Raw genomic sequence first — 144,179 nt, 5'->3', positions numbered from 1 at the left:
GGTGATATTTTCAGCATTTCAAGATTGTGATTTGAGCATTGGATGTTGAAATTCTTAAATAATATTGTAAGTGGTTCCCTTAGAGGAACGTGCTTCCTTTGAAGTTTTAGTTGTAGTTATAATAGCTTTTTTTTCCTTGTATAGTTAATCTTTTGATGAATGTTCATCTCCCTTAAAAATAATATTTTCTCTTGATTTTGTTATAGCATTTTCTATTTTAGGATCTGTGTTTGGTCCTTTCAAAATTAACACATTATAATACACTATTTCAACAGATTCCACCATGTGAATTATATTATCATGATTGGAGTACATGTAATTTAATTTAGTGTCATTCTAGGTCTTAGATCCTTATCATGTATCATACTTGGGAAAAAGTTCTTTGAAAGCCTTTAGATCAAAGTTTGCATTATGTCCATATACCACCACATCTCTAGGTTCTATGAGATCTTGGATTATGCTATTTTTGGTTTTATGTCCTTTATTTCAATGGAAATCATGGTAAACATTCTCTTTCTACCATAGAATTTTCACTTCTAGGTCATAGGGTTTTGAGTTATTTTGTAAGCTTATGATGTTGTTCTACAATAAATTTTTTTAAACCACTTCAAGAAGTTATCCTAGAGGTGAAAATTCACACTTAGCTCTAGGAATCTGTGGTCTATCTTTGGATGTGTTTCCAGTATCTTTAGAGTTTGATGTATTTTTATCAGTATTCTTTCTAGCTTGTATGTTACTTGCTAAGTTGAAAGTAGCCTTTGATGCCTTTGGATTTATAGTGTCTACCACCCTAGCATTTACAACATCACAGTTCTTGTTCCAATCCTTATTTTAATTTCTTCAAAATTTTGCAATTTCATCAAAGGTTTTAATTCCAAAAGGTAACTTTGAAAACCATTCCATAGCTTTTTCACCTAAGATCTGTGGAAACAAGTGCATGAGATAAGATTGATCATTTATAAATTTAATAGATAGGACACAAAACTCTCTCGAATGATCTTGGGGATCAAGTGTGTGTGTGTGTGTGTGTGTGTGTGTGTGTGTGTGTGTGTGTGTGTGTGTGTGTGTGTGTGTGTGTGTGTGTGTGTGTGTGTGTGTGTGTGTGTGTGTGTGTGTGTGTGTGTGTGTGTGTGTGTGTGTGTGTGTGTGTGTGTGTGTGTGTGTGTGTGTGTGTGAAAATAGGTTCATGTATCTATATTCAAAACACCTGAATACATCATTAGATTCATGGTTAGTAAAATCAAATAATCTGGTAGTATACAAAAAACTATGAGAAAGTGACCTAACACCTTCTATTCAATATGATTGTGATACTCTCAAATTTTTTAGCATTTTTAGTGACTAAAGACACTATTAAAATGAAGGATTTAATATGAAAGCAATCTATTAGTGTTTGAAAACTACTAGACCAAAAAATACCTAATACTTGGGTTCAAAAGATAAAAATAGTCTAAGGGTAGCTACTTCCTATATTCAAGTAAAATATCTTCAGATGTAGACCAAATTCAAAGAATCATAGGGATTCTCTACACTTTTGATTTTGAAGAACAAAGCAGGTGCACCTTAGGGATGAAAATGATTGGATATTTGATGCTTTCTTCACAATTCACTCACTCACACTCTACTCTTCACATCTATCCCCTATAGCAAATAATGGTCACTATTCTTCTTAGATTTGCAAGAAATTCTTGGCTATAGCAGCTAACTATAACTCATAGGAAACTATTTGCAAATAAATGTAGACTAGTAGTTGAAATCTTCAAATAGTAAAGTAAAATTGATTTGATTTATATTTTTTCTTTGTGCAACCACATGATTTCTTCAATATGCATCTAAACTGATGATCAGTGCCTTATCCATTGCTACACAAAGTCTGACTAGCAAAATTTGACCTATTTAATTGCCTTGCAATTAAATCATCAGTCATTAACCTCAAACCCCATTCTTATTAATATTCCTCTCATATGACTAGAAACCCTATCAATTTATTGAAGCATTTACTTAATTCCTTGAATTAAAAGCAACAAAAAAATTGTTGGTGTAATTAAATCTTCACTAATTACACTTACCTAAGAATACTTAGGATAATGCATTGCATAGTAGTTTGTTATTGAGACACTTGGGAGTTTGCACCTCAATTAAGGACATGATGTAGGAGAATTCCACTCTAGGTGGCCATAGTTGTTATCTCATTCCACCTTTAGTGCACTTGTCACATTATCATCCTCATCATCGCACATACTTCATTGCATAATGGAGGATGATGCACCTTTGGTGGACATGTGATTCGACCTTGTGTGGGTGGTATCTTATCTTCTCCTTATCATTGTCTCTTATCACCTCTCCTATATAAGGAGGCCTATTATGTAAATTTCAAATCAATCTATAGGATGTCAATCAAGTCCATTATCAATAATAGCATTCTTGCATCTTCATGCAATTGTCTTGTCATTCTCTTGTGAAAGTTATCTTGGTCTTTCGTTTGATCCTGGGGGTGTTGTAGAGTCACCTAAAACTCTAACATGGTATCATAGCTCTCATGGTGTGAAGACCTCTTCACAAGAAGTGCAATCTTGGCTTGACTCATTATTGGTGCAACATTTGGCAATTTGGACATAACAATTTGGAGGAGATTTCGGGAGTTGTATTTTGTGACCTTCTATTGCAAGCAAAAATTGGAGCTTTCTCGTGCAAATAAGATGCTGGCATTATATAGAGGAAGTCTAAAAACCCATAAATCAAATTTTGTTTCATCCAAATCGAACATCTGACACCAAATCTAGAGCCATTTAATTTTTGAAGGTGCGGTAGCGGTCATTCAAAAAAAAAATTCAGAGGCAATTTTCAAACAGCAATATCTCCCTCATGCAAACTCTTTTTTCAGAGAAATTTTTTTGTTTCGGGGTAGAATTTCACAATCTACACATTTCTATAGGTGATTTTGGATCTCTATCTTAGAATTTTTCTAAAAATTGCAAATCCCATTTTTTGCAACTTTCAAGGCTTTGTTTCGACACATCCAGTAACATTTTCAGGTGCAATTTTTTTTTAGAGTGCATGATTTTTCCTCTACTTTCTAGATCTATAATCAAATTTCAATGATTTGGAGTAGACATATCACTTTTAGAAATAGGTCTTCTTTGGCTATATTTGCACTTAGTGAATACTTAGATTTCAATTTCCTTAATTGAGTCAATAATTTGAAGGAGTTATCAGTTGATTTCAATCATCATTTGATTACATTATGGATTTTTCAAAAGCTCCATTACTCACTCCGTATAACTATCATGAATGAAAATAAGTAGTTTCTAATCAGTTGATGAGTATTGGATTGCTTAGAATGATTCTTGGACAAGATCCAGAACCCGCTACAAGTGTTGCAAAAAAAAGGAAATGGGTTGATAGAAGGGATAAAGCACTTGGCTCTCTTAGATCTAGCATCTCCAATGATTTTCTATATAATATTGCATCCTGCACACATCCTCATGATGCCTAGACAACATTGGAAAGAATCTTTGGTAAACCTGATAGAATAAGAAAATTCAAATTGGAGAATGAGCTTATAGGTCTAAGTCCATGTGATTTTGACAATATTCAAGACTTTTTCTCTATGTTCAATTCCATTAGATTGGAGCTTTCTAATTGTGGCATTACTAAAGATGATGAGCAGTTGATATTATCTATTATTTCCAAGCTAGGTCCTAAATATTCAATCTTTGTTTCAACATTCTATGCTACTATGAATGCTCTTGGTAGTGCATATAAAATGCCTTCTCTTGATAAATTTGTAGCTCAGTTCACAAGGGAACAAGCAAAGTTAGCACACATAGGTCAATTGAAGCCTTCAAAGCATCAAGTGTTGGTTGCAAATGACTCCTCTCCAAAGGCTCCCAAAGGAAAGGGAAACAAACAACACAAGCATCCTAAGCAACATGAAAAAGGTGATGAGTCTCCTTCACAACATAATATTGAATCCAAGTCCTCTTCAGGAGAGGAATCATCTAGAAGAAAGAGAGATAAATGTGTTTATTGTAAAAAGTTAGGACATGATAAGTATAAATGTTTCCATAAGAATATTGATGAGCTTAGTCACATTCTTCAAAAGAACAATATCCAGTTGCCCTTGTCAATGTCTTCTCCTTCTTCTCAATATCAGGCAACTACTACATCTACATCATCATCCAGAGGCAAAGGACAAGAACTCATTGCTTCCACACATCCTAAGAAAGAAAGATAAATGGTTTCTTGATTCAGGTGCATCACATCACATGACATCTTCTATGGATATGTTTTCTTCTATTGAGTGTTGTACTTCTCCACCTATATTGATGGGTAAGAATACATACATGAAGGTTTGTGGGAAAGGTTCTATTCCTATGGGAGAGGATACATTTAATTATGTTCTTTGTGTACCATCCTTGACCACTTATATCCTTTCCATTTTCCAAATTACTCATGGGCACAAGGTAAAATTATTGAGTTCACTCCCGATTATGTCTATATTAGGGACATGGAGACTATAGATGTCATAGCTATGGGAGTTGTTGATCATACATCACACTTGTATTCTTTTGCACGTTTTATTGATCATGATGATGATATTCATGATGTACTTAACCCTCTATCAAGGGTGAATAATTCATGTGAGGAGAACATTGGACACTTGAATCATTTTTTTCTTGAGACAAGTGTTGAACTTCCTATTCCTCCACCTCCTGCTTCTTTAGACATGAGCTCTATTATTCAGCAAGATGATCTTTATGCTTCAGATCTTGTAGTGTGGAATGAATTCCTAGATGCTCTTTTAGATGAGTCTCATAATGCAAATTTGGTTAATACATCTGAGGAGGTTTCTCTTTGAGATACTTCTTCACCTTATTTGGAGATTGAATTTCCCAACTCTTCATGTTCTCTTGATTTTTCACATCTCATAGGTTAACTTGATAGTGTGACAGAATCTTTAGCTTGGAGAGACTTATTTAATCTTTAGAGATGCATACATGGAGACCTTCTTCCTCCTTCCTCACTTTTTACATGGAGTGGTTTCTTCATCTTTTGATGTATTTATCTCTTCCTAAGGAGAGACATGCTTCTTCTGGGCATTGGATTATATTTTACTTGTAGGTACTCTTCATATACATTGGAGCTTCTTCATTATTGGGGGGATATCATGTCTCCTTATTTCCTTCCTATGGGGGGATCATTCTTTGTATATACATGATGTATGCAATTTTGGGGGGGTCTTAAGTACTCCATCCATCCATGCATCTTGTTTTCATATCTCTTTTTGGAGGAAGGTTTTTCCATGAGGTTTTCTCTCTTTCTCCACCTTATGAGAGATTATATTTCATGTATTGCATTGCATATTGTACATGGGTATCTAAAATGGCCTAGTAGCTGGGACCCATCTTGCATTGTGAATTTAAGTGCATTCCCCTAAGTTTCACTTAAAGGGGGGGGGGGGCATGTTGGTGCAATTAAATATTCACTAATTACACTTACTTAAGCATACTTAGGATAATGCATTGCATAGTAGTTTGTGATTGAGATACTTGGGAGTTTTCACCTCAATTAAACACATGGTGAAGGAGAATTCCACTCTAGGTGGTCATAGTAGTGAGATGTAATTGCTATGCAGATTTTGTGGTACAATTTGTATGGCACCTATCTTGTGCATCATCAAGCTCTGAATTGTCTTGATTTCCACCTCCTTGACACCATCTCATTCATCAATGTCCATCTGTTGACTTCCTCCCGCATTTGTTGCATTAGCTTCTATTTGGGCTTCATGGTCTCTTACCTTTGTGATGAGCCTTGAGACATTCCTAAAGCCTCTTGTCTCTTCTTCTAGGGTTGCCACCCTATGTTCTACAACATAAGTCCTTTTCAACTCTTCTTCATACTTTTTTCTAGCATCAATGGATACCTTGTATGTTCGAAACATATCCATTTTTCTCTTCCCCGTCAATGATGTTGTGTTCTACAGGTTATGGATTTAATCATTGGATATAGTAGTGACATTCCAAAATATCACATTACCTTGGGGGGATTACTTTATTTCCATGAGAGTTGGCTTATTTCCCTCAAGAGCCATGTTCCATATATCCATTGTCTTGCTATCAATGTTGAAACCTGAACCTTGTAGCTCCACGAAAATGTTGGTTTCTTCAAAAGATACTAATTTGTCATGCTTTTTGATCTGATCTAACATAAAAGATGAGCTCAGCTCCCATCCTAGAAAGAGAAGCATCTCACTTCTTTTAACAAGCTCTCTAGCTTCTTCTATAGTGAGGATCTCACTACTAGGATCATATTCCTACAACCTTTGCACCAACTCTATAGTCTTCTTAGGGGAATCACCTTGTTACAATTGTAGGGTAAGCTCATTATGCTTAATTTTTTATAAGAATGCATTAAATTCATCTAATTTGATTAATTCATCTAATTTGATTAATTCATCATCCTTCATGAACTCTTGAGCTTGAATAATCTACTCATCGAGCATCTAAATTTTCAATTTAGTTTTATTTGGGATCTTTTCATTCTCCCTTGCTTGCTTTAGCAAGAAATTATTTCTTACTATGCCAAAATATTTTGATCCCTTAGGCAAAATTTGTAGTACCTTTCCTCTAACCTTGTCAGGGATCTCAATCATTTTTTGTTTCTTCCTCCCTTTTTCCCATGAGGAACTTTTTGGATGATCATCATCAAGCTCAATGGTTATGACATCATTATATTCAAGTTTTTGAGACAATGCCCTATCTCTAACCATAGCAGGCACCTATGCCATTATCTGATCAAAATAATCTAGGCACCTATTTTATATGTCTAAGTATGTCACCCATGCTAGAAATCCTAAAATGATGGATCATCTGCCTTCATGGCTTCTTCAATTTTCATTATCTTACTCCATCTTTGGGCTCTATCTCTAGACAATTCATTATGCAGTCCTCTTCCCAATTTGGTTTTCTACTAGGGAGGGTATACTTTCATTTATTTTTTAGAGCATGCCTCACCAGATCATTTGGATCATAGGTCCTAGGAGAGGCTAAGGGAATCTTGAACTCTCCCATGCACTGATCTATCTCCTCTATAGCATCTTTTCCTATTTAAAAGTCACCTATCTTTGTGTTCTTTGCTACAAAAGAGCCTCTCTTAATAGTAGGACCTAAATATTCTTTATTCATCATCAGTAATTTCCAAAAGAATTCTAACTAGCCTAACCTTTCAAGGATATACTTTGGCAATACATGAGGGGGCTATGGACACCCAAAAACCCTTATAATTAAAAAAATTTCAAAGAGAGACAAACTAGCCCAATCATGACTAAGTACACTATCTCCATTTGGACAAGAAAATGGTTTTATTAGTATTCTTACACCTCTAGGTACTCTTTCAGTAATATCGACTAACATGTTTGTAATAGAAAAAACAAAATCATTGTAAAAATAAATAGCACCAACATAGGGATAAAACCTTTGCCAAAACTAAGTCCACCTCTGCATGGGCAAGTTCTCTCCATTATCTTCAGTGGCTTCAATGAAATCTGGACTAATATGTGCTATGTTCTTGTACAAAATGATGTACATCAACAATCAGTAGTGGAAGAATCTAAATTTCCAAAGTTCTCCATTTTGAGCCACCACAATTTCATCATGCATCCTGTTGATGATATACTCCACAAAATCATAACCAACATTATGATTTGGATCCTAAATATCCAAAGCAATGATATATATGTAGCCTGGGGCATTATTTGTGCCATCAATTCCTATCACCTTCTTTATCCTAAAAATGGTGTACCTAAAATATTTGCAAAAGTCGTTAAATGGCATTAGGTCTCCTACCTTCTTTGGAATCTCACCCTTCTCTAACTTTGATTTGGGAATGTGCCTCTTCATGACTCTTCTAGCAAAGAAATTCTTAGAATTTTTGGAAGTTTCATTCATCTTCTCCATTTCAATTGCCTTTGTCATAGGTCCTCCTAGGTCAAAAACCTCAATGAAAGTCTCATTATCCAGTCTGCATAGGATACTCATATCTTTTCTATGGAAATATTTAGTTGTTAGATTGTAGGATTTGATTAGTGCCTTCATTAGATCAACATCTATTATTACTTCTGGCATTATCAATTTTCCATATTCCTGACCAATGAGTTGCAAATTGGTGACTTCACAAACCTATGTTGATGGAAATACCATAAAAACTCATTTCCATTTGTATTAGGTACAATGGCATCTTTGCAAAAAGAATATATGTATATCTAAAAATATTTGCATTTAGGGTTTGAACATAAGAAGACCCTGGAACGAAATACAGTCACTCGTCTACATACATGGTTGCCAACTTTGGTTTTGCTTGTTCACTAGCTTGTGAAGAATCTTCTACATTAATCTGGGTTATCATCTTACCTTCTTCCTATGCCATGATTTCTGCAATTAGATTCTTTTGAACAGACTCTGTCAATATCAATTTTTGAAAACTCTAGGAATCTCTTTAAGCTCTAGAAATCTCTTAGTGCTCAAATTTTATCTCTGGATTGTGCAAAATACTATAGCTCAAAATATTGTTATATCAACTTATTAATAGAGAAAAAAATAGTAGAGAAGCATTTATATCTATTTATGTCAACATGCATGCAAAATCTCAATTTGTATAAAAGTGCCTAAATCTTCTTGTACCGCTAGCCTTTCCTAAATTTTAATGTACTTTTGACAAGACATCGCTTTTGAGTCATAATGAAGCTCTTTATTAGTCATTTTTTGCATTAAAACCTATCCTCATGACCCGACGACTCCCTTTGTTTGTCGTTGCATAGTCATCTTCTGCTTTAGCACTTAAACACTGGTGATTGGGCAATCGAAGCTTCACACCCCTTTCACCACTTCATGGTCTAATCATTTCTTTTAGTCATTAATTGCATGACTGAGAACCTTAAAGATTTGGCATCTCTTTAACTTTAATCACATGGTCACTTCATTTCAATAACATTTATACTTACTGCTTGCGACCATGAAAATGCCTCTAGTAGTCACTAAGTTGCAGCTTCACACACCTTTCTGCTTTTGGGCTTTTATCTCTACGACCATACAATCAAGGCATTGCTCAGTTTAATTTAAGACTTCACAGGGTCATAGCTTAGCTTAACTAACTATAAATTTTCCTCGCAACCATGCAAGCAAAGGTTCTTTAGGCTCTTTTAACCCAGTTGCTACTTCATAGTTTATCTTTATTGACATTTTTAACATCACAACTAAGTGACCCCTTATATTTTAATCCAAATTGACTTTGTTCATTGAGGCATTGACTCTATTACTCTTATCGTTTTCAATAGCACAACTAAGCGAACAAACATTTCATGCACTTTACAGTAATAATCTCCAGGTCGCAACTTATCCTTTTTACTGCTTAGCTAACATCAGGGTTGAACAATTTACATTTTCTTAACCTTTGTGTCTGGTCATGGTTTGAGAACTAGATACTTAACCACGTGACCAAGAAAAAAAACAACTTTTGGCTTCATAACTTCCTTTTGTCAGGTCGCATTTCATTCTACATAACATGACATAACTGCCCCGACCACGTGATTGAGAATAATTTCAAATATTTTAACTTGGTTGCTCCTTCACAGTCAAACCTCTTAACCATCTGGTCATCATGGCAACCATGCGACTAAAAATTCTTTATGGGCTTCTAACAATTTTACACATTCATAGTCACCTTTTAGTCCTTATCTTTTGAGTTCTTGGCCGTGTGAACATTGCATTTCACCTAATCACTGTGACAATTCATTATACCCTTCACATTCAAGCAACCGCACTACTAAGGCTTCACTAATTGTTTTGCTCAATTGCAGTGTAAAAAGAAATTAAATACTTAGCCTTCACCACTCAATGATCAAAGGAAATTGAAATACTTCATTAAGTCGCACCATTTGATGCCACAGTCTAATGAGGAGCTTCGACCACGCAATTAACTTGGTCACCTGGTTGTGCACTTAAAATTTTATGAGCTTACATCAAAATGCCAAAATGTTAAAACAAAACGCAACCCTTTGAAAATTTTGAAATTTTAAATTTCTCAAAAAGGGCATAGACTTAAAATAAAGGGTTTTTTTTAGGGAAAACAAACTTATGAGGTTTAGGGAACCCCTAAGCGCAAAAAATAGGCAATTTTATCAAATTTAGGCTTTTTACCAGAGGATTGACAACAAAACAACAAAACCCTAGCTACACAACATAATTTCAAGACATTTTGACATTAAAATTTTTAGAATTATGCAAGTGAAAATGAGAGCTAACATAATCTAGTCTATTTTTTTCGATTTTTGTAAGTAATAATATGAATGAGTCTAGGTGATTGTAATAAAAATGTCATTAATGTATATGAACTCGGTAGTCATAATGATCTAAAAAGTGATACACAATACCTCTAGAGAAAATTTAACATTATAACGTTACTCTTCAATTGCACATAAGAAATGAAGGTTAGGTGGCCTTCTTTTATAAGACCCAATGATGAGTTTGAATTTAGTTCAATCCATGCACCTCATGTTGATCAAATACCTTAGGTGGAATAACAATTCACTTTAATTACTTGGGAGTGATAGGAGAGTTGACTAGTGTATCTAAGTTAGATTGCTTGGTTAACTGACTCTCTTTTTAAAGAAACAATGCAAAGATTTACTTGAATTTCCCCTTTCATTTATGCATGGTCAAGTTAGCTCATTTATTCACTTTTGGATTTCATATTTTAGAATTGAATTCAACTTTTCACTCAAACTTTGGGGTGGCCAAGGGTATCCTTGGGCTGGATAGGTGTGGGGGAGTGATAAGAAATCATTTTGGTCATTTTTCTGACTGTGGTGACACTTCCCTTGGGAACCCAAACTAATCACTTTTCTTAGGTGATAGCCACCATTCAAATTATGAAATTGGCTAAAGATAATGGGATTTCTAATATATGGTTAAAGGGTGATTCAAAAAATATGTTTATTCATGGGTTCCCTAGTACTTCATGTACTATTAACAATATTATTAGGGATTCTATTGATATACTTATGTCTATGGACAATTATTACATATCACATGTATATAGGAAATCAAATATGCTCTTTGACTAGATTGCCAATTTAGCGGTGAGGTTTGAGGGAAATATGATATGGAAGGGTAATATAAATCTTCCCAAGGACATCATGTTGAGAATTGATTATGAGATTATTAATGGGAAGGAAGGAACAATTAGAATTGAGAATGGAGGTACTTATAAGTGATGGTTTTTTTATTAAGAGATTGCAAAGATGAGATATGCAATAATTTCTCCTTTATCTTGCATTCTTTCTAGGTATTTTTGAGAACCATAGCGTTTAATTTACACATATCAGTCTCTAGTTTTTTTGTGCAAGTATCTTTGTCTATAGCTCTTTGGTGAGTAAGGATCAAAGAAATAACATGGGCAGATAGTGCAAGAGATGGGAACCCTCTAATTTTGAAAAATGGAAAAGGTGCAGTAAGGTTTGGGAGATCATAGAGAGAGGTTGTCTGACCACTTTCATGGAAAGACTCCATGATGAGAATCTGCAAGTTACTCATCTATTGTTGAGGAAGTGGAATGAAGGTACGCTAAATGTGGGATGTTAAAATGTTACCATCATTGAGGAACTTATGTCTAAAGTGAATGGAATTCGAATTGTGAGCAAACACTCTACATGGATCGTAGATTCTCATAAATTTCCATTGAAGATTTTCCCAAGGAGTCAGGAGAGAGTGAGGCCCTGGTCAAGCTAGAAGGTAAAACTTAATTTCAGCACAACTATATCAAGAATTTTTGTCATTTTATTATGTTGCAATTCTCAACTACACTAGTTTGAATGGTAGATTCACTAGGGTTTATTCACACCACTTTTCCATTCTAAATCATTTTAGGCATGGTATAAAGATTTATATTCCCTTCTATCTTCACTCTTCGTTGAATGTCAATATTAAAGGTATGAGGGGAAAAAATATTTCCTATCCTCCCTTCCATGATGGTTTAATGATGCTTATCTATGAGAATATTAAGGTCCATTCTGTGTGGAAATTTATTAAGGTGAAGGGTATGGAAAATGATGAAGAGTAGGTGTCAGAGGAATCCCATGGTTTCTTTGAAATAGAAGATAGTGAGGGAATGTATTCAGAGGATGATGATGTTTCAAAAATTAAGGGCAAGGGAAGGGTTTTGGTGTTAAGGTTCATGTGTTTTCTACTAAGAAAAAAATGAAATATCCTTTGGGTAAGAAGTAGGCCAAGAAGGTTGTTGGCTATGATGACGATGAAGATATGAATACTAATGTTGAGGAGGTGGGATATAGAAGGGAAAAGCATGCGAAGGGGTTAGAGAAAAAGTAGAAGGGGAACCTGGTGAGTTAAACCCTTAGAACCCATATGACTAAAAAATATGCCAAAATAGTTATATCTTCTAATGAATATGATGAAGAGGGTGATGAAATGGAAATTGATAATGAAAAGGAGAGAACTAGCAAGAAAATTCAACCTTTAAGGAAAAGAAAATTGGAAAGGTGATGATGGATTTAGTAAGGTCTCAAATTCCCCTTTGAATCTTATTAAAGACCATTATAGGGATGCTTCTCTTTTTTAGGAGGTCAATCAAGAAACTAGTGTCACCCAGACTACTCAAAATAAGGCTACTATTGAAATCTCCCATGTTATTCCTTCTAGGGAAAAAGATGATTTGGAAGAACATAGATATGAACTCAATGAGGCTCAACATTGCTAGAGACAAAATAAATCTTATGGTTGGTGAGGTGGAGTTGGTTAAAATTGAACTCAGAGAACCTATTGATCCTTCCATATTGATTCTTAGCGACTATAGCAAAGAGGAAAATTTGTATGTGTTAAACAGTGCCAAAAACAACATGTTGGATAATTTCAGCTCCATCAAATGGTTGTTTCATCATATCATAGATTTGAATCATAGGATGGGTATCCTTGAGTGTAGGATGGATAGAAAAAGGAAGCTTGATACTAATGAGAAGGAGAGCCCTACGATTTTTACAAACTGGAGGCCAAGGTGCTAGAATTGGACAACAACATAAATGGCATTGAGAGCTATCTAAGAAGCATTGTCGATTAGAGAAACAAAATACTAAAGGCATCCAATGAGAACATTAAGATTCTCATCAATAATTTGGAGAATGTTGTAGGGTAAAAGGTCATCATTACTATTCTTGAGGATCAAGGGGGTGCTACTAACAGCAAAGATGGGCCTAACAAAAGGACTAGACATAATACTAGAAAGATGGTTATGGTTACATCTACTAATGTGAGTCAAATCAAAGATGGTACATGGAAGATGGACCAACTTGAGTTGCTGACTATGGAGCTCTTATAGAATATGGATAAGTCTCTCCTAGTGCACTAGTGATGTCTATATTTTTTATGTTTTATGCTAGTTGGTTGGGTTGATGTCCTTTTTTTGTTGGTTTTTATTCATTTGTTGGCTTCGTCTTTTTTTGTCATTTTTTTCCTTATAAGATTAATGCTTAATTTGTAAGGTTTCCATGTATAGGTTTTTAGGGTTCCTTCAAAACCTATTTTCCTAATAAAAATCTTTTCACCCAAACTCTATTTTTTTTTTTCAATAATTCTTAAATTTTGGAGAAGATAATTGAAAACAATTGAATTTTTTGTATCTTATTTAATATGCTTTTCTCAATCAATGAGTATTTAATTGAACAACTAAGATTTTTAGAGATTTAATTCAATTTAATCATTTTAAACCCCTTTTCATGTGTAACTGGAAAATGGGTTCAATTTAATCAATGTACTAGAACATTTAATTAAATTAATTTATTTAAGATGATTTATTACCAATTAATGTCAATAGTTGGGAATTAACTAATTTTTATTATTATTGCAAGTTAATGATGTTATACAATTTGATACTCAAATTAGATTAAATGGTAGTAATATATTGCATTTTGGTTAGAACTTTAATGATTTTTTATCTATAATTAAGATTAGGAGCAACTATTCTAGAGGAATATTTTTAGGTGATTATATTAGCCCCTCTTTGAATTGATGTGTGAGTAGCACATACGTTCAAAGAAGTTTTGATTTTTGAAGTACAAGATAGCTTGATATGGATCTGATGAAGGCATTCTAAAGAGAGACGATGAGAAATGAAATCAGCTCTAAGCTTGACTGAACGAAGATTGGTAATTGATAAAGAAACTAACTCCAAAATTGATTGAGCAAAGATAAGTTTGAATTAAAACAACTTTGAACTTGATTTAACAAATATTGATTAAGCCTCAACTTTGACGTATAATGATCAAAGGTTATTTGAGTATTGACATTAACTTAGAATAACTTAAAGGTTATTTGAGAATTTATTTTAACTTAGAATGGTCAGAGATTATTTGAGCATTGAATTTGACTTAAAATGGTCAAAGTTTATTTGAAGATAAACAAATAAATCAACTTTGAACTTGATTGAACTAAAGTTGATTAAGCATCGACTTTGACTTAGAATGGTCAAAGGTTGATTTGATTCCAAACTTCATTGAAAGAAAACGAATTGAAGATATTTATTAGAACATTTAGTTTGATATGGATCTGATGAAACTGGCATGCCCCTAGTGATAAAATTGCCCCTAGCAATGAGGACTTTCAATTTTGAGAATAGATTGATAGATTAATAGACTTGATATAGTGACACAATCATCCTACCCTCAAGAGAAATATTGAAAGATGATGAATAGATTGATGATTTGAAGTCCTTGATAGAAGAATCATATTTCTTGATGATTAGAAATGGTTTAGATTTGATTAGGTGTAATTTATAGAATATTTTGAGTATCTTGTGTATGAATTGGAGGTCATGTTGACCAAATTTAATCGAAGTTGAAAATTTGTCATGTTGTTTGAAATTTTAATAAACAAAAGACATAGTTCTCAGATTATATTGTGTCATTATGATTCTTGCACAAGAAGTAGACCATGATGGTCCCAAAAGGATTTAACTATGATTTTAAGTTACTTAATGCCATCATATTTCAATTTTAGATATAGGACCATTCAATCAAGTAGGGGGAAATTTTCATGCCAATAGAAGTACTTTGAAAAATAGGTCAAAACCTATATAAGCCCTCAAAATATTATTTTCCAATTCATTTGTATCATTTGACTTTTAATTTCCTCCTCTAAGTCAAAATGGTGGTTCTAGTCCATACTCACATATTTGAGCTTCAGAGGTGTCATAACCAGCCCAAAGACTACCCACCTTCAATGAGTACTCAATCCTGATCTTGGAGACTTAAAATTTGTTTAATGTTATTGAATTTTTCATTTTTTTAGCTATTTTTATACCTTTTTGTCATTTTCCTACCTGCCAAATTCTTTACTCATCTCGCATAGTGAGAAATCTTGCCTGAGACTTCTACATCCATAAGTTTTGTCATTTGGCAGCCCCTTAAGTGTTGCATCATGCATACCCACCTCTCAAACATAAAGCCCTAGAATATATCCCTTTGGTCATCTCGCCTAATGAAAGGTCTTGTGCAAGGGAGTTTACTCGCTTGACAACTAATTAACCCTCACATGAGTTTTTGTAGTGGTTTTTTATATTCTATTTTTGTATCAAAATAGAGAGCAATTTTCTTCATCTTAAAATCATCATTTCTATGATTTTATCTTCTAGGAATCTTTTTCTTCTTATTTAGGATGTGTGAACCTGATTTGTGCATAGTTTTTAGTGCTTTGATTGCTTTTTAATGAATCAATTACTTATTCATTTTTTGTATTTTTCTTCTTTAGGTTGATCTTCCTTACATATCTTTTTGGTCCACCTATGCATTAAACTAGTTTTGTATGTCAGATATCTAAGCTAAAAGTGGCTCATATTGATATCCTTGGTTTATCACATCTCTGTGATGTCCCCAACATTATTCAGGTAAATCACATGACCTATTGATTACAAGTGTTGAGCATTTCCAAAGTGAAACAAACATGTTTTACCTTCCCCTTAGTGAGATAATAGTAACTCCCTAGGATATTTATTAGATCGTGAGGATTCCCTTTCATGGTCCTGACATTGAGTTTGATCCAAAGTCATGACCTAGCATTGAGGCACTTAGACATGTCTTTGTAGATGACATTATATTGGACATAGTCATTCCTTGGGATGAGTTAGTCTAGAGATATGGACATACTCATTGTCTTGTTGTACTAGTTAGATTCTTGGGATATTACCTGATGTTGGACAGGGGACAACATAGTCTTTCTTATAGTTGGGGGAGGATGTTTGAGAGGATAGTAGACTAGCTAGCTCTATATGGATGGGGCCATTATATGTTGGCTTATATGATTCACAAGATGCATGAGGTGGAATGACATCATGCTAAGATCATGGTGACTATATTATTTGTCTTGTAGATATGGGCATGGGAGCACCTCCCCTTCTAAGCCAATCTTTGGTAGTTAGCATCATCTAAGTGAGAGTTTCATCTATTGATACAGTGGAGAGATTACCCAACCTTAGTAAGATAAGACTAACTATTAGAGGAGATAACTGGACGATCTTATGTTTTCTACTTGGAGGCCATAGATAGGTACTGAGCCTTGGGATGACATCTAATCACAGTTGGGCTACATATTGGTCTCTCAGTTATTGATTGACTATTCATCTTAGAAGATAGAGAGATTTTCATTAACACATTCTTGGAGGCATTTAGGACATTAACAAGATGTCTCACAAGAGTACTACACATATGCTCACTTCAATGATGAGGTAAAGAAGGGGTGGTCTCTAAGACTAGATCCAATGAGAGCCATGAATGATGTGAAGAAACTAACCCTCTAGAGATGGGACTACTTTCTTGATGTAGTTGATTCAGGGGTTACTCCTTAGGGAGTATTTGATACACACCCCTTCCCTCGATTCACAAATCCTACAGGGGTAGGCAACCAGATATAGTGGCTAGTGACACTTCCTCCTAGGGAGGAGACTAACACAACAACCAAGAGTTATTCTATGGCCATTCCATCCTAAGCTAGTACATTAGATCCTAGGACTAGTAACATTGGAAAGGAGCATAGACCTCTATACTATAGGTATTGTGGAGATATGGGCACTTTGGATGCAATTAGTAGAGATGATTAGAGGTAGAGAGTGGAGAATCCATAGCAATAGGTTGCCAAGATGAGAAGGGTGATGAGGAGATGGATGATTCGGTCCCTCCAACAAAGGTTGTAGATAATCCCTTATCTCAGGCTCATGAGACTCTATCTATAGAGGTTATCATATGTCTCACTCTTCACAAAGCTCATTTCATACAATTATGTATCGATTCTCTCATACCATGCTCTAGGAGCTTGCTTGAGTCTATATAAGGCTTTCTTCAATCTGCACACATGGGTCTCTTTGTTGTTTGCTACAAAGCCTTTCAGTTTCTCTATGTATACCTCCTCCTTCAATTCTCCATTAAGGAATGTTGTCTTGACATCTATTTGATGGATTTTCCATCTCATATGTGTTGCAAATGAGATCACAACTCATATAGTAGTATACCTAGCCACTAGAGAAAATGTCTCATCATAGTCTTTTCCCTACTTCTAAGAGAACCCCTTTGCTATGAACCTTGCCTTGTATTTCTTGATGCTACCATCTATGTGGTGCTTTATCTTATAGATCCAACATGATCCAACTATTTCCCTATTTATTGGTCTAGGCACTACTCCCCACACATCATTCTCATTATTGATGAATATTCCTCAACCATAGCATCACGGCATACTTGACATTGTGTAGCCTCCTGATAGCTGGAAGGCTCACTATCTACAAATAGACTAACTAATGCAACATAATAATTGAACTTGTTTGGTATTCTTTGTTGCCTTGTACTCTTTCTAGGAGCTCCCACAAACTCGTATCCCTTTGTGTCTCTTGAACCTCATGATTCCCACTAGCAACTGTAGAGGATAAAATATCAACCTATGTCTTCTTGATGCATTTCATGTTGCACCAATTGCTCCAAATTCTGTGAATCTTCACCACTTGAGCTCATTCTTGTATTAGTAATTGTATGTGATCTTTGGTACCCTTCACTTGGCCTTGGAGTTGGTGTTGGTTGCTTACTCTAATAATTTACTAGAAAATCTATGGACCTTCTAATCCCTTGTCCTCCATGAACTTGACATCACATCTTGTAATAATTATTCAAGTCCCTCGAGTAAAAATCATATATTCATTGTACCCAAGAAAGTACCCCCTCTTTGCAATCTGATCTAACTTGGTACGTGTATCACTTGGAATATGACAATATGTCAAACTCCCAAATATCCTAAAGTGACCAATATTTGGCTTCTTCCCTGTGAAAGCTTCCTTTGTCGTCATCTTCCCTAACACCTTGTGTGGAACCATATTTTGAATGTAAACTATTGTATTACATGACTCTACCGCTAAGTAGTGAGGCATGTCTTGGTCATGTAACATAGCCCTTTCTACTTCCAATATAGATCGATTCTTCCTCTTAGCCACTCCATTTTGTTGTGGATTGTAAGGAACAATCCACTCTCTCTTGATTCCTTCCTTGGTATAGTACTCCTAGAAGTCATTTATTTGTACTTACCTCTACTATCTAACCAAAGAACCTTTATCTTCCTGTCAAATTCTCCACGAGAGCCTTGAACTCTTGGAACTCACTAAAAACCTCGTCCTTGGTCTTCAAGAAGTATATCCAAGACTTCTTGGAGAAATCATCAATAAAAGTAACATAGTACTCATATCCTCTAAGAGATTTCATTGACATTGGTCCACATACATATGAATGTACTAGATCAAGAACACCCTCATATCTAGCATCACTCCATGGAAAATATGTTTTTGTAAACTTCTCCAACACACATCCTTTGAATGCATTGTCATGCTCTGTGCTCACCTCTAGAACACCTATCATTGTCTCACAAAGCAATTTAAATGCTCCATGATGACTATGGCCCATCCTCATATGCCAAATCTCTCCAAGATCTCTAGGATTGTTGTTCCTCATGAGTGCCTTAGGAGTATCAAACTGCAACCTGTAGAGGAGACCACTTTTAACTCTAATAGTTATGAGTGATTTCCAATCCTTATGCTTGATCAACACATGTGCCCCTCTAAAGAATACATTATACCCTTTATCCTAAAGGATAGATACAGAAATCAGATTCATAGCTAAGTTTACCACATGCAACACGTCATGAAGTGGAATTATCTTTCCATTCTCCCTCTAAAACTAAACAGTCCCTTTCCCAACTAAGTTGAGTTTGGACAAGTTCCCCATAGAAATTTGGATATTGGTGTTATGCTCTTTATAATTGGAGAAGTACTCTTTAACAACCCACTATTTATATAACAAACACATTGTGAGGTTGAGCTAACCATATTGTATGCATGAATTTGTGGGCCTCTGAACCTCACACACACTTCAACGTAGTCATTACCTACGGAATCATCTTGGAATAAACATAGGGTTGTTTATCCAAGACATGCAACAATTCGACCCATTGCCTTTTATCTAGAAGGATTTTTCCTATGAGCTGTCAAAACGAGATGCAGGCAACCAAACCTTTTTCAGAATTAAGGATTTATGGAAAAGATGGATGTGCAAGTAATCTATATGAAATGCAATATATTCTATTGAACAATAAAAGAAACTAAATTAGATGTATTCCTTGTTTAATCTAAATGATACTAAGATATTAAGCAAAAAACACATATAAAGCTATGAAAGTGAGTATTCAATCTGACAACAATTCAATAGCATAAAAATTCAACCTCTGTAATGAGGGATTAGAAGCCCCTTAAATAGAAATTCTGAAATCTATCAACTATTGAGATCAACTCAGATCGACGGTCAGGATTGAAGCTAAGATTTAGTTGAAATGGAAACTTCCTTATGTAGGTGAAATTAACTATTTCAAATCTAAGTGTGATGAGTAGTTAACTGAACTTTTCATGAGTGTGAGAAAAAGTTAGCTAGATTAATTTCATTTCAAGAGATAGTTCACTTAGAGTTTCCATTTCAAAACTGAAGAGAAGATTTTGAAGATATTATTTTATTTAATAAAGTGACATATGGTCTCATAAATGTCTTTTCTATTTAATTGAATAATCATATTCAATTAATTAAAGTAGGCATAATCATTAAATTAAATCTTTTTAATCCCTTAGTACATTCGCCTTAGGATGTAATTTAATTTAATTAAAGTATAAGTACTTAGAATTAAATTAAATCTTAATCAATAGGTTTAATGTGACTAATTCGAGTCAATACTTAGGAATTAAATAGGTAGCCTGATTAATGCAGATTTTGGGTTTTCTGCATTTGACACTTAAGTCAAGTAGCGAAAATCAAAACTAGAATTGCCTATTGGCATAGGACTTTAGAATTGACCAGAATTGACCAGAATTGGTTGTCATGGCAATGAGCCAATTTTGGGGTATTACATTTTGCCCCTCTTTAAATGAATGTGCGAGTAGCACATTCAATTCAAAGAAAATCAAAAAGCATGATGCGAAGATCAAGAAATGAGATCGGTTCCGAAGTTGATGTTATGGAGACCAATTGATAAGCTTTTAAGGACCATCTCCATAATGGAGCTTAATCCTAAGGAATCCAAGCAGAACACCTAGATACCTGAATTGATAAGCATTTTAAAGGTTTCCTTCATAACGAAGTTTAACCTTTAAGGATCTAGATAGAACACCTAGATACCTCAGATGATAAGCATTTTAAAGGTTTTCTCCAAAACGAAGCTTAACCGTTAAGGATCCAAATAGAACACTTGGATACTTAAGATGATAAGCATTTTAAAGGTTTTCTCCAAAATGAAGCTTAACCTTTAAGGATCTAGATAGAACACCTAGATACCTAAGATGATAAGAATTTTAAAGGTTTTCTCCAAAATGAAGCTTAACCTTTAAGGATCTAGATAGAACGCCGAGATACCTAAATTGAACAAGCTTTTAAGGATCATCCCTAGAATGGAGCTTAATCCTAAGGAATCCAAATAGAACGCCTAGATACCTAATCGTAAAAGATAGCAAGATCTAATCATGAGTCATAGAATCATCCCCAAAACAAGGCTTGATCCTAAGGAGTTAGGGTTTAGACCGTCCCAATGCCCATCCATCGAACTCTGATAAAGATTGCTATAAGATTGATCAGCTAATCGAAAGATAAGATAGATGACATAGATGCCAGATAGAGGGGAACAAGATGCCCTGAATAATGAGATGCCCCTAGTGGTGAGGACATAAGATGGGAACAAGATGCCCCGAGCAATGAAGATTCAGATTGATTTGAAATTTAGATTCAATGATGTAATCATCCTGCCCCCTTGGGAGTGAAATTGAAAGATGACACACCAGAAATATGATATAAAGCAACATGTTGAGAGAGAAAGAAGAAGAATGAGATTGAACAAAATATAGAAGAGATTAAAAGGATTAGAAGAAAACTCAGAGTCAATTCGACATGATTTCAAGGTCCAGAAGACCAAGTTTGACCAAAAGTTGACCAGATTCGACCATAGTTGACTTGAGTTGACTTTTCTAAGAATTAATTTTGAAAATTTGAAGAATTTTTTAGTTGAAAAGATTCTAAGAATCACAAAGTATCAGAAAAAATTGGGCTACACAAGCATTCAATCGCATTGGTCCCAAAATTTTAAAACATGTTTTTGAGTTGTTTTAATGTGTCAAATTTCGAATTCGATCCCGAAAATGAGTTCAGAGCAGCCAAAATAGCCAAGAGGGTGATTAATCGATAATTTGTGCAATCATTAAGAAACATGATACTTATAAGAAGCTGAAAATCCCTCATCATAATGGATGCAAGTAGATCTGTAATCAAACCATGTGCTCATGCAGTGCAACCCTATGCTAGATGCAACCCTAAGCTAGATGCAACCTTAAACTAGATGCAACCCTAGGTCTGGTTACCAAGTCTCGACAATTTATCATCATTGAGCATAGGACAAAATCTCATATGTCATACAATTCCCACTGACATTGCAATCATGGAAATATGAATAGGACATATTGTTATAGGTTTGTTGGGATGAAATGTAAGCATTCGAGGCACAAGAAGCCAAAATGACTAGAATATTTGTCCCTTTTGATATAGCAAGTTAACATAAGCATCAAAATATAAGTATTAGGATGACCAAAATGTTGCTTGCGTGGCAAACACACCAAACACACAAAAGATCCATCTTATGCTAAGTAATTAGTAAGTATTATGTCTGCAATGACCCTTGCAATCGTCACTTGAGACAGAAGTGTGCAAAGGTATACTCGTAGTGACCCATACGTTCACTTAATAGGACGAGTATCATTAGTTACTGTAGCATAGAGAAATCACTCAAACAAGCAAGGAAAAGAACCAACCTCAATGAAGAATCCATATAAAAGGAGTCGAGGTACACACGGCCATCCAATATGAGATGGAGGCTCTTATAGTGGACACCCCTCTTTATATGGATGCTTCTAATCATTGGAACTAAACCACAAATAGAAAACAAAGAAAGGATCATGCCCCCAATCCTCATTTCTCTAGTCAAAGATGACATCATCAAGTTGTTCGAGGAGACATGATAAAGCAAAACAAAGCGAAACAAGCAAAGAAAAGCTCAAAGTATCCAAAAAAATTCATCGTTTTGAATTTAAGATTATGTGTTATAGGATTGATGTCAAGTGTCAATGTTCGGAACATGTTTTAAAGAAATCTCTTCAGTAGGATGACAATAGTAGACAGAAACAGTTAGAACAACTAGGGACTAGAGTCAAAGAGCAATCTTCAGTAAGAATAACATTGGTAGGAACTGAGCGATAGTAGACTTACAATTAGAACAACTATTGACTGACACGAGAGAGATCTTCCATGAAAGGAATCTCGAAACGTGACTTGAGCAACAATAGGCAGACACAGCTGAAACAACTAGTGACTGTTGCGAAAGAGATTCAATGAGGAGAATCTCAACAAGAGTGACACTGGCGATAGTAGGCAAACACAGCCAAAACGACTGGTGACTATCGCGAAAGAGATTCTATGAGGAGAATCTCAACAAAAGTGACACTGGCAATAGTAGGTAGCCACAGCCAGAATGACTAGTGACTATCGCGAAAGAGATTCTATGAGGAGAATCTCAACAAGAGGGACACTGGCAACAATAGGCAGACACAGCCAGAATGACTGGTGACTGTCGTGAAAGAGATTCTATGAGGAGAATCTCGACAAGAGTGACACTGCCTACACTAGGTAGACACAACGAAAATGACTGGTGACTGTCACGGAAGAGATACACTAAAGGGGAATGCCCCCGAGTTGTGAGAAGACTCAATCCATGGATACATGAGCAAAAGCGAAAAACTAAAGCAGGAAAGCAACTATACAGGAAGCTAGAAGATGTGCTACAAGATGAAGCATTGGGAACTAGAGGCGTATATTTACCAAGTTTTCACCTTCTTGGCAGAGCTTTCTTTCTTTTTTGCTACCATGATGCTTGTTTCCACCAATGGCACTTTTCTTGTTTTTCAATTTTCTTGTATTTTTCTCTTTTTTTGATTTTTTAGAGTTTTTTATTTTTCCAAAAAAAATTGTTATTACCAAGGTGCCTATTGCTAGGTTTTCACCAAGATAATAGATTTTTTTTAGGACTTTTTACAATTTTTAGATTTTTTTAGGATATTTTCAAATTTTTAGAACTTTTTTAGAGATTACTAGCTCTCAAGAAGGATTACCTTGATTTTGTTCCAGTGTCTAGCAAGGTGTAGGATGAAATGTAGTAGCAAGCTAGTGGATAAGTGGGGATGGATAGACAAGGAGTATGAAGCGATGAATGTCACCCTCAAGGAGATTCTTCACAAGATTACCCAAGCTAGGGAAAAAGATATAACAATATAAGCTCATGGTGTAATGAAGGGTGTCACGTAAGTAATCCAAGAAAATGACCATGTCAAGAGATTGCTAAGAACTAAGCTTTCTTCTTTCTTTCATTGATCAAGAGCAAAGGGTTTACTGAATAGGATAGCAAAGTTTGTTATGGAGGTTATGAGTGAAGGACTTTGGGAATGAGGACATCTAAAGGATAAGCAAGATCATGATAGGATGTCATGGATGGAATAATTACGCATGATGCTTGTTTACCAAGTTTTCATCATGGTATTTATCCCAGGTGCCACAAGAAGTAGTTTTCACCATAAGATGGATTTATTTTTCTTTACTTTGCTACCAAGGTGCCTGTTTCCAAGTTTTCACCAAGGCACTTTTCTTTCTTTTTCTTTTTCTTTTTTCTTTTTTTAAATTTTTAGAGTTTTTTTGGAAAGAACTCAAGCCTTTCTCAAGTTATATAGCATGCCTATAATAAAGATAAGTTATGATAAGCCAAGGCCATAGCAAGGTATACTTAAAGATGTTGATAAGGTAATGAAAGGGAGATAGTAGAAAAGATATATGGAGGATAAGGTTTTAGGCTATGGATGAGATAAATGGGATGGAAGGATAAAAGGTGGAGGATAGAAGGTGGAGTGGATAGGGTATTGAAAGGGATGTGCAAGGGTAGAAGAAAAAGTGGGCAAGATCAACATTGACACACACCTTGAAGGGTAGTGGAATGATGGGGGAAAAAAAAGAATGAAATAGTATGAGGTTTAGATGTATGAGGTGGAAAAGCCATTTTGAAGAAGGGTGGAGTAGAAGGTTTTGAAACCTTTTTAGGAAGATGTTGGGAAGAAGATGGAGTGGAAGCCTTTGGAAGCTTGAATGTCAACTTTGATTTGTTTTCAATATTCAAGTCCTTCAAATGAGACTTGGGAATCCATATAGCTTTTGATTTTTCATTAGATGCTTTGGAATGCATTTCTTCAATAACAAATTTAAGAACCCACACTTTCCTTGGTTGAGCTATTTGAATAGTGGACCTTTGCGGTCTCTTTTGTGTATTTTCCTTCTTGACATTCACATGTCGATTAGAGGAGACATAATGAACTTTTGAGGATGGATTCATGCACTTGTGTTTGAGTTGATCATCCAAATTTCTTTCAAAGGACTTGGGAGTTGTGGATGAATGAGGCCAATATGACTAGTTTAGATGGAAAGGTGGATGTTAAGAGTTCAAGTATGTGTATCTTTGTTGATCTTGGGGTAGGGTAGGAGGAACATGTAATGAGCTAAGAGTGGAAGTAGGAGATAGAGGAACATAAAGTCCCAATATGGATGGAAGATTTGAAGGTTTTAGCTTAGATGGATAGGGACAAAGGATAGATTTGGAAAATGTGCATGGACCATGAGTAGGGATATCAGCATCTTTAGAGTGAGAAACATAACCAACGCCATCAATAGATTTATGAGTAAGTGTTATAGGAGCAATATCTTTGACAAGAGTATTTAAAGCTTGAGCATAGTTTTGAAGTAAATGTAGCGAGGTAGAATAAGAGGGTGAGGGAACACTTTCTCTTCAAAAGGAATTCGAGGTATCATAGGAAATGTATCCTTCTCTTGGTCTTTAATAATCTCCTTAGGGATGGTGGAAGGAATATCTTGATCTTGCTTAGTAGAGGTGCATGATATGGGAGATGGAGGACTATGTGAATCTTGAGATGGAGGGACGAGATCTTGGAAGATTTGAAAGGGGATGAAGGAATCTTGGTCTTGTCAATACTTGTTTCTTCATCATTTAAGTAGTCCTCTTGACATGAAACCAATTTCGAGGATGAGGGAGTATCTGAATATGTATTTGAATCTATTTCGAGAGTCTGCATAATAGGCTTTTGAAGTTCAGAAGAAAAATTACTTGGAGTGGACTTCATAGGCATAGTAGGGCATGAAGAAGTATGATCTATGAAGGTAGTGAAAAGACTTGCAATCCAATATGTATTGGCTTGAGTTTCTTTCAAAGGCAGTCCTTGAGGGTACACATAGTCAACAAGGGGAGTAGTGAGTTCTTTGTTTGGTGAATATGTTTTGGAAAGATTGGACACTTTAGAAGGTGGTTGTATGTTGGAAGAGATAAGTGTCACATTTAAACCATTACTAGACTTGGTTTCATGATTTTGATTCTTCTTGAGAGTATAATCTATAGTAGATGAGAGCTTAGATTTTTGAATTACGTCATTGTCAAAGAGATCTTGGATCTTGTTTTTCAGCTCCTTACAATGTAAAGTTTTATGTAAATTATGTCTATGATAAGCACAATAGTTACTCATAAAGGAAACTCCCGCCAAAGTGACCTTAGGTAACACAATGAGTTTCTTTTGAAGAATTTCTTCCAAAGTTGATTCATAAGATCTTCCCAAAGGGGTGAAATCACGCTTTGATTTAGGTTCCCAAGGTTTTTGTTCAAAGATATTTCTAGATTTCTTGGGTGTTTGTGAGGTGTTCTCAAATATCTTGGATTCAAGATCACAAGAATTTGATTTTTGGTTGTCATAGGAGGAAGGGAAATTTTCTCTCAAGGAGAATTTGTTCGATGATGTTTCATTTTCCTCCTTCAATCTTTGAAGTTGGGTGCTCATTGATTGGATTTGTCGCTTCATATTTGCAATAAGTAGCTCTTCTTCCTCACTAGAAACATTGGATTTAGTGCATTTGTTGTTAGCCATTTTGATGTACTATATTTCAAGTAGTGACAGCCAAGTTTTAGAACATAAGTCAAGTTGCCACAGCCATAAACAATGACAAAAAGCAAAAGCTTAGACAAGGACCACACTAGAACGTAGTCTCAAAAAAGTAAGATAAGAGTCTTGTATACTTAGGTACGAGTTGTCTGAGTAATGGCTAGAACAGCCAAGGTTTATGACTATTGTGACACCAAGTATGACGAACACAGAAGGACAATAACAAGATAACTGAAAGATGAGACTAGTCAAAGTATGGATCACAAGTCATCAGCTAAGCAGGATGCCACTATTTGGGACTGTCTTCAAACAGAAAAAGGGTAAAATGTTGCAGGAAATAGACTAGACTTAGAGCGCAAATAACTCTGACAAACCAATTTGATAGTTTTGACTCAAGATCCCACATGAAGATACTCTTGGAGCTGCGCAAGAAAGTACATAGGCACAAACGAAGACTCGGAACAACAATTTAAACTCGCGCAAAGAGTTGTACAGAACCGCACAAAAACATGCTAGGACTTCAAAGCGAAATAGAATCTAGACAGCAGGACAAGACTACAAGATCTCATACGGAGATTTGCATAAGCTCACGCGAAAACCTGGATAGAGGATGCATGAAGAAATGATAGGACAAAAGCTACTCACATGAAATTTTGAAAACTGTGCGCTAAAATGGAGACCAGACTGACAACTGAACTGGATTTTGAAGAGACTTTGAAGATATCAAATTGTTGATTCGTTTGGTAGATTTCAAACAGATACTAAGGTTGATTTCCAAGTGTTTAAACAGCATTTGGTTTTGAACAAGGCAAGTGTTTTTAACAAGAAAAGGGAAGCAAGCAGTAGTCGAATACAATCCAACTAAGGACAAAGCAAGTCAAAGGGACGGGGAAGTCTTGACCTTCAATTTGTTTAAATAGGTTTGGACATGTTTAAGACTCGATAAAAAACATGCTTTATCCCTAAAACCAAAAATGGTAGAGAAGGCAAAACATTTGTCCCACAACTTATGCGCATGTGTGCACCTCACACAGTCATGTCACCCCACTAGAGGGCGCTCATGTTTTTGGTGTATTCAAAGGGCTCAATAACATTTACGTTGAATGAACACCCTTGTGGCAGGGGTCAAGCACGTATACCACCTTCCAATGCCCAGTAGCATGCCTATAGTGAGTTCTACAGGAGAGATTCTTCCCCCTCCTTGCACAAAGATTATGCCTCCTTTCGGAGGTGAACCGAGTAGCTTCTAACTAAAAGGTTTTTACTTGGCTTATGTTCGTATTAATCTTCGATAGCTCTGCAAGCGGAGTTGAGACCAGTAGCCCACACCAACATCTGAGAGTGCACACACTTGCTTAGCATGCCGGCGTCGGCCAGTGCAACAGACAGAGCTTCCCCTTGATAAGCGATATCAAGAATCAAGGGAAAGAAATTAATCTGGCTTTGGAGTCTTTCACTCTACAAAGAATCTTGATTGTAGTGAGTTGGAATCTCCAACTAAAGGAGTGTGCTCACTTGGGTCGTTCCCGGAGGTTGGATCACTTCGGCAGGCCCTCTAAAGGATTGACTAGGACTAGTGGTTCGAACATAAGGGTCAAAGTTTTTGATTTCCCTCAAGGGGAAATAGCATACTCCTCTACCTTAGTTTCTCACCCAAACACGTAGAACACATTAATTACCGACTTGGCTTAATCAATCTAGACTTATCCTTCCTCAAAATTTTGATTCCCTAAAAGGAAATCATCATCCCTTCATAGAAAAGGACTCGTATTCGAGAACCACTAAGTTGCTTGCCTCCCTCAAAATGTCGTCTTTCAGAGTCTTCTAGGTTTCTGATTTACCCTTGGTCATGACCTCCAAGTGGTAAAGAGCATACTCCCCTATTCCCCTGTCTTGCACCCTAAGAAGTTCACAAGCCCTAATTAGACTAAGTTTAGAAAGCAGGAAAGAAGACACATTCTTTAGTGGATTTTAATGTTGATCTCCAACAAATATATCTTTGACAGCGTCCTGCAAACACATAGTCAGTTCATGTTTGGGAAAGTTTGTGTAAAGGAGTCTTTGTCAAACGTCCTACAGACAACTATCAAGCTATTTGAAAACCATAAGTCTTAAAACATCGTTAGTCAAACGGAAGCTTAACTATCGGAAAATAAAATTTAACTTTTTTGTTCTTTTTTATACCCATAAAATAGTTTAGAAAATGTCAAAACCTATGAAAACATCAAAAGTCAAAATTCATTTTATACTTTCTTCCTTTTTTTTGTTAAATTATATTTTATCTGGAAAATTGTATTTTGTATTATTGTTGCAAAATTCCGCGCGAAATCATGTACAAAACCACATGAAATCATGCCAAGACCTACACGAAATCATGCACAGACCCGCACAAAGAAATGGTCACATGAAATCATGCACAGACCCACGTGAAGTCTTTCACTATCATGCGCAAAAAAATGAGGTGTCGCACGAGAATCCGCTCAATAGGGCACTTTTTCATGCAAGAAAGTAAAGAGCAACGTGTGAAAACCTTCAAATCTTCGCACGAAAATGAGATTTTCCACGTGAAAATATGGAAGACTATACAGACAGGTACGGTAGAACGATGAAAATTTTAGAAAATCAAACAGATGAGGCCAGAAAAATTATTTTTCTCGACCCCACGGTGAGCGCCAAAAATGTATGTGTGAATTTGTGGGCCTCTGAACCTCACACACACTTCAACGTAGTCATTACCTGCGGAATCGTCCTAGGATAAACATGGAGTCGTTTACCCAAGACACCTAACAGTGCGACCCGTTGCCTTCTATCTAGAAGGATTTTGCCTATGAGCTCTCAAAACGAGATGCAGGCAACAAGACCTTTCTAGAACGAAGGGTTTGTGCTAAGATGAGTATGCAAGTAATCTATATGAAATGCAATCTATTCTATTGAACAATAAAAGGAAGCTAAATTAAATGTATGCCTTATTTAATCTAAATGATACTAAGATATTAAGCAAAAAGCACATATAAAGCTATGAAAGTGAGTATTCAATCCGACAGCAACTCAATAGCATAAAAATTCAACCTCTGTCATGAGGGATTTGAAGCCCCTTAAATAGAAATCCTGAAATCTATCAACGATTGAGATCAACTCAGATCGACGGTCAGGATTGAAGCTAAGATTCAGTTGAAATTGAAACTTCCTTGTGCAAGTGAAGTTAATTGTTTCAAATCTAAGTGATGAGTAGTTAACTGAATTATTCATGTGTGAGAACAAGTTAACTAGATTAATTCCAATTCGAGAGATAGTTCACTCAGAGTTTCCATTTCATAACTGAAGAGAAGATTTTGAAGATATTATTTAATTTAATAAAGTGAGATATGGTCTCATAAATGCCTTTTCTATTAATGGAATAATCATATTCTATTAATTAAAGTAGGCATAATTATTAAATTAAATCTTTTTAATCTCTTAGTACAATAGCCTTAGGATATAATTTAATTTAATTAAAGTATAAGTACTTAGAATTAAATTAAATCTTAATCAATAGGTTTAATGTGACTAATTCGAATCAATACTTAAGAATTAAATAGGTAGCTTGATTAGTGCAAATTTAGGATTTTTTGCATTTGACACTTAAGTCAAGTAGCGAAAATCAGAACTAGAATTGCCTATTGACATAGGACTTTAGAATTGACCAAAATAGACCAGAATTGGTTGTCATGGCAATGAGCCAATTTTGGGGTATTACACATATAAGTTATGAGTGCAAACTCATCTTCCATTCTACTAGAGAGCTCTTCTGCATTTGTTGAAGTTGTTGCTTCTTTCCCTTCTTCCTTTGAGGGCAATCACTGATATAGTGGCCATACTCATGACAACCAAAGCACTTGATCTTAGACAAGTACTTCTTCTTCTCACTATGTGAATTCAATCCTTTATTAAACCCCTTATTTGCTTTCTATTTTCCCTCTAGGGCAACATTTTCTTGTTCCACCTCACTTTTATGACTCTTGTTTGCTCCACTAACAAGACTTAGTCTAAACTCCTCCTGAGTGAAATCACTTCATAATCAATCCCTACTCGATAAGGTGTCTCGTCCATTAACAACTTGAACAAAGACACCTCACTTCTTAGTAAACCCATTTAGGGCTATTCATACTAGCTTGTTGTCACTAGGGCTATCTCCAACATTTGCTAACTCATCCTTGACAAGTCTAAGCCTGGTGAGGTAACTTGTTATGTCTCCTCCCTAGTTCATCTAGGTATTCTTCAACTTATCTCTAAGAATCAACTTCTTGTTGGTGATTGAAATGGTGTTCCACATCTTCGATGTTTCTAACTCTGAGATATGTTGAACAATATAACCCTTGACACCATTGAGGATTATCCTCCTTGCCTTGGCATTGTCATTCTTGTATGTTGCAAGCTATGTTGCATCCATAGGTATAGCTACAACAATGGTAACATAATCCTTGATACCATTCTCTTCCAACAATAAAAAAAATATAGCTTTCTAGACACCAAAATTTGAGGCACCATCCAATTTCTTTCGATCTCTCAAACCAGTTGAAGCCATATCAATGGATAAAAGAAACAATAATTCGAAAGAGATCAAAATAGGTTTTATAAACCCTCAATTTCTATCCTAGGGAAAATCTTTTCTACCCTCAATATTGCCCAGATACCATGTGAAAATTACTATTGCAGTCACTGATTATTAATCTCCTATCTTAAACGATTATTTAACTGTCAAAAAATAATTCACAGCTAATATTGAAAAATAACGCTACAACAACTTTACCAAAAAATACGAAAAAAAAATTGCAACACAATAAACACATTATTTTTAGACAAATTGTCCCTGGAAAAATGTCTAAGAGAAAACTAGTAGTACAATTGAGGGATTATATTAAACTTCAACAAATTAAAAGATACAAAATTCCTTGCCTCTTATGGCAAAACTCCGACAATCTCCCAATTTCTCCCATTCATATTCCCCCACTACTATCCCCAAGGCTATCATTGTGCCCTCGCTAATACTGCAAGACTATTTGCTATCACTACAAATTACTTCTCAAACTTGTGTTCTCCAAGATTCCCCCTGGCCCCCTTTTATACTACTCTTGTTGGAAAATCGACGACCAAGATTGATTCTTAATCGACGACTAAGAATAAAAATCTAACAAATTAGTTTCTAGTTGTGTGGACAATCAGTTGTCCAAGCTACCATAATTAACTATTATTATCATCATAACTTAGCATTAGCTAGCTACACACATAAATGTCAATCAATAAATTATTAATCATAGATAATGCTTCATAAATCCAAGTAATGTATGGAAATGACTTGAAAATATATTGCAATCTTGGGGTAAAGTGTTATAATAAATGAATATAAATGACATTGTATAGGGTCACCTTGCATGTTGAGATTGTCCTAGTATATTATTTTATTATTATTATTTGTTCATACTAATTATTATTACATGTTAAGCTCATTTAGATTCGAGCCCAAGACCTTCGAGATAAGAGGCTCACAATTTACCTATGTATTGTGGGCTCTTGCCTGAAATTGTCGCAAAATTACATAGCAAGAGAAGACAAACACTTGCATGTTGAGTTTGACGACAATTTGCAAAGTGGGGGGAACTTAAATCCTTGCATATTCTCCTTTCTATTTAGCATGCATGTAGTGAAGAGGACAATGACACATGGTTATCTTGGAGTTCAAATTGGTGGTCCATAAATGTGTTGATTTGCTTCACAGATTGAATTTTTATAAAGATAACATTATGCTGCCAAAATTGTTCAAGAACCCTATTGGAATTATATTGTACATGTTATTTATTATTAATGCATCAAAGTGTGATTTGGATTATGGACATTTTCTCCTCAGAGTTTTCCAATAAATTCGATTTCAAATCTGTTTAAGTTGATTTCAATGTGCAATTGAAATCTTATTCTTTTCCACTACTTAATTAACTTCATGTCCTAAAATTTATATTCGATTTTATTTAAGTAAATATATAAACGTGGATACTGGATACACTGCAAACAGATAAACTGTGTTGGCACTGGATAAAATGGATGAGAACCAAAAGACAATTGCCATTATGTGTGGCCATACAGCAACATTTACATGCCACATTGCATACAAAATCTGTCATCAACATTGTCATTTTCTTTCAAAAACACTGCCTCCATTTTTTATTACTTTTGCCATGATTATACCCACAACAAAGGGATCAATTTTCAAATCGAAACAGCTAAGCTTGAATTCAATCATATATAGAGAATCCAAATCCAGCCCAGATATATTATTTATCCTTGAAATGGTCTACAGTCTACAAGTTTCTTGTCAAGAGAACTTTGAACAGCACTGCACTGCTCCAACAAGTTACTCAGCTTATCCATTGCATTGTCATTTGACCTAGGTGACAAAGAAACAGCCAGCCTGCAATCGATGGCATTGAATGATAAACATTCCAAACCCCAACCCTGTGATATTCTGCTCTCTTTATAAGCAGATTTCGCTTCTTCAGATATACATACAGTAGGTGCTGGATTCAACTTAGGTGAACAATCTGTTATATTTGCATCTTCTATTAGCAAAGCAATCCTCTGCTTTTGCTCATTTACCTTCTCACAGAACTCAGATGCTGCCTGATTAAGCTGAAGCTCTCCATCTGTCTGACCAAGTTCTATGTTGTGCCACACCTCATCACCATCTGGAATCTGGGATTCCACTTCCATTGCAACACATTGTGCTGATTCAGAAAAATCCATTAGAGGATTGTTTTGTCTAGATTCAAATTTCTGTTGACAGTATGAATTCTTGGCAAAATCGATGAAGCCATTTTTCACAATAGATTCTGGACTAAAGTTCTTTGCATGCTGCTGGTATTGGTCTTTCACAGTTTGCACATCAGATTCCGAGCTTGGAACTCCGGGGATAACCTTGCAACTTGATTGTACCATTTCATTTGACGAAGATGTCCCTTGATATGTATGCTCAGAAGTAATAAAGATTTGATATGGAGAAGAAGGATGCTGTTTTTGACTGTATGAGTTTTTGGCAACACCTATGAAACTATTTTTTAATGTACAATCTGGAATTGTATCCTTTGCAATGTTTGCATGCTGCTGGTATTGGTCTTTCCCAGATCGCACATTAGGCTCCAGGCCTGGAGCCCTAGAGATAACCGTGCAACTCAACTCCAACATTTCATTTAATGAAGGTGAAACTTGATATGCACGGCCAGAGGTCATAAAAATTTGACGTACAGAAGAAAGAAGATGCTGCTTTAATTCATCTACCAACAAGCCAATTTTTCGTGGACGAGAAACATAAACAATTGCAGCAGGTTCACTGTCTAATAGCATCAACTGCCAGTTGTAAATTCTACGAAATATGGTAGCCCATTCTGGAACAATTACATGCCTTGAATCAATGCACTCACAGGTGGTATGGTTCTGTATCATTAAATCAGCTTCTTTTAACGTCAGTAAATCGCCTTTCTTTGCAAAGCTTATCTGGCACAAATATTGATACAAGTACTTCTGAAGAGTGAGTTTTCTTTCTTGGATCTCATCTACAAATTCTTGCGAGCCAACTCCAAATAAAATGGGATCCAAGTGGAACGAAGAAAGCTCAGGGAGTCTACATAACCTAAGAGCCTGAACAATAGCATCAATATTACAACCCATGTTCCATCCAAATTTAGGCATGTATGAATCCAGATATTCACCTTCGACTCTCACTTCATGATCCTTTATTTCAGGACCAGGCCAGCCAGGAAGACTATTATGTGCTGCTAAAACAATATCACTTTCAGCTTCACTCAGTGCCTGATTAAAAGCATGAATACAATAGCCAGGTGTTACCTCTAAAGCATTTGCATTTAAGAGAATGTTCAAATAAGGTTCCAATGACTCCATCACCAGATTCCTGACATCAGAGGGATAAACATTAGGTTGTTGTGGAGCATGATCAGCCAACCATAATAGACCCTTTCTTAAACAATCATCACTGAGGAATCCCTTGGCATTGTCGTGTTCATTCTCCGTAACAAGGATGACAGACCAGTCATTGATCCTCATCCTGTCCAACTTTTGAAGCTCCAACTGATTTTCTATGGTGCTTACTTCAACATTCACAGAGCTCAATATAAGAAGAGGCAAGCAAGAACCAGGTTTCACACTCCCTACAAGAGACTGCAGCCTGCCTCTCTCAAGATCCCAGTGAACTTTATCAACTAACAGAAACAGAAGGCCACTTGCTCCTAAGCTAGCTTCCTCATTTTCAAGTCTTTCGACATTGAAGGAAACGTCTCTTAAAATAGACAAACAAAACAATCTATTAGTATTACTATGCTCAGTTGCAGCTACTTCCGAGATAGAAACAGATGACTGCTCCCTGTCTGTTTTATCATTGCCCATCATTTTAGACCGCAACCATTGTCCAACAATTTGGCTACTATTTGTACATGACTCTTCATCAATTCGAGAGCATAAAACTAACTTCCAACAAAGACACATGGCCCAAGGATTTTTCTGACTCAGAATAGGTGCAATTATTTCTGGGACATCCAGTTTTGACCACATTCTAGTGTGCATGTTGCATCTTTCCCTTACAATCTGGTCAATATTAAGCTCTCCCATTGACAGGTTCTGTATGCCTCCCAAATGATCCTTGTGGCATGCAATCTGTAACAGCCAACTGAAATACATAAACATAGAAAGGATAATCATGTCCTAATGAAAACTGAAGAGCGTGTGTAGATACCTTTTTGTTAGATTGAACAGGAGGGCCCACCAAGAGTGAATTCAAAGCTGCATTGGCCTTCAATCGTCGCATATGTCTACTCTCTGCAGTTTTTGATGCCTGGCGCTTCCACCTCCTGTTTGCAAAGGGAAAAAGCTATCAGGAACTAGCAAGCATAAATACCTTATTAGTTGTTAAATTAAAAAAGAATCACGAATCAGCCAAGCAGCTAACCTCAAAATAAGCTTCAACTTTGCAACATCAACCTCAGCCTTCATTATGGCCAATTTTTCCTTCTCATCTTGATCATTTGGTTCAACTGCAGTCCAATCTTTTACTGTCTCAATTCTATGCATTTCACTAATATCATGAGCTATTGGTCCTGTTGCCTCCTCCCGTTCAATGACATTCCCAAATTGTTCCTTCAATGGAAAGAAACTCTTTTTAATTTCAACATCTAGTTCAGGAACATTTCTACATAATTTCTTTACTTTCTTCTCTTGCAGTGGCTTTGACCAATGTATGGCATGCTTTCTTGTTCCAGATCGGGGTATGACAGGTTCTCCACCAAAATTTGGTATTGGGGACCTCATTTCCAGTTTATTTGCTTCCTCTAACTTTTCAGTTTGTTGACTTCCAAATGGTTCTTGCATCTCCCAATCTTCAATCTTCTCACCATCAATAGGCAGAGCATCTTCCTCATAATCAGGCATCTCTTCTTCAGGGACAATGAAATTAAATGCAGGTACATTAGGATATTTGGCCCTCTTCGATAATTTGGCATCCTCAGCATCCAAACTTCTAATTGTCTCCAAAGTGCCGTCCATTAATGGCACCTGACCTGGTGAAATCACATCATGGAGTATCTTAGCAGACCTTTTCTGATGTACAAGCTGGGAACACTTTGTTGGAAAATCCACATCGCCATTCAAGAATGGGCCTTCTTTCACCACATATAAATCCTCAAACTGCTTAAGGGAAAACCCATGGTATTCAAAAAGGCCTTCAGTGTCCTCTTCCTGTAGAAATTCATTATTTTAGCCCAGTGGGACAAGAGACCAGACATGAATATCTAGAGTGTGAAAATAATAAAAATTCAAATTGATGAAAATTATCAGAAATCAAGAGAACCGTATAAAACTTCAAAAGAGAGTTACCTCCATGGCTAACCACTTCACAACCTGAGCGGCTGGAATACCATGATTTTTCTGTAACCCACTGTGCAATGAAGCTAGTGCTTGAGTCCGCAACTGAGGAAGGAGATATTACTTCAGTTAAATAATTTTTTCTCCAATGTAGATAAAATAAGTTAATTTTTATAAATATACAATGCAGGTTATTTTTTACTTCTTTACAGAAACCTATAAAATACTAAAAAGTGATCAATAATACAATCCTCATCCACCTCAACTGATTTCTCACGCAACATGAAACATAGTATCAAGGAAATATGATGGCAAGCCAAGACATTATACAGCTCCTTTCAAGGAGAAAGGGAACTTTTTCATCATGATTTTTAATTGCTCACTATCTTCATAATGGATTCCCATTTTAATTATATTTATATCAAGAGTCTGAAAGCCACTTAAGTTCTGATAGTCTCTCATTTGGTTGAATTTTCCATTAGCCACACCTGCTGTATGCAAATTGCTCTTCCTTTCATGCAGGGGAGAACATTTTTACTTTAAAATGCCATAAGGAAGAATATTTTTATTTAAAATGTCTTACAAAGCCTTTATGCTGTGTTAGTATTCCTAATTACATTTTTTAGTCCCTTTGTAATCTTTCAGGTCTATTTGTAATGGTTAGTGCTCTTTTGATGGGGTTAAAATCTTATTTATTACTTTGTTGGTTTTTGTTTTTTAGTAATGGGAGTGGCCCCTTGCCCACATTTATGAATAAAAAAATAGTGTGCTTTGAAACATAGTTGGAACTAATTATTTTATGATAGGGAAGACAATTTGCTTCCCACTCTATGATCAATTCAACAATTTGGAACAAATTAAAAGACACACACAGCAAAAATGCACATATCTATTTCAAAGGTGAGCCCCTTGCTCCATTCAATGATTTAAAACAGATTAGAAGATACACCAGGTAAGAATGCAAATGCCTGTCCATCCTTACGATGCGTAGTTGTTCATGCAATTAAAGCTCTGAATGCCCTTGTGATCAAAACACGAAATAATGGAAAACCTATACTTATCAATTGATCATCTAAAGTGAACTACGGCTTTGTCCTTTTGTACAACACCCTAGCATGCAAATTAAAATATTTTGTATTGAGACAGTGTACAATGGTTAGTTGGAGACAATAAGAAACATATATTTCCACAAACATGATTAAGTTCAATGAATATGAATTTGCAATTTTTATAATTTCTATTCACAATCTAATAAATAAATTCATTAGATTGTCAAAACAGATAAATATTATACTCAAGCAAACAATACCAATCAGGCTATTGGGTTTCTTACTCCACAGACTGTGGGGTGATTATGGGTTAAGAGACTGATGCAGACGCAGACAGTGAAAGATGGTTTCTAGGCTTAACCCACAACTGTAAGGAAATGAGGAGATGTGTACAACACTCAAGGTTCCCTGTACAATATCCTAGATTCTCCTTTAGTGACAATTATATGTGTGCTTTTGTGTGACAAGATCCATATCTCATTCCTAGTACCAAACCTAGGAATACACAAGAACCTTCTTAGCAATACGATACAAAATTGGATTTGTCGGGTAGGATTGGACCAAGACATATTCTCCTTATCCAACATAAGTTTTCTGCATCATTAGACCAGACTTAACCAAGGGTGTAGGGCAATCTTGCCTTTGAGGGCTACTAGGGAGACCTAATTGAATTAGGTCAACCTAATGGCTAAATCGAGAATAATTCAAAAACTTCCTGAATCACCTTCCAAACAAAAGGCAGAATGGAATACCCTTTTCAGAGATCCAATAGATTTCAAAGTTTGAGTTTCTAATGCTAAGTCCTGATGATCTAACCAAACAGTGAGCAAACTAGGTCAATTAGGCCTTACTAAGGGGCTTTACTCTGCAACACCACTCAAGTGGGTTGAAAAGTCTGATCTAATGGTTCCAAAGGCTCTTACTACACCTTTTGACTACCTCCAGATCATTGTGGGGTTCGCTCCCATCCTTGCAGCAAGTTGTATAGAATTTTTGCTGTCTGCTGGACACTCACATGGGGATACCCAGCTAGGGCTTGATGGGAAAAATAGCAAAAAGCTTTTGGATTCTGAAAGTACATTGCCTCTACTTGGATTCCAGCAAAGGCCGCTGATTTCCAACAGTGGAAACTCAAGTTGGAAGCATTTGTCTATGAAACCCTTGGCAAGTGAGAGTTACAAACCAGTCACTGCAAAACTGCCAATAACTCACAAAACTTAGTCAAATTTGATCAAACCAAAGCCGAATCACTTCTAACACACCCTTCTACCAATTCCAATCAATAGGGATGCAGATCAATTCATAGACACCAATGCCAAAGACTCAAACACGGAAATTGCAGGAAAAAACAAAGTATTTTATTGATTCAAATGCCCAAATGTACAATATTGCTCACTCTAAGTTTCCCTCAATTGAATTTACTATTTATAGATGATCTACAACCTTCCCAGCCAATTTTTGAAGTTTGTGACAATTGGGGAAAGGTTATTGCACTTTTTGCAAGAAATTTTGCAAGCAACATTTGTGCAAAATTGACATTTTTTGCAATTTTGCAAATATGCATCTGAACTAAGTTGGAAACCCTTATGATCAGTTTCAACCAGTTCATAAGAAGGATTGGGCAACAAAACTTCCAAAAGCACTATGGGTGTATAGGATTACATGGAAAACCACCACTGGATTCACACCTTTTCAGCTTGTCTATGGCAAGTCAGCTATGATGCCTGTAGAATTTGAGCACAAGACTTTAAGGATAGCATTGGAACTAGATCTGGATCTTACTATTGCCCAAAGGGAGTGGATTTTGACTCTGACTGGACTAGATGAATGGAGGAAATCTGCCTTGCATAACACAGAGATGGTGCAACGACAAAGGAAACTGTGGCATGATAAATTTATAAAGGATAAACAGTTTGCAATTGCTGACTGAGCTCTACTTTATGATTCCAGATATCAACATACCCCTGCGAAATTTCAAACTAGGTGGTTGGGACCTTATGAGATTGTTGTTTTTCCAAACGATTTTGTTCAGTTGTCAACTGGTGATCCTGTGCGTTTCAAACTGCTGGTAAATGGACAGCGGCTTAAGCTGCATTATAAGCCTCAGAGCAAAGAGGAGTTCCTAAAGCAGTTTCAATCTGAAGCTAAAGATGGGCCTCCTGTAGCATCTGGACTTGAGCCTTCTGCTCATGTCAGTTCTTCTCTTTAGACGTTCAAATCAATTCATAATAAATACTTTCTATATGGAAGTATCTTCTCCGTAATAAATTCCATATTTCTACCTTGTTATTTCTTCTCTCTCCACCTTTCCACCTCATCATTCTCCACCAACGAATGACAATTTGTTTCTGCTGTCAGCACCTTGCCAGGTTTGTACATACCATCCAAGGCATATATTTCATTTATTAGTTTTTCAATTCGGCTACGCTCTTATCAAATGCAATTATGGGACCAATTGCTCAATTAAGTTAGGGGAGAGGTATTATCTTTTTGTTTTATGTGAATATAATTATTGTATATGCTATTCTTTTAAATCTTGCCAAATTTGCACTTTCGCATATGATATGACAGCTTTAAAAGAATTAATTACTTCACACATAATTTGCTAAGGTGGCTGGTACGAGAAGTCTGAAGAGATAATAATGAGTAATTAGCTCGTGATATGTTGAAGATTTGCAATAATGTTTCCGTATGGACCTAACTCCAAAAACCTTTGTATTTGAAATTCTCCTGTTACTATTGCTTTTGTCATCTCCACATTTCTAATTTTTCTGTTAAAATCCCTTGTGACTGTTTCTGAAGAGGATTTTGGAGTTGATATGAGCTTTGTGAATGAAGTGGCAGAGCAAGTGCTTAATCAGGGTTTAGATGCATTAGCTACAGCTGCTCAGCAGCTTGACAATCCTGAGAGGTCTATAGTATTGAGGACAAGCCCTCCAAAGGTTAAAGTTCCAGTTAATGATGAAACTGCTGTTCCAAATGCAGCAGGAGAAAGTCCTAATGGTAATACCATATCAGATGCCTCTCATTCCATATCATTACTTTCTATTATTTCTCAGTTGTCTAATTAGTTGGCTTTAGAAAGAGAGCAGTGGAGACAGCCAAAGAAAAGTTTGACTCAAGCCATTGACAGTCATTATCAGGATCTCCTGGAAAAGTAGGAAGAAGTGGAGCAGCTACGTACAAAGCTTGCTAAGGTAACTTCAATGATACCTGAACTAATGAGTTGTCGTTCCCCATCTCCTATTTATGCATTGTTCCTTAAATAACAGTTTCTAAATTATCAATTGACTTGTGTAATAAGGGATAAGTCTCCATCTTTGATTGAACCCCTTGAATTTTTCCAAGCTTTCCACAGTTCTCCTGCAGCCATAAAGAATTTGTTGCGTGAACTTTTTCTTCATAACTTTGCAATACCCAATTATAGAGAATAGAACCCTTTGTTATATGTTGTGTTGGTTCCCAAAACCGCGGATTGGAAATCCAAGAGCCTGCCACTTCTCCGATAGGATTCCACAATCAATTCTGGCCAACGAACGAGAATCACCTTGATTCTCCTACACTTCAGGCTCGGCTACACCTAGGCGAGTAGACCTTCTCCTCAAACACTAACTCCTTGGTTCAAGGCTTTTCTATAGCGAATTTAAGCTTTGGAGTTCTTTGGCTGGCAAGGTCCTCAAACTCAATCAAAATGAACCTGAATACTGAATAATGGTTGGATGTTTTGTATAATGTTTGTCAATAATGGATTTGATGCTTGTAGGAAGGAAGATATAGATTTTCTGACTTCAATAATAGAAAGACCAATGCCTCTACTCATCCGAGCAATAGAGTCAACTTCAGTGAATTTTCACATACAACTTCATAAAGTTCTTATGCACTTGAACTGCCAACAATTTAATAATCAAGATGCAACAAACCAAATATTATGCAATCTTAAATTAGTCCAGATTGAATTTTAACTCCTTTGGTAGGGAGACAAACTAGACACAAATATGGAAACAATTATATATTTCACAATGTTTGTGATGATCGAATTTAAATGCTAAATGACCATGTCCACTTATCCGACATTTAAATTGCATACAGAATTTCAAAAATTAATTACAAAGGACGATTCATCTGCAGTTTAAATCTCCACGCTATTTAATAATAAACAAAAGACATTTTATTTTATTATAAAAATAAAATAATTGAATATATATTAAAATGTCATATTATAGCCCTTATTCCTCCGTACAAGTAGATATAAAATACTCCCCCTTGAGAATATGTTTTTCCGAATATTTTTGTCTTTTCTTCCAATATGCCTTCTTTATTTATACTTGGATAATGAAAAAAGATATCACCATTCAGACTTGGGAATCATGCCTTTCTATCAAATAGACTTTTATAATTCATTTAATCACCAATAAACATAATAGTTTATAACACTTCACAATATTATAATCAAGATTATTTCCATTGTGGACTATCAGTATGTTGCTCCGATTGTTAATATGTTTTTATTTTAACTCATAACTACAACTCATGCCTTATTTCTTTCTTTCAAAACTTCGTTTGCATTCTATCGTCACCACATGTGATTCAATGTTTATCTGGACATCACTCGAAAATCCTCTTTCCTGACTCTAGCTTTGGCCATGATGATAGAGACTTCTTCCGAAAAATTTTGTTTGCTTGGACCCGCATCAGATGTACTTCATAGAATGATGCTACCTCGATGCTATTGCTAGTGATTAGGTCTTCATGCTTCTCAAGCGATATTTTCTCTAGTCTCCAATTTATGTATTACCTATCATTGTTTATTTATATCATTTACACTGTGACCAGTCTCCTTAGCCGATGATATTTGTTTGTTTGGAATTCATATGCGGACATTATTATTCATGTGCTCCTATGAAACAGACAGCTCCACCAAATGAAGACTTATCTTGTCATGGCTAAATTGATAAGCTTTGGACTTTGATTTTCGATATCAATCATCTTTGCCACCATTGGGTAGAAACCAACATTCTATCTCCGTCTATGCAATTTGTCCTTGTGGTGTTTTACATAGCTTGCTCAGAATACCCTTATTATCGCTCTTGTTCAATTTTATATTCTTTGTTAGACCGATTCTTCAAGTGTCAATTTTATATTTGATTGGATGACTTGTATATGTGCTGACTCCAAGCTTGCACTGTATATCCCTGAATAATTGCTGCTATTCTCTAAGCCTTATAATCTTTTGGTGATCTCCCGTTCTGAAGGTCTAGCATATGTCTTTCTACCAATTTATAGCATCTCCTTCACAAAGAGTTCAATGTAATGTGTATCCTTCTAAGGGGTGTATAGTTTTTTCATCTGCTAATATACATAATTACCATGTTCTTCTCTTATTTTCTATCTACTCAATGTCTAACAGGTGTAAAATGACCTTCTATCCATTATCAATTTATCTTTATCTACAAATAGAACCTTCAAATAAGCCTCTTTCTTTAGCTTGTAATATGCATGTGATCTGCTGTGCGTAGTGATCTGATATGTATATTGCTACCTAACTCTTACACTCACACATATGTCTTGAGTATGCTATATATATCACTACTATATGTATATATCTCATTGAAATTGTGTTCTCCTCTATCATTTTATGATAACACTGATTTTATTGTGTATTACTACTCCATAAATTTCAGTTGTCAAGTGTGCTTACATTCCCCCTTGATAAATGAGTCATTATTATGCGGGCATGGAGGCCTCATTTCGTAAAAAAAATTTAGGCCCCGTCATGTTGGAGATGTTCAGTTAAGAGCCCTGATATCCTAGGTACAGAACGAAATAAGTAGGGAATCACATGCTAGACCCTATTGGGAATTAGAGGAAGAAATTCCCCTTTACCTAAGGCCAGAAGCTCAGGATCCCAAAACTTATTATTATGACTAGTTGAAAATTGCTCCTTCAGAATCAGGAAGTGGTACAATTTACCCTCTCAGTGATGCATCATTTGATGGATATGTTGAAAATGGCTGAGACCAAACTGCCTGAGGCCATGAAAGCAATACAGTAGCATGTTTGAGGATCTAAGAAACAAAGAGCCACACTCGCCTCTTAATTTTATCATGGCAAACAGAAGAGCCCCTTGGTATATTAAATTAGGCAGAGTTAGTCAAAGTTCCTGGATTCCTCTCACTTTCCAGCCACCCGTGCTTATTTCTCCCTTGCTGGCAAATGCAGAAAATTTGGATGATTATGATATGGCAGGAGAGGTAAAGAGATGGAAAAAGTACAGGGAAACAAAAGGTTTTTACTGGAGCTTTGCAAAAGGAGGTGTTGGACAGAAAACAGTTACAGATTATAGAATGACCGCCAGGGTCAAGAATTTTATGTTTGTTGGACAACCAGCAAAGGGCAAGTTAGGGGGAGATGATGTGGTCAATTTAAGGCATATTTGGTTCATGTTTTTATGTGTTTTTATGGCTAGGACCTAGAAACTTTATGAGTTTTTGATGGACTTGTTCAAACTGCCTATGTTTATACTGCTATATGTGTGTGCACTTTAATATTTCTAAGATTGAATGAATATGATGTACATATATGTTATATAGTTGCATGGAATGAAATATTATATATTTCTATCTTGTATTGATTGGGTAGTTCTTCCTATAGCCATGTGATAAGAGCAAAGCTAATATAAGAAAAACTTATTATGAACTTTATCTTGGATATGTATTGCGATTTTTGCATGTGCACACTAATCTTTTGCAGGGAAATGGCGAGTCGGCAAGGGAAGAAAAAGTCAGCATCAACAAAGAAAGTGATGATAAAAAGTTGGTTAACCGTTTTGAGCTCATAATGATTCCATTACTTTCAGTTATCAGCAGTTACCATTGCGGGCTGAGTCAAAGCGGTTACCAGCCATTATGGAGTAAATCTAGAAATCATGAACTCCTGAATTCATGTGCAACTGAACACAACTTGCTCCTATAGTAAATGATGTTGGTTTGTATCTTCAATATTGTCATATCACCGACAAGGATCCTAGATTTAGGGAGTTTTGTTTTATGTTGATGTTATAAATAAGCTAGAGTTTAGATTCCTGAGCTAGCTAATTTTTGTGTGGGAATTCTCTTGTAATCCAGCAGTAGTAATAAATACAATAATGTTGCTACAAATTGTACTTGTGTTTGACTCATGAATGAAATGATATTTATTGTTCCTAATCTCTGAGTTGTTACCGATTCATACTTTTGTAAACCAGCAGTAGTGATGAATACAATAATGTTGCTACAAACTGTACTTGTGTTTCACTCATGAATGAAATGATATTTATAGTTCCTAATCTCTAAGTTGTTATCCATTCATTCTTCTGTGGGGGCCCACACGGGAGATGAACTTAGTTCATAGCTAGGTAGGGATTAGTTTACAGTTTCATAGAAGTATTTATAACTTTGTTGCTCCTACAGCCATATGGTAACGGAACTGTTGGTTGTTTCCTGCAGCATAGGCAAACAGTTTAGTTTCTTGTTTGTAGCATTATTCCAGAGCAATAGGTTTTACTGCTATTTCATCTCTTAACTTAGTATTTCCTTCAGCATTTCAATTGCATATAAATGATAGACATTTAAGATAGATTAGAGCATATAATTTGCAGGCATCATTTCAAGTTTACATCCCTGGCCGATAATTTAATGAGCTCAGTATGTTATTCTAGTATGATATTTGGCACTGCTGAAAATACAGAGTCATTATAAGAAGGATGTCCAATCCTCAGTTAGACTCTAGAGTCATTATACTGACCAACCAGTTATTACTCTCAACATGTTTCATTTCACATTTTTTGATAATAATAGGCAGACTTTCTAAACTCATAAAGTTTTACTGGGTTTCTTGCTTCACAGGTTGTGGGATAATTATGGGCTAAGAGACCTTATAATGATCTTAGAGAATTTAGAAAATGCTGTGAAGAGTTAATGATAGTGACTTGACACCAATACAGTCTATATAAAGATTTTTTAATACTTATTGAAATTCATGTTGATATCTGGGACATGCCTTGTACTCTGAGATGTCTTGCTATTGTTTGTTATGAATATATTGTGAATGGTTATTATTCTCAACACATTCCATATCACATTTTATAGCAATTGTAGTGTCAGCTTTTGTCTATTCTTCCTTCCCACAAGGGTGGGGTAAACATAAGGTATTATATGTTCCACTGCCAGTCATAATCCATACATGATACTCCCTGTTTGGGAAACTCTTCCATTTTCTTAACATTGCTTACCCATTTTCAATTCTCGCCAATACACACATTGTTATCTATCACTAAGATCATGGTCATGATTGAAACTAGAATTGAAACCTAAGAAAGTACAGAACCATATTCTACTAAGGATCTGTCGCTGTATCTTTATGGATATTGAACAGTAAAACTATGAATAATTATACATTCCCTCAAAACAACTGTATTAAGGTGCAGCTATCACACAAATAAAGAGAAATCAGTAAACATTCCCTAAGATCTCTACTGTTGTCCTTATTCCATGTATGGTCTATCATAAATAAAGAGAAGTGTTTTAAATGAAAATAGCAAAAGTGGACCAAAAAGATATCAATACATTCTAGAAAAACTCATGGCAGTTAAGACCTTAAATGATCCTCATCTTAATGCAAAGAGATGTCCATGATCAGTTCTAGCAAATACAATTGGCACAATTACAAGGTGACCTTGATCCTTGTCTCTGGGTAGTAGGAGAAAACTTAAACCTTACCAAATTCCAGCTATTGGTCAGGACATGCATTTGAAATAAGGGAGAAATATATATGATAATATCAAAGTAGCACAGTAAAGGTGGGTTATGAGATAGAATCCACAATCATTTGCCCATTCTGAAAACATGAATTCAAGAACAGTGATAAGGAAATTTGAAAGAAGATTGAGCTAATGTCAGCAGGGGATGGAATTCACCATGATCAGTTTATCTACAGCAATCTTGATCTTGATACACACAGCGATCAAGTAAAAGCAATGATTATAAAAGAAGCAGCAATTTGTTTAGCAATCTAAAGCGGCAATCAACATTCTGTAACTACAGCAAACTCAAGATATTAGAAACAAATCACAAGGGTGCAATTTGTTAAGGGAGCAGAGGTTTAATAATAATAGTGTAATACAAGAAAACTCAATTAGACAGTGATTGCATTTGAGCAGTGGGATCAGGATATGTCCATTCATTGAAGAGACATGACTGTTCCACAACAAAGGAAGGATATTAGTTCCAAATGAAGAAGTCATTAAGGGCGTAAATGGACCTTTGAGAAGAAGTAATCAGATACAGAAAACCCTAAAAGAGAAGCAAATAGAGCTATTGCTCAACAAGAGAGCATCCCAATCAGGCATCATTGAAAAAAAGGAACATCAGCAGATCAAACAAGAAGCATTCCAATGAAGGAAGCAAAGGAACTTAAGACTGAACCTCTATACATCTATCAGCAAATACATGAAGTATTACCCACAGTGATTAATATTCAGACCAGGCCTAAAAACAGCAGTCTGATACTCTTATCAAATCAGTTCTTCTCAGCATTCTATTATCTTACAACCATCTTATGGTATATATTGAGCTCATACATTTATTATAACCCTTATGCATGTGCATCCATATAATAAAATCTAAAGTGCATATGCCTGATAGTGAAACTACTTGAAATCCATTTGTATGAAGGATTGGCGGTGTAAGAGGGAAGTTATAAGATAGAACACTCTAAGTAGGCCACCCTAGGGATGACCACGTTACTTGACCCTATGGCCAAGAGGACTCTAATACCAATCCACTCTTGGGCTTAGATAGAACAATCAAGAAACCTCCTTTACAATCTCCTCTCCAACTCTACAATGATAGCTCTTGTCTTACACCGTATGAGGCATAGATAGGGAAAGCAAGTACAATAACCCCACTAAGGAGGCTAAACTAATGGACATCCATGTTGCCTGTTGTGGCCAAGAAGACTCATATCCATCCACTCTTAGGCTTAGTGTGGATATTGCTTCAAGCAGACTCATCATGTTTCTTCCTCCAAAACCTAATGTGTTCATATAGTATTATAGATGTTATGTGTTCTATCAAACTGTAGTAACTAGAAGTCTACACATATAATATATGTTTCCTTGGTTATGATTGTAGTTTTCAAATCTAGGATCACATTGTTTAAGGAAATATTTTACTTGGTAAAAATGTAATTGTAACCCTAGTTTGTTGCAATTGTGATTCTAGGGAATATTCCAGCAAATCGAGAAGGGGGCATTGCGTACCTTATAAAGTCTATATATGACATTTATAATTAGTTGTTGGTAGTCAAAGCATCCCTTAATCTAACATATATTTCCGACATTAGTCCCTAGTTTTGCTTGCAACTATTGAACCAAGTTCAAGTCTGCTATGGATTCATCAATCCAACCCATAGCTTAAAATTGTTGGGAGGTCGATGCCTCCATCCCCTCGAGGTTGGTGCCTATGTCCAGCATAGACCGACGGTTTTGTGACATGTGCTTAACCGCCTCCCATGGATCCTTGTCTCTGGCTGTTGTAACGTTCATTGACAGCTTGCGCTTTTGGTGCAATGACGGCAGTGATTCCAACAAGTGGTATCAGAGCGTTGTGTTACAGGCAAATCCCTCGAGTAATGTTGAGGGGGGATTGTTGGGAGGTCGGTGCCTCCATCCCCTCTAGGTTGGTGCCTCTGTCCAGCATAGACCGATGGATTTGTGACATGTGCTTAACCGCCTCCCGTGAATCCTTGTCTTTGGCTGTTGTAATGTTCATTGACAGCTCAAGCTTTTGGTGTAACAGTAGCAGTGATTCCAACAAATATATGTTTAACTTTCTAGATTCTATATGACAATTTCTGCTCAAAATATCAATATTTCACATACAATGGTGTGGGAATCGTTTCCCATTTAAAATCAATTGTATCTCATATCACAATGTAGTTTGCTTCCACATTACAAGTACTCTTCAAATTGTTTCCTTGCAATGATCCATGCTTTCACAAAGCATGTTAAAACAAGGTCTTTTGCTATCCACTATGTGAAGCATTTCAACAATTGATCCAAACATTAAAACCTTTGTTACACTTTCTCAAAAAAATTTCGCCAAGAATAATATCTAGTTCTCTCTTAGGATATGAAAAATTAGCAGACTTTCCAAAAAGTCGAACAAGTAACAAACCTTGGAATTACTTCTCTTCAACCAAGTTTTTCAAAGTGGTATAAAATGAGTGTAAGAATTTGGCTTAGGCCAAAATTCACCCAAGAACTAAAGAACTCAACACAAGCACACAGTAGACCAAAATAGACAAAGTATGATCAAAATGATGATATTCATTCAATATGCCAGCTTAGCCAACTTGAGAGTACACTAGGAGTGCCTATATATAAAGGCCTCTCAGGAAGCACCTAGAATGTCTCTAGAAACAACCAGGAGATAAGACAACTAAGCACTTTATCCAAAATTCTAGATGAATGGATAAGAATAACAAAGTGTCATATGTGTGTAGAAGATTCTTGTGTTGTAGACAACATGTGCTTAAAAGAGGTGCGGACCCCTGTGATGTCATCATGACAACTCACAAGAGTGCACATACTCTTAGGTGACTAATAAATAAATATTAATATAATGCATTAACCTAAGTAAACTTAAGTGTAATAAGTAAATACTTATTTACACCAACACCCCCCCTTAAGTGCAACTTAGGGGAATGCCCTTAAGCTTACGAAATCTAAGATACAATGCAAAATGGGTCCCAGCTACTAGGCAATGTTAGGTACCCATGTACAAAATGATATGCAATCTCTCATAAAGCGGGGAAAGAGGGAAAACCTCGTGGGAAAAACTCTCCCCCAAAAAGAGAGATAAATAGGGATGCATGGATGGATGGAGTAATCAAGACCCCCCCATTACAACATACATGCAGTATATACATAAGAGAATGATGAGAAGAGGAAGAGAGACAAGATAAGCTCCCCCGCCCCAAAGAAGAATGCCGAACAGTGACTGCTCCGATGAAGAAGCTGATCCAAGACTGCAGAATGGTGTTCCTCCCCTTAGGAAGAAACAATGCCTAGGGTACAAATGAGACGCTTTCGCTGTGCGTGGAAAGAATCCCATGGATAAGTAATGTCTCTAGAACCTGCTCAACTAGCTGAAGAACTTGTCCCAAAGAACTATATGTCTCTACAACTGATGAAGAACCCTGTTGCAACTATTGATCATAAGTATCCACAATCACTTCAACTTGTAAGGATCAATCATGTAGAGAATGAACAAGAGAGTCGGATGGAACCCTCGTGACAACTGAAGAAGGTACTTCTGCATCAAGAAGAAGAGGCAGATCATCAATACTGTCCCCCAAATCTGTCACTAAACCTGTATCTAGAAGACTGGATGTACCCTGTTGTTTTGGACCTATCACTGTGGCTATGTATGCATGTGGACTAAACTGATGAAGTGACCTCTCACTGCAACTGTCGATAGAACCCGACATGTTTGAATCTGTTGAAGCACTATCGCTAGTGTCACTATCAGTTTCCACACTGTATGATGTGCAAAGAGGAGTAGAGGACAAGCTAGGTGAACTTTCCTCAAAATGTACATCCTTCTCCACAAATATCTGATGTATCTCTGGATCTAGAAGTCTGTATGCCTTCACACTGTTTTCATAACCAATGAAAATACAAGGCTGAGATGATTGTGCCTTGCATCCCTTGGAAGATCTGTTTGCCCATGCAGGACAACCGAAGACTCTGAAGTGTGTCACAATAGGTTTTCTGCCGCACCATGCCTCAAAAGGAGTTTTTCCATCTAAGGCTAGATGAGGAGAACGATTAAGAATGTGAGTGGCACTGGAGATTGCTTCAACTTCTAAGGATGGATCTAGAGACTTGGCTTGTATCATGCAACTTGCCATAGACTTAAGAGTTCGGATCCTCAAAGCTGCAACATCTGTCTTATGCGAACTGAATGCTGGTGGAGTCTGGAGATCAATGCCCTCATGTCTGCAAAAGTCCATAAGTCTTCTGTTCACATACATGCTTCCATTCGGAGTACTTTGATGGCTTTCCTAGATTTTCGTTCTACATGAGTCTTGAAGGCTAGAAATTTGTCCAACACTTCATTCTTGTTATGCAAAAAGTAGACCCAAGTGAACCTTGAAAAGTCATCAACAAAGGTAAGTATGTAGCGACCTTGGCTGAATGCAAAAGGACCTACTAATACGATGTGAACCATCTACAAAACACCTGGTGCTCTTGAAGACCTCCCTCTCTATAACTTCCCCTCTGGATGCATATCCACTGAATCTGTTGAACATTTACCTTTGGAAAAGTTGATTTGAGGTAGACCTTTGACCATTTGGTATGTGCAAAGTTGCTGAAGGTAGCGGAAGTCAAGATGACCATACCGCTCATGCCATAATTGCATGTTTGAATTTGATTGTGATAACAAGGCTTTTGAAGGAGACATGGGTACAAAATGAGAGAAAGAGTACAACCTCTTGTTATCATTCACTTTCCCTATTGCAACCAAGTAATCATCTTTAAGACTGTGCACTTTTACTGAGTCTGGAAGGAACTCAACTCTATTTCTATCTCCGAGGTGAGTGGTTTGGTAGATTGAAAGGAGATTTGATCTTAGGTTTGGAAAATAGAGAACCTCTTGAAACTCTCCATTTTCCATTTCCACGTTTCCTTTTCCTTCAACTTCCATTATGCTATCATTTCCCATGAAAATGTGCGGTACCTTGGACTGCTTCATTGAAGAGAAATCCTCCTTTGAAGAACCCATGTGATAAGAGGCACCTAAGTCAAATATCCATTCCTTTGAAGAGTTTGAATTTGCCATGAGTGCTTGCCCTTTGCCCTTTGAATCTGAAGAAGACCCTTTATCCTTATAAGCATTAGGCAATGGAACATTATGTTTCTTCATGATGTTGGTCAATTCATCAATCTTTTTGAGATAACGTTCATGCTCTTCATGACCCGATTTCTTGCAATAAGCGCACTTCTTCTTCTCCTTATTGTTGTCCCCCTTCTTGTTGGAATTTGAGGACTTTCCTTGTTGATTGGATTGTGGTGTTGTCTTTTCTACATCCTCTGATTTGCTCTTCCATTTCTTCTTACCCTTTCCTTTATTTGAAGACTGTCCAGCTAAATGTTAAGAACCCTCATTGGCCACCAATGCTTTGGACTAAGGTGATTTGAAAATCCCCATTGATTTCAACTTCTTTTCTTCATCATCCAACAGTTTAGCATATTCATCAAAAGTGACTTTCTTGTAAGCAGACCCTAAGGAAAGTCTTTGAGGTGTTAAAAAAAAATACAAATGTGGAATACTCTAATGGCAACTTGTTATGAATAAGATAGATCAGTCTATCATCTTTGATAGAACTCCCATAATCAATAAGCTTTGTCCCTAGTTCATTCACCTTGATGATGAAATCTTATATTGAGTCATATGACTTAGGATCTAAGGATACAAGCTCATCTTCAATTTTAAAAACATCCTCTTCAAACACTTTACCATAAAGGTTTTCGAGGGTATCCCAAGCTTCCTTGGATTTAGAGCACTTCTTGATTTGATACATGATCTTATCATCTACCCCCAAACATATATCACCTAGGGTTTTCCTATCCATGGCTACCCAAGCTAAAATATCACTTGCTAATACATTATCACCTACTAGTTTAGGAAGAGTACCATCTACATATTGTGAAACTCCATTATGCATTAAGTGATACCATATTTTGATTGACCATGTAGCATAGTTATGAGGAGTTAATTTAGGAAACTTAAAGTTGCCCATAGTGCAGAAAATGAAAGAAAAGTGCAGAAAAGAGAGTACACAACACCAAGAACACCCCCCCTTTTCACTAAATCAAGAAACCCCCCCAAAATAGATGCTTTGGGCACTTTATCAATAGTGCAATTACAATGGGCCACTTGCCAATTTTGGCCTTCGTGGACTTATGATTTTGCTTGTTACAACCTCTTGATGAATTACAAATCTGGTACTTTACAATGTGCTACAATTCTGAAGCATTACAAAGCAAAAAAAGGCCCTATTGCTGAAAGTGACACTTTTGTCCACACAACCCTACAATCTAATAGCAGATTTGGAAAGTAGATGAAAAATAACACACTTTCAAAAAAAACATAACCTATTTTTTACTCCAGATGTGCCCATACAGAGCGTTTGAAGTTGCAAAATGCAGGATTATGCAAGTACAATCGCCAAAAAATGCAATTTTTGAACAATGCGTGCACCAAAACCAAAAAAGAGCTGTACCACTGAAAAATTTTTAAAATTCTACTCAATTTCAAAAAAAAATACACCTAATTTGGAGTTCAGATGTCTGAGTTATGGCCTCTCGAAGTCGGACTGCAAAAACCAAAATCAATCTAGAGAGAGGTTGCATCAGCGAATGAGGGAGTTAAATTTGACGGTCATACAGCCATCGCAGCAATTCTATTTGGCCCTGTTTTGACAGTCAGACGGCCGTCAATTTTAGGACGGTAAATTGATGATGTCAGCACTCCTTCCCTGTGATGACGTTAGCGGATGATGTGGCAATACAGAATCATATGGACAATGGCAATGTGTCAGGTCCACACAAGCGTGCGGAGCTGATGTAGCGGCCAAATATGCGCTGACTCGGTTTACAGGATACGTTGACTAGGACCGAACGTACTACTAGCATGGATTTATCAAATAATGCCACGTGGGCCTATGGAGGGATGATTGGGACGCCGAGTTGCTGACACGTGTGTATTGCACGAGAGAGTTATACTGCGCCGCGTGTCGCAGAGACTGTGGGGTCTCAACCACCGAATTAAGGCTGTCTTGCCGAAATATTTTAAGCGGGCATCGGACTTCTTTATTTCGGTTGCCAGAATTTGTAGGAATAGTCCCACATTGCTTGGGTAACAGCAATATGCGTTGTATATTATATCCAAGCCACAGTGAGTGTGTGTATAAGATCTCTTGTTGGTGGAGATTCTCATGCCGAATTTTGGTCTATTCCGCCGGTAAGAGAGTTGGAGTTCTCTGGTGGTGGCAAGGAAATTAGGCTTGCGGGGAAAGTTTATTGGCCGCGGTTTGGAATACTCCCAATTTGGTGGACTTAATGCAGTACGGCCCACCGATTTTAGGAGCCCGCTGAATGATAATATAATGAGCCCGCGTAATATTAAAATAATCCCTGCAATTAAATAATAATCCACCAAAAATATAGAGCCGAGCTGGGGTGTCACTACTCGGTTCGGCCAAAAAAATTTCTCTACCTGTGCTAATTCGAAAAATAATTCCGAAAATAAAATTGCAGAGATGAGATCTGAAAACACAATTAATCAGATCAAGAAAATGACCATACCCGATCTGCAAATCGGGGCCTCCAGGTTCCGATTTGCAAAAAATAATTTCCTCACGATCAACTTTCACCCAACATAGGCAAATTTATAGTCGATCTTCACCGAATCGACACTCTGAATGCAACGGTGAGGTTAGATTTGGCTCTAGACTCTCCCAATTTCTGTGGATCCTCCGGATTTGGGTCAAGGTGCTGAAACATGAACGGTCTCGAACGACTATGTGTAGACAATCTCCCTCAACTCTGATACCATGTAAGAATTTTGCTTAAGACAAAATTCACCCAAGAACTAAAGAACTCAACACAAGCACACAGTAGACCAAAATAGACAGAGTATGATCAGAATGACGATATTCATTCAATATACCAGCGTAGCCAACTTGAGAGTACACTAGGAGTGTCTGTATATAAAGGCCTCTCAAGAAGCACCTAGAATGTCTCTAGAAACAACCAGGAGATAAGACAACTAAGCACCTTATCCAACATTCTAGATGAATGGATAAGAATGACAAAGTGTCATATGTGTGTAGAAGATTCCTATGTTGTAGACAACATGTGCTTAAAAGAGGTGAGGACCCTTGTGATGTCATCATGACAACTCACAAGAGTGCACATACTCCTAGGTGACTAATAAATAAATATTAATATAATGCATTAACCTAAGTAAACTTAAGTGTAATAAGTAAATATTTATTTACACCAACAATGAGGCAAATCATGTTTCAAAAAGTCTCAAAACTCCCTAAATACTTGTTACCTATAAACATTCAACAAAGGCATTGGTTTGCAATTGCCATCTGTATGAACTGCTTCATGCATCCATAAGAAATTGGCAAGTAATGAAGCAACAAATCCAAAAGAATGGACTGCACATAGATGTGATGACCCCTTCTCGAGGGTTGTCACAAGCATGACCTTGTCATCATGTAGGGAAGGTACATATAAAAGAAAGGAAATAAAAACTAAGAGGAATTAATTATTAAGATTGAACATATGATAGTCAACTGAGTTTCAACATTCAACCACCATGTGTGAAGATCTACTTACCCCTAAGTCTTGTAGTGAATAGGGGGTTTGTAAAGGACAGGGGAGTAATTCAGTCATATTGAGGTACTGATTCCCAAAGCAGGCTTTGTTCATGAGGGGACCTCAAGTAGACTGTTTCCATGCCCGAGCATAGTAATTCTAACATTCACTATAGGAACAAGATAATGTAGGTGAATAGTAAGTACATAAGTATCTACCTACCTCGAAGACTTATTTATAGTGAATAAGGGTCTTGTGAAGGGAGGTGAGTAATTCGGTCATGTTGAGGTAGAAATTCCCAAAAATGGACTTTGTTCATGAGGGAGCCTCAAGTAGACTGTTTCGATGCCCAACACAATAATCTGACCACTCACTATAGGAACATGCCCATGAAGATAAATAGACATATCAAAGAGATAAATAGTAAATATCTAAGTATGTTATTTGTGTCTCTCTACATTCAAGTGCATAGGTTGAAGTTTATACATCATGTTTCATGTCTTCATGTGTATGCTTTGTGTCTTCCTGCATCAATATGTACACTTGGTGTTTGCTTCATGTTTTCTTGCATCAATGTGTATACTTTGTGTCTACTTTGTGTCCTTTGCATAAATGTATATACTTTGTGTCTTCACACATTAATGTATGCATCGTATATCTTCGTATTTCTTGATTTTGTTGAGTATGATCATTATTCTAGTAACCTAGACTAGAATAATCAAGGCATAAGAAACACTTGACAAATAATAATAATAAAAACAATCAAAGCTATTGGATTTAAATTTACGGTGGGAAAATATCCACGTTTTTAGATGTCTTATAAGAAATAGAAATTGCTTGAGGGCAAGCAATTTGAGGAAGGGTGGACTGGCACAAACCATAATTGATACATGAATATGTGTTGATTGTGACCATCATAATGACTAATGTACACTTATTATAAATAACAATAATCAACTTATTGATAGCAATAATGAAAATTCACCAACAATATTTATTGATAATACTAATTTCAAATTTACTAGTATACTATGATCTAAAATACATAATCAATCATTAGTAATTATTAATTAACATATTATTAAATCCCTATTGACATTAATCAAGATAACTAATTGAAATAACTAATAATGTCAACGACATTTTCAATAACAAGTGGATACAAAATCCACATGAATAAAAAATGATAAGGTTTGATGACTTCAATTAATACTGCTCAATATGAAGTAAACAATAATTTAGTAATATAAACACATCTCAAGTATAGCAGTCATGGAATAAAAATGAGGCATCCCTGAAATGTAGCAGTAGTTTATAAGAAGTCATGTCACGTGAATTACAAGGTACAAATCTGACTCAAAAAGGAAGAACAGGAAAAATAAAAAATAAATAAACTCATAAGAAGACAATAAAACATCACATATATCCACATTTTAAAATGGAGTCCAAATAAGCAATAAAGTAAGAGCAAGGCATATGGTACATACCCCATGTTTGACTAAAAACTTATTAATATTATATACTAAAGTTAAAGAGGTAGAATATATAAAAAAAAGTAAGGATATTCTATGTAGAGAGGTCACCTAAATTGAAATAAGGAATAATCTTCCTTATTAAAGGTGCACAAAGAGGTTTTTTTATATTAGCTAGAGTTTACGTTTTCCATTTAAATATATATATATTTTTCTTAGTTACCGGATTCGCCTGGAAAAGGCCGGATCCGGGCTCGGGTCCGATTCGGATCCAGATCCACGTATGGATCCGTGAGGATCCGGGCAGGATTCGTAATCCTGCCTGTGGATCCGTAAGGATCCACGCGCGGATCCGCGTGAATCCGCGGCAATGAAGGAGGAGAATGCAAAAACGTGGGCCCATTATCATTTTTTAATGTTTTTTTTTTGCCCTAAAGGCCCTAAACCCTAAAAACAACCCTCTAAATCACAATGCAAGTTCATTTGCTCTCTATTTTGCTCTCTCATTTTGCTCTCTCATACTTGCTAGTTTGAAGTGAAGTGCTTGGATTCGAAGGAGATCGGTTGTGGAGCTTCAAATACCTTGCAAGAAGTGTTTAAGGTATGCATTTCAACCATATTCTTGAATTCTTTCATAGATTATTGATTTATTTTTAGTTTTCCAAATTTTCAATTTTTGTGCAAGTGTGAAGTATGGTTTTCTTTCACTTTTTCTAGATTGCAAGAATAGAACAATGAGTAGTCAAGGCTCAGTGGGTGGGGGTGGGGCTGCATCACCAAGCTTCAAAATTGATAAGGGGTCTCCTTTATGGAGACACACAACAAGAGTTGCACAATGTCCTGGGGGTGGGGCATACATATGGAAATGTAATTTTTGCAACATACAACATAGAAGCTCCTATTCCCGAGTGAAACTACATTTTTTGGGCCCTGCGGGTGAAGGAATTCACATGTGTCAAGGTAGTGATAAGAAGGGATTACCAGCTGCACAAATAGCAGCATTAGCAAAAGAGCAAGATGATGCTGATAGAGCAGTTGCAAAAGCAAAACGTGGTGCTTCCCAAAAAACAAATATACCAACACCATCATTTGATCAAACAAACACAAGAACACATCCTTTTTTGCCTATGCCAACTACAAATGATGAAGATGAAGACCCATCTCCACTCACCCGCAAGAGAGGCCCACTAGATAGGGCATTCCAAATTGAAAAGAGAGACATTGCTGATCACAAAATTGGACGTTGTTTAATTGCAAATGGTGTTTCATTTAATTTTGCTAGATCACCTTATTTTAGGGAGATGGTGGAAGCAATAAATGATGCACCCCATGGTTACAAACCGCTTGGTTATGAGAAGTTGCGCACTACCATATTACATGATGAGAGGAAAAATTTAGAGGCTCAACTTCAACCAATAAGAGATTTTTGGGTTCAATCGGGTGTGTCTATTATTTCGGATGGTTGGAAAGATTGTAGAAACTGTCCATTGATCAATGTTATTGCTATATGCCCTAAGGGGGCAATGTTCTTGAAGGCAGTTGATTGTGAAGGGCAAGTGAAAGATGCAGAATTTATTTCACGCATTCTCATTGATGCCATAGAGTCAGTGGGTCCTGATAATGTTGTTCAAGTGGTCACGGACAATGCAAAAGTTTGCAGGGCTGCAGGGATAATTGTAGAGTCTAGATATGATCATATCTTTTGGACACCATGCACCGTCCACTCTCTCAATTTAGTGATGAAAGCAATTGGCACCGAAATAGATTGGGTGAAAATGATATATGAGGAAGCTGAAGAGATTCAAATGTTTGTGACAAATCACCACATGTCACAAGCAATTTTTAGGAGTTTCTCGGACTTGGAGTTATTGAAGGTAAATTTTTATATTTAATATATAATTGAATATTATTGGATTCCACAATTATTAATTTTTGTTGTTGTTTACATTAACATGTTTTAATTTTTAAATGTTTTACTAACTTGAGTTTAACATGTTCTTAGGTTGCTGAAACCCGCTTTGCCTCTCACACAATCGTCTTGAGACAACTTGTGAAGGTAAAAGAAGCATTGAAGCATATGGTCATTAGCCCCCAATGGGGCATTTGGAAGAATTCCAATACAGCAAGGGCTTTAAATGTGAGAAGAATGATACTAGATGAGGATTGGTGGGGTCTTGTGAGTTATGTGTTGGAAATCACCGATCCAATAATGGCAATGCTTCGCTTCGCAGATAGTGATGAGCCATGCCTTGGGGATATTTATGATTCCATGGATAGTATGCTGGAAAAAATTAAAATGGTAAGTTTTACGCTCTTTTACAACAATTTTTTATTTGAGAGATATCTAGATTCTAAAGTTTAAATTGACATATTCACTAATTATAATTATTATTCATATTTCATATCTTAGGTCATACAGAGGAGGGAGAATGATCCTGAGGACACCCTTTACAAGAAGGTGGAAAAAATTGTTCATCATCGATGGAACAAGATGACCACACCTTCGCACCTCCTTGCATATGCTCTATCCCCGAGGTACTGTAGTTCTTATCAAATGTTTGTGCTTATTTTATCCAATGTTTGTGCTATTGATATTTGATAGTGTTCAATTGTCTTTTATTATCCCCAGGTACTATAGTGCAGATGTACTTCGCCTTCCAGGTAGAGTGCCACCATTTAGAGATGCAGAGGTTGCAGATGGCACTAGCTAAGATATTCCAAGATCCAGAGATTGGGGCAATTGTGAGGAGTGAATTTGCTGCTTTCAACTCAGGTGAGGATTTCGACCCTATTGCCATAGCAGACCAAAGCAGGATGGGTGCCATCAAATGGTGGTACCTTCATGGGCAAGCCTTCACGTACCTCCAACCTCTTGCCATAAAGGTCCTATCCCAAGTAAGTTTGTAAAATTAAGCTTAAGGTTAACATTCTCAATTCCTTGAATTTATTATTTAATTTATTTATCTTGATTGTTGTATTGATAATTTTTAATTTCTCTTTAGGTTGCCAGCTCTTCTGCCGCTGAGCGGAATTGGAGTACTTACTCCTTTATCCACTCAATCAAACGCAACCGGTTGGCTCCAAAAAAATCAGAAGACCTTGTGTTCATTCACAACAATTTGCGCTTGTTGTCACGGAAGGATCCTAAGTACAAGAAGGGGCCCGAAAAGCTTTGGGATGTAGCACCCGAGACTCCTGATTTAGATATGACCATCCGAGATCTTGCTAGATCCACTTTGATTGATGTGGATGATGAGGAGGAGGATTATGAGTTAACAATCCCCTCTACTACTAGTGGTTTGGGTTCCTCTACTAATACAGATGCAGCACTTGCAGCTCACCAGTGTTGGTGTTGAGGAAAGCCAACTCCGAAGACGCCAAGATCACCTGCATGCAAACCTGTCAAAGAGAAGCCATAGAAGGGAAGAGCATGGAGCATGGAAAAACCCTAAACGGACATGGGAGCCATCATAAATGCAAACACAATAAGAAATGTATTTACAATAAGAAATGATATGATGATCTCGATATGTTACAATGAGAGAGAGCCCGAATATAAAGAGCTCATGGAAGCTTGTAGAACAAGCTGGAAGGAGGTAGAGGACAAAAATGACAACTCAGCACATATCCACAAAAAGTGGAATATGCTAAAAATGGAGAAAACTCCCGAGTTGTCAACAACAACCACAACATGCATTAAATACAAAATATTAAATAAATGCATGACCTAAGTAAACTTAAGCAATAGAATAAATAATTAAATATTAATTATTTACTCTAACACCCCCCCTTAAGTGCAACTTAGGGAAATGCCTTAAGCTCACAAAGCTAAGATGAATGCATAATGGGTCCCGGCAACGAGGCCATTTTAGGTACCCAAGTACAATACAAGAAGAATGCAACCTCTGTAAGCGAGGAAAGAGAGAAAACCACATGGGAAAAACCCTCCCCCAAAAAGAGGTAAGAACCCAGTGAAGAACTGAAGAAGTCTCCAACTAGGGAAAATGTCCCCTAAAACAGGAACAAGAAGTGATCATGAAGAAGCAGCATCACTGAAGCATGAAGAACCGCAAATCTGTCAAACTGCTGATCTGAAGAAACCTCCATGGAAGAAGAAGGCACGAGCCGAGCATGTCTATATGGTAGATGATCCATCTCACCGAAATGCATAGGTAGCCAGCCACTGCAATCGCCTTGTATGTAGGATCAACCACTGAATACATAGTTCACACTATCGAACCATCGAACCACGGATGCATTAGAACACAGCATAATCCCCCCTTAATGCAGACGGGGTGTGATGACAGGCAACTGAGAAGGTGAGCCAAAATCTTCTGCAAAAGAACCAAGAACGAGAAGAGAGGAAAAGAAGTACAGACACCGATAAAGACACGGTCTAACTGACTCTGCATGGGCTAATGTCGTGGAAGGGACACTCACTTGACAAAGGGAGAATGCCTAAAACAGCAAACAATAATCCCCCCCATGGTGCTTTATGAAAATAGTGCAAGTACACTTGACTCAAAACAACGTTCATGACTCCCAGAATGCAAAAGTGACAATTGATCTCAGTGCGAAAATGAAAAATGCTTCAAAAGGATAGCTACAATAATCAGAACTGAAAAAGAGCTGAACCAAAAGAAAGTACAGCCTGAAATAAAGCAAACCATGCCAGGAAAACGATCCTCGGGCCTAAAACACTCAAAATATCCACCATAGAGCAAAAACGCCAAAACTATGATAGAAAGAGAAGAGGCGAAAAGAGAGGAAAACAGACGACAGTTCTGAAAAGTACACAGAACCAGCTTTCCAGAAATATAAAGTTTTCCAAAAACAGACATGGGACGCAAAAGATATGCATGCCGGAGTCAAAAAGAGGACTTCGGACTTTAACTGAAAAAACAGGCAATAAAAAAGCATCAAAACCTAAAAATACCTGCACCAAAATCTCCGTCTCGGAACCAGCTTTCCGGCGCTTCTTTCGGATCGGAAAAATACCTCCGTATGCAAGAGTTATGGCCAAAAAACCACAAGTAGGTCCAAAAGAGAACTTGAAGGAGTGTGCAAGCAAGGATGATGATGCAGCGCTGACGTCAGCAAGTCAGCCGATTAAATTTGACGGTTTGATGGCCGTCGAAGCAAAAAAAAGAGTGCCACGTGGCATTGCCACATGGCAGTACGGACGATGACGTGGCAGGCCCACGTGGCAAAGTGCCACGTGGCCTGCCACGTGTCACGCACAGACTGGTGCTGACTGTGCTGCACAGCTGGCAGGCGGAGGCCTGGCGGAGGCAGAGGAGCCGCCGGCGGAGGGCGGCGGACGGGCGGCGGGCTGGAGAGGCGCCGCCGGTGGAGGGCGGCGGCCAGGAGGCGGCCGGGCCGCGGTGGTTCGCGGGCGGCGCTGCCTGCTGCGGCCGCTGCGGGCGGCGCGCGGGTGGCGCGGTGGCGCGGCGGCGGCGCTGCCGAAAATGCGTTTTTAAAATTTTTTCCGCTCTGCGTCCGTACGATCCGTACGGCAGCGACCTTGGAAGCCTCAAAAAATCACCAAAATTGCCCTGTCTCCAAAAACGAAAAGCTTTATATGAATCCTGACTGCAAACGGCCTTCTGGATCCAATGGTGATGTCCGTTTGGGCTCAAAGTGCTTCGTAAAATCGCTGATCCCCTGATTTGAAGAAAAAATGCACAAACCAACTAGGGTTTGTGACTTCAAATCACGGCTTCAAAGTTTCTTCAACGAAGCAGCAGCAGGAAGGCTCTGATACCATGTTGGAGTTGAGGAAAGCCAACTCCGAAGACGCCAAGATCACCTGCATGCAAACCTGTCAAAGAGAAGCCATAGAAGGGAAGAGCATGGAGCATGGAAAAACCCTAAACGGACATGGGAGCCATCATAAATGCAAACACAATAAGAAATGTATTTACAATAAGAAATGATATGATGATCTCGATATGTTACAATGAGAGAGAGCCCGAATATAAAGAGCTCATGGAAGCTTGTAGAACAAGCTGGAAGGAGGTAGAGGACAAAAATGACAACTCAGCACATATCCACAAAAAGTGGAATATGCTAAAAATGGAGAAAACTCCCGAGTTGTCAACAACAACCACAACATGCATTGAATACAAAATATTAAATAAATGCATGACCTAAGTAAACTTAAGCAATAGAATAAATAATTAAATATTAATTATTTACTCTAACAACCAGTACCCCTCTGATGCGGATTTTCTTGAAAATCCATTTGATGATTAAATAAAAAACTTTAGTGTTGACTCTTGACTCTTTTATGAGTAAATCATGTTATAAACTTTAAGTTTAATGATCTATATTTTGAATGTTACAAGCTTTCACTTTCAGTAATTCAATGTGAATGTGTTGATTTTCTTTATAATCGTGAAAATAGATTAATTATCAATGTCATTGATCAAGTATACTAGATTCATACTATGAAATGATTTAGTTTTAGAATTATGTATATTTCTCTTTTTTTTAGTATATATAATGCATATATATATATATATATATATATATATATATATATATATATATATATATATATATATATATATATATATATATATATATATGCACGAATCCTCCACGAATCATAATTGGGAAAAAAAAAAAATCCCGAATCCACGGATCCGATTCACGTGCCCGAATCGGATTCGTGTCACGAATCGGCAACTAAGATATTTTTTATTATTTTTTTTATTTTTTTTTATAAATGTGATAAATAAAAGAATATCATTTATAAACTTGATCATATGAAATATTTAACATTAATCATCAATAAAATCATAGAATATAGTGAATATAAAATTATTTAAATATAATGATATAAAGAATTAATAAATGAATATAATTAATCTATGATATATATCAATACATGTACATATAATATAATCTACTACATATTAGAAGTATTTATGTATAAATATTATACAAATATATTATGAATTATATACTAACTACCAAATTTATTATGAGTTATATACTATTTCCTTAGATTCAATATTTTGATCATGAAGTAATGAGTGTTAATGTTGCTTATTGACAATCCTCGAGAAGGGGTCATTACAATAGACTCCGAAATAATTGTGGGTTTTTTCTATACTCATCTTTCCAACACCCACATAATTTGTAGCAATGATGGTATCCACTTGAACTATAAGTTCTCTACATTTACTTCATGAATGCCTCACTTTGCGATTTTGAAAATATCTTTAGTGGTTTTCTTGTGGTGCATGGGAAATTAATTACTTTCCAGACTACTGCCCCTTGACGACAACCCACTAGATATTGAACAATAGCCTCTAACAAATACATCTCTAATCATCTATTATTTATTTTATTCTATGTTGACGGTTTGATTCAGATTCAACAAACCCATTTACTAGGTGCAGCAAAATTTTGAAATTGGTTTTAGGTCCATTGTATATGTATGTATTATGTATGTATGTATCTATGTATGTATGCATGTATGTATACATGTATATGTGTGAGTGCAGCCTAGAAGCATGAATTAAGATTAGAATGTCACATAGTACCATTTCCCCCTTTGTCATTGATGGCAACTTCATCTGAAGCCAACTTGATACAAATAAATCTGAAATACTCTAAAATAAACTGCAAGAAACATACTCTGAAATAAAGCTGCTAGCTCTGACTTATTTTTCACCCTTTGACATTAATGACTAGAACGAATCCTACAAAATTGACTCAGGGCTGAAAGAATATGCCAATGAAACCATCCCCATGAGGGAATATTCCAATGCAGACAAGGTAAGAAATCTGACTTTGAAAGAGTGAACAAGCAAATGGCTGACAAGCAGCTGAAGCAGACAACCAGGCAGCTAAATTCAATTCTTTTTATTAATTTGAGTAATCCTCTGAGATTTATATGACATTGACCAATCAACCTTTGTCATCAATGACAACATACTCAACAGTTATCATAAGCATCCACATAAAAATCTACAAATAATACCTTGTAAATTGCTAGTACACAACATATATGACCAACAAAGAATTCAAACAGTTATCATAGAGTGATTAAGCTAGGACTCAAAAAAAACTACCAAAATGTTTACAAACATGTAAACATTTCCTGATGTTAAAATTTTCTGGGTATGTTCTCTTGTGCATGTAAGTAAGCCATGGAAATGTGACAAAAATAATTTAAGAATAAGTAAAACACACCTTAGCAAAATGAGCATGCATCAAGCATGCCTGCAAATAAGTTGCTCTTCTTACAAGTCGGAAGAAAGCTATATAGTTTCCTGACCTAGAAGCTCTGAAACCACAGAAAGCATACAGTTGAATTGCTGCTGTGTTACGAACATTGTTGAAACTTGAAATTGCAAAGCCTATTAGTATAATAAAGAATCTATTAACACTCTATATTAAAGCCATATGCATGATTCCTAAAAAGTAATTTCTACCAACCTTGCTACCTCTCGGGCAAATAAAACTTCTTTTGTATTCCTCATCTCAGAGGTCATCTTTGCCAGGTCAAGAGACAGCTCTGCAGGTTCGACCTAAGTAAATAAGCAAATGTGAATGTACACTACAATCAAAAACTTTTGATTCCCTAAAATTGGAATAACCTCAGGAAGAGAATCACCTTGTATCCAGGATGTTTGTCCAGCTTTAGGAGTCCATAATACCCTCTAAATTCCTGCTCAGTAAGAATAGGACTTCCATGCTTTCTATGGTCATCATACATTTGAAACAACTCTACAGATGCTTTATTCATCTGTTCTATGTTGAGGTGTGCATCAAAGCCTTCAGAAAATCCTTCTCCTTTTGTATATTCACATAACTCGTGCATAGCTACAATATGGAATCGTATCTAACATGGAACAGAAGCAACAGCATTAGCGACAACATTGGATGATATGTATGTAATAGTTTCTGAGGTCCAGATGACATTAGAAAAAAATTTCAAGCCAGACCATTTGTTCATGCATTGTTATGGCATCCTGGTTGAAAATGTGTTGAATTCTGAGGTCCATCCGAATTGCCCTCATTCTATCCCACAGGAAGTTGTAAATGTTCAAAAATTCATCATCATAGGACCGGTCCATGAGAGTAAGAATATGGTCCATGGTCATTTGCAAAACTCGCAATGGTCGTATTAATGAAGCTTCCCTTTCGGCTGTTCTGTTGTACTGTGCAGAAAGGCAAAGTGTGGTAAGCAATACAGCAGTGACAAACAAAAATGAGAGAAATGCCAAAACAAAAACAAAAATTTACCTTTTTGACAGCAAGGGATTTATCTGTCAGGTTTCTATCTCCATGTAAGCGCTCAAATTTGTCAAGATCGCCTTTCCGTTCCCGTTCTCCCCTTTCAGATTCTGGAGATCAAAATGAGCAGGATTATGCTACAGTTGAATGACCAAATAAATATTTTCACACCCCCCAGGTTTTAACAAATGTGTTTATCAGATTTGCTACAGATATGTTCCAATGCCATCTGGAAGTCTTTTGCTGGTCAAATAATGAAAATGGTAACTTATGGAAATTAATATGGACATTATCATACTACAATTTAATGTATGACTAGTTCAACAGTTTAATTAACATATTCATCAACCACTTTGAATGGCAAGATACCTCTAAGACATTTAGATTGACCAAAAGAGTTATCTTGTGTTCAAGAACCTCTGCAATGAACTTCACTGTGGAATGCATCAATTTAAGATAATTGAAAAAGCCATGGCCATTACATGATTGAACAAAAAAGTCAATTAATCATCAATGATACCCTTTATCAGATTTGGTCTTTCAGGTTACGTATATATTTATATGGCCAAAATCCTCTGCAATGGAATTATTGTGAACATATCTACCTGTAATTAGCCAATCGGCTATTATACTTGACACATTCACCGTTTTGGTGATGTCTTGCACTGATATTTTTTTGTGGCAACGGAATATTAAAACAGTATTTTTCTTACCGATTGAGTCACCCAAAAAAATCAGACTTAGATTAAAGGTAGCGTTCTTTAACTCCCTTCGTTTTTTTATGTGGGACCCGTATTGGTTGCCTTTGGTCAACCTCATCAAAATAGGTTTGATATTTTCTATTCCAAACACCTTTTCTCTCCATATACTTCCATTTCACACGAATTCTCCACTGACCAGACGCGTGCATACCAGTACTAAATTCATTACCATCTCCAAAGTGTTGTGTCGGTATACCACTTGCTAGTTGCTAAAATATATTCTTAATTTTATAGCTCACAGTATAACTCTGCGGATCTGATTTAAGCAAGCCAATCTGAAACGATCTAATTGTCAAGTTACTGAATTGTGCATGTAAGATATCGATTAATGTGAATGCCACTGATAGTTCGGGGAAATGGCCAATATTAGATTGCTTCCTAAATTGGCATTTTTACCATTGTGAAAAAGACAAGAAACAACAACATTACCCACCCAATATTGCAACCGACTCGGGTCTACCACCCAGACACAGTATAAATGCATGTGTAGACCCTCGTAGTTTAACACAGCACAGAACACAATTTCTCCCTCACTTAATTTGCCATTGAATATATAAAGCATTAATAATGACATCGCATAAACACTTTTAGATTGGCCAGGATTTTAATAGTCGAGAATTTAATGCTGAAAAAGACTAACCAGGATTGCTAAGATTTCTACAAAAATGAACACGTTGAAAGTCATCGAGCCAATCTGAACATTGTTGCCTCACTTTGTGTCCATGATAATCAAATTCAATGAAAATATTAAATCATTTCTCTCTGTGTTCAGAAATTATAATTTGACAAACCAGCTGTAGCCACCAAATCTGAAGCTTTGTCTAATTACACCTAAATATTCTGATGTTGAAAGAAACAGATTCAATACGTGGAAATGTACTACTCAAGCATTTGAAATCAATGAATTTTAATAGCTAATTTCTGAGTCTTTTCTTAACTTTGGCATCCTACAAAAAAATTTCTCAAATATTATTTTGGCATCAGGTGTGAATCGCAGTTTCATTCAAAATGTTCATTTGTAATGTAAGATAAAATATAGACCATCAAAAATATGAAAGAGTTTTCCTTTATGTAGTGTGACATCTTAGAACATAATAACATGCTTTTCTTTTCATTCTCTCTCTGTTTAGTAGCTCTATAACTATGAGTGCAACTGCAGTTTTTGGACCTTTAACTCATTAAATTGGAATATGGTATTGATTTCTTTCCATTCAACCCAATGAAAACATTCTTCCTACTTATTATTGTTCATATTGGAGCTCCTTGCTTGGAACCAATAAGAATCTATTGGAAACTAGAAATATTAGAAGTTGTCTTTTTCATTTTGTATTCTTTTTTGTTCATTTGGGGGCCATTTTTGTAGTTTTAGAATCGAGATTGCAGGTGCAGATTGATATCACACATTTGAATTTAATCCAAGGGAATGATACATTGTGTTTGTAAAGAGTCTTTACGCAAATTCAAATTATAATTCTTAAATCTATTTACATATTTACATTTTTTATTATTCTTACTAGAGAGGCTTTTGGTCCCACAAAAGTGTTTTGAAGCTTTGACCGAGGATACATTTTCCCTACTCCCTCCTCTATGGAGGGTGGTTATTTCCACATAAGATGCTTGAATACTAGCCTTGTTCAAGTCTCGTGGGTTGAGAGTTATTATTGTCCATTTGATGTGGGTGCAAAGGCCTCCAAAGTATTTTGTTATATGTAATGCACCTATTTGCTATAAACTATGGAGTCAAGCTTCATAATAGACAGATGTTAAAATTGTTGAATTGTCTAGCGACAAGTACAAGGAGAATGATAGAGAACATAGCAAGCGAAGAACAACTTGAAGAACATGTCTGTCCTATGTTGTATAGGCCAATGCATAATGCTAACAACAAACATATGGACAAAAGCAGGATTTGTCAATGGTGCTCTTGATGAAATAACCCAAGTTATTGACAGACCCGGCTCTAGCTTGCCTGACATTCTGATGTATACTGCATCAAGAATTGAAAATAACCATGGGCCACCATGGGACAAGGATGACCCTAACATTGTACCAATAAATCATGTGTTATTGGGAAGTCCAGAAAAAATACCAGTCACAATTGCATGTGCTATAACAATACACAAATCCCAAGAGCTGACATAATAGAAAACAACAATCAACATTGGAAGGACGGAGAGGCAGGGCTTAACATTTACAGTCAAGTCACTAAGTAGCCTTAAGATTCAACTGGTGTTTTCCTTTGAAAGATACTAAAAAATGCAAAAAATCCATATGCAATTCTAAGGAAAAAAAAGGAAGCTGACTTATGGAAACATTCTGTGTAAATGATTCAAAGATGAAAAATCAAAGAAATCATCTCCTTCGTGTACTTGTTAATACATATTTATACGATGGAAAAAAGGTAAATAAAATAAATAAAAATTTAAAAACTAAACGTTAACTTGATTTAATGTTTCACAGTGGTTAAATGGAATGTCAAATGTATATATCTCTATTGGCGTAACTATTCCACCTCCTTTTGGTACAAATTCTAGTAATTAAACTATACACGATAATACTACAACTGAATCAAAGAGAGTACAAACTATCTCACATCCTTATGAACCAATTTAATCTATTGGATTCATCCCAGATATGTTTCAGAGCATCTGATAGAATTTTCTAATGAAATAGACTAAGGAATATATCAACTTGTGACAATTAAAAGGGGAACAATTGGCTACAATTCAATTTATGAGAACTTAGTATCCTCAGAAATCTATTAAATTTATAACAGTGAACTTTAAGGTGTCTTTAAAGTGCTGTGTTCAAAAATCTCTATATTAGAATTCACTAACGAATATATCAAGCTGTAAGAATCAAAATAAACACTAGTGCAGTAAAATTCAGTGGATCGATTACTTTATTAGTTCATTACATCACTTCCCTTTATACAAACTGGCTTGGCATATTTTAAGGTATCTGAGAGGGTCCTTCAATGTCCAAGAGGTTATACAATGGAATTATCCGGCAGATAAATCATGTTGCAACAATCAAAATGGACACAATAATTCAAAGATGGAATAAATAAATTCCGTAAGATTCGCTCAAACAAGTTAGGTCTATATTCAGGATAGAGCCCTCTCGCTGGGGCATGTAAAGGAAAAATTGAATAGTTAATCATTTGCAGTATTGAGATTAATCTTTTTTGCATTAAGGTCTGGTTATTAGCTCCCTAGAGTGGTCTAGACTGAGGTATTGTTGTGTAGTCTCTGCTAGAGAATTTTCATTTGATTGCATTAATGTTTGGTAGCATCGGGAGCTATCATCCGTACATGTGTTGTTTTATGTTTCAATTGATCCTGTTCATTGTGTTTGTATTTGCATTTCTCTTCTACCTGCAAAGATCTTGTTGTTGTTCCTATTATTATTTGTATGGACCTAATCAAGTTGAATAAGGGAAGATTTCTGCAAAAAGTAGTAGCACTGCCTTTTCAATATGTGTGTTCCAAGTGCAGATCTCTCTTTATATTGTGGATGAAATGTGGATAGATATGTCCCGTGAAGGGAAATGTCTATTCATTAATATTTAATTAATGAAAATTTATAATTTAACTACACACACACACACACACAATTTATAATTTAACCACACACACACACATATAACTTCAGTTTATTCTCTTGAGTTTATCCAACTGAAGCTACCAAACATTAACACTCCCTCTTAGCTAGGGAGAATAAACACATGACCATTTATTACCTCAATGCAATATAAGAATATTTTGATCAGAAGATATTCAACATTTTCATATTACATTTGATATCATGAGTACTGGCCTCCAGAATATCGACATATGATATTCATCAAATACTCTAAGTAATCATATTGGGAGTAATGGCCTTCTGAATGTCATCTCATATGACATTCACCATGTACTCTTTGACCAATGGCCTCCCGAATGTTGAGTTGCAAGATATTCACAAAGTATTGTGAGTAATGACCTCTTGAATGTCATCTCATATGATATTCACAAAGTACTCTGTGTAAGGCCCTCTTGAAAATCAATTTGTGTGACATTCGCCATGTACTCAAAATGTTCATAAGGTATGTGCACACACATTCTCATAACGTTTACCATATGAACATCCACCATGCAAAGTATAATCTGTCATGATCAATATAAACATCGTAAGATATCCATCATAATAGAAAATTAAGATTTTGTAAGATCGTGACCTTTCAATAACTTCTGCAAATACAAGTGATAATCATTTAGAAATCGTCACTTCCTCATGTAAACAATTAATGTTCCCCATCTTTTAGACCCTCAATGAAGTTCTTAGCTTTTCATTCTTCGAAGGCTAAGTGGAGAAATATGGAGAAACAAATTAAATTAAAATCAATAAATAAATAAATCTAAAGGTGACTTTATATTTAATTAATTTAATTTTCTAGAAGCACAACTAATTATTGTATTGGAAAGGGGGAAGCTTCTAGAGAGTGCAATTAAATAATATTTTATTTCCTTCTATAAGAGTGAAGGAAAAGAATAAATAGAGGCAAGAACTTCATTGTTAGGCATCCGATTATTGTCAATTGCATTTGATATAAACTTGGGAGAAGAAACTAAGGGTTCCTAATTTTAGTTAGCCATTGGAGAGCGTCAATTCTTCAGTGTTGCAACCATTTGAGGTGGTGAAATATCCACTAAATTTGGCATTCAGAAGAGCTTCATTCTGGAGTTCTATCTGTGCTTAAATTGGAGAATACATTTATTGTTGGCTGCTACAGTGCCGCGAACAGTGACATAAACATTGTCGTGAACAATGCCATGAACAATACCCGTGCTACAGTACTTGGCTTAATTATAATTGCAATTTCATCTCCTTCATTGAGCGATTTATATATCAGGTTCTACAATCAATTTGCATCATTTAAATTGCTCATTTGGCATTGTAAAGGTGGTTGTCATAAGTAGCTGTAGATGCATATTTTATATCAGATTTATAATGTCATTTCTACTCATTTTTTTGGGGGGGTTGCAAAGCCAAGTGCCTTGTAATATTATGTTAACCATTGAATTAGAAAAAATCTTACTAATGGAGTGATAAGTTGCAGGCCTATATATTTGATGTAATGTGCATATTTATATCTTCCATGATTGACATAATAGTATGCATGCCAAGTGTTTAACAAAATACCAATTGGCTGTAAGTGCACATTTTTCATTTAGAATTCAACTATATGCATTTGAAAAGCCAAAAAAGAATTGCATATGCATTTAGTGCTTTTCTTAGATATAGTAGTAATCAATTACAGGCTTTTAAATTCCCTTTGATATCATTTCAAGCAAGCATAATCAGTCTAAAACTCAGAAACAAAAAGCATAGAGATCGTATTGGAAGTGTTTGACAATTTTCCTTGACCTACAAATCAACAAGTTGAGGTTCGAATTGACAAGGGGTATTACAGTGGTATCAAAGCTTGCTTGCAAAGTGTTTGACAAAATGTCAAACAACTGAATTAGTAAAGAATTTGGTATTTGTTGAAATTATAACCAGCTGGGGTTACACTGATATGAGAGCTTGCTTGCAAAATGTTTGACAAAATGTCAAACAATTGAATTTAAGAAGGATTTAGTGTTTCACGAAGTTATAACCGGTTGGGGTTATTACATTGGTATCAGAGTAGTGTCCTACCATCCTATGGGGTAGGAAAATATTAATTATTGTAAGATATGTTGTTGCATTTGGAGTGACTAGCACTCTAGCATTTTCTAGCCATGGATAGACATAAGAGGACTGACAGTTCTAGAATTCGGTGGAGTAATGAAGAAGTTAACGCGAAGATGAATGCTTTGCCAGAGAGTATGGAGAAACTTAAGCTTCATCAACAAAGATTGACAAAGAGCTTGTCGGATCCAAAGACAATTGAAAGGGCAGCAAGGTATATGGTTTTCGACTTTAGAAGGACGACATCGAGGTTGCAAGGAAGGAAGTTTGAGTTTTCCCCAACACGAGTCCCTAATGCAAATGTACTTATATTTAGTATGGCACCTGCTAGTCCTATTTGCAATGTTGACTATGGACCTATCTACAAGGACATGTGGTTGTGTTAGTGGCAGCAAAGGATGGCGACACCAAACTTCAACATGTTGAGGCTCCCAGAGATGTTGCTACAGTTAGTGCAGAGACAATTGATGCAGTTGTTACCACTAATACTTTTGGCTCTCTCAAGGACAGGATTATTATTGGAGATTTGTATGTGAGATTCCATGGTGTTGCTACAGTGCAAGAGGCAGCTGCTTCCTCAAGTGGGACCCAAACACGTATAGAGTCGCCTAGCTATGATGTTGGTGATGTGGGTGTTTCAGCGGAGTCAATAGATGTGGGTTTATGCTCTAGTACTACTGATTCGCAGCCTGGCGCTGAGTCATGTGTGCAGAGTTAGGAGTCTGCAGTTGACGCTTTGTCAAGAGATGTCAATGCAGATAGTATGGACACATCTAATGATCCATTTGATGATGCTATGAGATGTACTGGGTATGGCACCCCTTGTCAGATATTGAGTGATGACTCTGAGGTGGTTTTGGATAGGTACCAAGATCGATGCTTACACAATCTTACCATTGAGGTGGAAGCTAAGACATGCGAGGAGATTGATACGGCAAGGGCTTTCATTTCTTCGGATGAGGAGTTGGTTAAGTACATGGCAGTTGTATGTCGAATGCAAAATTGTGCAAGGAAGATAGCACCCGTATGAGCGATCTTGCGGTGGAGAAATCTGATTTAGTTTCCTATCTCGGTGCAATTAGTGAGACAGAGAGCTTGCATAGGAGTCAGGGATTACAAAGGCATCATGTGACTTGTCAACTAAAGGTGAGTGATAGTAACATTTCTTTAGCCCTTGAGCATTATGATGCTATCCATCAGATGTTAGCTCCATCTGGTTGGGGTGCTCCTATGTTTGATGAGCATAGTGATAGTACTCTTTCTCTAGCAAAGGTTCATATGCTTCGAGAGGCTGTTAGGATCTTGAAGCATAGTTACTCTCAGTTAGTTGCTAACAGGGACTACCTTCTGGAGTGGGGAAGCACCTGCTATGAGATGTTGTTAGGGAAAGAGGAGGAGGTGGTTGAGCTCACCTGAGAGCTTGAGGTGACTATGGACTCTCTTCAGTATACTCAGTTGGCTCTTCAGGAGTTAGTCACAGTTGGATAAGGTTACCATGGAGTTAGAACAGGTACAATCGACACCAGCCCTAGACCCTATTCAATTACATATTGTGGTTGGTGGTGAATTTTCTTCTACAGCTGAGGATGAGGGATGTGATGATGTGGCGAACACATTCGTCCAAGATATGAGTGTAGCATGTACAAAGGAGCTAAGAGCATCAGTGGAGACAGGCTCTCATGGTGATTTGCTTCCTTCTATTGAAAGTGAATCTATTTCTTCTTTTCATAAAGTTGGTAGCATTAGAAAGTTGGCATTGTCACATTTTCAAAGGGATCAGTTGTGGATTGCAGGGGACCAGATTGATGCTTCCACATAATTTCCACTATACTGAGTCATTCATGGAGTATTTGCTTGAGAGCTCGGATTTGCAAGAGGTTTCAGACAATATATCTGAGGGTACTCTCATTCAAGGCTCTCATGCTATACGACGATTGGTGAGGAAGATTATAGAGACCTTAGCTACAATGCTTCCCAATAGGGATTTGGTGGTTGGGTTTGCTGAGAGAGTTGCCCAAGATCCTGCCCGACCAGTAGTTTGGAGTCAAAGAGTGGAGCCATCTTCTGATTCCCAGTTTGATGATGATGAGATTACGAATTTTTATCGGCATTACACTGTGAGGAGTGCTCATCACTTTTCTTTTGACCCACAGGTAGAGGACTTGGTTTTCAGCATTATGGATGGTGATAGAAGGTTTGGTATTCATTATACCCCAGAGGGCGTACTTCTCCGCCAAGGGATGGAGATTCTGAGATACAGGGTATTGTGAAACAGTTGGATGTGCTAGAGAATGCGATGAATCAAAATCACAAACAGATGACCCAACTGATTTCGAATCCGAGATTTGAGCAAAGCATAATATTGTTTTTTCGAAAAGCAAAGTGTGATGATACAGTTGCAGCTTCAGATTTGAGGGACATTTCTTATGAGACACTGCATGAGTTGAGCACAATTGAGGTGGATTGTGATGAGAATTCATGTCAGGTTAAGTCAAATGATGTAGTTGTTAGCATGAGTTTCTCGAATCATGTATTTGATGGCAATGCAGCAATAGTGGGAGTAGGAGCATGCGAGGATATTGTCATATCAGCAGCCACTTCTGTGTCGATTGAACCATCCAACGAGGAGTTTAGCAGTATGCATGCGGTTGTAAATGTGTGCTCTGATGATAGTACACTTGTTATTGCTAATGAGGTGAGTGATATAGTGACAGAGTCATGTTATACTATCGATCAACAAAGTGTTGTTTTTCACTTTATGGACAATACTATGTTCGACATTAATGCAACATTGTCTTATGACACTCTGATGTTTGAGGTTGATGTTGACCACTCAATTGAATGGAGTTGAGCTCAATTTTCACCATCTCTAAAAATTCAATTTTGTCTTGCGGTCATTGGTAATGTTCCTGTGTCTATAAATTTTGATGTGTCTACACCTATTGTTGATACAGCTGGCATAAGTGCATATGGCTCTCATGTAGCTATGTCTCTTCAAAGGATTGTTGATCAGGATTCCACTCCAGTATATATTATATGGGTGGGGACCAAGATGAAGATATTTCTTGTGGGGTTTTCTTTCAGTGATATTCTAACTCCTACATCATTAACATAGGTTTTGAGTTCTATACTACAAGTTATGTTGTTGGTCCTAATGATGTTAGTGGTATGTAAGGGTGTCACATACTACTTCATTTGGGATCCAGGTGGAGGTTGGAGTTCATTGTGTTGCCGAATTGCTTAAGGACAAGCAATTTCAGGGAGGGTGGACTGTAATGTTCCCCATCTTTTAGACCCTCAATGGAGTTCTTAGCTTTTCATTCTGCAAAGGCTAAGTGGAAAAATTTAAAAAATTAAATTAAATTAAAGTGAATAAATAAATAAATCTAAAGGTGACTTTATATTTAATTAATTTAATTTCCTAGAAGCACAACTAATTATTGTATTGGAAAGGGGGAAGCTTCTAGAGAGTGCATTTTCTAAAAGCACAACTAATTAATTACTGTATTGGAAAGGGGGAAGCTTCTAAAGAGTGCAATTAAATAATATTTTATTTCCTTATAGAAGGGTGAAGGAAAAGAATAAATAGAGATGAGAGCTTCATTGTTAGGCATCCGATTATTGTCAACTGCATTTGATATAAACTTGGGAGAAGAAACTAAAGGTTTCTAATTTCAATTAGCCATTGGACAACATCAATTCTTCAATGTTGCAACCATTTGAGGTGGTGAAATATCCACTGAATTTGAAATTCAGGAGAGCTTCATTCTGGAGTTCTATTTGTGCTTAAATTGGAGAATACATTTATTGTTGGCTGCTACAGTGCTGTGAACAATGACATAAACAGTGCCATGAACAGTACCTGCACTACAGTACTTGGCTTGATTATGATTGCAATTTCATCTCCTTCATTAGGCGATTTGTATATCAAGTTCTACAGTCAATTTGCATCATTTAAATTGGTCATTTGGCATTGTAAAGGTGACTGTCATAAGTAGCTCTAGATGCACATTTTATATCAGATTTATAATGTCATTTCTACTAAGCTTTTTTGGGGGTTGCAAAGCAAAGAGCCTTGGAATATTATGTTAAGCATTGAATTAGAAAATATCTCACTAAAGGAGTGATAAGTTGCAGGTCTATATATTTGATGTAATGTGCATATTTATATCTTCCATGATTGACATAATAGTATGCATGCCAAGTGTTTGACAAAATACCAATTGACTATAAGTGCACATTTTTCATTTAGAATTCCTCTATATGCATTTGAAAAGCCAAAAGAGAATTGCATATGCATTTAGTTCTTTTCTTAAATATAGTAGTAATCAATTACAGGCTTTTAGATTCCCTTTGATATCATTTCAAGCATGCATAATCAATCTAAAACTCAGAAACAACAAGCATAGAGATCGTATTGGAAGTGTATGACAATTTTCCTTGGCCTACAAATCAATAAGTTGAGGTTCGAATTGACAAGGGATATTACAGTGGTATCAAAGCTTGCTTGCAAAGTGTTTGACGAAATGTCAAACAACTGAATTCTTCAAACAATTGAATTTAAGAAGGATGTGGTGTTTTACAAAGTTACAACCGGTTGGGGTTATTACACACAAGGCCCAAATAGTCATGAAATGACACTCATGAATCATAGTCTTCTAACTGCTGAAATTTCTTGATTATTGGAGAATCCATATTGACATGGTCCACCCCCTCGAAATCAATACGACTAAAATCATCAAAGTTGACTAAAGTATATCCTCTATCTTCTCCCTCTCTTTCTAAGGTTTTCTCTTATGAAGTGTCAAACTCCCTCTGAATTTGATATCAATTTTCCTTTTCCTGCAAGAACATCCCCAAAGAGAAAGCAAAAGATCATGGCAAATAGCTCTTATAGTACATACAGAAATACAAATAAGAGATTAACTACAAAAAGTAAATAAAGGTAGTTCTCAAGATATAATAATCAGAAAATACTTATCTCAATTAATATCCTTTAGAGGTAGTATCTCTAAAAATGGATCTTCATGAGGCACTTGGATTACTCGTACTTTGACTTCTCATAGAGACTTTATTTCAACTTCTTTATATAAATATAAATATCTCATAAATCTTATTATCAGTTTTGTTATGTATTCTTATATCCTTCCATTTCATACCCTTTCTATTTAATTTGTTATATTTGTTTCACTAATCAATACTAAACATTTATCTCAGAAAACATGATTCTTTTACTTAATGGTCCATACCTCCTTTTAATCAATAAACCATGCACCATTAAGTAAGCTACACCCCACTCACCTCATAAATCCTTCCTAGGATGTCCACTCCAATGGAATGACTTTGCACTTGTGTCTAAGTTGATATAATATCACATTTCCCTTTAATAGTTGGTATAGGTTGATACACTACCAAATCTCTCCCTCCTTATAATTTCGATGACATTGTATATTATTGTTTCTTTGTTGTGGGCCCTTCTTTCCCGCGTGGCAGACCCACTATACATAATGTATAATTTAAAACTTACTTAGGTGCCTACTAACGTACATGCTTCCCACTAATGCCATGTAGACATATCTGATGGAATAATTGTCATTGATGTCAAAGGAAATGGAAGATAGCAATTGAACTGTAGAGAAACCAGTGCTCTATAAAGATGACTGAAGGAATAGATTGGTTGATAGAACTATGAGAGAAACAAATCTCACTAACTATATAATACATCGAGATGAAAAGAATTGAATAAGCCTTAGAAAGCAAATACATACATTGATTAAAGTGAACAGTTACTATTGACATATGGAGGGACTGCACAATAATGTAAACATTGATGAGTTTATTAACAGCAAAATGGCAAGTCTATATGCCATCCACTGACAACAATGCAGTAAACAGCAAGTAGTAACTAAGGAATAAATTGTCTTATTATGTACGCAGCAAGATCTAGCCAGAGAACCATGGGACATGGTATTTCAGTCAAGAAGGAATATAGAAGGACCCATGTTTGAAGTTTCTACAGCAACCTATATGATGACGATGATGCACAATAGATTACACGGATATAAAAATATGATTGATGGCAGTGATAAAATGAAAATATAAACAATAAACATCATTCTCAGTAATAAACAAAGCCTTCAGTGAAAACAATGAAATGAAGTCATGATACAATAAACAAAACAATAAAAGAGAAATAGCGGTGCTAATAATCTTCTTAAAAGAAACTCATGTCAGAGCAGTACTATGGCTCGGGAGTAGTTTATAGTTGTGTTAGATTCCCCCTTACCCCTGACACATGTGAATGAAGCAATGACAATGAAGAAAGAATAACAATGAAACCATCACTGAAGATATCAATAATCTATTTATGGTATTGTCCGGACTCATTGAAAATTCCACAGATGGGAAGAGAGTAAAATTAAGGAAAGGTGATCACAAATATATCCAATTACGTGAGCTAGCAATAACTTGAGGCCCCGATAAAATGGAAAATATAATGAATAGTGACAATTTTAGAAGGCATGTGAATTCATTTGAAAGCCACATCACATACAAGATATATTATTATATGCAACGTCGGTATTGGATAGGTCTGGAGTTTGCAGCGTCAGCATCGACATCTAGAGTATGCAACGTTAGAGTTTGATATGTCTGGAGTTGAGAAGATGCAACAATAATATTTATTTGGAACTATTTGAAATGCATATATGCATGACTACAGTTTTATCAGGCACATCCCAAATTCATTGTAGGTTCTTCGAAGCTCAACCTGGTTGTCGTCCATTTATTTGGGTACCTCAATTTTCGTGCCTCAATTTTCGAGACAAAGGATCCAAAAACCGACAACATATTCTTTTTGGGTTTTCGAGCTCTCTTCTAGGTCATCTTTCAAATTTTTTGGGTTTTCCATTTTTTTACCTCGAAGAACGTGCCTTCACAGATTTTCACATGCCACGACACCTCTAACAGACATTTTGCTCAAGCACAACTCAAAATTCAATGGTCAAAATTATGGCACTTGGAAGCAGCGGACCATAGCAGTTTTTGAATATCAAAATACCAATCAAATTGTTTTGGGTGTTACGAAGCGTCCGACTGCTCCTGGTACTAATCAGGATACATGGAATCAGAATAATCGAGAGGCAATTCTTCTCAAATTATCTGTGGCTGATGATCAACTCTCTTAGACTCCATCTGGCAAGTCAGCTCTCGAGATATGGGCACATCTCAAAGGTCTTCATGAGACTTTTGACAAAAGCAATGCTTTCTTTTTGAAGAACACTCTGTTTTCTATTATCGTGGATGAGTGAACCTCACTCCAGGCACACCTAAATAGGATTCAGGAAATTCATGATCAGTTGCTTGCCATCAGTCACAAGGTGGAGGAAGAGGACAATGTAGATATCACTCTTCGGAGTTTACCAACGTCCTACAAGCATTTTATCGAGACTCTCAACATCACGTCTTTTGGTGTTGATCTGAAGTTCACCGACTTTTAATCACTTCTGCTTCAACAAGATCGGTGGAAACAACAGTTCAGTAGCAATTCCAGCTCCACCTCCACAGAGCAAGCCTTTGTTGCTAAATCCTTTTAGAAGGATAAACGCAAGTCTACGTCATTGTAATATCCCTAGCAAGATATTTGTTGATTTGTAATGTCCCCATTTTAGCAGTTGACCAAGTGTGTGCGCGTTAGCCTTGTTCTAAATGGTCCCGAGGGCTAACGAAGGGTTTAATGGGATCCTGGAGTGTTTGGCCTAGTCATTTCCAGTTTGGGCCAAAACGAAGTTGATTTACTCAGTTTCAGGCATACTTACTATTTTTAGTAAGTCAGCAGGACACAGTGCAGCTCAATTTTGGTGATTGGATTTGATACTCCTCGGTGAGAGCTTTCCGATGAGCTATCACTCGCATTATTCGGAGTCCGATTGCTAATACATTTTAATGCCTGAAGTTTTATTAAAGTAACGTCTAATTTAATTGTAAAATATTAAAGTGTTACTTTAATATTTATTTTATGGGGATGTGTACCCAAGGGAGACATAAGGGGTATTTTAATATATGTTTTATATACTACACATCTTTTATCCCACATTGCCCATATGAGTTGAGCGGACCCTTGTAAATAGAATAAAAGGAAGCATTTGTGGCTTCATTAGCCAGGTTGAATATGAGAAGAAATTGGTGTGTGAGTTGCAGCTCCGTTCTTGGCATTTGAGGACGTTTATCCTCTCTTGTAACATTCTAGATGTCATTCCCTTAGGGTTTGGCCTTTGGAATTCTTTGTTATTGGCTTCATTATCAGGCAATTTAGTTGCATTTCCAGCTACAGGCAAATTTGGTATTTTGCTCATATCTTCTTCACTACTTTTCCGATGCTTATGCCACTTTAAGGGAATGATATTACAAAGGTAGTGGACTGATTGAAGGACAAAGCACTGTAGCAGCAAGTTCGAAAGCATGGGCTGGAGTATTATGTCAATACTGCTAAAGTAATTAGTGAGTTGATAAATCTACCATGTATTTGGTTTTATGAATTCTGAAAATAACATTTTATTAGCAGCAATTCATTTCCACTTTGCATATTATTGTAGTTTCTTTCTTGTTTATGTTGTATGATACCAATTCCATGCACAAAACACAACAAACAAATAAACGTTTGATTTCCGGAGTTATAAGGGGTTTAAAACATTAAACGGAGAAATAAGAGGTTGAATGCAAACTGTTTGACAAAATTCCTTTCAGCAAATTGGTTTAGTTTTTTGGGACATCCAGGGGTGCCCATTACAGTGGTATCAGAGCTATAAGTCCTGTCATCCTGTGGAGGTCTTATAGGGAATTTGGAACAGCCGGATAGAGGGAAAAGTGTTTGACGAAATGTCAAAACACTAAAATCAGAAAAAAAAAACACAGGCTAAGCATTTATGTTTGAGCATGCGACAGGGGCCTTATAATTTCCGCGATACCAGAGCAAGACAAAATAGGATTTCAGACTTGCAAAGCAAACAGTCTAGTACATCCGTGCAGGGGGACATTGAATCCAACCATACAGACACAGAGGAGATATTCTTTGATCAAGACAACAATATGGGTGATCGAGATGACAGGAATACAGGATTAGGTGGAGGTGGGAATGCCGGTCCAGATCAAGGGGACGTAATGTTCAAACAATTATTGGATACATTAGAGCAGGGGCAGCGTATGCAGCAGGAGCAGAATAGGCGAATGGACATGATGTTGCAGCTCATGGCTAGACAGATGGGTGTCAATATTAATCCAAGTGATGCCAACAACAGAAACAATAACAATGAGGGAAACAATAATAATGGGGGAAACAATAACCATGGAGGCCAAGGCAACAACAATGGTCCTGAGAATAACATTAATGGTAATAATGGACACAGCAACAATGGGAATGAGGCTAATAACTTTAGACACGTTGCATGCCCAGCGCGGACTGCGAGCTCGAGACCTCTTCTACCCACCTTCCCACCCAGAGATCCGGTTCAACCAGTAAACGAACCGCAGATTACCGAGTTACAGGATCAGTTCAGGAGGGACTGGGAGGCTAGTGGACCGGAGTTTCAGGCGGATATTTCCTTCAGAGATTATATGGACTTGAGGATGAGACACATGCCTAGAGCAAGAGGGAGGAATCAAAACTTTGAGCTGAGAAAGAAAGTTGGAAAACTTTCCTTACCTTATTATGATGCTTCAGGGAAGATGACTGCACGAGCTTGGGTGCAGAAGGTAGATGCATACTTGCAGCTAAATCCTATGCCTGAGGAGGAGGCTATCAAGTATGCCGCTATGCACTTGGATGGCGTTGCACATGAATGGTGGCATCATGGCATGGTGACTTTGGGGCATAATCAGATTACATCCTATGAGGAATTCACCGAAACATTGATTGAGAGATTTGACACTAGGGATCCCGAGTTACATTTCAAGGAACTAGCACAGTTAAAACAGTCAGGTTCTGTGGATGCTTACATTGCCGAGTTTCAGCGGTTGTCTGTACTTGTTACTGATATCTCTCCTAAGAGATTGGTGGTGTTATTTTGTGATGGTCTTGTTGATCCATTACGAGGTTGGGTGAAGGGACATGATCCACTCACCTTAGCTGAAGCAACTAAAAAAGCACGAGATTTAGCCCCTTTGGTATACAAAGGAAAAAACCATTCAACAGATTCTTCCTACCGCAAGGACAAAACACCGTTTTAGAAAGAGTATAGCAAACCCAAAGAAGGATCAAAAGGACTAGACAATGAAACCTTGAATGAACTTCGAAAGAAGAAGCTGTGCTTCCATTGTAGAGAGCCTTGGGACTTATCTCATAAATGTTCTCTCAAGGCTAAGGCAAATCAAATGGAGTATTTTTCAGCAGAAGATTCAGAGTCAGAGGGGGAGGATCAGCACTCCGATTCAGATGAGGGTAACACTATAGAGGAGAGCAGCATTCCTAAGAATGATAGATCGTTGGCACGCTTGACAGGGGCCCAAAAGGCAATCACGTTTAAGGTCAGGGGTACTATCCAGGGGCAAAAAGTGATATCTTATTGGCACTAGGGCTACACAACTTCATAGATGCACAATTGGTAGCCAAGAGAGGGTTACAGACAGAGGAGCATGATGGGTTTAGAGTCATGGTGGCTAACGGTGACAAATTATTATACACTCGGAAGATATCTAATCTTCACATCAGGTTTGGAGATGGCTACGAGTTGAAGGATGAGTTCTATGTTGTGGACATGGGAGATTATGATGTCATCCTCGGCATGACATGGATGGCTTCACTAGTGGAGTTCACACTCAACCTAGCGAAATTGGAGATGAGATTCCAGCATGAGGGCAGAACTATGGTACTTAGAGGTCTTTCAGATGGAAGTTACAGAGTAGTGTCCTTGAGGAGAATGCAGAGACTTTTTCGTCATGATGATATAGAGTGGGCGGCAGAGTGCTACATTATGCCAACTTCACCAGAGCCACAAGAAAAGAGTCATCCACCAGATATCCAGAAGATACTTGATAGACACGCTAAAGTATTTAGCGATATTCCTCATGGGGTTCCTCCTGACAGAGGGATGGAACATGTTATTGAGCTCGAGGAGGGAGCCAAACCAGTTATGATTACTCCCTATCGTCATCCTAAGAAACACAAGGATGAGATAGAGAAGGCAATTAAGGATTTGTTGGAGATGGGGCATATCAGGCCCAATAAGAGCCCCTTTGCTTCAGCAGTAGTATTGGTAAAGAAGAAGGATGGGACGATGCGCATGTGCATCGATTACAGGGCACTGAATAAGAAAACAATTAAAAACAGGTATCCCATTCCTAGGATTGATGAGCTGATTGATGAGTTGCATGGGGCATGCTTCTTCACCAAAATTGATTTGCGATCCGGATACCATCAGATCAGGATGAGAGCAAAGGACATTGAGAAAACATCCTTCCGATGTCACTATGGCCACTTTGAGTTCATGGTTATACCATTTGGTCTAACCAATGCACCCGCTACATTTCAAAGTTGTATGAACCAGGTATTCAGGAAGCAGCTGAGGAGATTTGTCTTGATCTTCTTTGATGACATCTTGGTCTTCAGTAAGACCTGGGAGGAGCACTTACATCATCTGGAGGAGGTGTTATCTATTCTGGAGAGAGAGTCATTGTATGCCAAGGAATCTAAATGTGAGTTTGGCATGATTGAGCTCCTTTATCCTGGGCATATCATTAGTGCAGATGGCCTTCGGGTTGATCCCGAAAAGATTAGAGCTATTGTAGATGGCCTACTCCCACAAACCTTACACAGCTTAAGGGATTCTTTGGTTTATGTGGTTTTTATAGGAGGTTTGTTAAGGGATTCTCACAGATTGCTACACCCTTGACAAATCTTACCAGGAAAGGAGCCTTCATGTGGACAGGGGCAGCACAGAGGTGTTTTGAGCATTTCAAGCAGGTAATGTCTTCATGTCCAGTTCTAGCTCTACCGGATTTCACGAAGCCTTTTGAGCTTCATTGTGATGCATCAGGTGATGGGATTGGAGCAGTATTGATGCAGGAGAAGCATCCCATTGCATTCGAGAGTAGGAAGCTCCGGGGAGTTGAGAAGAGTTATTTTGTCTATGACCGGGAGATGTTGGCCATAATGCATGCATTGGCCAAATTTCGATCATATTTGGTAGGTGGATGTTTTGTGATCAAGACTAATCACAACAGTATTAAATACTTCATGAACCAGCGTGATCTTAATGACCGGCAACAAAAATGGGTGACTAAATTGCAAGCTTATGACTTTGACATAGAGTTTGTCAAAGGTAAGAAAAATGTGGTGGCTGATGCCTTATCTTGGAGACCTCACTTATGTGCTCTGGCAGAGATTTTAGGAGATTGGAGAGATCAGATTATAGCAGAGTATGTCGGAGATGCTTGGGCTTCTGGATTGATTTCAGGTACCATACAGGATGATCACTATGAGGTGATAGATGGATTGATCAAAGTTCAGGACAGGGTTTATTTGATTTCGTCATCACATTTGAGAGAGGCAATACTGAAGGCATTTCATGATGCACCCACAGCTGGACATTCGGGGGTCTTCAAGACCTACAGGCAGATCCGAGAGCGGTTTTCATGGAAAGGGCTCAAGGATGATGTTCAGAGGTATGTCAGGGAGTGTGTGGTTTGTCAACAGAATAAGGGAGAGCACACATTTCCTGCAGGTTTATTACAGCCCTTGCCCATTTCTGATAGGAAATGGGAAAGTATTTTGATGGACTTCATCACTGGTTTACCACGAGTGCAGGGAAGAGATTGCATCTATGTGGTGGTGGACCGCTTGACGAAGTTTGCTCACTTCTTTGTTATTCCGTCCACTTACACAGCAGCACAGGTGGCAGATCTTTTCTTTAGAGAGATATTCAGGTTACATGGGCTGCCCAGATTCATTGTCAGCGACCGGGATAGTAAGTTTATCAGTGTTTTTTGGCAAGAGTTGTTTAGGTTGTGTGGTATAGATCTTACACCTAGCACTAGTTATCATCCACAAACAGATGGGCAAACAGAGATTGTGAATAAATGGGTGGAAGGATATTTGAGGAACTATGTAACTGCACAACAAAAGGCTTGGATCAGATGGTTGCATATGGGAGAGTATTGTTATAACACCACTTATCATATGTCCATCAAGATGACTCCTTTCATGGCACTCTTTGGTTATGAAGCACCTAGCTTCATGGATTTAGTTTTGGGGGATAGTAGAGTGCCCAAAGCCAAAAACTTATTGCAGGATAGTCAGGACATCCTAAAAGTGCTCAAAGAGAATATACAACAGGCCCAGAATCAACAGAAATTGTATGTTGATCAGCACCGAATAGAGCGTAGCTTCGAGGTAGGGGATATGGTTTACTTGAGGCTACAACCATATAGACAGTCATCGCTCAAGAAGAGCGGAGCTGAAAAGTTGAAACCTAGATTTTATGGTCCCTACAGGGTGATTCGCAAAGTGGGCAAAGTCGCCTATGAGCTTGAGCTTCCAGAGGGCACTCGAGTGCACAATGTGTTTCATGTGTCTAGGCTTAAGAAAGCCATTGGTCAGAATGTAGTGCCTTCTGCAAATTTACCCCCTTTGGATAAGGAGGGGAAGCTTGTGTTAGTACCCGAGGCTATTCTGGACACCAGAGAGAAGAAGCTTAGAAACAGGATAGTGAAGGAGTATTTGGTCAGATGGAGAGACTTGCCGGAGGAAGATTCCACATGGGAGAGTGAGCAAGTTATTCAGCAGGCTAGACTGAGATTGCTTGAGGACAATCAATTTCAAGGGGGGCAGACTTTAGCAGTTGACCAAGTGTGTGTGCGTTAGCCTTGTTCTACATGGTCCCGAGGGCTAACGAAGGGTTTAATGGGATCTTGGAGTGTTTTGGCGTAGTCATTTCCAGTTTGGGCCAAAACGAAGTTGATTTACTCAATTTCAGGCATACTTACTATTTTTAGTAAGTCAGCAGGACAGTGCAGGTCAATTTTGGTGATTGGATTTGATACTCTTCGGTGAGAGCTTTCCGATAAGCTATCAGCAAATTGGTTTAGTTTTTTGGGACATCCAGGGGTGCCCATTACATGATTCCTCTTTTAAACAAAATAATCAGAACTAAAACCTTGCAGATGTTTTCCAACACAACTAATCCAGTACAATAGCCGACAGATGTTTAACCAGCTGCTTCTTAATAATAATATTCGAACTCAGAAATACACAAATGGAATACAATATGATGCTTAAACCAGACGATTCTTCACCAATTAATAACAGTTTCTTTCAAAATAATATTCAGAATTCTAGGCATATAGAAATGCATTACAAACTTATAATGTTAAAACCAGAAACTTCCACACAACTCCACAAGTACGTTATTGTATTATACAATAGCAATACAATAACCAATACAAAAAACCCCAATCCTAAATACAGAATTAACAGTCAAATTAGAATACTAGGATAAGAACTTGTAAGCACGAATGAAACACCTGAAGTGATGTTCCCGAGACAATGGGTTTGCATCCACTGTCTGCTAGCATGAGGAGCTACATCCTCCAACTAGCTGAAAGCTGAAGCTTTCTGAGACTCACAAGAGATGGAAGTGAACTGAATAATAAAATCAAGCATGCCCCACAACCAGCTTCTTTCCCCCTTTTAAAACACAAATTAGGACTCTTTGGCTCCTCTCTGTCTTTCGTCTTATTCTTGTGGCTCTTCAACTTCTTTAAGGCATTTTGTCTTGTTCCTCCTTGACCCTTTGTCCTTCGCATAACATTAAATTGACCTTTTTATATTTTTGAGTCTGTCTCAAAGTCAATTTTAATATTATATAGAATAAGACTTAAATTTTTCTAATGTCTTGAAGGGAACATTACAAATCTCCCCTCCTTAAGATTGCTTGTCCCCAAGCAATCAGTACCAGGATCCCATATGAGTCTATAGGCAGCCCCGTAGTCCAAACTGAAAACAATTCCGGCCACACTGCGAAGCCAGATGACTCTCTGCAATCTATCTGTAATGGGCACCCCTGGATGTCCCAAAAAACTAAACCAATTTGCTGAAAGGAATTTTGTCAAACAGTTTGCATTCAACCTCTTATTTCTCCGTTTAATATTTTAAACCCCTTATAACTCCGGAAATCAAACGTTTATTTGTTTGTTGTGTTTTGTGCATGGAATTGGTATCATACAACATAAACAAGAAAGAAACTACAATAATATGCAAAGTGGAAATGAACGGCTGCTAATAAAATGTTATTTTCAGAATTCATAAAACCAAATACATGGCAGATTTATCAACTCACTAATTACTTCAGCAGTATTGACATAATACTCCAGCCCATGCTTTCGAACTTGCTGCTACAGTGCTTTGTCCTTCAATCAGTCCACTACCTTCGTAATATCATTCCCTCAAAGCGGCATAAGCGTTAGAAAAGTAGTGAAGAAGATATGAGCAAAATACCAAATCTGCCTGTAGTTGGAAATGCAACTAAATTGCCTAATAATGAAGCCAATAAAAAAGAATTCCAAAGGCCAAACCCCAAGGGAATGACGTCTAGAATGTTACAAGAGAGGATAAACGTCCTCAAATGCCAAGAACGGAGCTGCAACTCACACACCAATTTCTTCTCATATTCAACCTGGCTAATGAAGCTACAAATGTTTCCTTTTATTCTATTTCCAATGGTCCGCTCTACTCATATGGGCAATGTGGGATAAAAGATGTGTGTAGTATATAAAACATATATTAAAATACCCCTAATGTCTCCCTTGGGTACACATCCCCATAAAATAAATATTAAAGTAACACTTTAATATTTTACAATTAAATTAGACGTTACTTTAATAAAACTTCAGGCATTAAAATGTATTAGTAATCGGACTCCGAATAATGCGAGTGATAGCTCATCGGAAAGCTCTCACCGAGGAGTATCAAATCCGATCACCAAAATTGAGTTGCACTGTGTCCTGCTGACTTACTAAAAATAGTAAGTATGACTGAAACTGAGTAAATCAACTTCGTTTTGGCCCAAACTGGAAATGACTAGGCCAAAACACTCCAGGATCCCATTAAACCCTTCGTTAGCCCTCGGGACCATGTAGAACAAGGCTAACGCACACACACTTGGTCAACTGCTAAAATGGGGACATTACACTATCTCTCAACTGGATCCCTAGATCCCATATAACTCTGTTGCGTTGCCTCGCTGCTATGATGAGATAGAAATATATCCATGGTCCATGTATAATCCAATAGAATGTGAAGCTCTGTCCTAAATGGATGATGTAAGAAATGAGTCGTTTAAAAACTAAAACCACCATCCCATTGATATCAAAGTTCAGACTATCGATATAAACTTGGAGAATTCCCAAATGCATAGGTGCTATGAGAGTGAAAGATGTTGAGAATCTAACCACAAACCTCAAATAAATATTCCACCAAGAACTGATCAAAGGCTTATGAAGAAAATTCACCCAACTCCTGAATGGAATGAAATCAGAACATATGTTGGGACTGATCAGATGATAAGCAACAAAAGTTGATTCATCATTCCCCTGCTGAGATCCAAATTCACTACTAGAATCTGAGCCAGGATCCCAAAGTCTGAAATCAAACTCTTCCTCTTCATGGCAAAGAAGAGATGATCCCTCGTTTAACACAAAACGAGGATTATCGAAAGTCCAATCACCAACAACTTCAAACAAAGTGTTGTCAACAAGCTGAAATTGTTCTGAAGTTTTGCTACTTAACCGTTTGGGGCAGCTATCCAAGTCATACATCTATTGAATGCTCTCAAGTTCGTCAATGACTTCCTGGAAGAATTCCTGCCTCATTCTATTCTCATGTTCCCAAGAGTGTTCCATGAGCTTGATTTGATTTTTTGTTCTCTACACAGAAAATTGAGTTTCACTCAGGGCCTCCCAGACATACTTAAGCGTCCCATTGAGATCGCTAATCTCATCCTTTTCCTTATTTGACTGTGTTGCATAAATCTCAGCAACCTCAAGAATATAATCCCTAACAGACAGTAGATATAAGGAATCTGATTTCATAGTCTCGAGGGTAGTTTTGACCTTCAATAAATCGGCCACAAGCCAGTCACCTTCCCCTTCCCTTGGGACCTTCCTGTAGAGCTCCTCAACCAACTCATGGGTACTATCATACTGCACCAAGGATGTGACAACCATGTCTTCACTAACCTTCAGTTGATTCTGTAAGGCATGTATTTCATTATCTACCTATTGAAACTATTCATTGTCTTGCAATGTCATCTTAGGTTGTTCTTCTAAATTCATTTTCTGAGTATCATGAATATATGGTTCATGATGCCAAGGTCCCAAATTGTTATTACATTTTGTGCAATCTATTTCATTAATCTGCTTGACAAAGCTCACCTTCAAGTCACCCACGAAGAAACCTGTACCTTGTGTAACATCTTCTACGTGATTGCAAGAAGGCTGCAGATCACTGGTAGTTGTCTGCTCATCTATTTCAAGACCATCCAAATGATGATTTTGGTCTATCGAAAATTCTTCGTACACCCCTGAGGGCTGTTCATCTGCAAAGAGATCCTAGACCAACTCCAGATACTTTCTTTTTGCCATATCAGTCGTATTTTGCTGCTCGGGATAAAAATTCATATAATCACTAAATGATACATCATTATGAATTTGGTTAGGGATTTTTTGATAATCTTTGTAAATGTGTGTATTTCAGTTCTTATACCTGATTCGGAAATTTGGGCTAACTGCTCATGTAACTTCATCGTACCTTTCCTGATTTTATTCAATTTTTTTCCCATTGCTGAAAGTTGTTATCCTGCTTAAAGTCTAAACCGGAATATTCTAAAATAGTAGCGTACTAATTATGGCTACAATTCTTGAAACCAATCTTCAAGCTCAACAACAGGGCATCTTTATTTGATTGCAATCTTAGGCCTTCTTTCCTCAAAACAACAATGCTGTCAATGTTGGTCTTTCACTTATCCCAAGTCTGCATAATCACAGATTGGAATCACCTTGCACCTGATGATTGCATTATTGTATGCCTTTGTTCCCTTTCAATCATTATTTGCTGATGCATAGGTTGCCTGCTCACTATCAATCAATTGTGAAGTGTCATTCTCCAAAAGGCCCACATCAAGATCAGTTTCCTCTTTGGCAATCAAAACTTCTACTTCCGTTTCCTCACTTTCAGGTTCCTTCACCTTATCCAATATGACATCTGAAACGTTTTGACATCCTTCTAATCTGCCAAGGCATCACATCTATTACCTTCATCATTCGCTAATGCACTAGTATTGTCTAAACTTGTCTTTTGCTCGTATGATTGCTGCATTTGTGTGAAGTCGGAGTCAACAGCAAAGCTAAAGAATATTTTGTTGTGAACATAAATATGAAATCTTTTAGGATCTATTGGGTTGATTGGCGGTATGCACTGACTGATGACACCTTTAGCACCTTTGATTGCTGCATCAACAAAATCACAGCTTACCTTATACAGAGCTCTATCACGCAAGATCCTGTCTTGAATGGTCTTGCACGGGAATTCCCTACATGACTGTAGTTCCTCATTCCAGACCCTCTGTATGCCAATTAACTCAGTGTCATATGGCAAAGCTAAAGCATCCTCTGCTCTCAAAAAATCTCTCCTGTGAGCTGGCAGAGGGGAAATGCCAAGCCATGAATGCAATGGCAACTTGGTACATTTGTAAAAAAGATGACAAGAGGCCTTCCTTTCCAAAACTTCACAAAAACTTTTTTTTTTAACTTGTTGCTGCTTTGACGTAGAAGTCCAACTAATGTTGTTGCCTCATGAGCAGATTTTGCAGGTCGTGGATCCAATATATCTCCTGTAGAAACATTGATATAATACCCACATGTATGTGTTGTAATACAGTAACTCTGGCAATCTAAAGTCACTACATCTAAGTAAATTAAATTCCCAAGCCGCCTGTAATCGCAAACACTTCAGATTACATAATTTATTAGCAACAAACAATAGTCAGTGCCACATCACTGTATACCAACAAAACTTCACATGAATGACTCGGTAAGATAATTTAGATACACGAAAAGGAAGAAGCTTTGTCATTTTCTGCAGAATTAATTTGCAAATGGTCTTCCATTACAAGACTCGAACCCTCCAAATATTTGTTATCATTAAATTCCAGCCCAAAATCAGCGTGAACGATGCCAAGGATGGAAGGGTGAACAGCATGTAACGTCTTCCCAACTACCAAGGCATTTCAACTTCTTTCGTTGCGGAACAATGATACTCCTGTCAAACCCGATTCTTTTCACTGGGACACTTGTCAACTAGGTCTGTTAGTTACGCTCCCTCCAGAATCGATTCCCAATGTTGTCGAACATCACTCAATTCTATGATTCTTCCCACAGTAACGATTTCTAAATGCTAATCGCCCAACTAAGGAATTTAATCTCCAATAACTTCTCAATATTCTGTATCACTACAAGATGTTTTGCAGATTCATCTTTCCGCATCAAAGGGGTGGTCCCTAGTTTCCTCGAATGATGCAAGCATTAAGACACTATCTTTCATCTTGGCGATTCCAAACCTTGTTATTCCTAGCACTTCTCCCTGTGCTAATCGTATAGTGGGAATCCCGATTTAATTGATGTTACCTACGTATGCCATACCTCTGTCCAAAATGGAGATCCTTCCTAGCCAGATTTTGCTGAGTATTTTCCTCTACGTCAACTACTACAACACTAAGTTCTACACTTTTCCTCTCCTCACGTGCCTGCAAGTGGATACACTTTCCGACAAAACATAGACGGATTCAAATTTGCTTCCTGAACTTTCTTCTTTGCAAGATCGAACTTCAGAGTAACTGTCAAGAACGTTGCCTTAGGACTCATTAAGTCACTTGTACCTGGTCACCGCCATGAGAGGTCACTGTTAGACCTTTTCCTGCAGATATCTCTAGCTCACATATACTTATCTACTACTCTAGACATTTGAGGAATTCATAATCTCGTCTTGCATGTGTTCCATGATTTTAACTTGTTTCTTCCTACGCTTATGGCCATAGCAATAGAAAATTATGATTTGAAATATCCTGATGAGAAGCTCCTTCACGTCAAAATTTCCCTTTAGAAGAATTATTTTCAAGAAACGTTTTCTTCTCCACTTGAAGTTGCAGACTACCCTTACTATTTAGAAAGAACAGTGAAGTCTGTCCTAAATACCATGAACCTCAGGCTAAAAATTTCCTCTTTTCATATCATGAGATGGCCCAAATCTAATAGTGAGAAGCAAAGCTCTAAGCGATACCAAGTTTAAATGTATGCAGCACTTGGATTTTGAACTTGACAATAATAGAAAGACTTGGAGAGCTGATTGCTTACTACAAAATAGCAAATCATTATAAATGGGTTCTCAATAAACTTTTTAGTGAACTCCTTCCAATTAAGTTTTGGCCAGAAGTGAAAACTCAGAGATTTCCGCTAATAGACTTTCATAGAGCTATTTTGGTCAATAGACGTCTTCAGAAATATTTTCCATAAATGTACCTTTGATACTATATTGGTTTTAATTCCGGATACTAAGCTACTGCAAATTAAGCTCCCATAATTTTGAAGATGATAATAACCACAAAGGCTGGTATAAATACCACTATTATTAAACCTCACAGGCTGGCAAGACCTTTGGCTCTGATACCACTGTAATATCCCTAGCAGGATATTTGTTGATTCCTCTTTTAAGCAAAATAATCAGAACTGAAACCTTGCAGATGTATTCTAGCACAACGAATCCAGTACAATAGCCGACAGATGTTTAACCAGCTTCTTCTTAATAATAACATTCGAACTAAAAAATAGGCAAATGGAATACAATACGATGTTTAAACCAAACGATTCTTCACCAATTAATAACAATTCCTTTCAAAATAATATTCAGAATTCCAAGCATATAGAAATGCATTACAAACTTATAATGTTATAACCAAAAACTTCCATACAACTCTGCAAGTACGTTATTGTATTATACAACAGCAATACAATAACCAGTATAGAAAACCCCAATCCTAAATACAGAATTAACAGTCACATTGGAATGCTAGGATAGAAACCTATAAGCACGAATGAAACACCTGAAATGATGTTCTCGGGAAAATGGGTTTGTGTCCACTGTCTGCTAGCATGAGTGGCTATGTCCTCCAACTAGCTGAAAGCTGACGCTTTTTGAGACTCTCACAAGAGAGGAAATTGAACTAAATAATAAAATCAAGCATGCCCCACAACCAGCTTCTTTCCCCCTTTTAAAACACAAATCAAGACTCTTTGGCTCCTCTCTGGCTTTCATCTTATTCCATTGTGGCTCTTCAACTTCTTTAAGGCATTTTGTCTTGTTCCTCCTTGACCCTTTGTCCTTTGTATAACATTAAATTGACCTTTTTATATTTTTGAGTCTGTCTCAAAGTCAATTTTAATATTCTATTTAGGCGCGAATGGAACACCTAAAGTGATGTTCCCGGGACAATGGGTTTGCGTCCACTGTCTGCTAGCATGAGGGGCTATGTCCTCCAACTAGCTGAGAGCTGAAGCTTTCTGAGACTCTCACAAGAGAGGAAACTAAACTGAATAATAAAATCAACCATGCCCCACAACCAGCTTCTTTCCCCCTATTAAAACATAAATCAAGACTCTTCGGCTCCTCTCTGGCTTTTGTCTTATTCCCTTGTGGCTCTTCAACTTCTTTAATGCATTTTGTCTAGTTCCTCCTTAACCCTTTGTCCTTTGTATAACATTAAATTGACCTTTTTATATTTTGGAGTCTGTCTCAAAGTCAATTTTAATATTATATAGAATAAAACTTCAATTTTTCTAATGTCCCTAAGGGAACATTACAGTCGTCTTCTCAGCACAAGTCCTCTACTCCAGCTTCCGACGGTTCCCGGAATAATAACATTCAATGCAACTATTGCCACAAGTTTAGTCACATGAAGGTTGAATGTTGGAAACGCTTAGCTGCCCAATCTAAGCAATCAAGTTCGCAGCCCAAAGCAAACAGTACAGAGCACATTGAGCAGACGGAATCTATCTCTTACACCTTCATGGCTAGAAGACCTACAGATCATGTGAAGTCGTCTGCTAGGTACATTGATTCAAGTGCCTCTCGTCATTTCACTCACCCAGAGACTATTTTATTGACTACTCAGATTCTGTTATTTTTGGTGGCTGAGAAGAGTACACCCTTGTCAACAAAGGCAACATTCAGATTCAATCTGCTGGGAGGAATCTCATTTGTGTACTATGTTCCAAGGATGGAACTAAATCTACTTTCAGTCAATCAATTACTGCAACATTCTCCACACTTGTATGTCAGCTTCAATTCACATCAATGTACCATCACTGATTGGGTGACTCGGTTTACTGTTGCAGTAGGTCTTCAAGATCATGGTTTTTTTCAAGTTACTGATTCTAGTGATTCTCGGAGCTTATCTATGGCTGCTTGACAATCTTCTATTAGCACACTTTGGCATCAGGGATATGGGCACTAAATGTGCTTACCTCTCTCAGCTTGCTTGGGATGAGCTTGTCCTTGGATTGCCAGAGATTTAGACTCAACAACTTGGAGTTTGTGATACATGTCAGACTAGGAAGCAACACCATACACCTTTCACAAGTGGTGATTCATGGTGAGCTTCTCAGCAACTGCAGCTTGTTCATGTCGATATCTGCGGCCCTATGGCCACTCTTTCTATTCTTGGGTCCAGGTATTTTCTGTTGTTTGTTGATGATTTCAGTAGAAAGATGTGGGTGTATTTCCTTAAAAAGAAATCAAATGCATTTCCTGTATTTTATGAACCGGTCACCCATAGTAGCGGTCAAAGGTAAAACTCAGGAAAAGGCCTAGTCAGGTTGCAAGCCTACAATCAGTCACTTGAAGATTTTTGGTTCCCTTTCTTTTGTTTGGATCCCCAATGCGTCACACACCAATTTGGATGCCAAGAGTTAGAAACTCATGCTTGTTGGATATAATAGTCTTCACAAAGCCCACCACCTGATTGATGTTGAGACATCTCGTCTCATCTACAATCGTGATGTAGTCTTTGATTAATAGCGAGGACCTTTCATGCCTATTTCTCCTGTTCCTAATCCAGTAGACCAACCTATGAATGCTTATGATTTGGGAGTTTGGCTTCCATTAGGTCCACCTAATGGGAAGGGTCCAATAGCTCCTACAACTCCAATTATACTAGTGATCCATGTATAGACACCTCCAACTTCTCCTACGGGATCACCTCGATTTGTAGATGCTTCACCTGAGTTTGTTCCAGATTTTTCTGATGAGTAACCTGATCACCAAGCATCTCTTGATACTAATGTTGGTCATTCTCCTCTCCGGCCTAAGTGGTGAGCTAAGACACTTGCTAATCTTTGTGATGATGAACTCATTGATGGGAGAATTGCTCGAAAAAAGAGCAAACCTACAAAGTTTGTTAACTTTACTCTCATGGCCAACATTCACAATGTGTTTGAATTTCAAACATATTCCGAGACTAAAGGAATTCCAGAGTGGGAACAGGGAACGACATTTGAACACCAAACCCTACTGAAGAATAACACCTAGGTCCTTTCTAATCTTCCACCAGAGAAGAAACCCACTAGCTGCAAATGAGTTTACAAAATCAAATACAAATCTGATGGTACTTTGGATTAGTACAAAACTCATTTAGTTGCGAAGGGTTTTTCTCAGCATCAGGGCATTGATTATGAGGAGACCTTTGCTCCTACTACAAAGATGAGCACAATCAAATTAGTCCTAGCCATGGTAGCACAGTTTGGCTAGAAGGTCCATCAGACGGACGTCAAGTGCTTTCCTGAATCGTGATCTCCATGAAGAGGTCTACATGATGCGGCCTCCTGGTTTCAAGGTTGTTGGTGAAGACCATCAGGATCTCATATTGGTAAAAGCTCTATATGGTTTAAAGCAAGCTCCTCGGGCATGTTACATAAAAATTGATAAATACCTCAATGATCAAGGCTTCAAGAGGAGTTCTTCAGACTCAAATGTCTACATCAAGACTACTAACAGTGACATCATCCTTCTAGTTATTTATGTGGATGATTTGATCATCACTGGCAATTCAATATCTTTGATTCAAGGAATCTAGCAGAATTTATGCCAGTCTTTTGATACGACTGACCTTGGGCTCATGCATTATTGCCTAGGTGTTGAGATTTAGCAACAATCTTCTGGTATATTCATCTCTCAATCCAAATATGCCAGGGCTCTGTTAGACAAATTTTGTATGCATGATTGCAAGCGTGCATCAACACCCATGGAGAATGGTCTCAAGTTATCAGCCAAGTTTGATTCTCCTCCTGTTGATGATACTACATACAAGCAACTAGTAGGCAACTTCATCTACTACCTCTCTGCTACTAGGCCTGACATCAGCTTCGCAGTCAACTACATCTTCCGCTTTATGACAGCTCCCAAGGCTGATCATTGGATGGTCGCAAAGTGTGTGCTTCGTTATGTGAAGGGCATTTCACATTATGGACTTCTTTACTCTCGCAATTCTAATCCTAAACTCAGTGGGTTCACAGATTCATATTGGGCAAAATCTGTTGATGATAAAAAGTCAACTTCTGGATATGTATTCCATTTGGGATCTGGTGCCTTCACATGGACCAATAAGAAGTAGAACACAATTTCTCTATCCTCTATAGAGCCCAAATACTGAAGGACTATTAAGGCAAGATGTGAAGTTGTTTGGCTTCGTCGGATGCTTGGGGATATGCAGATGTCACCAGCAGGACCGACTACTCCATTTGTTGATAACGAAGGCGTTATCAAGTTAGCCTGAAATCCAATCTTCCACGAACGAACCAAGCATGTAGATGTTCAATGTCACTATATACGACAACTAGTTGAAGACGAGACAATAGATTTGCGGTATGTTCTTACCACAGATCAAACTGCAGACATTCTTACCAAGTTTGTCAAATTCAAAGGACAACTTGGTGTTGTGGATAGATTAGCCATTAAGTGAGGGTATTACAATAATGGATAAGCGTTTATTATTAGTTAATGATAATCTATTTGTAATCTATTGCAAATATTAGAATGTTTCTAATATTTAGTTAGTTGTAATTATCTATTAGCTTTTTAGCTTTCTTTTAGTTAGAATAGAATTTTTCTATTCTTTATGATCATTTCCTAAGGAAATATTGCTTTATTCTTTTGTATATATAGACCTCTCTGTCTCTGTTAATAACAAGCAAGTATTTTACCAATTATTTTGTAATTTACTATTTTTCCCTTAATACTATGGTTCCTTATATCTCCTGCCCTTTAAAAAAAAGGATTTCAAACATTGATATTTTATTTTGCTTTCCTTATATCTCTCGAGGTGTTCTCAAATGTAAGGAGAAGATGTTTCTTTAGAGAGGGAAGTATTATTGGGCATGGTGCTTCGGAATCAAGAGCCAGTTAAGTTTTCCCACATCGCTTGGCATCACAACCTTCTTGAACAAGTGCTCCCTCACATATTTAAGTTGTCCCCCCTCTAGATTGAATGATTCTCTAGAATCTCCATCGCTATCTTTGTTGGACTGTTCAAGCTCTTTGTCGTAGGTGTTCTTTCAGAGCATGTCCACAATCTCAAACTTATAGTGTTGGCTGAGGAAAATGGTCTCCTCAATTTCACTACCCTCTACAAAAGTGAAGTTTTCTATGGTAGTGCATCCTTAGAACTTTAGGGCAGCGATATCATAGGCCTTGGCAACTTCCTCTTCACGATTGAATGTGCCCAACCAATGCAAAATCTCACAAGTCTCTAGTAAAGTATGTTGCTTTGATACCATCTTGAATATGGGAAGATTTCTGCAAAATGTAGTAGCACCCCCTTTTCAACATGCGTGTTCCAAGTGCGACAATCTCTCTTTATATTGTGGATGAGCATTGGATTCATTAATATTTAATTAATATAACAATTTATAATTTAACTACACATACACACACATATATTTATTATTTATGTATATATATATATAACTTCAGTTTAGTCTCTTGAGTTTATCCAACTAAAGCTGCCAAACATTAACATATCATGCCTTCATGATAATGATTATGAGCATAGCTCTAATGCCATTGAAAGACACATTCACCATCATGTTCCTAACATTCATCGCAGAGGTCTATAATCTTTGATGGTTTGGTTGTCTTAAAGGTGTAATGGCTCATTCTGAAACCGTCACTGTCAATTATAAAGCATCTTCGTGTATACTACACCATTGATCTTTGTGTGCTTGTTGGGAGTGGTCGAGTTGTGATTGTCTATTATTATCTCCAGACTTTATTACACCTTGCAAAAAGTTTATTAAAGATTGAGACTATGTAGATAATGGTTATAGAACCGGATATTAACTGAACCGGATATTAACTGATTTCTCTTTTAGCAATATAATCAGAAATAAAACTTTGCAGATAATTTCCAGCACATTCGAAAACCAGTAGAAATTCCAATAGAAATTAAATCAACTTTTCTCAGATACAACATTCAAACTCAGATGTAAGCAAAAATGGAATACAATGCTATAATAAGACCAGAAGATTCTCCAAATGAATATAACCCATTATTTCAAAATAGCATCCAAGATGTCAAACATATAACCATGTTACAAACTAATAAGGTAAAACCAGCAACTCTTATAACTCCCTAAATTACATTATTGTATTATACAACAACAATACAATAACCAACACTATGAATCCAATCCTAAATACAGATTAACAGTCAGATTGGAATACTAGAATAAGAACCTGTAAGCGCATGTGAAACATCTAAATTGATGTCTCACCGGACAATGGGTTTTTGTGTCCACTTTTTGTCCGCACGAGGGGCTACGTCCTCAAGCTAGCTGAAAGCTGAAGCTTTTTGAAAACTCTCACAATAGAGAAAAGTGAACTGAATCATAAAATCAAGCATGCCCAGCCATGAGTCTCTTTCCCATTTTAATACACAAACTGAGACTTTTTGACTCCCCTCTGGCCTTCGTCCTATTCCTTGTGACTCTTCAACTTCACTCTGATAAATCGTCTTATTCCTCCTCGTCCTCTTGTGACCACATGGAATATTAATTTGACCTTCAATAATAAATCTCCAGCTTACATAGTCAAATTTAATATTGTAAATTTGTTCCTTCTTAATAATTCTAATGTCCCCAAAGAAGGAAATTACAAATCTCCCCTCCTTGAGATTGTTTGCCCTCAAGCAATACGTACCAGGATCCCATATAAATCTATAGTTAATCCAGTAGCCCAAACTGACAACAAACCCGGCCAAACTGTGAAGCACGGTACCACTCTACAAAACACCTGTCAACCGAATTCCTGGATCCCATACCCATATTACCCTTCGAAGAAATGTTGCGCCTATAAATTGATCAACACTGATCATCACCATAATCAGCCTCAAACTGAATAGGACCAAAATAAAATCCTCGTCCAACCATAGATACAATCTACCAACACCGAGATCCCAAACTCTGTTATGCTGCCTTGTTGTTATGATGATATAGAAATATATCTAGGGTCCATGTATAATCCAGTCGAATGTGAAGACATGACTTATGTGGATGATATAAGAAATGAACTGCTCAAAAGCTGAAACCACCATCCCATGGACATCAAAATCCATACTGTCGGCATAAACTTGGAGAATTCCCAAACGCATAGATGCTATGAGTATGAACGATGCTGAGAATATAACCACAAACCTCAAATAAATACTCCACCGAGAACTATTCAGAGGCTGATGAAAAAAATTCACCCAACTCCTGAATGGGATGAAATCGAAAAATATGTTGAGGTTGATCAAATGAAAAACAATAGAAGTTGATTCATCATTGCCATGCTGAGATCAGGATTCACTGCTAGGGTCTAAACCAGGACCCCAAACTCTGAAATCAAACTCTTCCTCTTCGTGGCAAATAAGAGATGATCCCTTATTTAACACAAAAAGAGGATTGTCGGACATCCAATCAGCAACAACTTCAAAAAATGGGTTGTCGACAAACTGAAAGTGTTCCGAAGTTTTGCTACTTAACCATTTTGGGCAGTTATCCAAGTCATACATCTACTGAATGCTATCAAGTTCATCAATGACTTCCTGGAAGAACTCCTGCCACATTTTGTTCTCATGTTCTCGAGAGTTCCATGAGCTTGATTTGATTTTCTAGTTCTCTGTAAAGAAAATTGAGTTTCACTCAATGCCTTCCGAACATACTTAAGTGTCCTGTTAAGATCCTCAATCTCATCCTTTTCCCTTTTTGACTATGCTGCATTAATCTCAGCAACCTTAAAAATATAATCCCTGTTGGACAGCAGATATAAGTAATCTGATTTCATAGTCTGGAGGGCTTTTTTGACCTTTTGTAAATCGGACGCATTACCAGTCACCTTCCCCTTCCTGTAGAGCTCCTCAATCAACTCTTGGGTACAGTCATACTGCACCAAGGATGCCGCCACCATGTCTTTACTAACCTTCAATTGATTTCTAAATGCATGCATTTCCTTATCATGTTGGTACACCTCATCGTCTTGTAGTGTCATCTTGGATTGTTCCTCTTGATTCCTATCATGGGCATAGGAAATATATGATTCATCACACAAAGACTCCAACCTACTATTACCTGGAGTGCAGCCGATCTCCTCAGCCTACTTGTCAAAGCTAATCTCTCAATCACTAATGTAGAAACTTGTACCTTGTGTCACCTCTTTTGCGTGATCATTAGAAAATTGCAAATCAAGTGGGGTTAACTTCTCTACTTTTTCAAGACCTTTTGTTTGATGATTTTGGTCTGTTGGAAATTTTTCATACACACCCTTGCATTGGTCTTTTGCAAGGAGATCTAGAACTAATTCCAAATACTTTCTTTTCGCTATATCAGTCTTATTTCACTGCTCTAGATGCAAATCCATGTAATCACTAAACAATAAGTCATTCTGAATTTGGTTAAGTTTTATACTCTCTATAGACATCAAGTATTTCTGCTTTTAATGCAGATTGATCAACACTGGTGCGCATTCTCGTTATGAGTTTGTCCAAAAAAATCATTCTAGAATTGAGGAGAAGGGTTCATAATTTGGGTATCAACTGATGACTAAAGGGGATTCATTGCAACTCATTCAGTACCAAGTGCTAATGCAGAAGACAACACACTCTGAGATGCTATATATTGTGTTGCAAAATTGGCTTTTGCTGCAAATCGATTGGACAGTGCAATGCCTAAACTTTCAGAGCATCTTATCTGCTAGTGTAACGGTCTACAAAAGCCTTTACTTTTGGAGGTGCTAAATATTTTGCTTGAATAAACATGTGCTCTGCATCACCACTTTTACCATTTTCCTTCAACAGTATTCCCTTTGCTAAGAATCCTCAGAAATCATTTGGCCAGGAAGCTATCAATGAATCATATCCTGTTGTAGCATCTCCTACGTGCCCCCAATCTGAGTATGCCTTTCCTAACAACAAATCAACTTGAACGGGATCAACCTGATCCAAATTATTTGACTGAATGGAAATTTCATCAACCTGTACATTTCCTCCATCCTGTCTCTTTAATTCTAGCCTTAGCCAATCCTTAGCAGATAAAAGTTCTTTTGTATGGCTTTATGTTCACAACCCTCCAACATTGGGTGTTATTGGTTGATTAATTCTCTTGCATGCTAAGTACCGTACTTTTGGTCTTCTTTGTCTCACACCCTTAAACTGTTGTCTACTCAATACTGGGTTACTTCAGTTTTGGATATGAACAGAAGAGTTAGTCTCGGTGTCGTGATGGTCCCTTATGGAGTATATAATCTTACTGCCTACACACATCGTTGTTATGTGATGACCTGCTATGAGTGGCCCAATTTTCCATATACGTCCAAACTGGAGTCTTTTGAACTTACATTATCACTCCTTACTTGGCAATGTAAAGTCTGCCTATTTGGCTTGTGATTCCCGCTTGTCTGCCCTAGATGCTAATGTGGACAACTGACGATTCCTATTTGCATACGTTATTAAGTCACTATTTTTAATCCTGACTGTCGCTAACATCCCCGCTAAGACATGTTACAAAACTTATGCCAAAGAGGTTTGCATACTTATTATCACCTCTTGTTGCAACCAATCATCGAGTGCTTCCACTGGTGACAGTTACCACTTCAATTTTTGTTGATTATAAGGAGATGAGACATGTGACACTAGGAACGAGACCCGACTTCACCTTCTGCTTATAGTCTGGGTTCTTCTTGTCTTGACGCCCAGCTGATTGCCGTCACCAACGCTCAATTCAAAAATCTAAATGTGGCTGAAGGAACAGATAGGACACTCGTAATCTTTGTTACCAAGAACAATAGCCAAGCAATGCTTCCCAACTTTGGTTAATGTGTATACAGCCCATTCACAGACTTGAATCTCGGCAAGGATTAATTGGTGTTACCTTCACAATATTATTCCCTGTTGTAACTGTCAAACAATACTCCTAACAAAACATATTGGAGTGAATGCATAAAGCCCGTCATGCACTTAATAATTTGACTTCAATGATGCTCAAAATAACTAATCGCATGCTAATTGTAACGGCAATGATCTATGGATTTCCAAGGTATAGTTCGGTCTCAAGCATCAATATGCCTTTCATAGCAATATGGACGGCCCTCAATTGTATCCAATGTAATGCTGCAAATTTTTTAATTATTCACACAACACAAATTCATCTATAATCACAAGCTCTAGTTGTCATAATTTGTAACACTTCAATAACATAATTTTCCACGGCAAAATTTGAGAGTTTGAATGAATTATTAAAGCTCTGAATATAGTCTAACATTGAAATGTTAAATTCTTATTTCCGACAGCCCATAGAGATATGTGGAGTGCAACATACAATATTAATAGTCTTTAAAAGATAAGCCCAATGAATGTTTCTATAGGAGTGCGACATACAATATTAATAGAGCCTTTAAAATATGGGCCCAATGAATGTTTGTGACAGATAGTATCAAACATTAAACTACAAGAAATTGAACGGGCCCACAATATCATCAATCATCTGAATAAATTGAAATGTACCTCTCGACAAATGGAATTCTAGTTTTGTAATGAATCGGCATGCGACTATGAAGATTAAATTTATTTCCTTCCAAATAATGTCCCATGACTATAATCTTGGCTCTTAAAATTCATTGTCTAGATTGAATATTTCATTAATTCCAAGTCACCAACGACAACAATAGTACTCAAGCAAATTAAATAAAATCTCTGCACCTGCTCTTGATTCTTCCCTCCACATAACAAATACAAACCAACATTGCTCCATTTTGCTAGAATATTCTGAGTTTATAATATACTTTCAGACTATCCAAAATTTCTCCAGTTGGAATAATGCTTGCAGGGGCAAAGACTACAAAGCTGAAAAATAGGTTTTGCTCGTCAAACCCAGATAAGGCTAAGAGAACTGTAAAGCCCTTGTGTTGTTAGTTTGAAACTCACAGGCAACCAAACTTGTTCTAATAAGCCTTTCTGGACATCTACCTCTACTAAAACTCTGGCATGCAAATCTACCCTTAAAGATGGCAGCATACACGAATCTGTTACACTGTCACAGGCTCGCAGGAAGACTAGCTTTGATATCACTGTAATATCCTGAATCGGAGATTAACTGATTTCTATTTTAGCAATATAATTATAAATAAAACTTTGCAGATAATTTCCAGCAAATTCGAAAACCAATAGAAATTAAATCAACTTTTCTCAAATACAACATTCAAACTCAGATGTGTGCAAAAATGGAATACAATGCTAAGACCAAAAGATTCTCCAGATGAATATAACTTGTTATTTCACAATAGCATCCAAGATGTCGAACATATAATAACCATGAATTACAAACTAATAAGGTAAAACCAGCAACTCTTATAACTCCCTAAATTACGTTATTGTATTATACAATAGCAATACAATAACCAGCACTACGAATCCAATCCTAAATACAGATTAACAGTTAGATTGGAATACTAGAATAAGAACCTGTAAGCGCATGTGAAACATCTAAATTGATGTCTCCTGAGACAATGGGTTTGCATCCACTGTCTGCTAGCACAAGGGGCTACGTCCTCAAACTAGCTGAAAGCTGAAGCTTTCTGAAAACTCTCACAAGAGAGAAAACTGAACTGAATCATAAAATCAAGCATGCCCAGCCATGAGTCTCTTACCCTTGTAATACACAAACTAAGACTTTTCAACTCCTCTCTAGCCTTCATCCTATTCCTTGTGACTCTTCAACTTTTTCTGATAAATCATCTTATTCCTCCTCGTCCTCTTGTGACCACATGGAATATTAATTTGACCTTTAATAATAAATCTCAAGCTTACATAGTCAAATTTAATATTGTAAATTCGTTCCTTCTTAACAACTCTAATGTCCCCAAAGAAGGGACATTACATATTATCTCTAGACTTTATTACACCTTGCAGAAAGTTTATTAAAGATTGAGATTGTGTGGATAATGGTAACAGAACGGCAGGGGTTGTATCTGTTGTTAAGTGTCTTTTGAATCTTATGCAATGTCTCTTGGTCTCCTTCGTCATAGTATTTCTTGGCAGATTTGAGCTTGGACGGATGCTGGATAGTCATGTTTATGGTAGCACAAGACGGAGTGAGATTATGTTGATGTGCAGATCAGCATCATTATCTCCACTGTCCTTGTTGTTTTCGGAATACAAGGCGTCGGGAATATTATTGTATCGATGTGTCTTAGATGGCAAGTGTGATTGAAATGGCAAGAGTAACTGTCGTCAGTTCGTGGGAGGGAAATATGGGCTTCATTCTTTGCAATCACAGATGCCTTAGACGATTTGTGATGTCTACATATACAATAGGATTTTTCTCATAATTGATGATTCATTAATAACACTGGTTTGAGCACCATGTCAGCCTGCTTATGTATTCTCAGGCTGTTAGTTCTTCTCATATATATTTTTCTGTGTAATTTCCGTGAAGCATGTATATATTGCTGTGTGAGTGAAAAGGATATGCAGGTATTGTATGGAGTGGTTGTGTGATCCACTGTTGCATTAACATCTGAAGCAATAGGGTGATACATTGTTGTGCCATGCAATGTATATATTTTCTTGATGATTATTGTGATTCGATCTGATTGGCAGGTCTGAGATAGTTTGATGCGTATTGCTCAGCAATATAACACTCTGTGTATGATTATTGTATCATCAGTTTTATGTGTGATTTCTGATTCAAAGGAGAAGTGTATATGTCATAGATATCTAATCCTATAAGGATATTCTACTAGAAATTGTTATGTGATATCAGATTGTTGAAGATGACATTCTTCCATATAAGTTTGTGAAGCTTTGTATTGAATCTCCTGATTTTTCAATAAAGGGACTATTTTTTAGTGTGGTTGGGTTTTTCCCTCAGGCTAGAGGGTTTTCCTAGGATAAATATCTTGTGGTGATTGTTCTTGTGTTTTAAAGTTTCTGGCTATTACATTTCTAGTATTCTGGTTCAAAATTTAACATGGTATCAAAGTCAGGTTTAAAGAAAAGGTCCAAAACCAGAACTCTTTAAGCCTTGAAATATTCTTTGCTTGTCTTCTAGCAAATTTATTTCAGCTCCCAACAATGGTGACTGGACTCAAAGTTGAAGATATACTGGATGGTGCAACCAACTTTACTTCATGGAAATTTAAAGTCCCCATTGCTCCTGAAGAAAATGATCTCCTCAACTACGTGAAGTCTGATGTAGTTGAACCTAAAGCTCAATGCAGGAAGAATAATATCATGGCAAGGAAGATATTGATTGATTTTGTTAAGGATCATATTCTACCTATTATATCCAAGTTGAACTCAGCTAAAGAGATGTTTGAGAGTCTTTCAAAATTTGTAAGAATTCAACACCACAAGTAGAGCTCCAGCCTTGTGATGTCAACTTCTTCATTTTAAGATGGCTAGAGGAGAATCTATTGTATCTTTCTTGATGAAGATTACAGAATTGAAGGATCGGCTAAATGCTATTGGTCATTCAGTTGAGGACAAAGACCTGGTTATGCTAGCTATGAATGGCCTCCCTCATTCTTGGGGATCTTTATTCAAAGAATTAGTGGAAGAGATGAATTAATTAGATTTGGTCATTTGAGAGCCCAATGTATTCAAGAGGAACTCAGATTAGATGTAAGAGGAACTAGTTGAAAATCTCATCATTAAGAAGATAATGTTCTTGTTGCTCATACATCTAAAAGAAAAGTAAGTGAATGGAGAAGAGTAAATTTCAAGAGAAATGCAGATAAGGATTCAAATTCAGCTCCTGAACTGAAGAAGTATCTTCTAGAATTCAATGTTTTAGATATGACAAATATGGTCACTTTGCAAGAGATTGTTTCTCAAGACCAAAACATCAAGTCATTGTTGCAAATGTTGATGTTGCTTCACCTCATCAAGAATCCAGTGTCAAAATTCAGGACTCTTATTCTAAAGTATTACTTTTCTGAAATTTAGATGCCGTAGTATAATCCTGTGTTAAGTTTTGAATTAGTCATTGTAAGAAAGTATTGGGGCCTCCACCATAAAGTCTGGCCCTAATAAATTCCTAATCACACTTCTGGCAGATTTTTTTTTTTACATTTCTGAACAAAGGAAATTCTGAGATTAAAAAAGTGAAAACTTTTCTTTGTTAAATCTCCATTATATTTCCACATTTTTCCCAAGAAGGGTTCTCCATGTATATTCTTTCATGATCAATTTTATAATTCGGATCTTGTATTGTTGATCTAAATACTATAGTAAAGATATGATCTTATTACTTTGTTTGAAATTTTGAATTGCATGACTGGAGATTCAGTTAGCAAGATTCATGGATTCACATATGCTGATTCATAAGAAATTGATAGAGAACAGGGATGATCTCAGTCTGTTACAGGTATTCTGAAATGATCAGCAAGCTAGTTGTCTATTTTTTGTTGGATACTCAAGTTTTCAGTGTTGAGGTAAGCTATGTTATTTCTGTGGAAAATCATATATCATGCTTTTGGAGAAGATTGTACGAAATTGTTGTTGGTCTCTGGTTTGATTAGTGATGGGCTCCATACAAAGAATTGTTTAAATCTTGGTCTCATTTCGCTGGGAGTTTCAGATCATTGTTTAACCTTCCATAGCCTCTTGTTTTGACTTCAATCACTTGGGTGAGTTTTGAGGGCATTTGGGTGAAGCTTAGAGATTTGGCTGTCCTGTTTGAGTTGCGCAGTTTGCTACAGCAGATTCGAGATTTTAGTTGCAGGTTTATTTGTGTTCGTTGGAGGTGTTGGACAAGCCTTAAAATCTTGTAGGAGCATGAGTTTTTTATTTTTTATCCAAGGGGAAGCTAATGCCTATAACTTCAGATAAGCACTTCATACTATTGAATAATTTTTATGAATCTTTTATGTAGGTATTACTTTAGAATAGTAATTTATGTATTCTTTTAAGCATTGGTCTGTATATTTCTCCTCAAGGTAGTTTAATTCTATGAATTATTATCAATCTCTCTTGATTGCAGGATGGATCAAGGAGCCGAAGGATGATGGATTAATTATCTGAAACCGCATAGAGGAAGACTTTAACATCCAACTAGAGATATGATCATAGGTTTCATTTGCAGTCATTCGTCTAAGACTCTAAGTTGCTGTCTCATAACAAGGTTGGGTCAGACTTGGATGTAGTGTCATGTCCCCTTGCAGAAATAAGAATAATAAAAGAAACATTAAAATAACAATGTGCTCATTAAATAATATAATAAATATTTAATATAAATCAATTCAATATATTAATGATAATGTATGAAAATTGAAATATTATCATAATAATAAAATATAATTGGTATTCTTTGTAAAGTTAAACTAATAGTTATGGAGAAGTGAATGAGGTGTCTTATCAATAATCAAACGATGACATCAATTCTTTTTTGAAGATATAAAAATAAGATCTCTCTCACCCCATTCAGCATGATCGGGCATTTCTTATTCAATATATATCATACTGCTATTCTATGGAAGAATGGCAGATTATAAATACAATTATTACTTATCATAAAGGAAGAAAAATTATTATTTATTTGATATTCAGAAAGAATACAAAAGAAATACATATCAACAAAGAGTGTTGGCCATTTTGGCAAATCAGCTGTACAGCTGGCAAGCAACCAGCAAGTAATTCTGATAGTTGAATATTATATATAAATTCTGTTATGACTGAGGAGCCAAAGTCTTACATATACAGTAATAATAAACTCAGAATTATATATTCATATGTTTATAATAAATATATTTAAAATATATTAATATACATAAAGGTACATATATTATTAATAATCAAGATTGTATGTATGTATGTATGTATAGATACATATATACATATATTTAGGTCCTATTACTATTTGGCTGAGAAGGGAAGATTGAAGTGTTACCAAGGAGAGGCTTGGATAAATTCAAACAATGGATGTTTGTCCCAACATAGGGTGGGGATCAGCAACCCCGAGCACCTTGTTGGAAAAATCCTAAGAAAGACTTAAGGGCTTTGATCCATAAACTGAGGGAATCGATTGAAAGTTGGTATCTAGGCAACTTAGATAACACCGACTCCTTTTGTCATTAAGCTGGAATAGTAATAAAGTAAGCACCAACGATAATAATTTGTACAGATAACTTAAATCTAATAGAATGAAAAACTATTCCTATTAGGGGACATTACAAACCAAACCCTAATTGGGAATTTGGAATAAATTAAATAAGGTTCCAATGAGGGACTTTACATGGAGAGTTTGCATCAACAAAGAAATTGAGAAAGATTAAGACTCTAAACAACGGAGAACCTATCATTGCAATCAGCTAATTCTAAGAGGAGGAAATGACAATCAGCGGGAGTTAAATTCCAAGAATTCAAGGCATGAGTCAAGAGCATATAGGTTCTAAGATTAATAGAGGGAAGTTCACTTCTAGAGAGTTTCATTGCAATCTCTGAGGCAGCACAGATCAAGAGGAAGTTTTGTGAAAGAGTGAAGATGTCAATTAAATGGGTTGCAGTGTTGCAAAGAACAAAATTGCATAGTCAATATGGATTGGTCACTGGTAGCTTCACAAACTTTCAGTAGAGAGTGATTTGGGATAAGGTAGAGGAGCACAAACCTAGACTTTAGCATGTGAGAAGTTACAAAGGTATGTGTTGAATACAGCAAGCATTGCAGACAATCTTTGTACGAGGACATCGTGAGGTTGGTGCAATTGCTTGAAGAATCAGAGGGAACTTCAGTGGCAAAGGGAGAGCACCAAGTCCTTTGCAAAGGATCAGCAAGCTCAAGAAGCGGTGTGGCTTCAAAAGCTCATTGTTTGAAGCCATTGTTTGGTCAAACATTTGAGCCAATTTTAAGTAATTATGAGAATCAAACTTGAGAGAATGTGGTCATCACTGAGAAGAAGTATTTGTTGTTAGGGAGTCTCAGCATCGTTTGCTCTTATTATGTGTTGTCATGCATTTTTCTCTAGGACAAAGAAATTTGAGGTGAAAGCTCTTGTGATGCATTATTCTCTAAGACGGATAAACTTGAGGTGAAAGCTCTTCTAATGCATTTTTCTCTAAGATGGAGAACTTTGAGGTGAAAGGCCTTGTAATGCATTTTTCCCTCAGATGGAGAAATTTGAGGTGAAAGCCCTTGTAATGCATTTTTCTCTGAGACGAAGAAATTTGAAGGGAAAGCTCTTCTTGCTCTTTCCACTAGTGCAAGTAGCCACAATGGACATCAAGTTAAGGGACATTGTGACGAAATAATGTTGAGTGACTCCGTGATGAGAGCTTGTGCATATTCCACTCATGGAAGTAGCCATAGTGGATGTCATGTTTAGAGAATCCATAACAGCATCACATTGAGTGACTCAGTGATGTGATCTTGTATTTATTTCACTCATGGGAGTAGTCATGATGAACATCATGTTGAGGGAATCCATGATGCTATCACTTCAAAAGAATCTGTGATCAAGTTTTGCTTTTATCACATATGGGTGTAGTCATTGTATTTGTCATGTTGCGAGACTCTATGACATGAGAACTTTAAATGGCATCTCATGTGCTAATGTTTGGTAGCACCAGGAACTATGATTCATACATGTGTTTTGTGTTTTCATTGATCCTTAGCATTGTTGTTTGTGTTTACATTTCTCTTCTACCTGTGAAGGTCTTGTTGTGATCCTATTATTATCTGTTTGGATTTTATTATGCCTTCATGATCGTGATTATGAGCATAGTTGTATTGCTGTTGAAAGACACATTCGCCACCATGTTCCTTGCATTCAATGCAGAGGTGTATAATCTTTGATAGTTCGGTTGTCTTAAAGGTAAAACGGCTCATTTTGAAACCATCGCCTTCAATAATGAAGCATCTTCGTGCATACTGCATTGTTGAGCTTTTTGTACTTGCTAGAAGTAGTCGAGTTGTGATCGTCTACTATTGTCTCCAAACTTTATTGTACCTTGCAAAAGTTTTATTAAAGATTGAGATCGGGTAGATAATGGTTATAGAATATGGGTTGTTAAGTTTTTTTTGCAACTTATGCAATGTCTCTTTGTCATATCCCCATAAAATCATAAAGATAAAAGTCTCTACTGAGATTTTTTTATAGAAGATAAATACAATTTTAATACTAAAACATTAGAATGATCATACATTAATATCAATATTAGTGATGCTAGACCAATATATCTTATCCATTATCAATGTTGAGAACATTAAACTAATCAATATTAATACCATTAAAGAACTATAACTTATAACAAGAAAATTAATATTAGATATTAATAACAATATGAATATTTCTCATATTGAATTAATCAACATTTGTTGAATAAATAAATAGTAATTAGATACAAAAGTAATAATACAACAAACTTAATTAATAAATAAGTTTACAAATTAAAATGGTCCAACTAACTAAAATAAAATCATTATATTAGTGTAGCTTATTAAAAGATTACCGTAGTTCAAAAAGGCACCATGAGCGAGAATGAAAGGACATGCTGCTCAGTGGGCCATGAGGGTTATATATAAAAAAACAAATATAAAAAGAGGAGAAAGGAGGGCACAAAAAGTAATATAAATTACGAAGTCTAAAAAGTATATCCCACAAGAAAAATAAGGATGCAGCTATACTCTTAAAATAGGGAGCTATATATATGAGTAAATAAAGCAGATTTAGAGAAAGAGCCCATGTGGGAGGAAAATGAAAGATAAATTGCAGCAAAGGGTCGGGAGCTGCTTAAATACACCCAGTCGAGGAATATGATGAAACAAACTCCACATGGCATTAGGACCAGTATGAAGGAGATGTGTAAAGGAGTAAAACAACACACTGACATAATCAGCGACCTGAAAAAGGGATAATATAATGGTCCATCAGCATATGGAGCAAACGCTTATCCACAGTTAGCGTTAATTTAATAGGATATCGAATGGATTCTTCTTAGAATTTCTACGGCAACATAATAATACAAAGGTTGCCATTATTTTAACTATAGAATCTTGGTTAATTTATCATTAAGATATGACTTTTCATATCATAAGATGTGACTTTTTGATAATGAATGTATAAATTGGAAAAGGAAGACACATTCTAAGATATATTTGACAAGCAATTATAAAAAGATATACAGATTTTGTGAGGAGGAATAAGGGTGTAAAGATGACTTTGTAATAGAAAATTCAAATGTAATATTGTAATGATAAATAAAAAGCCTTTTGTTTATATTTAAGGCATGGAGTTTAAACAGCAGTTGATTTGTCCTTTATAATCGTCTTTAAATTTCGTAAGCAATTTAAATGTCAGATAAGGGACAGGGTCATTTATGGCATTTTAAACTCACTCATCATAGATATAGTGAAATATTGAATTGTTTCTGTATCTATGTCTAGTTTATCTCCCTACCTTAGGAGTTAAAATCCAATTTGGATTAGTTTAAAATTGTGTATATATACTTGATGATTGAAACTTGACATATAAGTTGTAGAGTCATTCATGTGGCACAATCATAATTAATCAAGATATTGGCGTATTGTGGATGAGTTTGATAGAATGGAAGGACATGTTCACTTCTACTGTTAAACTAAATGAATATTTGGACTTTCAATGGATGAAAAGAGCAAGTTGGAACTTAGAAAGGAATTGTCATTTTTTATACAAAATTTTCAACAGTATAAGAATGAGTGGAAATTTTACATTGTGGGGGGAATAATAGTCAATGTTCCATTCCCACTTGAACCTTATTTAGAGGGGAGATGTTCCATTCTCAAATAATCTAAAAAGACAATTTCTGAATCTTTATGTGTAGATAAGTAATTTTATCTTTTACATTTATCTACTCTTTGTAGTCTCTCTCTTATTTGTAATTCTATATATACTATAAGGATTATTTGCCTTGATCTTTTCCTTTATGTTAGAGGATGTTCTTACAGGAAAAGAAGGTTGGTACTTTACACAGGCTACCATATATTGTACAAACTCAATCTAATGATAGTAGCTCTAAAGACCCTAATGATCAAGATGGATTAAGTGAGGCTCTTGAAGCAAACATTTTTGATGATTGGATATATGGGATCCTTCTTCATTAAGAGGGAGTATGACACTTCTTCTAAGGGAATGCAGAAGCTTAGAAGATTGATACTCAGAGGCAGTCTAGAAATACATGTGGGTAACTATCAGATGTTGATGGGCCTACTCCTACGTATATAATGAGGAAGTGATGACTTATCACCAGAAAATCAGGAAATTGATATCAGATTCAGATTAAGTTCAACAGGCATCCTTGGGTGAAGAGAGTTTCTAAGGAAGTAACTAGAGGACCTGACTTCCCAAGATCGATGTTTAGAGGGAGAAATTTTGAGATGCAATCTTTTGTGGACGATATCTTCTCTATGAGGAGAAGTTCTAAGAGAAATTTTTTGTAACGCGCTCTCCTCTATGAGAGAGAAGTCTAAGGTGAAAACCCTTGTTCCACCCTCTAGTAGCAGCTATGGTGGGTCCACCCTCTGACCTGGTTTATGGTGGATATAATGTGAGTTACTACATAATGTTGTTGTGATTAAGTCATGAAAGATGATGATTTTTCATTGATGTATATATTTAGAGGGGAGCTATTGAAAGGTGATGATCTTATCAATAGTTGGACCTGTTACCATAACAAACTACATTAAGTTGTTGTCCCAGAGTACCAAAGGTTATGACAATGAACAGAAGGTGACTATTGAAGGAAACAATCTTATCAATAGTGGACCTATCTCCTAACACCAAAATGTGTTGAAGCGAGTGTTATCATGATTCTTCGGGCCAGATTTTGCTAGACACCTTGACATTGAAGGTAACAATCTTATCAATAGTAGACCTATGTCCTAACACCAAAATGTGTTGGAGCGAGTGTTATCATGGTTCTTCAGGCCGGATTTTGCCAAACACCTTGACAAACAACTCATCATGGTTCTTCGAGCCGGATTTTGCCGGACACCATGAAATTAAATTGTTATGGTTCTTCAGGTCAGATCTTGCCAACACCATAACATAGATTTATTATAGACCACACTTAAGGTGGTGTTTAAACTTATATTAAAGTTATAGAATTCCCTTCAATTCCCTCTTTGGTAAAGAAGTGTTGAGAAATTTAGCATCAGTGTGAATCAAAGCCAATTACATATGTAATATATGTTATTATATATGTGTGTGTGTTGATAGTTTTATGTTGATATCCTTAAAAATGTCATTTTAGGAAATTCATACTGTGATGATATCTCTTCATGTACTCAAAAACATAATATGTTCTATATCAATTCTTCCTAACTAAGAGGGAGTGTTAAGGTTGTAGTTACAATCAGATCAATATGATCATGAGTTTCATTATTGATGGTAAACCATCATTAGATAAATATTCTTTTCTATACATATATTATTATATATATAATATATATAATAATGTATATATTATACATATGGTTATTTATATTATTAATAAACTAACTAATGATGTTTAAACCTTGGAGACATGTCTCTTGAAGAGCCATGTGTTGTGAGGTTCTCACACCATCACCCAAATTCTTTGGGGACCCCCTTTTTTGATCGACTCAGCAAATTTTTGGGTTGTCCAAAAAAATTGAGTTTTGAAAATTTCACGCCTTGGACACCTTCAAGGCCAGTCGAGAAAGGGCTAGATTTATTTTCACCTAATTTCAACCCGATTTTCCAGAGCCACCAATTTCATCCTTAGGCCGGACAAAATTTCAACATGCAACATTTGGCAAGATAAAATTGTAGATTTGCACTTAGACATTTTCTTTTGAAAATCCAGATATAACAGTGAAAATTTGAACAATCTTTCAAAAGAAAAATTTTGTTAGACTTGGGTTTTGGAAAATCTCAAATTTTTGCTTTGGTGAAAATTTTAATTTTGTAGAAAGGCTAAATTGCAAAAATCGATTTTTAGATCTAGAAGCAATTTTATTTTATTTTTGTCAAGAAATTTCTAATTGGCATAGCAAAATCGATTTGAAGGAAAATTGCAAAAAAATTGGCTTTAATAGATTAAAATTGCCTTGAAAGCTTTTTGCCTTTAATGAAATTGGTAATTTAATATTGAAAAAATGGTTTTTGGTTAGCCAAAATCCAATTTTAATAACGTATTAATTACTAAATCCTCATTAAATGGAAATATTTAACATCTCCAAAGCACCATTTAATTTCTTTTTGCAATTTGGGGCTAATTGGCAATTTAAAAGGGCAATTTTCTTTTTGGCAAAATTAAATTTTAGCTAAGTATTTAATTGTGGGCCTTGACTTTGATTTAATTTTTGTTTTTTTTCCTCCTCCAGGACCAAGTCGGCTGGCTTAGAGGGAGTGAGAAGTTGGGTATAAGAGGAGGCCTCTCTCCCACTTCTTCCTCACTTTTCATTTTTCCTCTCCATGCTTAGGCGAATTTCATTGAGGAGCAGATTTTAGGTGTTTGGCGATTTAGCTTCAAGGCAGATTTCCTCCTTTCCTTGGCGATTTTCCTCTTGGGACAGAATTCTCATTGTTAGAAGACTTTGCAAGGGGCAGATTTCTTCCATTATTTGGCGATTTCTGCTAGGACAGATCTGATTTATGTGCCATGGGCGATTTGTGTGAGTGTCTGATTTTCTCCACTTAGGACTGCACTTTTTATATCAGACTTAGGTGATTTTTGTTAAGGAAGAGGATAGATGAGAAAGTCTAATTTTTTCTTTGTGGTGGATAGCTTTAGATGTTTAAATTTCTGATTTGCAAAGGATTTGAAGTTCTTGAGGTCTAGTTCTAATTTCGAAAAGTCGCTATACGATTATTGGTTAAGGTGAATTTTCATCATTTAGAGTTGAAAGGGGTCCTTAAGCTGACATCCTTCTTTCGCTCTAGTCTAAGGATTGCTTCCCTTGGTTCTACTTGCCTTCTGGTCCACCACTCTACCATCCCATAATAGGGCAACAAGTATGGAGGATGTTAGTGCAAGTAAGAATCCCAAGCAGACAAACACTAAGAAAGACAAAGAGGATATGATACCCAAAACACCCTTCTCGAAAATGAAGAGAATAACCGACACCAATATCGACACAGTGGACATGATAAGGATGAAGGATAGACTAAAGGAAGGACAATCCCCCTTGGCAAAGAGGATATACAGAAGCGGAATTGTACATGCGGTAGCTTTTCCTCCTACATTGCCGTGTCCGGAATTGATTATTGAATGTGCATCCAGATTTGATCTAAATAGTAATTCCATCATTTTTGAGGAAGGGGAGAGAGTGTTGGCCAACATCGGCGAACAAGCAATCGAAGAAACATTCAACATTCCCCAGTACAAAGGCATGATGGTTGTGATGATGGATCAAGCAACCAAATCATTTCAAGAGAACCAAGAGGCCTATTTCACGCATCTAAAGCAGAATTGGATTCACGAGGGAAAGAAAGGTGTTAGCAGATCATCAAGGTTCACAATGGAGGATTTCAAGCCAAAATATGGTGATCTTGTTCTTCTCAGCCGGATCATGGGCCTAGCTCAAGGGATGCAATTTGAAAACTGGATGTACTTCTTCATTGATGAAATTGAAAAGAGGAAAAGAAGATTTGATTGGGCTAAGATCATAAACGAGAACTTAGAATTGCAACTCAGAACCGTACAAAAAAAAAGGCAATTCTACATGGGCTCCTATCTGTTCTACCTAATTGCTAGATTGTACAAGAGTCTGGGACTAAAGGCCTTAGCAGAAGTTGGTAGGGGGCCGGGGCAATATTTGGTACATGAATACTATCCGCAGCTCCATTTGCATAACAACAAGGATTACAAGATATTTTGTGATGCCTTCGCCATGAAGACAGTAAAGGTATTACAAGAGACACCTGCTAAGAGACTTTCACCAGAAGCAAAAGCAAGAATTAGGAAGTATGGGAGTTGGTTCATCCAATTTCCGCAATTTACCTACATTAGAGTGGCAAGAAGTACAATTTATCCCAAAAGGCTTCCAAGGTAACCTCCCGACTAAGCACTATGATAGAATGATAAGAAACAAAGGAAAAACAGGCATTACATTCTCAATCATAATTGGCAATGATAGTTGCCCAAATCGGGCCTCCTTTGAAGCTGTAGAGAAGGAATTGAAATGGTATCATCTAGGATGGTACAGAGCAAGGCAAGGATTTGATCCTAATGGTCTTATCAAGGTATCTCTTGGAAATGAATTCAAGCATGTTCCCACCATATAAGACTTTTGGGCCAACACCAAAGATGACTTTCATGTGAGAAAGCTAGCCTTCTCCAGGCTATCGGTGAACATGATGAGGGCTATCAAATGGAGAGGCCTTGATATTCCGAATCAACTGAAAGATGATGAAAATGTGCTGAGAGAAGACTATGATACAGTAGAAGGAACAGAATTGAATCTAGTGGATTGGGATGACCATCAGGATCCTTCCTTGGAGGCAGTTACAAGGGTAGTGGATTTACATACTAAGTCGTGGTATAATTGAAAAACTAAGGAAGCTACAAAGGCAAAGGATTCCCCTTACCTATGAGATGATGATGCCAAAAGAGAGACAAGCAAAATCAGTCGAGCAGAGGAATGAAGGAAGTAGCCAACAACAGGAAATGGTTAGAAACGGCAAGAAAAAAGTTTTGGAGGTAGAGAAGGGCAAGGAACATCTGGTACCTCCAGCCAAGAGACTGCAGGTAGTGCGATCAAGAGAAAGAATAATTGAGGCTAGAAGCCAAGAGGTCAATTCAAGTGATAAAGTGGCCGCTGTAGAGGTGAGCTCTGATTCGGAATCAAGTGGCTATAGTGAGAGCACCGAGTACTCCCCTCTCTCGGAGAACCAACAAGGAAATGATATGGCAGAAACTAGTAGAGAAGAAGATAGGCCAATTGACATTGAGGCAACAAGTCAGGCACCTGAGGCTGTTGGTGATGCTTTGTTAGTCGAACCGAATCCAGATTTGGGGAGATGCACTGCACCACTATGGTTAAAGCAAATGCTTATGCCAAGAGGCGAGGTGGTAACTACCCATACAGTTGAGGACATCCAAGGGTTAATGGAAAAAGGTGATAGCGAGAACCAAAAACAAATGGCAAAAACGGTGGCAAGGGTAATCAAGAGCGACAGTGATGGTCACTGAAAGGTTCAGATTGCTATTCCAACAGTCAACAAAGCAGTAGATGAGATTATGGCCCAAGAATGAGATAATGGAACATAACTTGGGAAGGAATACAGATGATATGGAGTGTGAGGAGGTCTAGGAAGGTATAGCATCAATCAAAGAAACGTTGAGAAAGGCTAATGAAAGAATAGTAAAGTTGGAGGCCGAGAACAAATATTGGAGAGATTGCCAGCCCATCCAACAGCTGCATCAGGCAGCCCTTCCTCAAGATAGTGGGAGCAATTGAAAAGAGATATCAGCTCAGCTACACGAAGTCAGGGGTTGGATCCATGATACAATCCAAGTGGGGCGAAATTTCTTGCCTTCATCTCGACATTCCAGTCATTAGTGGCTGTTAGAGACAGGTTCAGATTATTCGAAGAGGAGTGGAAAGATTTCCTTCCTATCAAAGATTTAGCTATTCCTAGGCTATAGGCGCTCACTGGGCTACCAGAGGCATATTTGCAAAAGGCCAGGTTGGTTGATGAGAGAGGATTGAGTATAGTTGAATCTTGGTTTGTTGCATTGACTACGAGATTTAGAACACTTGAAGAAATATATAATGAGATTGCATGGCACAGCCCAAGCGTTGACACTTTTATTTCAACCATGATGAGCAACGTTGGGGTGGCACTTGATTTTGAGGATATCAGAGAAGAGGATGTCAACGAGACAGATTTTGGATCGAGGTTGGATGAGTTGGGAAAGGTTGCTATCAAGAAAAAGCATTTGGGCACCCTTTCCTCTCTCAGTGCTTTTATTGGATTTGCAAAGGAATATGAGAAGGATCACAAAAAGATACTACAAGCAACGAGCAACGTGGCAAAGTTAGCGGAACTCAGGGCGAAGCACACACCTTGTCCTCCTATGGAAGAAGTTGACGAAAGGCTAGCTAAGTTCATTGCCTTAGCTAAAAAAATGAAAGAAAAGGGAAGAGTTATATTAGAAGATCATTTGATGTAAGCCCAAGTGGCAAATTTCTCTTTCTTCTAGAATAGGACAAGTGTCTATTTCTGATTGGCCACCATTTTGGCGCCTTCTCATTAGTTGCCACTTTTTGTACTTTTTTCATTGGTCCATTGATGAGGTGGCGGCTTCTTATTGGCCGATGGGGTGGAAACCCTAATTAGGGTTTTTAGGATCCAATCTGGATCATTGATCTTGTTTTGATCTCCACCATCTGTTGTATTTCTGGCCCCTATATAAGGCCATTTGCTCTCATTTGTAAAGTGTTGGAGAAATTGTTGCTAAGATAATACCAAAATTGCTCTCTTCTTCATTGTTGTGACTTGCATGGTGATTAAGAACATTGGGTATTATTGCATGTTTTCTACTTCCACATAGTTAGATTTCCTTTCAAGTTGTTAAAGTTGGTTGCATTTGAAGTTGTTTAAGTGAGGTTAAAGTAGATGGATAGTTGTATGGTAGCATTAGTAGGTGTTTGCTAGGGATCAATACTAGACCACTAGCATCCTAGTGGCTGGTTGGGAAGCCTTGTGTGGTAAACTAGTTTATTATTCCTTTGAATCATTGCACATGTGAAAGTGAGGCCGCTGGTCAGCTCTCATTAGGTTCGATCCCTGTCCATTTGCTAACCTTCCATTCGTAGGAGTAGGAGTAGAATAGTGAGTAGCTGGGTAGTCGAAGTTTAGAGAGAGGGAAGTTAGAGAAGTAAGTCAAGTAATAGAACACATCCACTCACCTTCCACCATCACCGCTTTCTCACTAACATCATCCTTGGCAGACACATCCTCCATCATCATCACCATCAACATTATCTGCCTCCACACATTTCACAAACCAAACCACCATCACCTTCATCCCACCAAAGTCCAAGTCATCCTCAACAATTTGCGTAAGGCCGCCTACATGATTACTAGCGAATCACATCGATAAAACTGAGCGAGTATCCAATGGTGTAAGGAACATTGGAGTTATTCTAATATCCCATGAGCAATAACTTTTCAAGAGAGGAATTGTATGTTTGATACACTGTGTCGGCTATCCAATTATTAATATGTTATGTAAGTGATACAAAACTCCCATGAACACCATGTCTCCTTCTCTCATACTTATATAAGATCCAAATCTGCATTTGGAACATATGTATAACAATGGCAATGTAATTACATTTGCAAAACCGATCCATGTTACTTAACACTGAATATGTGTCCATATGGGCCCAAACGAAGCCTCAGAGTTATGAAAATTGGGATTTGCAATTTTAAGGAAAATTCAAGAAAAGAGATCACAAACAACCTGCAGCAATGTGTAGATCATGAAATTCTACCCCAAAACAAAACAAAAACATGATCGAAAAAAGGACTCCAGATGAGTGAGATATCGTTGTTTGAAAATCACCTCTGTAATTATTTTTCCTAAATCACCATTACAGCACCTCTAAAAATCAAATGACTCTAAATTTCACCTCAGATGTCCAAGATTGATGAAACAAAAGTTGATTCAGGGGTTTTTTGACCTTCTAAATGTGATGCCAACATCTGATTTGCACCAGCAAGATTGAGCAAAGCTCCAATCTTGACCTGTAAAAAAAAATCTCCAATGGCTATGCAATGAACGCTCCTTTGGCTCTAATACCATGTAAGAATCTGCCTCAAGCTTTCGTACTATGTAAGAATTTACCTAAGGCAAGAATGAAATGCCAAGATCTAGAAGCTCCAGAGATAGCACAAGAGAGACAAGATATGATCAAATGAGAATGGATTAATCGGATAATTGGATGAATACATTATAGAAGTGCCTTGTATATAAAGGCAATCAAGATGACTAGGAGTCATGCAAGAGATAAGCATAACTAAGCACATGTCCACCAAGAGTGGATTATACTCCATTGTGCATGAATGTGCATGCAACAATGAGAGTATAAGAATACAAAGGTGTATCTCATAAAGACATGTAGTAGACAACACGTGCTCAATTGGATTGCAAACTACTGTGTTATCTACATAAAAACTCATATGAATATGCAAACTCTTAGGTGTCTACTGTTGAAGATGGTCGCTGCGATAGAAATCTTTATCTCTGGAAATATGAAGGTTATTACCGTTATTGTTACGTTCAGCTGAAAAGGACGCTTATGTTTAAATTGTAATATTGAATGTAATGACATGTGTCATTCTCATGCATTGAGGCATGAATATTCGAAGAGTCATATTTTATTATAGGAGTTATGAGAATCTCAAGAGACCTTCGGTTATAATGTGAAGAGTCTCTCCTATTGTTATATATATCACATTAAGTGATAAACATTGTACACTTGAACATTTCATTATCAATAAAGATATTTTTGTGTTGTGTGGCTGGGTTTTTCCCTTCATTCTCGAAGAGTTTTCCCAGGATAATTTTGGTGTTCTTTGTTTCTGTTTTCTCTCTTTCTTATTGCTGGTTATATTTATGGATTTCTAGGCTCTAGTTTCAACATCTACATGACAACTAAAATGAAGATGCATTAACCTAAGTAAACTTAAGTAAGGTGTAAATAGTAAATACTTATTTACACCAACAGTTCTCTTTACTTTTGTTACAGCTTCTTATGTTTGTTAGGTTGAGAGAATACATGACATGAAAATCTGAAAATATCTCCATTGCTAAGAGGGAATGTTAATGATTGTAGCTGCAGGAGATATTTTGCATACCTGTGAAGCTTATCCTATGTGTATTTATCATTCTATGTGACTCTCCGTAGGTTGTTTTAGAGACATATTTATGTATTCCATCCAGCCCGTATTCATGTCTTTTGGTGATTGTCACATTTGTGGCATCAGAAGTTTTCTACAGTTCATACAATTCATTGTCGTTACCATTATAGTCATTTTTGGAGGAAGATTAAGTGTTGTCAGTTCATAATGATCGTGTAGCTCTTGTGACCTTTGGTGGACTCAAAACATTAAGAAATTGTAACTGCCAAGTGATGACTCTTTGACTACCAAAGGGTGTCTTTCTGGGCAGTGTCAAGGATTTGCTTTGAAAAGGCATTGATTCATTCCTTCTTGAATCAGTTCATATTTTTCTGAGATTATTATTTTTATATTTCCGTGAGTGTGTTGCCAATAACTGAATATTGCTTCGTGACATCGAGAGTATTTCTGTAGCAGGCGGTTGTGAGTTCAATAGCTTGGAAGGTTAGAAGATCATATGTATTTCATTTCAGATATTAATGTCATGCTTGGTATAGGAGCAGAACTATATATGTATCGAGACTATTTTGTGATTTGAAAGTTGTGTATCGTGACTTCCTGAAAAACAATACTCTGTTGATTTTTATTTGCTCTGATCATAGAATGATCATTGATTGTTGGAGACATCAATAAGGGGCAGGGATATTATTTGTAATTGATTTGAAAATCTGAATAAAGGAACTATCTTTCTGTGAGTTGGGCTGTTTCCCTCAGTGAGGAGGATCTTTTCCAGGATAAATATTTGTGTCTTCTGATATAGTATTTCTGCATATTGCACTCTTGTATTCTGGTTCAAAAAATTAACATTTTCGATATGTTTCAGTTCCTATTTCATTCAAGGAATTAGTCATTGAAATTTTCAATGGACTTCTACAAATGTAAAGCTCTTTTCAGGGTTTCAGTCTTCAGATGTTGAATGTCAAGTTTTCAAGACTATAGTGGTTCAGAAGCATCAAAAGGTCAGCAACTATAGTGGACATATGGGATAAAACTGCCTCTAGGGTTGTACTATGTCTTTAAAGAAATTGTAATAATTTGTCCAATTTCTCTCTTGTCACATATGTTGATATGAATATCACAAATACAGTACTTGATGAATGCCATAACATTGATAAGAGTCAAGACAACTATAAACCTTGAAGTGATCTTTTATTTCATGCATATGGATTCATATATCATAACTTTGGGTGATTAGGTATGTTAGGTGCCTAATATCTACTCTGTTTTATTTTTGTTTAGATCGACCACCTATATTTCTTTCACTATTGCTGCCCTCTTGTAAACTGTGACTAATCTTATCTATTTGAATAGAAACAGATGATTCAATCATGCTTCTAAACCTAAGTTGCCAGTTCCAATTCTGATACGAATGTGGGTTTGAGATTAAGGTTCAAAGTTCGTCCCAAAAAATTTTGGGTTGAGATCTAATTTGTTTTGGGCTCGTCTGTACAAGAATATATTTTACAATATATATATGCAGTAGCGAATAAGTCCATACACCACTATGCTAATGTTGAAGCACAAATGACATATAAAACAACCTTTTTGGACTTTTTAGTGGTCAAATTTAAGGTTGGAGAGTCGGATAGACCTAAGTTGGCAAAAAAAACTTATGAAAAAGTCAAAGAAAATGATGTTTTCAGTCAATTGGCCCCAAATTCATTCCGGGTTCATGTGTCCAGACTCCAAACCATAAGTGTTCCAAATTCGTCCACAAGTCTTAGAAAGTCCTTACGTGGCTTTTTAGTGAATTTGAGTGTCTGCAGCCGAACTTGATCAAATTCACAACAAACCAGAATTTCTTTCAAACCAAATTTCAATTTCGATCAAGGGGGAGTGAATGTGGTAACTTAGTTCTAAACATACAAAATCATTGACTAATAATATTAAAGCTAATTTCCATATTTTGCAATTCATGATTCAGTTATAAAAAACAAGAAAAGTACTGTCTATGAGCATTTCCAGTAAAAAATATTTTGTGAATCATGTCCTTGTATCATCATCTTACATATGCTGCAATGATGTTATTATCAGCTATATAGAGATCTTATGCAGCTAGCTATACTTGACTTGGTGACAAGATTTGGGCTCAAGTATTCATTTGGGGATAGTTGTTGTTTATTATTTTTAGTCATTCATTTTATTTTATTTAAATTTTTGTTAAGGTATGCGTGTAGGAACACCCTCCTGAGTTTAAACTGAGCTTGAGAAGATAGATTACCGACTCTCATCAATTGGGCTTTAAACCTCCATAATGTGTAGATGAACTTTGGTTTCAGTTTCATGATGACAACCCTTGTCCTTGAATGTTAAATTATGTTCTAGGATTTTAAAACAGCCATTTCAGGACCCAACAAGATCCATATTCTCATCAGCTCGAACCTAGCATCTAATGTGCTAATTCAGGTCCGGTATAAGAATTCGGCTTGATTAAATTTGGCATCAAGTCGAAGCCTTCTATTGCTTGATATTAAAACCAATATATTTCAGCCACCAAAGATATAATGGGTCAACGTTGCCGCTCATTATCATCTGGGCAAGAAAATGAAATGAATTGCCAATTTAGGGTTCCTTCAATACACCACATGTTTCCTCTTAAACCCTAGAAGTCTTGAGGACTAAAAGTCACTAAAACAATTAAGTGGTCTCGTGGACGTCATTTAAATCGCATTCATTCATTCATTCATTAGGTGTACTCAACTGGTTTCAAGTGTAGCTTGAGAACCCATCATCAAAGTGAATGATGAATCCATTACACATGGAGCTCCTTATATGTGAAACTTTCTATAGAAAACTTTGTGGGGTAGGCTTAACAGAATTAAACAAAAACTAAATAGAACCTGTAAAGAAGTCCTGCTTATGAAATTCGATGGTACCCTCCTTACCTGGGCACATGTCTGGGCAGGATCCGAGAATGGGCTCTGAATCTTCATAGTCCATGGTCTCATCCATTTCCTTCTTCTGCTGGGGATTCTGTTGTTGTTGCTGTTGCTGTTGCTGTTGCTGACGTCCCAATGGAGGCGAAGAAGAACGAATTGAGTCACTGAGCTCAGTATTAAAACGAGCCAGCCTCCTCGCTTTTGCTTCCATTTCTCTGCAGGTCCAATCATTGCCATAGAGATACATACATATACACATTGAATATAGGAATATTATAGCGTGCACCCAGCAAGAGCAGAAAAATACCTTTGGCGTTCATCATCATTAAGAAGAGAAGGTGGGGAAGTGGACCTAGCTCTGGGCTTTGGCTTAAGGGGTTCATGAGGTGGAGAAGGTGAATTTCTGGGTTTGGGTCGAGACCGCGGTGGAGATGGAGAAGTTCTGCTTGGAATATTTGAAGGGCGAGGAGGGGATTGATCAGAAGTGCCGAATGAGATGAGTTTTTTAGGAGGCGCCACAGGACCTGAATTCCCATCGAAGCCCTTGAAAGCCATTTCCACGCCCGCTGCTACTGCTGATATTTGCACGTCTGAGAATTCAACCTGTTTCAAAACTCAGCGTTCAAGTTCCAGCGTTTCATTACCAGAATTGACCACGAAATATGTAAATGTGACTATATTTGATTCGAATGGATTTCTTCATTTCCTTTCACCTCTTCCACTGCCACCGCTCGTGTCGTTGCTGATAATCCTACTACTGGTGTGCTCTGTTATCAGCCGGGATTCCATCCAGGGTTCAGATTCAGCACCGTTTTCCCTTGTTTTCCCTCAAATTCTAATTGTTTTTTTTTTTTTTTTAATCGGTTTCAGACTTCATTTTTCAATTCGTTGTCTACACAGAATACCGTTATGGATTATTAGGATTATTAGTAACGTTTTTTTTTCACCTCCTTTATTTCTTTTTTCGTGGTAAGCACATGTTATATTGCAAAGTTTGAGGAGTTCTATTAAAATAATGAAATTATTATATGCTAATTTCAGATTTATGATTGGCTGACACTATTTTGCTAGGGTTTTATTCAGTTTTATGAAAAAAATTATTGAACAAAAATCAACATCTGTGGCTAAGTTGGTTGCAAAAGGCAAGAACATTAATGCAGCTTAATTATTATTAATGTCATGACAGGGCGACAAATAATAGTGGTAAGTTAGCATTTATTATGTTAAGATCAGAGAGCCACTGACAATAGAGGTGGATAAACACCAATAAAATGTTTTCCAATTTTCAAATTACGCAGCAATTATAGTGCAATTTGCAAAGGCAAAGGTATGAAGGCTAACTCTTGCGATTCATAAAGTGATCTGTTGCAGTACAATGGTATTCCATTTCTTCGTTCCGTTGATTTTTTTCTTCACAGTTTTATTTGTGTTTGCGTGTGCTTCATAATGATCTTTAATGAGTTTTGATCACTGATTAAATAAATGTTTTAAGCAATAGAATTAAGGTTTCCAGAAATAATTGTGGTTTGAAGCTGGAATTTCGTGTTTGTAAGCTAAAATATAGGGTTTCAAAAAGCTCACGACTGGGAGTTGGAGCTTGTGTGTTTGAGCTTGTGAGCTTGTGTGTCTGAAGCCTGCACTTGGGCGAGTTACGTTGCCCTCTTATGCAAACCAGCAGTAAGCTGCTCGTAAAGTGAGACAATTTTTTGTTCTAAAAGAGTGCAGCTCTGCTCGCCAATTATAGACGTAGCATCTGCCCTTGTCGTGCATGTCTCCATTTCATTATTCTGTTCTATTTCAGTCGATATTGATTATCCTAAATCTGCTTTTCTTCATTCACGCGATAAAATCTTTTCAGATTGACTTTCTTTCTTTGACATGGGGTTTGTCAAATCTTCTAGAACAAACAAGCTACACCCAACCAATGATGGATTGGCCACAAAGGGGCCAGTGGCTCCATTATAGAGCACTCTTACAACAAATAAAGACCCTAGCTTCTACTACTAGTTGAGTTGTAGCTCAAAAGCATGATCATATAATCATTTCGCTGCTAGAAGACTCTTTTGGGTTCCCAAACTTTGTGTTGAGCATGATTAATTGAGGCTTCAACCTGTTTACCTTTCGATGAATCTCTTTACAATTTCATGAGATGAGTCGAAAGTTCTCCTAGATGCTAAAGCAATAATAAATATGTTATGTCTATCAATATATCCCTCTTTGCTAAATTGGTATATGTTCTGCAATAACCCTATTGGTTTAACAATATAGTTTAATCCCAATCAAGAAAATGGGCTATTAAAAGCCATGAGAGATATTCTAGCTCGGATGCAGAGGAAGCACACACCTTGGACTCTGTAGACAAGGTAGGGAACTAAATATAATCATATATCAATGTACTAAAGGAACCTGTCAAATACAAACTCATTGAGGAAAAATTACAAAAATCTCACTAAAGAACATAAACAAGACAAAGAAACCCTAGCAACGATTTGCAGGACCCTTGAAATACTATCATTTTCCATTTTAGATCCTAGTTGTGCATTAAATATTGATTTTTATTGTACTTCCATTCTATTAAATCAGAAATTCAAACTATAGCGGAATTATTTTGTAAAAATGCTAAAGAAAATATGGCAAGTACCTTTGCTTCAATTAGACATGATTTATGAAGACAAACTAGATTTGAATGATCAAGTTGAGACTGTTGTTCCTTTGGCTCCATTTTGAAATAGACACCGTCTGAAGCAATTGAATCTAGCACCACCAAAGGTAAACACCTTTTGCTTTGTCTAGAAAATTCAGAGATACAAATCTTTTTGCTAATTGTACTCATCATTGGGAAAACAATGGAATTTCTATTTTTGAACTTTGATGCCATCTCTCCTCTTTAATTTTTATTTATTTACGTCAATTATGTTATTCTTGATTATGGATGCCATTCACATAGCCAAGCCAGTTTTTGAGAACACCATTGTCAACAATTCAATACTTAGAGAATGATATTTTTATAGCTTCTATGGCTAAATTTTTGACTAATTATCAGAGTATAGACATCATTTTGATATTCATATTCTTCGTGAATTCAACAGGGCTATGATGATGTCTTTGAATATTTCTAAATCATTGCAGTTTTGTAATATACTTTATCCCATTTTCCTTCAGTCAACTATTGGAAAAAATTTAATGCATTTTTTGCCTTCCAAATCTTATACTACAGTCACTCTACCTTCTTAGCAACTGTAGTATGTAAAGGAACACATTTGAAAATTATTCCACCAGATATTTAAATTAACGATTTACATCTATACTCACGCTTTGTCTTCTTATGAACTGTAGAATGTAAAGGAACACATTACAAAATTATTTCACTAAATATTTAAATTAACCATCTACATTCATTATATCCGGTCAACGTAACACATGTACTTGTGGTCTTAAATAAGATAATCTTTGATAAGTAGGAGATAATTTCCATAGCAAGTCAAATTATGATATTGATATCAGGATTTAACTATGTGATTTTGAGTCAAACTCATTAACCCATGTTTCATGAGTAGTGATTCAACATGAATCCATCTCTCATGAGAATAAATGGAACACTTAGCACTCATTGGATCTAGGTGATGCTCACAGGGGTGAAGCACGGGACTTCCCGAGAGGTCACCCATCCTAGTACTACTCCAACCTGAGTGCACTTAACTACAGAGTTTCCTCCATGGTTAAACACAAAACTTTCAACCCATTTGCAAAATCTTTACCAAGTGTTGTGCCTTATGAACCATTCATTAGAAAGCCCCTTAAGCTCATCAATTGATAAGTAGGAGATAATTTCCATAGCAAATAAAATTATGATATTGCTATTAGGATTTAACTGTGTGATTTTGAGTTAAACTCATTGACCCATGTTTCATGAGTAGTGATTCAACATGAATCCATCTCTCATGAGAATAAATTGAACACTTAGCACTCATTGGATCTAGGTGATGCTCACAGGGGTGAAGCACCGAGACTTCCCGAGAGGTCACCCATCCCAGTACTACTCCAACCTGAGTGCACTTAACTACGGAGTTTCCTCCATGGTTAATCTTTAATAGTCTACATTCTTCACATCTAGACACATACAATGTGACAATAGTCTAACATAGTATTGTCTTAAACTAAAAAAATACAAATGACAGAAATATTTCCAAGTTACTTGTCACTTCACTATGTTATCTCTCACCTTAATGAATTTCTTGAATGTTGTTGAAAAGGACAATTGGTTTTTTATTATTGTAGACATGGTTTCCAGTCCATAATGTTGATATTAGAGCTTCTAGAAATGACTATGTGCATTTTTGTGTTGGACGTTTTGGATCAAGCGCCATGATCCATCATCAAGAATAGATAGCCAACAAGAGAATGGTTATTTCCATCATCTGGAAATGGTTGTGTGCATTTTTTACATTCTCTTGTTCACTATCTATTTGTGATGGTTCATGGAGTTTGATCCAAAAAGCTAAAAAAAATGCAGTCATTTCTAGTCTCTAGAAACTTCACATTTCAATAATTTATTATGTTTTATCATTTCTATCTGGGGACAGCAGTATGATTTTATGCTTAGACATCAAAATCAAAGATTTAATATTTTTTGATAAAGATATATCTCTATGAAGCCTATTCTTTATAAACAAATATTGTTCTATATACATTTTTACAAACATACAAATTCTGTATTGCTAGTTTTAAAAGTACTTTAGGGATTTGTTTTTATCATCTTTACAAAGCTCACATCTTCAATTTGTAATTACCGATCATTAATCTTCAGTTCTCATGTAATAAGAGATATACTTCTTACTAGAATAATCTTGTATTAATTACCTCATAATGGTCATTTAAGTGACTTGATGTATTGGGTAAGCAAATGCATCTAAAAGCACTCCTCTTGCTCACATAGAATATGTTTTTTTTTAGCTTGCTTTGAAATTCATAATTACGATATTTGTATCAATTGTTTTGGTTCATTGAATTCTACATAGATGAAGTGTATTCCTAAAATACTCAAGTATTCTGATCAAAATGATTTTATGCACATAGGTGACAAGTACAAAGTTTGTTGTGTCAAGATTTTCAATAACAAGAAACATAGAACACAATCTTGTGGCAAGTGCGACGGGTTATATAGTTAGTAATCAAGTGAGCATTTTACAAAACCCTTAAAGCTTTTAAATAACAAGAATAATATTAAAAAAATTTCAAAATTGTTTTGTTTTTCCTAATAACCAAAATTTTGTAAGCCTTGGTTCACTTTTTCTATGAAATTTTGAAACTTGCATAAATAATGATGTGAGAACCTATTTACAAATAATAAGAATAATATACAATTTCTTTCAAAATTGTTCGTCTTTTCCTAATAACCAATTGAATTTTGTATGCCTTAGTTCACTTTTTGTAGGAAATTTTAAAACTTCCGTAAATAATGATGTGAGTACCTATTTACACCCTTCTTTTCAGTTACTTCAATATAGCACAATTGCAAGAACGTCGATTTTTCTTTCGCACAAACCTATATTAGAAAATGGATTTCCATAATAGCTATGACAAATTGATGTCATCATAATCTAATGAGCCAAAAACTAGGCCAGCCAAACCATTGCCTCCAACATCATTTAATATCTCAGAACATACATAGCTAAGAACACCAACATCAACCAATGCAAATATTCGATACTTGCTACAATCCTTAAAAGAAATAATACATGATGGCAAAAACAAATAGGCAACTAAGAAAAACCAAAGACAACAATCATCATCTTCCATGATACAAAGTCAACCACCTCCAGTGCAATATACCACATCTGTCAACTTATTAATAGTAGGCATAACAACAACATAACAAGGTCATGTCAAAAGTAGGCATTCACTACATTGCCTCAAAAACATAATACAAAAGACCAAGAGCACAAGCTTTCTTCAACAAAACAGAAAGCAACAAAATGCTGACAGTGGTAGAACAAACAACAAACTTCGGTTGCATTTCCATCAAATTGGAAGACACAACTCTAAACAATCCTCACCATGTAGGCAAATCTTAAAATCAATTAAAGCATACCGATGTATTATAAATGACACACCCATAAACCCATGCAACATCTATGAAATGTTACACTTCCAAAAAAATATGCAAATCATTGACAAAACATTTCTCAATGCTTTCAACTCTCTTCCAATAACACATGAAGAGAAGAAAATTGAAATCAGTGAATTGGTATGTACCCAATGTTTGAAAGTTGTTGTATCTGGCAAAGTTCCTCCCTTTGCTGCACCTTGGAGGATACAAAGAAACAGATGTATTGGCGTAGTGCATATGCTGACCTCACTAGAAGAAAGACTTATCTCATTGCACATTGCATTTGCACAAATAAGACAACTAGGTTACAAAAGGTCATAGTATGGCCTAAACGAAACAATAATCAATGTGCACGTAGATATTGATAAAGTACAATGAGTATTGCCTTAACAATTGGATGACAATAGAACAATTGCAATAAGATTGAAGCGAAAACTAGAGCATGAAAATGCATATGCCCAAGGCAATGTAAGACCCCTATGTGTAATGAATGCATTATCAAGTCTAGCAACAACGCCCTTGTATATTAGAGAGAACGTTGTCATAAATGAGCTTTGGGAGGCCATTCTAAGGGGAAAAAAATAGTAGACAACATGTCTTAGCAATACATAAATAGAAGACTTTAATGAGAATGATGAACTAAGTAATGAACCAGTCTCAGAATCGCTTATCCATTGGTTCAATGACACACATTCAATAAAAGATCTTGACACAATGATAATTGAGATTGCACCTTCTAAAGGAATTAGACCTCTTGGAATATTTCAAGATCAAAACTTAAAGGAAATGAATTTTCCAACTCTCTTCTATGGTTATCCAAGACCACAACATGTTGTCTCAAATTTCTCACTCCAAAAAATAGTGAAGTGGGAGCTCATGCATCTGGATAATGACTTTGCAACACATATTACAATCATTTTCTTCAAAACAATAAAACTTATCATTCAACAAATCTCCTCAATTGCATGGGTCTACATAAGAAAAGTTAAGCTCAAAGGTAAAAATGTTGTTGGCAAAAGATGTCCACAACCCCACAAATATTGAACAAATATTAAGATCACCAATCGGTTTCAGATCATTGAAGAGTATTCATACATCCCCTGATTACTTGGACAATACAAGGAAAAACATATTTGCAATGATAAGGCAATTAGGACCTCCAACATTCTTTGCTACATTGACAAGTGTTGAGCACTTATGGCTGCCACTAATACAAGCTTTGGACGATATCTATGCTACCAATAACTATGAAGAAATCGAAACTATAGAAGATAAAAATCTAGACTTTCAAATAAGACAAAATCCAGTTTTATGCACTCGATTTCAATCATCGACTCAACGCATTTTATAGAATGATGTTAATAAATACATAATTGTTTGGCAAAGTGTCAGATTAATTATTTGACACCAAATTCCAAAATAGAGGAAATGAACATGTGCATTTTATGGTTTGGACTGAAAATGCACACATATATGGACAATGCAGAAACCAACAAATTGAGAACTTTGTCGACAAATATATATCTTCTAACTATACACTTCTAGATGAAAACCTTGCCAAAATTCAAACACACCATCACACAAAAAGCTGCAAGAAGTATAGAACATCAACTTGTCACTTCAATTTCCCTATGCCTCCAATGAGGAAAACAACTATTCTAGAGCCTTTAACAACAACAGATACAAGAATGAAGGAAAAAGCAATGGAGCTCTTTAGACAACTTGAGCACAAACAATATTCAAGAGATGTTACATTTGACCAATTCCTTAATGACTTCGACACCACCAAAGACAATTACATCCTAATGCTATGGATGACACTAAGAAGAAGAAGACTATTACTAAAAAGAGACCTAAGTGACACCTGGACCAATGCATTTGCAAGGAAAGTGCCATCATTATGGTACTCAAATACTGATACACAATTTATACTGGATGCCTATGCTGTTGCATCTTACTGTTGCTCTTATATGACAAAGCAAGATACAACAATGACATTAGCCTTCCAACAGTTGTGCAAGCAAACAATGACAACTTATGACAATAAAACAAAAGTCATATGCAAGCTTGGAAATGTATTACTAAACTATCAACAAATGTCTAGTCAACAAGTCATCCATATTGCATTGTCCTTGGCATTATGTAGATCATCAAGAAAAACTGTGTTTATCAACACTGCACCATCAGAGAGTAGAGTTCTCATGCTCAAAAGTCCAAAACTATTAGCTAAAGAACATGATAACTTTGAAAACATCATGTATGGTTTTGCAATAGAAAAATACATATCAAAGCCCATCACATTAGACAATTTATCACTTGTTGAGTACACTGCACTATACTACAATAAATCAACTGGTTTTCAAAAAAGATGAAAAACACAAATTATACGCTTTGTGAAATACAATCCACACATTGACTATGGCAATTATTGTAGAGAGAAACTCATGGTGTACATACCTTTCTGATTAAATGAGAAAACATTGTTATTAGAACACAACACATGGGTCGATGCATTCAATGCTAAAAAGACACAAATAGCAAAGATTGAAAAAATGTTCAATGTACAAACTGATTATGCATGGGGTAGCATACATGATGCACAAAAGGAACTAGAGAACACTAAAAATGAAACAATGATATTCAATTACCATTTACAATCTAACGATCAAGCAACAACACAAGAATAGTATGACTTAGCTAATGACCTAATGCACAATAGAAAACTCAAACCAAAGTAAATTGTTCAAATTGTTCATAATCCATTGTTTTCAAAAATTGCATACCCATTCCTGCAAAGAACCCAAGAATACTACACAATACAAAGAAAATTAAACAAAGAGCAATAAGCATTATTAAAAGATGCAGTTATGACAAAAAGACTTTTTCCACATAAACTGCTATACTTATTCCTAATAGGAGGAGCAGGAATTGGGAAGACCTTTACAACAAAACTACTCTATGAGGCTTTGATCCATCTATACAATAAACAATTACATAGTGATCCACTCAAACCAAAAGGCATTGTTGTAGCATCAACATGAAAGGCTACATACAACATAGGAGGTGTAACTGTACATTCCATATTTCATCTATCATGTGCTCATCAAACATCACACTATTAGACTCAGACACCCTTGACAACTTAAGCAAGAGACTAGATCAACTTCAAGTTCTTTTAATTGACAAGACATCACTAATAGGATCAACAACCTTATACAATATAGACAGAAGACTCCGTCAAATAAAATATACACCAACTCAACCATTTGGAAATATAGACATCATATTTTGTGGTGACTTCTACCAAGCACAACCAGTATGTGACGGATGGATTTTTGAGCAACCAAGAATTAATGGCGAGAAAATTCCATACACATTTTGGACTAACAATATCAAATACTATGACTTGAAAACTATTGTTAGACAAAGAAACACACACTTCATCTCTATTCTAAACCATATAAGGGTCTCTGAACAAACAGATCAAGACATTTCGTACATAAATAGAGCGTGTCATAGGCCTATACCTAATGATCCAAAACTGCCACATTTGTTCCAACACAACTCTATTGTTGATGAGCACAATAAAAAAATGTTAGACCTACTACTGACAACAATCTATAAACCTGAAGCAATTGATCAAAAAGATACAACATTAGACAAGAACCCTCATCAAGTAGAAAGGAAAAGCTTACCATCAACTATATTCATCAAGCTAGGGATCCTAATTGAGCTCATAGTAGGTAATATTGACACACAAGATGGTTTGGTCAATGGTGTTGATGGCACATTCCGACTACATACAAACAACAATGAAGACATCCTCTAGATCAAGTTCAATGATCCTAATGTCGGAAGACTATGAAGACAACAAATGCGATACATGTACCCAGATACAAAACCCACTACATGGACACCACTGACAAGAATTACAAGAAGAATGTGAACATTAACAAATATAGTCATGCGATCACAATTCCCTATACAACTTGCATCCACAAGAACTATTCACAGAGCACAGGGCTTGACAATGGACAATATTACTTTTGACCCCACAAAGGTCTATCAATATGGCCTTTCCTACACTACCTTGTCATGCGTTAAAGACATAGAAAAATTGTACTTGATGAACAAACTACACCACAATAATTTCAGGCTTTCCCAAAAAGTCAAACTAGAAATGCAATGGTCGCAAACATTATCACAATGGCTTCTACATTGCACTCTTCCTCTTACATCACTAACCACCATTACAATAAGTACTTTAAATAATCAAAGCCTACAACTACATGTAGAAGAAATAGACCATGATCATGACTTGCATAGTGCAACTATACTTTGCCTACAAGAGACAAGAACCAGGCACATTGACCAACTGCCACTGCTAAATGAAAAAATTGAATTCTACCCATTGTACACCATTCATGGATTGCTCACATGTTGCAACAAAACTACCATACTGCAAAATATCAAAACATATGCAACTAGACACCTCGAATCAATCATAATTGACATTTATCACATGCAAGCATGCTTGCGCATTCCAAACATATATATGACACCAATTGCAACAACAAAAAATCTTTCCACTTTCATGCAAATCATCACCACCAATCTACCAAAACATTCAAAACTACTAATTGTAGGAGACTTCAACATCAACATTCTAAAGATATCAACAAAAAAATCACACCTCTTCGACATCACACAACAACACAATCTGAAACTCATAATAGAGAACACAACATCACAAATAGGAAGCAACCTCAACCATATTTGGATACACAATACAGACATTGAAATAAGAAAAACCATTGTTCTAGATACATACTAGACTGACCACTTTATAGTTGCAGTCCAATTGTAGCTGTAACAAATGACACCATAATCTATTTCTCACATCAAACACAAAAAAAAAATATCATAGGCTACAATTAATCATCTAATATTGGTTACATGTTGAGTGTAGGTCCATTTCAGCAAACCATGGAGATAGATCAAAACACAAGCTCTCCAACTACTATCGACAACAACAAACACAAGAGGCAAGTAGTCTTATTGCTTTGATACTCCTCTACAATCGGTCAGCATACAATTATTATAGTCTATGTATTTGAAGATAATTTATCTACTTTCACTACAAATAGAAGCTCATTGTCACTTCCCTAATTGCCATATTTGACATCTACAACACACAATCAGCAACAGTCTTTGAGGGTGATATCCTAGCTACATATGGACCAGCTTGCAAGAACTCTGCACAAAATGAACAAAGATCATCAATTGCACACATAGATCTCATAGACAAGCTGACATACTCACTATAACGGCAAACATCACCAACACCTTGACTGTTAAACACTTGCACTGGTTGACTCCTGGAACAAGCATCTGCATTTAAAAATTTGGAATCAAGAAAAAAAACTCACAATATGAAAGAGGAGATGCTGACTATTGCATACAGTTCAAGTCAGAAACTGAAGTCAAACAAATACCTCCTGTCTGCAAACAACAGAGACTATCACCTGATACCAAAATCTCCTAGCTGATTTAGTCACACAATAATTATCCAATTAGCAGTCTTGGTGTCCTTGTAACTTCATATGTATAGGACCCCACATAATTCTAGTTGTAGATCAGAGATGGACAATAGCCATCTGACACAACTACTATAAGTAACAAATAACACAATTAGCTTTTATCACAATACTTTAATCTAATTTCAGTACTTCAATTTCTAATAGCTACTTTTCTCATGCTAGTCCATAGTGCCAAAAACACATAGCTATAGCTACAAAAGCCTAGAAACTATATGTAGGTCAATAACATTGCCAACAACACTGTTGCTACTACTAAAAAATTTCACCTGTACTAGTCCACGAGGTTCAATAGTTATCATATTAGGCCTAGCCACCTACATAGATCACCTCAATGACAACTGCACTATACAATCACTACAACAACTCGCAAATGCCAATCTGCAAGGAAGTCAAAAAATAACTACTACCTCAAATTTTGTACTTAATGACAACAAAAACAACACTACACTCAATTACAACTGACCTCAACCTTTGTACTTTCAGGTAACAAGAATATTATGAGCAAAAAATGTCCATAGCTCACAATACCAGCCACTATGCATAGTCTGCCAACAAATAGTATCTATATCAACAACAGCCAATCCAACTGACATTCACTAGACCAAGTGCGAAATAGATACAACATTCCAATTCCAACCCTATCTCCAATGTATCATCGAAATAGAAAACAACATATTTGAATGTAGTCTACACAACAAGCTCTTACAAGACTACTTTTCGAAATTAACAAAGATTGAGTTTGACAAGTACACAAAAACCATGTCTGCAGCAGTCTACATGATGCAGAACTTTGAGATTCAAGGCATTTTTACACTCGCAATGGACCACACAATCACATTGATCACAAGAGAAACTCCACTTGTGAGCACTTCTACACAATTTCCTACTACTTTCATTACAAACAGTCAAATTTAACTAAAACAAATACAAAGAGATCTACTAACTCATATTTATTTACAAATTGCAGGGTACATAGGCCACATATGATCATTGGAATAATCTTGCAAAACTACAACAGCAGGCAATGAGGTAAAATCAATATCCCCATAAAACCAACTAGAAATGTAATGCCAGACATATGGGATGGGCTTTTGTAGATCGCTATACATGTAGCAATATTTACCTATTTATTCTTATTTATTTATATATTATGAGAGTGCCAAAATCAAGTACGTCATTGATATATTTTATGCTTTTCAAATTTTTACAATAATTCACTACATAAATTACATTCTACTACTACGTAGCTCTAATGACAACACTCTTTTCCTGTAGGCACATCAACCATATCAGAAGCAAAGTGAAACCAAAATTTTCAACACCAATTTTTGCCATTCACTAGCTTATGTACATAGTTCATCCTTGATTATACAACAAAACATAATATATATGTCACATTATTAGGCAGCTCATACAACACTAAATTCGACCTTGTAATACTCAGGCTAGAAATTTTTGGCTACATGTATATACAACAAAACATAGAATACAAAGTCTTTTCAGCACCACTACAATTTTGTTGTTGTTTACTCCTCGATGTATAAAAGAGTAGATAGTTAATAACACTTGAAAATATATATACTCATAGATAGTTTAAACCTTTCTTATAGGCAACATAGTATACTTTTCTCAGCTTTTCTTCCTCCTTGTACTCTTCATTATTTTTCATTTCATTTGTTTGTTGTTCCTATTTAACAAGTACTAACGCAATCTTCTTAAAGTCTTGTTTGTCATTTACTCTCATCAATATCATGTTGTTGTTACACAGGCACCATCATCCTCTCCTTTCACATAGATGACTATAAGTACACTTCCTTATTTGTACTATCCATTTGATGGTTTGAGAGATTTGTTCAAACTTTGCATTTTCCTCTATACAATCAAACAGATTAATGAATACTTTAATGGTTTCAGAAATCTGTTCAAACTTCACATTCCCCTCTATACAATAAAGAAGGTTAATGAATACTAATACATAAAATAATAAACAAAAACTATCTTCTGTCAAATCTCGTCATGACCATTGAAATCATCTGAAACCATCTACAGTTGGTTCACCATTTTACAGTTACAAAGATATACGCAAAAGGCAGGGACTCCTTCTCACTAGAGCTCTTGTTATTATTATTATTATTATTATTACTACTCTAAGAAATTAACAAGACTAGTACTCCCACTTTAGATGCAATGGAAACCACTCAAGATATTGAAGGTTAATCAACATAAAATGTATTAATGGTACGAGTTAAGTTTTTTTAGAAAAATATATTATTAAAAGTGGTGTTTTTTATTAAAAAAATTATAGTTTAATATTACAAAATATACAATTAGAAATAATAGATATTCAAAATTTCACAAAAATATTTTTTCTAAATATTTTAGAAAATTTGGTTAATGGTGTATTTTATAGACAGCTTAACCTTGTTCATATTAATACAATTAGTAAGGTCACTTGAGGAATTATTTAGTGAGTGATGTTAATCATCATTTTAACCATGAATCTTATCATAAACATTAAACCATTATTCTAATCATAATTATAATTCTTAAAAAGATCATAATACAATCTATAAAGACAAGTTTAATCATAATAATGACATAAATCTAAACTAGTATCATAATTAAAATGCTAACTTGAATCATAAATCTAACCAAATTCCTAAATCTAACCCCAAGTTTTAATCATGATAGAACCCCTTATCTTAACCATAATTGCAATTTTAAACCCTACTCGTAACTCTAAACCCAATCCTACCTCTAGTCCTGACCCTAGTCTAAACATTACACCCTCTTCATAAACAAGATCATAACCCATACTCTAAACCCAATTGTAATCCTATCTATGGTGTAAACTTAAACTCTTGTCTAAATTCTAGCCCTAAATGCTAACACTAACTCTAACCATACATTACAACCATGATATAAATCTTAAACCTAACCATAATTGTAATCCTCGACCTTGATCTTAACATTAATGATAACACTATGATAATGTAAATTTTAACCCTAACCACAATCCTAACTAAAATTTAATCATAATCCCTAAAACATAATCCTAATCAAAACCCTAATTCTAACTGTGATACTCGTTATGTAAACCCTAACCATTATATGTAGTTTGTTATTTAATAAATTACGTAAATGAGTTTAATAAACATGTCAAATTTATTATAAAAATAAAAAATAAAAAATAAATTATCAGTAAACGGTCAAAGCCTTCTGAATTATATTAATAATAATAAAAACTAAAAATAACAAATCTTCGTTCAAATAAGCACTAGTAGGAAAGAACGGAGAAGAAAACCTCTAGTCTTATTCGAGACTTGAGTCTTGTACATGATTATAGGTATAAGAGGGGCATACCCTAATATTTTGTTTGCATTAGTTTACATATGATCCCAATAGTTGGGATCTACACAAGGTGTTCCTTTTACAACCTTTAGTTTAAAATTGGATAGATCCTTTAGTTAGGATATGCCTTGATAATTTCCATAATTCTGAAGTTTACCCATAGCTTGCTAACTTGTTCCATCGAGTTCTGAGTATGGCTAAATGAAGTCTAGATTTCTACTCTTTGGGTCTCTTCATCTTAAGAAAGTTTTCAACTCTCAAACATAAGTTAGTATTTAGAATCCAAAACACATGCTTGGTTCTTACCTTTATTTTCTAATAAATAGATTAATATATTTTTCTTTAATTTTTGATGTTGAGTATTTTTTTTTATACTAGGATAATAAAAGGAAATTACCTTTAAACTTGAGACAAATTGTATATTCTAGGGTGTTTATTAAGAATTAGAGAGTTGATTAATTGAGATTGTTGTATGTTCAAAAGGAGAGGAATTAGAAAAGTTTAAAATTGATCAATTGATTAAGTTAAAGTTGGATTTATACAAGGGTAATTTTTGTTATATTAGATCATTTTTTTACTCAATTTCCTATTGATTTATTACTTGAGATTAGTGAGATTCAAATTCATGAAAAACTTAGAGCCCATACTAAATACTAGGTTTGGTTTCAACCTATTGCTACTTGGTCTTATTAGTTAAATAATTGTATGACATATATCTTGATTAATACTTTGTGATATGCATTATATGCTTGAGATCCATAAGAGTATGGATATGGCTCATAGATAATTTGTATTCATCTTAAAAGATTTAATGTTTTTTTTTGCATCCTAACTTTTATACATTATTGAAGAGTAGACTTATTATACTAAATAGTAAAATTACTTTGATCCAAACTCCATTGTTTTTACCAACTCAGATTCATCTAATTTGCCTTACAATTTATCATTGATAATAATTCTCTCCAACTCACTACATAGATAAAATATTATTTATTTGGCATAATTTGAGGTGATGATGATTTGTTATCTTCTTGCTCTTCTTGAAGGCTATGGCTTGGTAATTCTAACATGTTGGCTTCCAAAACAATGTTGTTGTCCCAACCTTCCATTTCTTCTTCCCCTATATATTTTCCATCCAATTGTCATTGTTTGTTGGTCAAACATGAAAGAACACCAACAAAAAAGCTAAATTTCTCTTAACTATCAAAAACATTTGATTAGCCTATTAGAATCAGAGGAAATAAGGGGATAAAGAGGGATCGACTATCTCTTATCAATAAGAATATAACAATGACAAGGTCGACAAATATAAATACCATTTCTGATACATGTCATTGCTTTATCTAAAATCCCTAAATATTCATGCTTGAACAACCATTTGCATAATGTTTGTAATACCCCAAAATTGGCACATTGGCATTCTGAACCAATTTTGATGCACTAGTCTCCAACATCAATTTCTTGATCAACAAAGTCCTATTTTACTAGGCATTTTTGACTACTTGTCTCTACTTGATCTTAGTATCAAATTGCAAAGAAATCCTAAAATTTACAATAATCACATATCTTATTTAATTCCTAAACATCGACTTAAATTGCCTAAATAAACCTTCTAATTTAATTATAAGTCCTAGAACTTTAATTAAATTATTTCACCCCCTTTAGTTGGTACACATGACATGAGGAATTAAATATATCTAATTTTAATTAAATACCCCTTGATAATTGTTGAATTTAATTATTCAATTAATTGGAATATTCAATTATGAGGTCACATTTCATTAAATAAATCAAATATTATCTCTAGTTCCAAATTCGAAATTATGAGTTAACTTTGAATTAGAAAAGGAAAAAACATTGTCAACTCTTTATTCTCTCCAAAAGCAATTAGGTAACTCCTTTAATTATGGAAACTCTCTAGTTGAATTGAACTCTCCTCTACTCTGAACCATTCATCTACTTCAATCTTAGTTGTCAATTGGTTTTGGGATTCTATAAAAGAGATCTTTCTTGTCTCATTTTGGGAGGATGCAATTGATGAGTATCGAAACTCTGTTGGTTTGAGAGCTCAACATTTGTGCATTTGAAGCTTTCTCACATTTACTTATTTCATTTCTTCATTCTGTATTAATATGCATACATTTAGTCTAGTTTGTTCTTCTTTTCAATAGATTAAATTTCCATAATCATAAAGATTAATTCTTATCTTTGCATAGAAAATCTAAAAAAGATAGCATAATTGCATTTACATTCTAGCTTAATCTTGCATTCATCTAGATTAAATCCTTCATTCTAGTTGGTCTAGTTAATGAACTCTCGTTTTTGAGAGCACATAGTAAAACTTTTTCTAGATAGAAGGCAATAGATCGCCTTGTGCAAACATTCAGGATGAACAATCTCATGTTCATTCCTAGATGTACTTGAAAAATAATGATCATGTTGAAGTGTGTGGTTGAATCAAAGGCCCATATTTAACACATACATTTATGGCACCCACCATAGGGGCACAAAAATTTATTTTCTAGCCTCATTTCTTTATATTTTTGCCTTTATGCATTTTATTTATGTACATTTCACTATCAACTCGCCTAGGAAGTTCTTTCCTCACATGGATTCTAGCAAAATTGTATGCTAGAGAACATTTAATCATGCATACAACTGCATAATCTCATACAAAAAAACATAGGCTTGCATCAAAGTTTCATTCTCTCGTGGAACTCTTAATTTTATCTCCCATGAGAGGTTTTTTACTCGCCTAGCAGTAGTAAAACCTCATGCAAGATCTTGCATCAACAAGCTTAAAGTTCTTGATTTACACTTGAAATTTGGATGATTTCCTTCTTTCTAATGATTGATATGCTAACCTCTATTTCTCTGTGATTTACTAGATTTTTTGAAATAGCTTAACAACTGTTTGTAGGATGCATGTCAAAGACACCTATTGAAACTACTCAAACTTGGAAATGGTTTGATTGTAGAACATTTATCAAAGATCGCTTGTCGAAGACAATTTCTAACCCGCAAAACATTTAGTCTTCTTTTCATGCTTTCTTCACATAGTTAAAATAGGCCTTATGAACTTCTATAGGACTCTAAACAAAGGGATAGAGGATTATGTTTTTTACTACTTGGAAGTGATGCCAAGTGTAAATCAGAAACCTAGACCCCTTTGGATGGCAGTACCCTTTGAAGTCAAGGAAGGTAGTGGCTCTCTTGACAAGTCTTTTAGTGAGGGGAGTATGCTCTTTTCCCTTTGGGAAAATAAAAAACCTAGAAGCTTCTAAATGCATTGGGATCGATAAGCTAGCTCGGCGATGAATTTTTTTGGCATGTTTGGGTAAGGTGAAGAGGTAGAGGAGTATTCTCTTTTCTCTTTGGGAAAATCATAAACTTGGACCCTTAAATCCAAACCAAGTCTGAGTCACCTTTAGCAGGCCTGCTAGAGTGATCCAACCTTTAAGGATGACCCAAGTGAGCACACACCTTTTGTCGGTGATTCCAACTCACTATAACAAAGAGGCTTTCTAGAGAAAAAGACTCCAAAGACATGTTAATTCCTCCCTCTTGATTCCAGATATTGCATATTTTGAGGAGGCTTTCTTTATTATACCAAGCGGTGTTGCTCCCTATGCCTTGATTCCCAAGGGTGTACACTCTCAGATGTCAGTATGGTTGAGAGAATTTAACCTTGGTTATGAGGCCACTGAGGGTTAATGTGAATGGAAGCTTATTAATTTTTAGTTAGTTGCTACTCAATTCACCTACAAAAGGGGGCATAATCTTTGTGCAAGGAGGGGGAAGAATCTCACATGTAGATCCTCGCCATAGGCATGCACCTGGATGTTGGAAGGTGATATATGACACTAGCCCCTGCCTCAAGGGTAAACTTTGAACATTTATGTTATTTACTCCTTGGAAACACCTAAAACATGGGCACCCTCTAGTGGGGTGACACACCTATGTGAGGTGAACACATGCACATAAGTTGTGAGACAAAGGTTTTGTTAGGAATAAGGTATCTCAACCTGGGATAATTCCTATTCTTATTATTTTTTTTGTAAAATGTATTTCTTGCAAATAATGTTGATGTGTCGACATCTTGAATTGTGTATAAGGAGATCATTGCTAAAACGGTTATGACAGATTCCTATGACACGCAAGAGCTATGTCAGGAAGATTCAATGATAGGTGAAGACATGTGGCAACTGATAAATTTGAGTACTATACACTCTACCCCAATAGTGGGGTTCGAGGCATCGCCCTGAATTTTTTTTTTGGGGTTCCTATTTTCTCGAAGAATGGTAAAACCCTAATACGGTTACCTTTGGGAGTAGCCCTAAAGTGAAGCGCATGTTATAAGTGTTTTTAGGGTTGCGAAGAGAAAGGATGCGAGAAAGTGTATTGTTGGTACTGTGAGTTGCTACTAGAGTCTTCTGTTGTCACTATTGAACTTGCATTGCAAGTGTATTGTAACCTTGTGTTGAAGATAATACATTGTGCAGGTTCTGGGGGGGTGGGGTTGTTTTACCGA

At 36.4% G+C, this 144,179-nt stretch overlaps 3 protein-coding genes across 3 annotated transcripts; 2 read left to right on the top strand and 1 right to left on the bottom strand.

Annotated features, from left to right (window-relative positions):
- Positions 1 to 32,730: 32,730 nt before the first annotated feature.
- Positions 32,731 to 125,484, bottom strand: SAC3B (SAC3/GANP/Nin1/mts3/eIF-3 p25 family). The gene is made up of 12 exons (XM_089797353.1): positions 125,302 to 125,484; positions 124,896 to 125,191; positions 124,595 to 124,803; positions 65,772 to 65,872; positions 65,471 to 65,686; positions 65,140 to 65,367; positions 64,962 to 65,053; positions 64,716 to 64,809; positions 36,568 to 36,660; positions 35,645 to 36,429; positions 35,432 to 35,546; positions 32,731 to 35,352 (listed from the first exon to the last, which is right to left on the bottom strand). The coding sequence occupies exons 2-12, from the start codon at positions 125,141 to 125,143 to the stop codon at positions 32,968 to 32,970; spliced, it is 4,566 nt and encodes a 1,521-aa protein (XP_089653479.1). The 5' UTR covers positions 125,144 to 125,191; positions 125,302 to 125,484; the 3' UTR covers positions 32,731 to 32,967.
- Positions 56,910 to 59,012, top strand: LOC149542417 (uncharacterized). Its single transcript, XM_089797352.1, has 2 exons — positions 56,910 to 58,809; positions 58,921 to 59,012. The coding sequence occupies exon 1, from the start codon at positions 57,245 to 57,247 to the stop codon at positions 58,400 to 58,402; it is 1,158 nt and encodes a 385-aa protein (XP_089653478.1). The 5' UTR covers positions 56,910 to 57,244; the 3' UTR covers positions 58,403 to 58,809; positions 58,921 to 59,012.
- Positions 59,154 to 59,866, top strand: LOC149542416 (uncharacterized). The gene is made up of 2 exons (XM_089796513.1): positions 59,154 to 59,405; positions 59,513 to 59,866. Exons 1-2 carry the CDS (start codon positions 59,154 to 59,156, stop codon positions 59,864 to 59,866), a joined length of 606 nt encoding a protein of 201 aa, XP_089652639.1.
- Positions 125,485 to 144,179: the final 18,695 nt, after the last annotated feature.

The sequence above is a fragment of the Cupressus sempervirens genome, chromosome 8, assembly GCF_028749045.1.
Source record: "Cupressus sempervirens isolate cs-2001-9-10 chromosome 8, ASM2874904v1, whole genome shotgun sequence".
Lineage (NCBI taxonomy): Eukaryota > Viridiplantae > Streptophyta > Pinopsida > Cupressales > Cupressaceae > Cupressus > Cupressus sempervirens.
Note: the sequence above shows the minus strand (reverse complement) of the source record. Positions and strands in the feature narration are given on the sequence as shown.

Excerpts from the sequence above, each read along its gene's own strand:
- LOC149542417 (XM_089797352.1), top strand. The coding sequence starts at position 57,245 with ATGAGTAGTCAAGGCTCAGTGGGTGGGGGTGGGGCTGCATCACCAAGC.
- LOC149542416 (XM_089796513.1), top strand. The coding sequence starts at position 59,154 with ATGTACTTCGCCTTCCAGGTAGAGTGCCACCATTTAGAGATGCAGAGG. Across the intron at positions 59,406-59,512 it reads CCATAAAGGTCCTATCCCAA|GTTGCCAGCTCTTCTGCCGC; the intron begins GTAAGTTTGTAA and ends ATTTCTCTTTAG.
- SAC3B (XM_089797353.1), bottom strand. The coding sequence starts at position 125,143 with ATGGCTTTCAAGGGCTTCGATGGGAATTCAGGTCCTGTGGCGCCTCCT. Across the intron at positions 65,368-65,470 it reads TAACAATGCATGAACAAATG|ATACGATTCCATATTGTAGC; the intron begins GTCTGGCTTGAA and ends GTTCCATGTTAG. Across the intron at positions 65,054-65,139 it reads ACAAACATCCTGGATACAAG|GTCGAACCTGCAGAGCTGTC; the intron begins GTGATTCTCTTC and ends TTATTTACTTAG.